General features: G+C 41.8%; 2 protein-coding genes across 2 annotated transcripts; both read left to right on the forward strand.

The window, feature by feature from the left end:
- The first annotated feature begins 21,269 nt into the window (after positions 1-21,269).
- LOC146498600 (uncharacterized) lies at positions 21,270-63,214 on the forward strand. Its single transcript, XM_085141360.1, has 8 exons — positions 21,270-21,322; positions 35,779-35,879; positions 36,006-36,041; positions 37,883-37,914; positions 47,074-47,140; positions 47,284-47,379; positions 59,575-59,613; positions 61,665-63,214. The coding sequence occupies exons 2-8, from the start codon at positions 35,795-35,797 to the stop codon at positions 61,730-61,732; spliced, it is 423 nt and encodes a 140-aa protein (XP_084997486.1). The 5' UTR covers positions 21,270-21,322; positions 35,779-35,794; the 3' UTR covers positions 61,733-63,214.
- Positions 63,215-63,282: 68 nt separating this feature from the next.
- On the forward strand, positions 63,283-104,929 carry LOC146498601 (uncharacterized). The gene is made up of 8 exons (XM_085141359.1): positions 63,283-69,720; positions 71,836-71,874; positions 73,936-73,974; positions 77,561-77,592; positions 82,182-82,248; positions 82,392-82,487; positions 103,812-104,051; positions 104,385-104,929. The coding sequence occupies exons 4-8, from the start codon at positions 77,587-77,589 to the stop codon at positions 104,594-104,596; spliced, it is 621 nt and encodes a 206-aa protein (XP_084997485.1). The 5' UTR covers positions 63,283-69,720; positions 71,836-71,874; positions 73,936-73,974; positions 77,561-77,586; the 3' UTR covers positions 104,597-104,929.
- Positions 104,930-130,667: the final 25,738 nt, after the last annotated feature.

The raw sequence follows: 130,667 nt of genomic DNA on the forward strand, positions 1-130,667 counted from the left end.
ACAGCCCCATCTGTTCATCATCGCTGCTCTCAGGAAAGTCCATCTTGAACTGCTGTTTCCATAGCTTGTCCAGTGTGACAGCAGAAACTCTGTTGGCAGTAACTGTTGCCAAACATCCTGGCCTTCCACAGCATTCTCGATTAAGTGGCCCATTCACAGTCCAGCCAAGCACAGTCCTAATGGCAAAAGGTCCATCACCTACACTCCGGATGACCTCCAAAGGTTCTAGAGCTCTGGGCATATTCATGCCAATCAAAAGCTCCACATTGGCCTTAATTTCTGGCAAATGAACATGCTTCAAATGTGGCCAGTCATCCAGGTCCTGTTGATTTGGGATGTTACCAATATCTACTGGCATTTTATGCTGAGTGAAGAGGTTAGGCATATCACAGTACATGTCACTGTCCAATCCAGCAACTTCAAGTTCAGGTACAATGAAACTGTCCACCACTTTCTCCTGTCCCATGGTGCGCAGGAGAATCTTTGTCCTCCTCCCAGCAATATTCAGCTTGTCCATAAGACCCACTGTACAAAAGGATGCTGAACTCCCTTGGTCCAAAAAGGCATACGTTTCCACTATTCTTTGACCTCTCTTTGATTTTACTTTAAATGACACAATGGCAAGCTTACAGTCCTGTTCACCGGCCCCAGTAAGACCACTAGTCTGGATCGTAACAGGAATGTTATCTGCCTCATTATTAGGTTTGACTTCATTCTTCTCTTTGTGGTGGATATGAAGTATACTTGCATGTCGGAGGCCACAGATTTTACATGAAAGGCGTTTTCTGCATTCTTTGCTTATGTGCCCAGTACACAAACAGCCAAAACAGATGCTATTCTTTTTAAGAAAAGAAATCTTCTCATTATGAGGTTTCTTATCAAGCAGAGCACATGACTCCAGTGTGTGTCCGCCTTTGCAGAAAAAACAAGCCTTCACAGTGCTGTGACGATCTTGAGCCCCTGTCTGATTCTGTCTCTCAACATCAGAGACTGTTGTGGCGAAGCTATTTCCTTTAGCTCTTAGATGTGGAGAACGTTTCCCTCCATTGCTGCCCTTGGCTGCTGGATGGGTTGCTGGAATGTCACATAGATTTCCAAAGACGGGATCTATTGCAATTTTAACTTGACGCTCAAGGAAGGAAACAATGTCAATGAATGCGGCTCTGCGATGTTGCCTCTCCTGAATGTCACATGCTACTGTTCGCCATTTGTCTTTTAACTTATATGGCAGTCTTCTAATCACAGCAAGCATATTGGCAGGTGTATTTAATTCAGAGAGATCATTAATCTCTTCCATTGCATTGCAGCATCCACGTAAGAACAAACAATATGCCTGAAGAGCTTTTCCATCTTCTGATCTAATCAGTGGCCATGAGTGAACTTTTTCAAATAAGCAGATGCAATCACATGTCCATTCCCAAAGTGCTCATACAGCAGAGTCTTCACCTTTACATATCCAGCACTTCCAGACATATGTTGACAGCTTTTAACAAGTTCATTGGGCTGCCCCTTGGTGTACTGTGCAAGATAATGCAGGCAGTCGCCTGTTCAAACAAGCGCATAAAGGCCTTAAAATGTAAAGGGCCACCATCAAAGGTTTGAATCGCCCTTTTGGGCAGTGAAGAAAGACTTTGCTGATGGACCAACATACAAGTTAATTAATTTTGTTTTTCCATAATGGACCACAGATTTTCATTGGCTACTGGATGAGCAGCTTGTGGCTTAGGCAAGGGTGGAATTGATCCAAAAGTGTCAGAAGGCCCCATAAGAGAAGGTGCAGGCCTTTCCCTTTTCATATTGTGTTGCACTGTTTTTACTTGAAGCTCTGCATTCCCAGTGATTGCATTTCCTTTTGTAAGTGTCTGTGGAACAAAAGTCTCTGCATCCGCATTAAGATTTTCATGGCTGTTTCCCTTTGTTTTAAAATATGATTCCATTCCCTTAGATTTCCGTGAAGCGACACTCCGCATAGTGGATCCAGTTCTCAGCACATTCACCTTCGCAACAGTTGCAGCTATATCTGCTTCAAGCTGAAGTTGTTCTTTCTTTCTTCTCAGTTGTTCCTCTTGTTCTTCAAGTGAGTGTTTTTCTTTCAGCATACGTTGACGTGCGAGCAAGGCGGCCATTTCAGCTTCTGCTACAACACGTCATCATTAACATCATTCTGGGGATTAAGAGATGATTGAGGTTCTTTTCCAGTGTGCTCTCGCACCTCCATTTCTCCTCCCAGGGAAGTTTCCTGTGACTGTGCTTTGTCAGATGATGGCCTCCCCGAACGTTTATCAGTTTCAGAAAGCCATATCTTAACATCCTCCATAAACCCTTTATTGTATTTAGCGATGCTTGAGAACCATGTATTTTGTTTATCTTTCTCATCAAAGGAGATTAGAGAAAGTAAAGATTTATGCAATGCACTGGCATCCTTAAACAGGTGTGTTAACTCATCAAACAGTTTTTTGACTTGTGAATGATTTTTATCATCTTTCATTAGCTCTTTAAGAGACATAATAACACTTTTCATTTTGTTTACATGCCTTTTCCGATCTGTTTGGATGGTGTTAATTTTGTTTGCAAGAGCTTTCTCAGTGAGGGAAATTAATCTTTTATCCTTTTCAGTTTTTCCAACAACAGATGCAGCCTGCGATCCACTCATTTTAAGCATTCAACATAAGCAGCATGCCAAAATCCAAAACAAAGGCAACAGCAATTCCTTCAAACTCAGTTGAACACCTGCAGAGCCACAGCACACACACACACCAATCCAACAGCAAACGTAGCGGTGGGCGTGTCCACCATACGAAGATGGATTCTGACCATCTTCGTATGGTCAGAATCCAAACTGCGTTCAAACAAACAACACGCAGCACAAAAACACAGTTTACATACCACCGTCGTCTTCTCGTTATCTGTCAGACTAGCCGATTTTATGGGTGCAGTGGCGGCGGCGTATGGGCTCGCGTCGGCGTTTATTCAGCGCTGATTGCGGGAGGCTCCATTGCCATCGCACCTTTTTGCTGACAAATATTGGCGACTGTCAAACCTTTGAGTCGCCGAGCAGCTGAATAGGGGAATAATGTTGACGCGCCCGCTGTTTAAAACGTAAGTCGAAGTTCCAGATTAAAACTCCTTTATTTGTTATCAAATCCTTAAAATCCGTAGAAAAACAGTGATCAAAACAAACATTATAAGCTTGAGCGGTCAGCAAAAGTCGACTTCCCCCATCACCCACTCATTCACAAAAATTCCCTCGGGACGTGAACAGGTGATATAGCAATCACTATTACTATTACCAACACCACGTGACCCAAAGCTACGCCTGTCCACAACACTCTGGGTGAAATTCCCAGAGTGGCGTTGTCTTTTAAAACTGTGAAGAGTATTTACTTTATTCTCACTTCGTGCTGCCACACATATTTACTAATATGAGTAGGCTTGACTTAAGTGTGTCTATCCTATACGACTATGTGCGCTGTCAGACTGATGTAAATGTGCTGCTGTTGAGCGCATGATTGTGCGTGATCGTGCGGTGCGTATGTGCCGAAATAAAGGATGTTGTTTGTGGATGAGTGTGGAAGCAGGTGATCGAAGCAGTGAAAGAAATAAAGAAAGAAACCAAGGACAAGGGTGAGCAGCATAAAAACAAGAGGGGGAAAAGAGAGAAAAAAACACAAGAAGGAACAAAAATTAAAAATAAAAAAATAAAAAAATAAAACGGAAACATTCCAATTAAATCACTGACGGAGAGTGACGGTGTTAATTCTACTATCATATCACACTTAAGATGCGATTTGATACCGGTAAGTTAAACAGATGTTAATGAAAGTTAGTGTGAGTGGATAGGGAAAGGGTGTAGCTGATTCTTATCTGGTGTGAAGTTAATACAGCCACGGAGTGGTGTCGGGGTCGCGGTAAAGCTGTCCGTCCACGTACAGCCGGTCCACAGCGATGACAGCGCGGGAGCCCTTCTGGATGAAGCCGCGTCGGATTGGGAAGAGGACCCTGCGTCGTTCCAGGATCTCTTTGGGGAACTGGTCGTTCATGCTGAACTCAGTTCCTTTTAATTCCCTGCCGCGGCTTTTCACCTGTTCCTTTTGCTTGAGGTGGCCGAATTTGGCCAAAATAGGACGTGGTCTCCTGGTCGGAGCCCGCATGGGGCCGAGGCGATGTACCCTATCGAAGATGATGTTCTTCACCGTGTCCTCCGGCAGCTTCAGGTGGGTTTTGATGGCTTTTTACTGTAGTCTCCGCGTCCTCTCCAGCGGCTTCTGGAATACCAGAAAATACCAGATTATCATGCATGCTACGAGCTTGTAGATCAATAACTGTTTCTTTTATTTTTTTATTTTCTCTATTTAGCTGAGTAACATTGTCTGTGAGACATTTCACCGACTCCCTTAGCGTGGCATTTTCAGCAGCGAGCGTTTCCACCTGCTGCTGGCTGAACTCCAGGGATTCTCGCAAGGATTTAAATTCCCGGTGTAGAATCTCCACCAAGGACAGCCTTGCATCAAAACTGGACAATCGTTGGTCGATTAACTCCAGTATGTTGACAATATCTTTGCCGGCTGGCGATGTTGTGCCGGGGGAGTCTGCCAGGCAAAGTCTTTTCGACGACGGCGTCTCAGATTTGGCCAGGGAATCTGCACTCTGGGCTTTCTTCATTACGAGATCCTGGAAGCACTGATCGATGTAATCTTGGCCTCTAAACTCTCCCTGTTGTTCTCCAGGGTGTTGGAGATGATTTAGACAAATGTTGTTAGTTATAAGACAATTGATAAGTGTATTTGGTAATACTGAAGCTTAAAGGAATTTGTTCAAATCTAAACTACCATTCGCTTTAATATTTCCGCCAAAATCTCCGGCTTCTGACGTCAGTTACAACATGAGTCGCTTATCTTGTCCGTCACTTCTGTCACTTACCTCCTCACTTCCGTCACTTACCTCCTCTTTATTTTCTATGTTTAACTGGGTCACGTTATCGGTGAGAGATTTGACCGACTCCCGTAGTGTGGCATTTTCAGCGGCAAGTGTTTCCACCTGCTGCCGGCTGAATTCCAGGGATTATCTCAGAGATTTAAATTACCGGTGTAAAATCTCCACCAAGGACAGGCTCGCATCAAAACTGGACAATCGCTTGTCGATTGACTCCAGGATGTCTGCAATGTCTTTGCCGGTAGGCGATGTTGTGCCGGGGGAGTCTGCCGGGCGACATCTCTTCGATGACGGTGTCTCAATTTTGGCCAGGGAAGATGCACGCTGAGCCTTCTTCATTACTAAATCTTGGAAGCACCAGTCGATGTAATCTTGGAGAGCGTCTAAACTCTCCCCGTTGTCCTCCAGGGTGTTAGAGATGATAGGACAGATGTTGTTAGTTATATGACAATTGGTTAGTTTATTTGGCAATACTAAAGCTTAAAGAAACTTTGTTAAATTCTACGCTACCATTTGCTTTTTTTCCGCCAAATTCCGGCATCTGATGTCACCTACAACATGGGTCGCTTCCCTTTTCCCGTTTTAAAGAATTTTAAGTAAATTAGTTTTTCCGCTGCATGAATGGTCTCTCTGTGTGAAATAATATGGAGGGAGTGGCTGTTTTGGAATGGGCGGGGTCTTTCAGTAATAATACACACCATGTTATTTGGTGTAATAACCAAAAAGTTATTTGATGTTTCCTTTATAGTTGGTGAAGGTTCTCAGTCATTTGGGTCATTGTAATCCTAGTAGGTCTGAGTGAAGGAAACTAGGCTTCTTTAGTTCTTTGAAGACGTTTCGCTGAATCGAATCCCGTTTCCTTCACTCAAACCTACTAGGAAATGAGAATACTGCAGTTGTGACATTTTTACGTGTTGTGGAAGTTTTCCATTTAAATAAAGCCTGCAGACAAGCGGTGAGCGGTAGCTAACATTCTTTAATCCAAACACACAAAGAACATACAAACAAGTTTGTGGAGAGCCTACATGACCACGGGGCAGGGTCAGCAGAGTCTCACTGAGCCTAGCATGGCTCTCAGTTAAATACCTTCTCCAGGAACAAAAGGCAGTACACAGCTGTTTCACACCTTAAGGTTCACACTCCCTTGCTACTTCCCAGAGTCCTCGAAGAGACAAAAGACTCTTTCCTGTGGAGTTCCTGTTTCCCCCAAGATCCTTACTACACCCCCTACCATTTGTCTTAAGTATGAGTGTCAGACATGTTAAAATCCAGTGGCACCAAGGCATTACAAAATAATGTGATTAATACATAAGTGAAAGAAATTCCTATACAATTGTCATTATGATGTGTCTGACCCACTGATCTTATTGTATTTGGAGGCTGGGTGGAGAATCTCAGCAAAAAAATAAATAAAAATCTATTACTCATGCTTACATGCAACCCTTAAGTGTCATGAAAACAGCAACAAATAAAATAAACTTCTGTATTTTTCGGACCATAAGGCCCACCAGATTATAGGGCACACTGTCGATGAATGGGTCTGTTTTCATACATAAGGTGCACAGTATTATAAGGCACATTAAGCAAAACAAAACAGTCAAATTGTCATGGTCCTGAGTCTGACGACTCAGTGTTTTGTGTTTTCTTATAATATGCTATGGTGTTGTTTATTCTGGTTATGTCTTTCATTAAGATTTGCCATTTGTTAGGTTTCTGTTCTGTGCCTGCCCTGGTCCCACTTCTCTGTGTTCCCTCTGTCTGTTCATGATGTCATAGTTTATGCTAATGATCCTGTTTGTTAAGTTCAGTCTTTAGTCTGGATATCTGTGTCTGTTGTGTATTTCCTGTTTTACTTTGAAGATCCATGTCTTATGTGAATGTGTCTAGTTTTGCTTCCCCTTGGTCTTGTCATGTCTGATTACTCCCAGCTGTGCTCTCCTTCTGTGTTTCTGCTTTATCCGAAGCTGGGTCGCGGGGGCAGCAGCCTAAGCAGAGAAGCCAAGACCTCCCTCTCCCCAGCCACCTCCTCCATCTTATCCGGGGAAACACCAAGGCGTTCCCAGGCCAGCCGAGAGATATAATCTCTCCAGCGTGTCCTGGGTCTTCCCCGGGGCCTTCTCCCGGTGGGAACAGAACACCTTACCCAGGAGGCATCCTTGCCAGATGCCCGAACCACCTCAGCTTGCTCCTTTCGATGTGGAGGAGCAGCGGCTCTACTCTGAGTCTCATTCCTTCGTTACCCCTTCTGTGTATTTAAGCCTTGTGTTTGCCTCTGTTAGTTGCTGGTTCATCTGTGATATCTCCCTGTGTTCCCTCCGTGGCTCTTCCTGTGTTCCTCTACGTGTTATCCTGTGAGTTTTGGCTTCATTTTCATGTGTTTAGGTTTTCCCAGTTTAGTTATTTCTTAGTTCCTGTCCTTGCCATCTCCACTTAAATAAACTCACTCCTCATACAAACCTCTGCCTACACTTGGGCCCTCACTTCACCTTCACATGTCTGCCATCGCAGCCGTGACACAAATGAGTCAAACTTTACTCAACTCATTCTTCTTGCTTGCTCCACTTCCGTACCATTGATTCATTAATGCTGAATTCTCTCGAAGCTGCTCTATTCCCTTTTTGTTACAGTATATTAATGACTAACCTCGTATTGTGGATGGATTATCACAGTTGTTCTCCTGACTGAAGTTTGGTCCATTTACAGCATCCTGCCATGCGATTGCATTTGTTCCTAATGTCGGCGTGCTGACAACTCTCCCGATCCTTTGAATCTGACCTGGTGAAAAACCACAACGAACGACTCAAGACAGACTTCTTCAATTCAACTTCTTTATTTCAATCCCTGCGCAGGAGGGACTCAGCTCAGCATAAATCGTTTTGCAGATTCGAAGGGCCGTCCTTCGAACTGTTACATTTATATCATTCCAAAGTTCCTTTTTTACCTCCCACCTTTCCTGTTATTCTGTTATCACATTCGCCTATATGTCATACACAGTTTTGATCAAAACAACTTCTTCCTCATCTATCGTCTTCTACCTTTCCTTTTAAGGTCTTGCCCTATCTTTAACCTCTTTCTTAATTGCATATCTTAATTGTGCATGTGTGTGTGTGATGTATATGTCTCTCTCTGCAATGTGTGTGTGTTCCTGTCTGCACTGTAGGAGTGTGTGTGTGTAGGTCATGTCAAGTGTCATGAGTGTGCGCTTTGTAGGTGTCAAGTGTGTTTTGCAGCGGGGGGGTTTACGTTCTCCTCCTTAGTTCTGCTTTTCTAGTCTATACTTATCCAATGTGTTAGACTGTTCTTCACACTGCCCTTTTGCCCCCCTCTCATCTACCGCAACTTCTGTACTATTTTAAGTATCTCGTCTATGCATCTTCTTCCTGTAATGTTGCTTCAACTATTCTTGCTCCTAAGGTCACACAGAGGCCTGCTTAAAAGTATAATGTTTAAACAGTATAATGCTGAAAAGTATAATGCTAAAAAGTTATATAATGCTATATAATTCCACACTAACCTTCGGGAATCCTCAAGTTAACTTTTATCGAGTGGAAAAAAGTTAGTGTTCATCCTCCAGCTTCACTGTGTTTATGTTATTAGTTGTGTCGCTAGCAATCACATAGCACATCATTATATACCAGCTAGTCCAACTTCAGTAACCCTACAAACGTCACTGCTGTTTAGTTTTCTGTCTTTAATTACGTTGGATGTGATAGCAGAGCTGTACATTTGAATTTGTTCAGAAATCTCTCAGTCAGAACATGGTATAACATTTTTAGCTGGAAATCAGCGAGCTAACTTCCTGCTAAATACTAACTCTGTTTTCAAGGATGCCTGGATGTTAAACTTAATTGTTACACCTGGTAAAGCAGCAACACTGATCATTTTATTAAAGATGAAAGAATTTAGACAGTTTTTTACTCTCAGTGATGCTGCAATGTTCGTATGACTTTGGGACCTGAAGCGGACCCAGATTAGCTCCGACAATCCGTGAAGCAGTGCAGCTTTGTGGCTTACCAAAGTCCTACTAAAACATTTTTTGACAGATTTTAGAGCGCCATGTACCACATAAAATAGGTCAGTAAGCACAAACAGAATTCATACACAAAATTAAAGGATTTTAAGTGTACCTTACAGTGCGGAAAATACGGTAAAACAGCACTACTACACTTCCTGCAATCAAATTCTTATTTATTGCATAGGAACTTATGATCCCATTATCCACAATATAAAAGTTTTATAATCCCTGAAAATGACTTAATGCACCAAGCTTGAAGTCTTTGATTAGGGCATTTGCATCTTCTCCTAGATATCAATAAGACATCTGAAGATCATCTCTCTTGTTTTCTCAATGGGAATGTCCCTCTGTAAAACACAAAGTCTTAGCTCTTAGTAAAATATGCAACACTATACATTTACACATCTTTTTTTTAATAATAGAAAAACAAAGCACTTGGTAGAATAAAACACTTGTATTTGTGAAGGACAAATTGAGTTGGGGTTAAGACAGGGTTAGAAAGATTTTATAGATGGGATATGTGACTTTTATTACCTGAAGTAGAAAATGTATCTGTGCCCGATGTCATTGTCCTGCAGCACACATCTTGGCTTGTAACAGGGATAGCAGCTTAGGGGAGTAGAAGTCCAACATTGACATGAATTTTGGCTCAAGTTTTGGTGTTGTGATTCTATGAAACTCTGCACTAATCTGGAAAAGATGGCAAAAAGGAAAAGACAAAACCCTTAAAGTCTGAATAAAATTCTTTTCAATATAGCAAAAGCTACGGTCCATACACTAGGTATTAAGTAACTTCACAATGAAAAGAAAATTGCTGTCTAAGACACTGCCATCCCATTAGCTGTTATCTATAAAGTAAATTAAAAAAATGTGTCCCACAATGTGGAGCTGACAAAATGGTGTATTAACTCTATTTACACATCTCTACATTAATCTTGAAAATGGTCACTATTTTTAATTGATATTTTTTTCAAGTTCTAAAAAAGCAGCAGAAAACCAACATCAAATGTTTGCTCAATATCATTATTATTAGGAGCTGGTGGGTGAGGTTGTTGGGTTTAGTTTTCCCTTTCCGGCACAGATAGGCGGGGCAGTGCTTTGCGAGATCCCAGCACACTTGCGGCAAATCCAACGTCATCAGAGAGGGAGCGTTTAACCTCTTAAGTCCCAACCCCCCCCCCCCGATACAGGGGCAAAAGGCAGGACATCAGTTAGGCTTGGGGCTTAAGAGGTTAAACAGCTGTGTGACGGATGTCTGGTGTCGGAGTACTGTTGCTTCCACAAGTAGTAACGTGCCTTGCTGTACTTGTAGCTCCCGTCAGCCACCACGCGGACAAGTTCTTGTTTACAGATGATTTATTCAATGTTCGGCGACAAGATCACTCAGCGTCGTCATCATCATCATCGTGAGAACTACCCAAACAAAACAATTACAATAAGAAACATGTTTACAATAACTCTTATCACAGTAAATCCAAACAACAAAGGTACAGACCAGGGGTCTGCAACCTTTAACACCCAAAGAGCCACTTGGACCCAGTTTCCACGCAAAAGAAAACTCTGGGAGCCGCAAATACTTTTTGAAATCTAAAATGAAGATAACACTGCATATATTGTTTTTTTTACCTTTATGCTTTGTGTGAACAACTAAAGTAAGTAAAGTTTATTTATTAAGCGCTTTTCACAGACAGGCAGTCAGAAAACGCTGCACACAAATATTAAAATAAACAATACAATCAACAGACATTATACACAATGTAAAAGATCAAATGTAAATAATGTAAAGAATATAAAATACGTAGATCAACAAAAGGCTTGTTTGAACAGAAAAGTTTTTAACTGCTTTTTAAAAGAATCCACAGAGCAACTAAGCTGTGTTGCTTATGACATCCATGAAGTGCTACAGAGAAAATTACATTTAATTTATGTAATTAACACATTTTGAACTCTTAAAGAAATATAACAAAAGGAAAGACGCTGAACTAAAATGATCCAGCAAACAAAAACTGTTGTGAGCCACCACCCTCATATCGCCTTTGTGCTTTTGGAGCCTTGACCTGACTTTTAAAAAGTAATTGGAAAAAAGCACTATGCTGCTAAAAAAGGAAAAATAGATATTTGCAAAATTCCGCCTAAATATGTATTTTACCTGGTTAATGTGTGTGGCGGGGCGTGGTCTGCGGCGCCGCTGCAGGGGAGGCGGACGCACCTGAGTGGCACCCACAATCACTTAAAGTCTGTGCTGTCTCTGCTGTTGTGTTGTCGGACTGTGAGCTGAAAAGCTACAGCCGGCTGTATGCGTACAGCAACCGTGTGTGAAAAATGGTCAGTAAAGAGATGCTGAAAAGCATGTTCATGCAAACATTGTCGGGTCTGCCGTGATATGTTTACAATAAGACTTATGGTCCCAAACCTCTGCGCACAGCATCTGCAAAATCGGCTTTCATCTTTACGCAGGACTTCAAGCTGTCATCTGTGAGGCGTGAGCGGTGTTTGTTTTAACATAGTTCACGGTGGAGCTGCTGACATAATGTCGATCCGAAGATCCATAACTGGCCTACCTGGGGTCGAAAGTCTCGATAAATGCACGGCGTTTCGGCGGGTACACCGGCTTCCGTGAGTGTGACGCTTATTTTGAGCGGTGAAAAAATAATATAATATAATTTTATTTTTATATTTCAAAATCACAATAATCTTCCAATTTAGAACTACAAGTTAAAAAAAGAACTAAACACAAATAAAATACACTTCAGCTAAATACTTCTAATTTATTTTCCCAAACCACGCAGAGCCGCAGTATAAGGACAAAAGAGCCGCATGCGGCTCCAGAGCCGCATGTTGCCGACCCCTGGTATAGACACATAAATGCCTTTTTATGGCACTTTTATTGAAACTCAAATTTACAGAGGCACCCTGAACACACCTCATTGCCTGCTGTAGCCAAACGGGAGAAAGTCCGTTCTTCGTGCGAGCCGCTACTCCTCTCAACAGTAAGTCCACAATTGGGTTTAATTTAACTTAACTTATGTGTTCTTTAAAACTTAAGTCCAGTTTAAAGCAGTAGGACGATGCAGCAGAACTCACAGAGCGCCATGCTTCTCTGCTCTTGTGTCACCACAAACTCAGTCCGTGCTGCGTTACTTCCGCTACCACCAATTACAAAACAAAGTTCCACAATTAAAGGAAACTTACAAATATAAACACAAGAAAAACATTGGAACACTTCACTGTTAGTTACACTCCCACCAAATCACCTGTGATTTTCCCATAAAACTTAACATGTATGGATATAACAAGAAATCACATTTAACATTAATTGAACTGCTGGATTGGCAAAGTGACTCTTCAGTTAGCCTCCAGTAGAGTTACAGTCTTTTGAATAGGTCTCTCCAGATAGGTTGGTTTTGTGGTGCGCCTTCCTCTAGCATCTAAAGTTGAGTCACTGATCAACAACCTTACACTTCTCACCTTTCCATCCTGTCCCAGATAGACATCTATGATCCTTCCCATCTTCCATTGACTACGTGGAGCAGAATCATCCTTGAGAAGCACAATATCATTGACTTTCGCATTTCGTCTTGCTCTGTTCCATTTTTGTCTGCTCTGAAGATTCAACAGATATTCCTTTTTCCACCGTTCCCAAAAGCTGTTGGCTAAGAACTGTACTCTGCGCCATTGTTTTTGCAGGTACACATCTTCCTTGAAGGTTTTGTAGTCCTGGTAATATCTGCTGTTTTTCCTTAATTTCCTTTCTAGGTGCTTAAGGCAATGGATAGCACACACCATATTGTCTGGCATGCTCGGCCTTTCTCGTTTAAATGGAAGAGGCATCTCAATATGACCATCTTCTTTGTGTTTGATTCCTTGTTTCAATTTTGACAAAAACTGGAGGTCATCTTGAGAGAAATGATTGTCCTCAGCAACTCTGTCATTAAAGTCACATTCAAGCGCTTTAATTATGTCAGATGAGATGACTTCCTTGATCTGTGTTCTGCATACATAGTGAACTTCCTGTTTGGGTCTTGATGGAAGCTGAAGTTCCGGTGTCACTTGCCTTGTGATGACTTGATGACTCACTCCAATAGTGTCTCCACAGTCTACGTATGGGCTGCCATGTCCAATAATGCTCCATCCCAAGTCTGTTCTCTGTGCAAATGGTCGATTTTCTTCACCGCACACCACCTCTCTAGGAAGAAGTGCCTGAGAACAGTTGTAGCCAATTCGTAGATCAACATCACACCCTTGACGAGGAGCAATGTTATCTGCAATCTGCTCAAGATGGGGCCATGCCATTGCTGTCTCTGGTGTGGGTATGTGGTCTCTATTCGCCGGAACGAACTTTCTTGTGTAGGTTGTAGGAAGAGTTATTTTATTCTCTGAGTTGAATCCTCTAACTTGCAACCCAGAGATCCTTTGGCAAGCTACAACTTTGTAGAGGCCATAGTAGATAACCTTAGCTTGACTTGTTCCCCCTTTGCATTTAGAGAATCTGCTGCCTCCTCAAGAATGAAGGTTGTGTCACTTTGCGTATCAAGGAGAGCATACACAAGTGTTTCTCTGTCAGGCTCTTTCATCATTGAAACCCACACAGGAATGATTGTAGATGTCTGAATGTTGGTGTTGTCATGCTGAACTCTGTTGGATGTTGCTTCACTTATTACTATAGCTTCCCTTTCTTCTAGATGTTCATTGCTTTGTTCTCTGTGTCTAGCTTCCTGCCTTATTCCTTCAGTCTTTCATGTCTTCTGTTCTTCTCTTCGATCATCATGTAAGCAAGTTGGATGCCTTTTCTGGCATGTACTGCAAGTGCTTCTGTACTTACAGTCTCTCGAGTGATGTCCAGGCTTTAAGCAACCAAAGCATAGCTTATTATCTTGAACAAACCTGTGTCGTTCCAATATTGGTCGTTCCAGAAATTTTCTACATTTGTACAGACTGTGGCCTGGTCTTTCACAAAACAGACAACTGCTGGCAGCAATCTTCTCATCAGTGTTTGTTGTTAGAACTTTAGCTGCAGGAGTCTGGTTTCGTTGTGGCTTGGCCTTTTCTCCATCGCACTGTTTCAAGGCATGGAGTGAAGTCACAGGATTGCATGCGATCCTGGCTTCCCTTATGAGAAACTGCACAAACTGGCTAAAGCTTGGAAATCTGCCAGTCTCCTCCTCTATCATCAACACTTTCTTATTCCACCTTGATGTCAACCAATCGGGGAGCTTGGAGAGGATTTTTTGATTCTCATTGCAATCATTAAGAACCTCTAGACCTTTAATCTGGCTTTCCGCAGCTTCACAGCTCCGTAGAAAGTCCACAAATTCCTGAAGTTCCAGACTGTCCTTGGAGCCAATTCTGGGCCATGCACTGAGTTTGTCTCTGAAGGCTTTGGCAATAAGGAAGGAGTTTCCAAATCTCTCGTCTAATACTTCCCATGCTGCCTTATAAGCAGCCTCAGTGCCTAACAGGAAATAGTTTTCAACAGCCTTCTTAGCTGGTACACTAACGTACTTGCACAAATAGTAGATTTTCTCAGAGGCTGGTATGTTTTTTCTTTCGATTAAAGTTTGAAAGGCAGCCTTCCAGTTCTTATATTTTAGCGGGTCACCACTGAATGTTGTCGGCTCTGGCATAGGAAGACGACTGGCACTAATAGAATCTGCTAATACCATGGCAAGTGCTGCGATGCCACCATCATGCTGTGGATGTATAACAGCTTGTTGTGGTAAGTGTAACTCTGGTGAGTTACGTATGTGACTTGTGTGCTGAAATCGGTCCCCTTCCCTTTGGCTTTCAGTTTTACATTCATGCAGTAACTGCTTAATTTCTTCTTCTCAAATTAACAGAGGCACCCTGAACACACCTCATTGCCTGCTGTAGCAGCCTGTTCTCACTCCCGAGACGTAACATGGCGACGTTTTGTCACGTCCCGCGGCGTTCCTGATGAATGCAAAAGGAGACCTTCGGCGGGTTATGGCTGAAATCCAGTGCAATGACGCTCCCGTGGTAATAGACGTTCCAGCCCTGTATTGCAGCCCTAAACTTAACCTTATCCCTAGCCCTAACCATAACCTTTTTCCTGATCTTAACCAGGACTTTAATGATGTTAAATAGCGTGTTTCTAAGCGATTTGAAGAAAAAGAGCGAACATGTGTAGATTGAGTCCATACGGTTCTCATATTTCCTAATTTTTCGTCATTTAGGAACGTGGTGGGTATCCGAAAACGTAATATGTGGACGATTTGTCACCTAGCGTAAAATGTTACGCTGTGGGAGTGAGAACGTGTTGGCTGTAGCCAAACGGGAGAATGTCCATTCTTCGCGCGAGCCGCTACTTCTCTCAACGGTAAGTCCACAATTGGGTTTAATTTAACTTAACTTATGTGTTCTTTAAAACTTAAGTCCAGTTTAAAGCAGTAGGACGATGCAGCAGAACTCACAGAGCGCCATGCTTCTCTGCTCTTGTGTCACCACAAACTCAGTCCGTGCTGCGTTACTTCCACTACCACCAATTACAAAACAAAGTTCCACAATTAAAGGAAACTTACAAATATAAACACAAGAAAAACGTTGGAACACTTCACTGTTAGTTACAGTACTATCCGCGAGTTTAACGCTACTTGAACCTTATGTTCAGGATTCATCTCCCTGACTGTTTTTGCCCTCGCACTAGCCAGTTCCACCACCTGCTCGCCTGCCTGTTCTGTGGAGTTTGTCTTCCCGGATGACGGAGATTTACCTTGCCTATGGTTACAGAAGGTCACCGGCCATGTCTGTATTTTCTGTGTATCAAGTAAGCTCTCCAACTCTCCCCGTTTGCATATGTTTAACTTTCGGCATCATCCCCTTAACTCTGTTTTTTCCCTCATCCTCAGATCGCTCCAGTATGCCACCAATTCTCCCACACTCCTCGGCTCTGTTTATTTCCCTTTCTGTCTTCACACGTTTACCTTGTCACTGTAAGTAGCCCTGTCCCCTGTAAATACCCCTCATTAATGTAAATAAATTGCATTCACTGCAAAAAATGAGCCTGTGTGTACTTCTACAACCAAGTCCACCCATTAGAGTAACAACTATTTTCTTCCCAGCTTGCATAAAACTTATTACCTTTTTAACTTGAAATCAGAATTAACACATACATCCTCCATAAGTACTTAGAGAAATTGCTCTTACCTTCTCTGCTTGATAGTAAGGACCAGATTTTCTTCTCTTTAAAAAACAGATTTATAAACTGGATTTACTTCCGGCTATGAGCAGGCAGCGGCTGATAGCGCTCCGGCAAAATTCAGTGTTTATATTGTTATTGTTTTTTATTTTGTTTTGCGGCTGAGGTATGTTGCATAGCTAGCTATCCAGCTAACCGGGCTACCATGCTATCGAGCATGCTATCGAGCCGACAGAGAAGCCTCCTTGTCTGGTAAGAGCCGGGGCGGTGGTTTGTGCATCTACATCAACAAATTGTAGTGCATGAACTCTGCTGAAGTGAGTCGCCACTGCTCACCCCAGGTGGAGTTTTAAATTGTTAAGTGTCACCCGTTCTACCTACCGAGAGAGTTTATCTTGCTACTTGTTATATTAGTGTATGTCCCACCTAATGCTAGCACAAGACCAGCCAGAAAAACCATCAGAATCTGGCCAGGTGGGGCTGTCTCAGCACTTCAGGACTGTTTCGAGTGCACAGACTGGAACATGTTTAAAGATGTAGCCACCTGAAATGACTTCTTGGACTTGGACAAGTTCACTGAATCTGTGATCTGTTACATCATTAAGTGCACAGAGGATGTAACGGTTTCCAAAAACATCACCACAAGAGCCAATGAGAAGCCCTGGTTCACTGCAGCAATACATGCATGTCTGAGAGAGCAAGATGCTGCTTGTTAAAACAGCTCACAGAACAGCCAGAGCCAACCTCTCTCACGTCATCCGACAAGCAAAGCGTGCACATACACAAAAGATCCAGAGCAACTTCCACAACACAAAGGACTCTTGCAGTTTATGGCAGGGCATTCAGGCCATCACACAGTACAAGCCTCCACCAAGCAGCTGTGATGGAGATGCCACACTTCCTGAGGAGCTGAAAAAGTTCTGCGCACAGTTTGATGCCCTGAACAACACACAAGCAAAGAAAGCCATGCCAGCATCATTCTGGGGCCAAAGAAATCCTCTGTATCCTGCCTGAATGACTACTGTCCCATCACCCTGACCCCCATCATCATAAGGTGCTTCAAGAGACTTGTCATGGCACACATGAAGAGCATCCTCCCCTGCTCACTGGACCTGCTGCAGTTTGCATACCAGCTGAACAGGTCGACCGAGGATGCTATTTCTGTCATGGTCCTGGGTCGTGACCCAGCGCTTTAAGTTGATTATTATCATTTTTCTAGTTTATTCTGATTTTGTATTTGTTCTTAGGGTTTGAGTTGTGTTTCTATCATCCCTACCTGTGTCTCTCCTCTGCGTTCTGATCGTGTCCCCAGTTGGTTGTGTAAAACAGTCTGTGTGTTTCCTGTTTTACTTTGTAGGTTTGTGTCTCGTTATGTCCATTAGTTCCAGCTGTGGCCTGTCTGCCATTTCCTAATTACCTGGTGTGTGTATTTATACAGCGTGTCTGCCTTTGCTCCTCGTCACGTCGTCTGTGTTCATTCCCTATGTTTCTCTACGTCTCCCTGTTCTGCCGTCCCCATCTGCTATCTCTGAGTTTCTCCCGCTGACCTTATGTTCCAGGTTTATTTGTTAGTTTCACCCAGTTTAGGTTTATTTTCAATCCTGCCCTCACTTCTGTTATTTTCACTGTAAATAAACCTCCACTCGCATCTCCATCACCATCTGCATCTTGGGTCCTCATTTATTCATCACACGACTGCTGCCCCAGTCGTGACAATTTCCAATGCACTTCACCTCTTCAGAATGCTGTTCATAGACTTTAGCTCAGCATTCATTCTAACCCCGAAAACTGTTCGACAAAAATCAGCAAGTTGGGACTGAGCACCTCTCTCAACTGGATACTAGATTTTCTGTCAGAGAGGCCTCAGTTCATCCGAATCGGCGACAACATCTCCTGCACCATCAGGCTGAGCACAGGAGTTCCTCAGGGCTGTGTTCTCAGCCCTCTGTTATTCACCCTCCTGACACACACCTGCAACCCCCTACACAGCTCTAACCACATCATCAAGTTCACTGACGACACACCCGTGTTTGGACTCATCAGCAACAACAACGAGTCAGCATACAGCGATGAGGTTCAGCAGTTGGCGTCCTGGTGCAGTGTAAACAACCTGTCACTGAATCTGGACAAAACCAAGGAGATGATCGTCTTCAGGAAGACTCGCTCCACTCACACACCAGTCAGCATCCACAGTTCCCCAGTAGAGACTGTTAACAGCACCAATTTCCTGGGACTTCACATCTCAGACAACCTCACCTGGACCACCAACACCACAGCCATCACCAACAAGGCCCAGCAGCACCTCCACTTCCTGAGACAGCTGTGAAGTGGGCCAACCTCCCTCCTGCCCGTTCTGACCAGCAGCATCCCCATGTGGTTTGGAAACTGCAAAGTTGGTGACCTCAGCCAGCTACATTGGATCGTCAAAGCAGCTACCAAGATAATTGGAACATCTCTCCCTCTGGTGGTGGTCAGAGGGCCCGGTGGCGCCAGTGTTCGGCAGCCTCGCCTCTGTCAGTGCCCCCCAGGGTGGCTGTGGCTACAATGTAGCTGCCATCACCAGTGTGTGAATGTGTGTGTGGATGAGTGGATGACTGGATATGTAAAGCGCTTTGGGGTCCTTAGGGACTAGTAAAGCGCTATATAAATACAGGCCATTTACCATTTTACATCTTTCACAAACTCTGCATCAGTAAGGCCTCCCGCATCGTGCTTGACCCCTCACACAGACTCAGAGTCTTTTCCCTCCTCTCATCCGGCAGACGCTATCGCAGCATTGGGGCCTGATCCCCCAGACTGCTGAACTCACTACCAGACCCCCCCCCCCCCCCCCCCCCCGCCAAACAAACACACCCACACAAACCACTAACTGACTCTACCGAACTCCACATACCACTGCCTTTGTAAATACAGATGCTGCTCTATGGACAATCCTACTTTCTGGAATCCCACTCATGCTGGTCACTTTATTTCACACTGTAAACTGTAAAATTTACAATATACAATTGAGATTTAAAGCGATTTCAAAGTGGTTTAAAAATGACCAACATAGCAGCTTTAGACTGTTATTAACACTAAATGTTATTACTGTTATTACTGTAAAGTACTCAATGTATTTTTACTCCCCTTACCTCAGTCTCAAAGTGTGTATATATATTTATTGTTATTCTTCTTCTTCATCCTGGCATTGTTCCCGCTGGTGCAGGGTCCGCTCTTTGGCAAAGGTTTCACCACAGAGTGGCTAAGACAGCATTCACGTTATATTAACAGTTTGCTCTTAGTCAACTTACCAGAAAATTTTCCAGGTGGCTTGAGTTTGTGTCCGTTAACAGTCGTTGTGATGAAATGAAAAATTTCCTGTGAGGCTATTTGTTCTTGCAACGCACTAATAATCAATTACTCTACATTAACATGTTTTAGTTAAACTTTGTAGTTATATTTGCTGAAGATAAATAATATTGATTTTGAGTAATTAACGATTTTACTCCAAGATACTGATAAGTATAAATAACTATTTCTCAAATATTTTGATTCAATTACAAACAAAATACTAAGTACATGCAAAAATAGGTATTCTGTGAACCAAATACTGGATTTTTTGTCTTAAATAATTGTAAATAAATACCTTATTTTAACACAAAAACATAAATTTAAATTTTAGACATTTATTTCAATACATCCAACTCAAATAGTTACTTAAATGATATTCAAAGATTTTAGCAAGGTCGTCTAACTTGTATTTATAGGCATATTTACTAAGCCTCTGAATTACTTTTTAGAGTGCAGAGCTTCAGTCGAAGCTGGGGCGATGAGTGATACTGTCAGTGAAACTGTCTTTGTTCATCAGTGAGAAGTGAACTAATCATTGTGTCATGTTTTTCCAGGAAGCCTGCAGGTAGCGTCTGGAGGGAGCTGAGCACTTCTGTAAATATTGCTGAAGGAGTTGTTCTTTACACCATGAGAAAAGAATTCGGAGAGCTGGGAGATTTCCAAGGAAGACCACGTTACTGGGGCTTTCTTTGCACACATTTGCTTGGTTTTCAATGTAAATAAATGTACTGTTGTCTATCAGGAAGTCCAGCATTTGTATCCTCTTTATCCCACAAACCTGACAGTGAATCATTTTCTGCTGCAGAAGTAGGCAGGACATTTAACAGTGTTGTCATTATTATTATTGTTGATGCTGTTGTTGTTCAGTCTGTAAATATCTCTGATGTAAGAACGTTTGAGCTATATGAATATCATCATGTTCTCTGATTGGTCATCAGTCGATAAACCTGTTTATTTTTCAGGTTAAGTATTGTTTTTTCAATCACAGAGATGAAACGGTCTGAGATCATCACTCACTCGTTCTTCATCCGTGGTAATCAAGATGACAGTGGGAACAGATGATGTTCAATTTCTGAGCACGCTCAGGTTAGAGGCATTTTGATGTGTCTGTTAGGGTACCTGGGTCAAGGGACCCAGTTGTTTTGGTTAGGTACCCTAACAGGGTCGCATGAGTGATATAGCTCGACCTCCTTCAGTCAGACGATGACCTAAGATTAAGGCCGAGTGGAATCTAAATTGGTGGATATAGTGATCTAACACACTTTTTTTCTTTTTTCAGATGTTTTGCCAACTAACTGATTAATAGGGAACATCATCAATAACTGCAGTTTGACAATAAAATCCATTTTTTTTCTAATAAAAAATTTATATGGTCATATATATATATATATATATATATATATATATATATATATATATATATGACCATATAAATGACCATATATTTTCATATATTTTAGCCTCCTGGTACTGGAAGCCATCCCAGCTACCATAGGGCAAGAGGTGTGTACAATCTGTCACAGGGTCAACACAGAGAGAAGGACAACCATTTGCACTCACATTCACATCTATGGCTTATTTAGAATCACCCCACCAACTACACATGTTTGGACTGTGGGAAAAGCACGGGGGGAGAACCTCCACACTCCACACACATACACACACACACACGTACACTCACAAACACTCTTACTCACACACACACTGAAAGTGAAAGTAAACAGTGCTGCTGAGAAGTACAGGGTTTCCTGTAAATCATGTGGTAGACGTGCGTGGGGGTGGAGTCGTATTTCTTTATTTAAGGAGACACTTTGAATGACTTTGAACAGAAGAAGATCAGCGGTCAGGAAACTGCAAAAGTAGAAGAGCATAGCTTCTGAAGGCTGCAGGTAAATCTTTCTATCCTCACCATAAACTGCTGTACTGGCTGTATAGGGACATGCATGCTTTCAGATCATTTCTATCTGCAGAGATCTGTTGATTTAAAGCTATTGTGTTACTGATTAGCTCTTTAGAGGGCCGTAAAACAGTTATCAGTCCTCACCAAAAGGTGTCGTATCATGTTTTTTTTATAGAGAGAAGACAAAAAAACTGACAGTATCTTTTTTCTTCAATTTATTAAACAGTTAAAGAGAACGAGAGTGCTCTCTCACGCTTTGTTTGTGTCTAGGTTTTTTGTTACCGGTCAACTTTCAACACTCTATTCTATAAATATATATTTGTGCAGTTAAAGGCATAAATGTCTGATGTTATAAGGTTATTGGGAAACATAAAATTATATATATATCAAAGATAAAAAACTAAATTCTAACAGGGCCCACAACACCCATCAGTATGACTGTTTTGTAGATTTAATACTTCCTAAATGTCGACATTTTTCATCTTATACCACCAATAAGCTAGAGGGGGAATTTGACTGCACCTGCACAAACGTGTTTATTCTGTTTTACCGGTTTAACACCTGCTTCTGATTTAGGAAATGCAGACACACACATTACTTGGTGACAGTCGGAGTTCAAGAGATGTCAGAAGGATATATCATATCATTCATATATATATATATATATATATTAGGGGTGCAACGATACACAAAATTCCCGGTTCGGTTCGGTTTGATACTTTGGTGTCACGGTTCGATATTTTTTCGATACAAAAAAAAATGTTTATGCCTTTTTAATTTGTCATTTATTAAAATTATAAATATATTTTAACTCAAAAGTACAGTTTTTAAATTTAATGTTGCTAAAACAACAAAGTAATAAAAAAATAAATCTATCTGATGGAGAAATCACTCATCTTTGGAAAAGAGAGTTTATTACAGAGAAATGTCTCTTTCCAAAATAAAAGCTATACTATACGCTTCTTCTGGGCTATATTCTCAGCAGCATATTAAACATATCAGGTCCCCATAAGGAGAATCATGTGCTAACGGCTGTCTAAATGACTCGGCTAAAGTTTGTAGCATGCATGCTTGTTGTTTTTGTCTGCTTCCACTTGTCTTTGCACTAGGATGATGTCAGAGTAAATGTGCAGTCATATTCGTTGTGTTCCCACTAGTGCTGTCAGCGTTAATCTGAAATGACGTTAACGCCACAACACGGCAAATCTCCGTTAACAAGCTACCGCGGATTGTCCCGCGCGTGGGGCTGGACGGCCAACACATTAACGAGCTAACTGCGCTAACACACTAGTTCCCACCAATGTAATTGAGCATTGCTGGCACATCCGACATACTGTTTTACTTTTGTCCATGACGTGCTTACCTTCAGGGTCATACGTCACATGAAAACCAAAATAGTTCCAAACGCCAGATCTGAATGAGGGTGGGGGAGGTTCAATTTGCCATGTTGCAAGGAGAGCTTTACTTCTGTCTCGCTAGCTTGCGCTGCGCTCAGTGAATCTGTGTTCGACTACTCTGCCTAGGCTGCACTGTCGAGCGCAGATCCACTGAGCACTCAACACAGACAGCACCGTCAGAAGGAAAGTTGATAAAAATAAATTAAAAATTTTGTATTGTTCGATACATATGCGTACCGAACCGAAAGCACTGTATCGAACGGTTCAATATCGATACGAGTATTGTTGCACCCCTAATATATATATATATATATATATATATATATATATATATATATATATGATCATGGAAAATATGGATTTTCTAATAACATTTTTCTCATTCTAAGCAAAAAAAGTTTACATTTATATGGCCAAAAATACCATCTGTTTATGGGCCCGTGCTTGTGTTTGTATGTGTGTGCGCGCTCCCATCCGCACACCTGTGTGTGTGTGTGTGAAAATGTGTTACACCATAGCAAATTGCTTAGTTAAACTCATGCTTTTGTAACAGTGAGGATCGCGAGAGTTACAGGATGGAAAACGTTATTACATTCTATTTGCATTTGTTTAATCCGAACTAGGAAATTCAGAAAATAAAATGGCAATCTGTCTTGCTCCCCGTCTCAGCTCCCAAATGCTTCCTAGGTAGTTCGAAACTTTGGGCCCACACCAGCTCCACCTTCGAGGCATGCCTACCTTCACCCGCTACCAATGAGATATCAGCGGGCGGGCCCCACACAGCCAATCCGCAACAGGTCCCATTTTACCATCTCCGCGATAGGTTCGAAGTTGGGGTCAGAGTCAGGATAAATAATCTAAAATTTTACACTTGTATTTAACTGAGAAAGTAGTTGAAAAACCCTAGCCTTTTTTCCAACAACAACAAAAAACCTTTCTGTCCTTCTTTAACAATATGGATCTCAGAGCTGTCAACTTAACGTTGCTCGCCCAGACCCCTGTAACCAGCTACAGGGCTTCCGCGACGCCATCACAATTCACAAGACAGCATCTTTGTATGGTTCAACCAACACCCGCTAATCCACTCAAAGAGAGATTCCGTCTGAGCTCAGCAGAGATGGGCAGTAACGCGTTACTTGTAACGCGTTACTGCCCATCTCTGCTGAGTAACGCGTTACAAGTAACGCGTTACTTGTAACGCGTTACTGTAATCCGATTACTTTTTTCAAGTAACGAGTAAAGTAAGGGATTACTATTGCAAAAACGGTAATTAGATTACCGTTACTTTCCCGTAGGAACGCTGCGTTACTGCGTTACTAAAACCGTGATTTTCTTGCGAGAATGTCTCATGACAGTGATGTAACCGAGTGTGATGTTCGTGACAACAGCTGTGTGCAGATCAACAATGGATCATATATGGAGTGCAGAGAGAGTATGAGCGTGCAGCGTTTAAAGCGTGGAAGTACTGACCTTATTTTGAGTTTGATTCCGTAAAAAGTGACAAAAACATTAGTGTCCGCTGTGCGTGGGAAGAAAACTTCTTTTTACAGCGAAAAAAAAAAAACCCTAAACTTCCAAGCAAGCACCGAGTAGCTACGTCGTAATGAGAAACTCACAGAGAAACTGCGGTATCCTTCCACTGACCGCTGCGGCACACCTGCACCAGGATAAACCTCCGCCTACTCTACTCCTGCTTTACAGGTGAAAATAGAGCAAAAGGACCGCTAGTCTTTGACTTTATTTATTTTCTGCTGTGTTTTACTTGCATCTGAAAGAGTGAGTGTAAACACAAATATATATATATATATATATATATATATATATATACACATATATATATATATACATTTATATATATATATATTATGTGCTTGAATGTGCAGAAAATAGGTTTAAATGTTAAAATAACTTCTTCCAGTCAGAGAATGGTGCATATAATTAAAATTTTGCTTCATGCATAAAGTAAAAAGAGACTTTTCCATTTGATTACATTTTGTATGATGGATTATGTAGAAAAAGTAGAATTGGGCTGAAAGATCTATCGCTTTATCACCTATTCAGTTTGTAAATCATGTTTTTAAAAAGTAACTAAGTAACTAAGTAACTAAGTAATTAATTACTTTTGAAAATAAGTAATCAGTAAAGTAACGGGATTACTTTTTTGGGGAAGTAATCAGTAATTAATTACTGATTACTTTTTTCAAGTAACTTGACCAACACTGGAGCTCAGGTGGTTTTTGGTGATATGCCTTCAACTTCAGACAGAATGAGCTCTATTTCCACCAGCTCAAAGCCGGTGAAACTTTCGACCTGCTAACACACGAGGATTGCCTTTACATTGTTTGACAGGGCTGTTTTGAGCTGCATTGCAACACCCAAAGTGCAGAGGAGCTTGCGGGAAACGAGCTTGCAACAAGCCGGAACAAGGGATCAACACACCCAGACGTATCCATCCTTTGAACAACAAGAGCAACAGCGGCATTTAAATCTGGTTAAAAAAATCATTACAGCCCGATAGCGGCGATAAGACAATTGTCTTGCTTTTCTTCTTTTTTTTCTGAATAATATCTTCGTCTGATGATGCCTGGTATTTTCCGGTTTCTCGTGAATGTTTAAGCTCTGCTATTTCCCTTTGAACTGATGCATTACCGATTGTGGAAAGGGGAATTTTTAAGTCCGCCAAAGTCCATTTAAGCAAACTCCAGCCTGCTAGTTTAACGCTTGTTTTGATCTTGCGAGAGCTCGCTAAAAACTTCATCAAGTCGAACACATGACTTCCTGGTATAAGGTTGTCTCTATAGATGAATTCACCGTCCTCATTCCATCCGCTGTAACCTTTTGATGCTAATATTCTACGCATTACATATTCAGCGTTTCTCTTTGAGCAAGGGTTTATGTTGCATAAAACATCATGGAAAACTCTATCAACCCCCTCCTGCCCCTCTAGGCTCTCTTCCTCCTTGTACTGGTGCCTATCCTCTGACCTGTGACTCAGTCTTCTCTCACGCTCAGCTGGGACCTGGGAGCTAATGTCTAGCTAATGTCTAGCTAATGTATCAACTTGTAATAAGGTCACCATATAAGTACCAATCCGTCAGACGGATTGGTGCAGTGGCCGCCGCGATGCGGATGCTGTACCGGTCTGTTGTGGTGATGAGAGAGCTGAGTGTAAAAGCGAAGCTCTCAATTTACCGGTCGATCTACATCCCGACCCTCAGCTATGGTCACAAGCTGTGTGTAGTGACTCAAAGAACAAGATCGCCAACACAAGTCGGGGAAAAGGGCTTCCTCCGAAGGGTGGCTGGCCTCACATTTTCAAAACTATTTATTTGTTTAAAGCTGACCGGTGTTTGATCATTTAGACCTGCTTTTTGCTGAATTTCTCTAACTAAGGTTTCTGCTTGGAGATTGTTAAAATCAGGATGCAGAAGGAGGGCCAGACTTGTTGCAAAACATAAATTATTTGTAGGGTTAATGGTTTTTTTCTTAATGGTTTTGCTGTTAAGTATCTGTCTAAGCAGTCTCTTTCCACCACCAGACAGGGGTCTAACAATCTGAGCTGTGAGCTCAAGCGATCCATCACACATTTGACCGTCAAGAATACATTTTCAAACTCGTGACTATTGCGTAAAATGATCGAAACATTATTTTTTAACTATCAGCTCTAACTGTACAACATCGCCTGGTTGCACATTTGAGAAAATCCTAATTGTTATTTCATGGGCACTGCCCATTATGCCTTGATAATATTGTGCATAATTTGGTATATCATCTCAATACGGGAAATTCAAAATGTGTCTAATTTCAACGTTATTCAATTTATTTCTAACAACTATAGATGACTGTGTTAAATTGCTGGCTCAACTCTGTTCGGGGTTGCTGCCTTGTTGAAACAAATGATGATTTCCAGGGTCTGTCTTGGACTGATTCATTATCTGGTATTTGCAAATTGTTTTGGGAAAAGCCGCACGATTGCCGGTAATGAGAGTCATTGAAATGGTTTTCATTTAACCTATTTATCTGGCTTAACAGCTTGGGGGGTATTTGAACCTCACCCTCTCTTTCTGCCAGCACGGCTAAAGCCTGCTTAAGGTCGTAGAACGGGTCAGAAGAAGAAATGTTTTGTGTTAGGCTGAGAATGAGCAGCGTTTGACACTGTTTGGATTTGCCCTGGCTCCACATCCGAACTGTGAAAGTTATTTTGCAAAATTGTTTCACTACGTGCTAATCAGGCGAGAGCTAAATTTAGCATTTCTAAAAGGTCATTATGATTGTTTGCAGAAGGGTGCACACTGCTTTGTGAAAGTGTGTTTTGAGATGCATCAGTGATATTTGGGTTTAACATAGCTAAAGCCAGGTTTAGTGCTAAAAATGGGTCACTTATATCCTTATTTTATTAGTCCTTCATTTATCCAGGTAAAAAATCTAATTGAGATTAAAAATCTGGCATCATGGCAACAAACGTCCAAATACACATTCCACATAAGTATATAACATGTAAAACAAATACAATATCCCATGCAAACATGTGAAAAATATACAATAACAGATCAAATTAAGAGTACATTAAAAACAATCACACTGAGTAAAAGAGTTATTCTCTCGTTCCTTTAAGACAGACTTAAACTCTCCCGAGGTAACCAATTCTGATAATTTCAGTTCCTTCTGCAGATTATCCCAGGAAGCAGGGGCAGCATATTTAAAAGCCTTTTTCCCCAATTCTGGTTTGATTCTTGGGACAATCAATTGTATGATATTGTGAGAACGAAGGCTGTATTGGTTGTGGTTTTTACACATATAAACACATAAATAAGAAGGAACCAGCCCAAGGAGAGATTTATAGATACAGATCAACCAATGGGAGAGTCTGTGAATATGCAAAGATGGACATTTAGCAGCAGCATACAAAGAACAATGATGTACACGATTTCCATAGCCAGTAATAAAACGTAAAGCACAATGGTAAACAGTATCCAACCTCTTTAGGTAGTGGGCAGGTGCATTCATAAAAAGCAGGTCACCATAATCCAATAACGGTAAAAAAGTTGCATGAATCAATTGTTTTCTCACTTGGAGGGAGAAACAGGACTGATTTCTAAAAAAGTAACTTAGTTTTAGTTTTAACTTCGACACAAGCCTTTGAATGTGAGTCTTAAACTACAAATTCTGATCTATAATGATCCCTAGATACTTGTAAGATGTGACCATTTCAATTTCAGTTCCTTGAATTTTTTTAATCTTAGGAGAAGTAGCTAACAACTCTTTGCTATTTGAGAATAACATGAACTTGGATTTCTCTGCATTTAACCCTTTAAGACCTACCATAGAACCAAGTCCGCCAGAGCTTATATTATATTTTTACATGCTTCAGCGCCATTTTTGGGAGCATTTCAAGTTGCTATACATCAATACAACCATTACAGGCCAGATTTTAATAATATGTATGCATTAAGTGCATAGTAATTACATAAATTGCAAAAAAGTGCAATAAACTACAAAAAAATTGAAAATCGTTTTTGCATTTTTTACATATATTTCTAGTTAGATAAATTTAAGAGGCTTATCCCTCGAAACTGTAAATACAAAAAAGTTGCACAAAATAGTTTCCTACCACAGGAAATTTATTTTGAGTGTCTTCATAGTTTTATTTTTGAAATACACCAATTTTTATACACTGCAGGAAAAACGAAAATAAATATTATACTGCAAATTTGCAAAAAAAGCAGCATATGCATCAAAATAAACTATTTCCAGCAGTGCAATATGAGTCCTAAGCATCCCAGAAATGACACAGAAACTCATAAAGTCAAACATAACTTTTAAAAACACCAGTATAGGCTCATGAGGCTATATGGTAAAAAAAAACCTACATTTCCGCAAAAACGACGTCTCTTCCGGTTTCGGGCAGGTCATGGCGGACATGCAAAAGTTCGCGCTGACGTCTATTCCAACGTAGGAAGTGTTATGAACAGCTGATCGGATCGGCAAAGCGTGTTTCTGGAATATTATGTTTTTGTTGCTGCAAGCGCTTTTTATGCAGTTTTTGCAAAGCTATATGTGGAAGGAAACTGTGACCGAGGACAAGCTAATGGTATACAATGTAAGTACAACTCCTCAGGTTTCATATGCAAAAAAAATTATTGCGCTAGCTTACGTGGTTGCAGTGCTACCGGGATTTAAAAATAGTTATGCAAAACAGAGCGTGACCGCTCTGACCGGTTTTAAAGGGTTAACACCAACTTAAGTTGAGTTCAAGGACTGAACGACATCAAAGGCAGACTGCAGAAACAGCAGAGTTTGTGCTACTGAAGGAGATGAACAATAGATAATTGTATCATCTGCATAAAGATGGAATGCAGCATTTGACAAATTATCACAAAGGTTGTTTATGTAAAGAGAAAATAGCAATGGCCCTAATATGGAGCCCTGCGGAACTCCTTTAGATACTGGGAGAAAGGAGGAAGAAGACCCAGCTGCATGGACACACTGGTTTTTTTGCTGACAAGTAATTTGAAAACGAACTTACAGCATTTACAGATACACCAATATTGTTTAGTCTATTTAATAAAATAGCATGGGCAACTGTATCAAAAGCCTTTGACAAGTCAAGAAAAAGAGCAGCACAGTATTTTTTGCAGTCCATTGAATCAATGATGTCATTAACCACTTTAATAACAGCAGTTATTGTGCTGTGTTGTTTTCTGAATCCTGACTGATGTTGGGAAAGAACTGAATTTTTGTTCGAAAAGTCTTTCAGTTGTTCACTAATGAACTTTTCTAGAACTTTTGCTAGAACACACAATTTAGATATGGGCCTGTAGTTATTAACATCTGAAGGATCACCTCCTTTCAAGCAAAGGGAGAACATAGGCCGATTTCCATATTACAACTGTTCGAGAGGCTAAGATTAAAAATGTAAGTTCTGCTATAAAATCTGCAGCCAACTTAAGAAAATAGGGATCAAGTTGATCTGGTCCTGCAGATTTATTTAGATCCAACAGATTTAAAGCCCTGTGGACCTAAAAAACATTTAGCGGAGAAAAACTGAAGGGTTGAACCACAGATTCAGTTTGAGTGGTTGAAGAGAGAGCCTCCTGTTGATTAAGCTGTTTGAAATCTGGATATAAAGATTCAAATCGTCATGGTCCTGGGCCATGTTGGCCCAGCATTCATAGTTTTCTTGTATTTTTGTATTTTGTTCCTTATGCCATGGTTCCTAGGTTCTGTTAAAGATGTTCCTTATTTGATTACCCCCTGTGTGCCCCTCTGTGTATCTGTGAGCCCTCGTTTCCCCTCCTTGTGTTTCATTTAATGTTTTCCCCAGCCCGTTATGTCTGTGCTCTCTCTCCTCCTGTCTGAACCTACTTCCTGTTTTACTTTGACAGTCTCTCGTCAGTATGCGTCATGTTGTGTTTACTCCTTTACTGCTTCAGACCTACTGAGTCAGGTTGGGTTTTGTGTTCCGCAGTCATTCAGATGTAAACGAGCTCACCATGCCTGTGTGCCAGTCCCTGTTAACACTGAGTTTACACATCAAAAGACTGGTTGACATTGTTACACCTCTGGACTGTGTAGCCCACCAGCCAGTTCAGTCTGAGTTGGTCTGTGAAAATACACCTGCTTCTGTAATCACCCATTCTGAGCTGAGAGTTACTGATCCAGGGTTTGCTAAGCCTGAATCTGTCCCCATAATTACTGTTTTAAAGGCTGCTAATTATGCCATGGACGACTTATGTACAGCAGAGTTGCTAGAACCAGCCCACCATAAGTTGTGGTTTACTGAAACTGTGTTTGGCACCATTAACCTTGTTTACCCACTTACTGTTATTGCTCCTGTGCTCCGCTCGCCACCTCCAGTTCCTGTACCCAGGGCAGCGCGGGCCCAGCTTTCCCTTGCACCCGTATCTATTCCTCGGGTGAGGGTGGCTGAGGTCCAGCTGGTTTAGGTCCTCTCCTGCCTGCACACAGCCTGATCATGACACAAATAGAGATCCTGAAGAAACAAAATGCTCATTAAAGCAGTTTAGAATGTCACATTTCTCTGTTAAAGTGCAGGAGTCTTTTACAACAAAAGTTGGCATCTCATTTGTAGTTATGTCCCCATAAGAAGATTTTATTACTTTCCAGAATTTTTTTTAGGATCGTTTAAATGTTTAGTAGTTTTTAAAAGACAGAATTCTGATTTGGCCTTTTTAATTAAGGAAGTTGAACGGTTTCTGAGCTGTCTAAAAATCAGCCAATCCGCTTCAGATTTAGTTTTTCTGGCGTTAGCCCAGGCAGCATCCCTTTTTTTGAGTAGACTGGAGAGCTGAGGAGAAAACCAAGGGTTGTTTCTGCATTTTACTCTAAATATGCGCTTTTCATTAAAGAAAGCTTGCTCACAGAAATGCTTAAAATCTCGTTTAAAAACTATTTGTGGCCTTGATTTGGGGAGCTTCAATTGTCTGATTACAGCTACCACACAGTGGTCACTGAAATCATTTGCGAAAACCCCAGTGTGAGAATATTTATACGGCATGTTAGTTAAAAATAAATCAATAAGTGATGACTTTTCTGGACATTTAAGATTTGGACGAGATGTGCTGTAAATTAGTTCTGTGAGATTTTATGAATCACACATGGATTTAAAACTGCTGAGGCAGAGGACAACCAGTCCCTGTTGAAATCTCCAGTCAGCACAATTTCATTAAAATCTAAAGTAGATAGTTTTTCACTAAGTGAAACTAAAGCCTCACTACTAGCCAAGGGGGGTCTATAACAGTCCACAATGGTAATAAAATAGCCCTTGAAAAGTTGGAGCTTGAGGGCAAGAAAGTTCAAACTGTTTACAAACAGATAACGATGAATGGACAGTAGCATGGAATTTGCTTTTTACATAAATTGCAACCCCGCCACCCTTTCTGGGGCAGTCGCAACGGAAAAGATTATAGCCAGTTATTGCAATGTCTTTGTCAGTAATAGATTTTGTAAGCCATGTTTCTGATAATATAAGAATATCAGTATCTAACTCTTTCATCCAAATTGTCACAAAATCAAGTTTGGGAAGAAGACTTCTGACATTTAAATGAGTGATACCAAGACCTGTTCGAGTTTTAAAATCAAATCGGGATTAGGTTGCACGTTTCCAGATAAAAGAAGCAGAAGAAAAATAAAAAAAATTTATTTTCACACATTTTTTTTGTAGGATTACAGACTGATTTCTCTTAGTGCCCAATCTCTTTTTGGGGGGGGGGGGGGGGGGGGGGGGGGGGAGAGAATTAGGAAATAAACCAGTGATAAGGAATAAGGTAGAGTAGAGCCAGGTAGAGCCTGGCTGTGGCCTGCTGGCTGATGGTGGAGCCTAGCATCTCGTATCTGCACACCGTAGACAATTGCCTTTAGATGACCCCAAAGATAAAAGTCTAAGGGGGTCAAATTGGGAGACCTTGGGGGCCATTCAACTGGCCCACGACAACCAATCCACTTTCCAGGAAACCGTTCATCTAGGAATGCTCGGACCTGGCACCCATAATGTGGTGGTGCACCATCTTGCTGGAAAAATTCAGGGAATGTGCCAGATTCAGTCCATAAAGAGGGAAACACATCATCATGTAGCAATTTCAAATATCCAGTGGCCTAGAGGTTTCCATTGATGAAGAATGGACCCACTATCGTTGTACCCCATATACCACACCAAACCATCACTTTTAACATCTGCAGGAAGCTCCTCAGGATGTTTTACCAGTCGGTGGTTGCTGGAGTACTTTTCTATGCTGTGGTGTGCTGGGGGAGCAGCACAGCAAAGAAGGACTCATCCAGGCTGGAGAAACTGATCAGGAAGGCTGGCTCTGTGGTCGGCATGAAGCTGGACACTCTGGCGACAGTGGCAGAGAAAAGGACACTAAAGAAGCTGCTGGACATTATGGACAATACTGGGCATCCTCTGCACACGGCCATAAACAACCAGAAGAGTCTGTTCAGTGACAGGTTGCTTCTCCCAAAGACAAGAACCAACAGACTTAAAAACTCCTTTGTCCCACACGCCATCACACTGTTTAACTCCTCTCTGGAGGGGAGAGGGAGGGGGAACAGGAGGACAAAGGAGGGGGGAACAACTAAGCTGTAGTGCCTCTTCACTTCACTGTGCAATACTTTTTGTTAATAGTCAACGGTGCAATAGACCTCAATACTTGAAATATGCAATTCACTTGTATTTTTATTTTTATTTCTATTTATTCTATGTATCCCCTTCGTATATTTTATTTATATATGTCTCTGTATTTATATGTGTGTGTGTATATATATAATATTCTGCTCATGCTCTGTAACTTCTGTCGGTGCTGTACTTTTGGAAACCGAATTTCCCAGAGGAACCCACCCGAGGGATTAATAAAGTTTTATCTTATCTTATCTTTTGTTGTTCCAACAGTCTTGGAAGGATCCATCCAATGTGGGTTAATATTGGACCAATAGCGGTGGTTTTGTTTGTTAACTTCACCATTCACATAAAAGTTTGCCTCATCACTGAACAAAATCTTCTGCGTGAACTGAGGGTCCTGTTCCAATTTTTGTTTTGCCCATTCTGCAAATTCTGTGCGCCGATCTGGGTCATCCTCGTTGAGATGCTGCAGTAGCTGGAGTTTGTAAGGGTGCCATTTGTGAGTAGCTAATATCCGCCGAAGGGATGTTTGACTAATGTCACTCTCCAGTGACATGCGGCGAGTGCTACGCTGTGGGCTCTTGCTGAATGAAGCTAGGACAGCCACTGATGTTTCTTCATTAGTGACAGTTTTCTTGCGTCCACATTTTGGCAAATCCAACACTGAACCAGTTTCACAAAACTTAGCAAGCAGTTTGCTAACTGTAGCATGGGAGATGGGTGGTCTCGTAGGGTGTCTTGCATTGAAATTTGCTGCAATGACCTGGTTACTGCGTTCACCAGATATCAACACGATTTTAATCTGCTCCTCAAGTGTTAACCTCGTGTCAATGGCTGTGAACAAAGAGAAACTTGTAAATAACTCATGAAAGAATAAAGTTATGTTGAAACCAAGCACACCATTGTTTTTTTTGTGACATTACCAATAAGTTTGATGTGTCACATGGCCCTCTACCTATTGAAAAAACAAAAGTTATATACAAGATGGCGACTTCTAAATGGCCACCATGGTCACCACCCATCTTAAGGAGTTTGCCCCCTCACATATACTAATGTGTAACAAAAAGAACACAAACTACAGGACCACCCTGTAGTTCTATTTTAGAGCATGAAAATCTTATATTTGATGGTAAGAAATTAGCTTCTCACTAACCCAACAAATAAAATGCTGAAAAAACTTCCTTCTTTAATGGGAAGTTGGGTAAATTCCTGAGAAACTCCAGCAGTAATTTAACAAAATGCGCTCAGTTCTCTTTTCACCATGATGGAGTAGTACAGCATCCACAACACTGGACCAATCTGTCTGTTGATCTACCTAGGTCCCCTCTTCCCTCATTTGTGAACAAGAGGCAGAGACACTTAAACTCCTGCAATCCACTCTTCCTGCTGATCCCTGACTTCAAGTGAGCACTCCAACATTCTTTGGCTGAGGGCGATCCCTCAGACTTGGAGGTGCTGATTCTTGCATCACCAATGGCTGCAAACTTCTTTAGTGTGATGCTACCACCTGATGAAGCCAACAATACCACATCATCAGAGAAAAGCTGAGACAAGAGAATCACTTCAGCCCAATTAGAAGTGTTCCGCCATTTGGCTACGCCTCGAAATTCTGTCCATAAATATTATGAATAGAATCATGACAAAGGACAGCCATGGCAGAATCCAACACCCACTAGGCACAAGTCCGACATGTTGCTCATGCAACAGTTGGATAAGGACCGAATAGCTCCAATACTCCCATACTCCCGAAGCAGTGCTCACAGGATACTTTAAGGGACACAGTCCAATGCCTTCTTGAAGTGCACAAAACACATGCTGCATGTACCCTCAAATATCCTCAGGAGGGTAAACAGCATTGTTCCTTCTGTATCTGTCAACCAACATCCAGAGCCTTCAGCAGCTCAGGGTGAACCTCATCCACCCCAGGGGTTCTGACACCAAACTGCCTCAGTGACCTCGCTCCCAATGATGGATAAGTTGCCTCCCTCGTCCCCAGATGTGTCAGTGGGATTAAGGAGGTTTCAAAGTATTTCTTCCACCTCCCGACAATACCCTCTGTTGAATTCCGCAGTGCTCCACCAACACAATATACTGTGTTGGAATAGCACCGCTTTCCTTTCCTTGAAGGTCTCCTTGAAGGTTTGCTAGAATATCTTCAAAGCAGTGTGAAAGTCTTTTTCCATGGCCTCTCCAAACTCCTCCCACACCCAGGGTTTTCCTTCAGCCACTGCCCGAGGTGCATTCCGCTTGCCTGTCAGTACTTGTCAACTGCCTCAAAGTCCAACGGGTAGTCTGATAGGACTTTTTCTTCAGCCTGATGGCTCTCTGGACCGCAGGTTCCACTGTCTGGTTTTGGGGGTTACCACCAAGACCAACCACCTTGTGGCCACAGCTCAGTGGAGCAGCTTTAGCAATGGAGATGCTGACCATGGTTTATTCGGATTCAAGACCTCCCTCAGAATGCTGCCAAGGCTGCCGGAGGTGAGAGTTGAAGATTTCGCAGACCGAGGCCTCTGCCAGACATTCCCAGTGCACACTGATTACATGCCCCCTCGTTTAGGCGCCCCAGGCTCCCAGGGCTAGGCCCCAGTAACCCTATGCCACATGGTGTTCCCGAGATCTTCGACTCATAGTGGTTTTTGAATCACTCCTTGTCTAGTCCCTCACCCAGGACCATGGGAAACCCTAACAGGGGAAAAAGCATTTTCCTTACAGATGTGGCACCATTTAATGGAAATAAACAGTTTCCAATTGTATAAGATTTATTGCCAGGGTGAATAGGTAGGACCATAATCCACCAAAGAGACATTTCTAGACATTTTCTTCTACAAGTACAATGTGTTTCACTGTCATATCTCTATAGAACCTAATAATGTGTTTTCTATACTTCCATATGAACCCTTTGTAAAGACAAGGAGCAGATGAGATGGACCCCAAAAACATCACAATAGCAGAAGGTGGAGGACAGCCTGAAATCAAACCTCAGATCCCACCTTTGGAATCTCACAAAGGTAATTTAAAGTAACATGTCATTGATCCACGAATGATGTTGCTATTAACCAAACACTGATTATTAACCAAACATTGATTATTAAAAAGACATTGATCCTGTGTTTTCTTTTTCTTTCTTCAAAAAGTTGCAGTAAATAGGAACAAGGAAAACTCCAACAAAAGTAAGACAGTCTTGCCTGATTAGCTCTAAAATATATTTACATGATTATGTGGAAGCAATCTGATTTATAGTTGTACATATTGTGTCTTTGTGCTGGAAAATCTGAATTGTTGTTATTGTTTTTGTTTTTTTTAATTTGAGTGCTGATGCAAAGGTTTGGACACATTGGTCGATCAAGTTTATTATGTTTTTACTGACATCTAAAAAAAACACAAGATTCCAAGTATGTTGTTTGACACTATGAATCATATAAGAATTGTGCAAATATATAATTGTTTAAAGTTATTAATCTCAAATCACAACATCAGTCGCCTCAAGGCATTTTATATTGTAAGGTAAATATATGGAGATAATATAATATGGAGAAAAAACCAAACAATCATAAAACCTTGTGTGTTACTGCACTTGGTCACAGTGGAAAGGAACCTCCTGCAGAAATAGGCTCAGCGTGGGGCAGTCATCTGAAAGACTGGTTGAGGTTGACATGAACGCTCTGTTTATATACAAACCTGGTCATTGATTTTGTGCCCTGCTGGTTTTCCTCCAGTTTAATCGAAGAACTTGTTATTTGTTTTTATGTGTCCTTGATGGTTAAACGAGAACCTCAGGATGTTCGTTTCTTATTGTGCTGCTGAATTACAAATGTTAGTACTACTGAGATTGATTGATTGATATACCTTTATTAGTCCCACAAGGGGAAATTTCATGTTAAGGCTGCCAACCTATTACACGCAATGGCTGCGCCATCTTACCCTCCGACCATACATACATAACACAAAACATCACATGGGGAAGACAGGTCAGAGAGGTATAACAATGGAAAATGCACCACATGAGGAAAGATAAGGAGAAAAAAATTACTCCCCCCAGACTGAGCTCCAACAGGGAGATCAGTTTGAGAACAGAAAAAAACACCTCTGCAAATGAAAAAACTCTTAATACACCAAAGAAACACATGACAAGCAACAGGGGTGGGTAAAGGGTGAGAGACCAGAGAGAGCCAATGTAGACAATACATCAGGGCCTGCAGCCTATGCGCTGGTCTCCTTGATCCACCATCAGCATCGGAAGGGAATAAGCGTTGAAGGCATTTGGAGGGGGGATGAGTGTATATCTGCATGTGTATATGTCTGTGTGCGTGTGTGTGTGTCCAGAGTACAGCTGAGACAGTGTCCTTCGCCCTTCCAGGCTAAGTAAACAGTCTTTCAGCCAACCCAGGTGGTGAAGAACAGTCTAAACACAGTCATTATCAGGGTGTTGTTGTTCAGCTCCAGCCTTGAGACCGCAGCTGGCGCCAAAGGGGTATCCGCATGAAGTGATGGTGGTTTTTACTTTAGTGCAAACAACTCATATGAAGTTCAAAGCAGTTCTAACACACTGGTCTCTCAATCTCCCATTGGAGAGCCGCGAACTTCTCCATGATGTTATCAAATGTTGTCATTCTTGTGCTCAAAGAGCCGATTTCTGAGAACTCACGACCACAGTGAGCTTCTCCCAAGATGTAATCCAATTTGCACTCAGTGATCTTATTCTGAGTATTCACGGCAGCCGTAAGCTTCTCCAAGATCTTATCCATGCTGACTCAATGAGCCCATTTTGAGAAACTCACGCCTCGTCCCATTGTCTCAATCCCAGCGGGCAGCCTTGTGGGGGTTTGAACAGCCAGTTCCGCTTCCTTAATTCTTCGATAAGCCAGGGCCAAGCGCAAGAGATGGAATTGAGGGTCTCTGTGGCACATTTTTGTTTTATCAGAATGTTAAGGTGAATTTGCTAGCTAAACACAAAAGACTAGTAGTATCCTGAGCAGTCACATTATCTGTCATTCTGCTTTTTATCTTGCAGGTCCCTCAGATGATGACGAGAGTGGAATGAGGGTAGGAAAGTCCACATCTCACAAGATCTTAAAGACTATTTCTATTTTATCGCTTTTTAAAATGTTGTATTCTGTAATCTATATTCTTGCTTGCAAAGAAACATATCAATCTAAATTTGTAAGTTCAGGGTGCATTCACTGCCTGTATTCACGGCCTCTTGTCGTCTTCCAGGCTGGGAAGGGTTGGTTTGGAGATAAGACCTGTTTCACTTAGTGCAGACATCACGTTCTTCTGCTGTTCAGGGCTGTTAAACAGTGCTGCAGTATAATATATCCACTGAATCAAGTTCTTCTAGTATTCCTGACAATGTCGCAGATTTTGTAGGAGAACCTAATTAAAGTCCTTACCTAAACTAGAAAAAGTGTGACTCACTAGGAACTGTTTAACTTGCCAAGTCCTGCTTTGTTGATGGACAATAATTAAATGCTGGCCTATATTACTGATGCTTTGGTGATCCAGCTGTAATGTTTTCACCTTTTTCACACTTAGAATTAAAAAGGAAACAAAACTCTGCTCTTACTGGTTTATTTTCCAAACAGCAGTAATGTCAACCACTTTCGGGGGATACACTCAAAAATTACCCATATGTTTCCAAAGTTAGTCACCTACAGGTTTAAGGACACAACTGTAATGCAGTGGTCCCTCGTTTATCGTGGCGGTTACATTCCAAAAATAACCCGCCATAGCTGAAATCCGTGAAGTAGTACACTTTATATTTTACAATTATTATAGATGCTTAAGGCTGTAAAACCCCTCACTACACGCTTTATACACTTTTCTCTGACAGGCATGAACATTTTCACAATTTTCTCTCTTGTTTAAACACTCTCAAAGTTCAAGCCTTCGTAGAAAAAACAAAGTCCAGTATTACAGAATGAAACCAAAGACACCTACGGTTGCCTTTGATGGTGCAAAACGTTTTGACGACATTTTTTTATTCGTTGTGTAGAAAACAAACATACATGTGGCACGGCTGCAGTAGGAAATTTTGCACCGGAGCTGCATTGGCTCATCACGTCGCTGCATAAGTTGTACTGGGTCCTGAGTGGGAGTGTTGTTGTTGTGGTTGATGTGTGCGGCTGGCAGCGGGAGTGCTGCAGCCGAGTGTGTACACCAACCGTGGTGAAACAGGTTGGTGCTGATGCTGAAAAGCATTAAAATATCGTGTTACAATACAGTACAGCACTTCAGAGTCACACTGCTATTGATCAAAGATTTATGTAAATTTGACAAGCTTAACGCATTCTGTACTGTACAGGAGACACGGCATGAGATTTATTGACAATGGTCTATAACCAATCAGGACGCAGAAACAAATGGAAATAACATAAAACATATATTATATAACTGATATATCATACATATTAAAAACATTCAATTTTATCTTTGATTTACATTTTTTCTTTTCCAATTCTCATCATGCTAAGTCTCATTGTCTTGATTTGTCACTGTAGAATAAGTCAATAAATAGAATAGAAAGATGGCGCCGGTGAGGTCGGCTGCCGTCACGACTGCTCCGACCACCTTTTCTTTGTTTTTGTTTTTTAAGTTAGTTTTCAGCGTTTCTAAATCGGCAAAATCATCACCATTGGGTACATTAGGTATGATAGTGACACTCTTGTTTCTATTGGTATACAATGTACTCACAATTCGAAGTTTTTAACTCCGGATCCGAGCTGGCCGAGTGAGATCTTGAGGGGGAACAAAGGACGCGACGCGAAGCGGCGGCCTCGAGGGAAACGAGCCGGTGTCAGGAACAGGCTGAGAGCTCGTGCACACCGCACACCTCTGCCTAGCATCCTGCTCGCCAACGTCCAGTCACCGGAGAACAAGCTTGATGACCTCAGGGCCAGGATAAAGTTCCAGAGAGACATTTGGGACTGCAATCTCCTCTGCTTCACCGAGACATGGCTGAACCCAGCGGTGCCGGACCACGCCATCCAGCCGGCCGAGTTCTTCTCGGTTCACCGCATGGATAGGACACGGGACTCGGGGAAGTCAAGGGGAGGCGGCGTGTGTTTAATGGTGAACAACAATTGGTGCAACAGTGCGAACGTTGTTCCTCTCACACGCTCATGCACACCAAATCTGGAACTACTGTCCATCATGTGTCGTCCTTTTTATCTACCTCGAGAGTTTACATCGGTCATTATAAGTGCCGTTTATATTCCACCACAAGCGGACACGGTCACTGCCTTATGCGAGCTGCATGAGGCACTCACACAGCACCAGACACAACACCGGGACGCCGCGCTTATTGTAATGGGGGACTTTAATAGTGCCAACCTCAAACGCGCAGCGCCGAACTTTTATCAACATATCACCTGCCCCACCAGAGGTGAAAGGACACTGGACCACTGATACACTACGGTCAAGGACGGCTACAAGGCACAATCTCGCCCTCCGTTTGGCAAATCCGATCATGCCGCCATCTTCCTCATGCCAAAACACAAACAAAGGCTGAAACAGGAAGTTCCGGTTCAGAGGAAGGTTGCGCGCTGGACGGATCAATCGGTGGCCGCGTTACAGGACGCACTCGACGACGCAGACTGGGGCATGTTCAGAAACAGCTCCGATGATGATGTCAACGTGTTTACGGAAGCGGTTGTGGGATTCATCGGGAAACTAGCGGATGATACCGTGGAGACAAAGACTATCACAACGTTTCCCAACCAGAAGCCGTGGGTGGATAAAACCATCTGCAACGCTCTGAGATCCCGCACCGCTGCCTACAACACGGGACTCACGACGGGGGACATGGACCCGTACAAAGCCGCGTCATATAACGTGCGGAAGGTGGTGAAAGAGGCGAAGCAGCGCTACGGGAGGAAACTAGAGTCACAACTCCAACGGAGTGACTCTAGGAGCCTGTGGCAGGGACTAAGGACAATAATGGATTATAAAGCACCAACAACCGGTATGACGAATGTGGCCGTGACTCTGGCAGACGAGCTGAACACTTTCTATGCTCGCTTCGAGGCTGCATCTAAGGACTCCAACGATGCTAGTGCTAGCAGCGCTAACGGCTGCAGACAGGAAGATACTGCCAACACCGGAAACGTGCTCGTCATCTCCGAGCATGAAGTAAGGAGAGCCTTCAAGAGAGTGAACACCAGGAAAGCAGCAGGACCAGACGGCATCCCAGGTCGTATCCTCAGAGACTGCGCATACCAGCTAGCTCCTGTGTTCACTGAGATATTCAACATCTCTTTATCTCAGTCGGTGATCCCCACATGCTTCAAAGAGTCCATCATTGTTCCTGTCCCAAAGAAACCCCACCCTGCTTCTCTCAATGACTACCGCCCTGTAGCCCTCACCTCAGTAGTGATGAAGTGCTTTGAACGCCTGGTCAGAGACTTCATCATTTCTTCACTACCAGACACACTGGACCCACTACAGTTCGCTTACCGTCCAAATCGTTCCACAGACGATCTCTCATCTCCTCCACACATCACTTACTCACTTGGACACTAGAAGGGGGAATTATGTTAAAATGCTCTTCATAGACTACAGCTCTGCATTTAATACCATAATTCCCTCCACACTCACCAGCAAGCTGGAGCACCTGGGACTCAGCTCATCTATGTGTCAGTGGATCTCCAACTTCCTAACTGGCAGACCACAGGCAGTAAGGATGGACATGTCTCAGCCTCCATCACTCTCAGCACTGGAGCCCCCCAGGGGTGTGTTCTGAGCCCCTTGCTGTACTCTTTGTACACACATATGACTGTGTGGCCACTACCAGCTCCACCACCATCATCAAGTTTGCTGATGACACCGTCGTGGTGGGCCTGATCTCTGACAACAACGAGACAGCCTACCTGAAGGAGATTAGGAATCTGGAGAACTGGTGCCAGAGGAACAACCTCCTTCTAAACGTCAGTAAGACAAAGGAGTTGATAGTGGACTTCAGCACTAAGCAGGAGAGGAACTACCAGACCCCCGTCATCAACGAGTGCCTAGTGGAGAGAGTGGACAGCTTCAAATACCTCGGAGTTCACATCACGCAGGACCTGTTATGGTCCTGTCACATCAACACCGTGGTGAAAAAGGACCGTCAGCGTCTCTACCACCTCAGACGCTTGAGAGACTTCCAACTGCCCTCCAAGGTGCTCAGGAACTTTTACTCCTGCACCATAGAGCGCATCCTGACGGGAAACATCTCAACCTGGTTCGGGAACAGCACCATGCAGGACAGACGAGCTCTACAGAGGGTTGTGCGATCAGCTGAGCGCACCATCCGCTCCGAGCTCCCTGACCTGCACTCAATCTACAGCAGGCGGTGCTGGACCAAGGCCAGGAAGATTGTGAAGGACCTCAGCCATCCCAACAACAGACTGTTCTCTCTGTTGAGGTCAGGAAAGCGATTCCGCTCCCTGAAGACCAACACAGAGAGACTGAGGAGGAGCTTCTTTCTGCAGGCGATATGGTCTCTCAGTCACACCACCACACAGTACTGACCCACACATATAGTTCTTACACACACACTGGACATTCTGGACATTGTTTTCATTTCATCACTTAAATCACTATAAGCATATTTGCACTGCACAAGACACTAAATAATGTGGATTGTACAACACTGGACATTATATTCCTCATTTCCAGTTAATACTTGTACAGCTGCTGTTATTGTATATATATATATATATATATATATATATACAGTGGGGCAAAAAAGTATTTAGTCAGCCACCAATTGTGCAAGTTCCCCCACTTAAAATGATGACAGAGGTCAGTAATTTGCACCAGAGGTACACTTCAACTGTGAGAGACAGAATGTGAAAAAAAAATCCATGAATTCACATGGTAGGATTTGTAAAGAATTTATTCGTAAATCAGGGTGGAAAATAAGTATTTGGTCAATAACAAAAATACAACTCAATACTTTGTAACATAACCTTTGTTGGCAATAACAGAGGTCAAACGTTTACTATAGGTCTTTACCAGGTTTGCACACACAGTAGCTGGTATTTTGGCCCATTCCTCCATGCAGATCTTCTCAAGAGCAGTGATGTTTTGGGGCTGTCGCCAAGCAACACGGACTTTCAACTCCCGCCACAGATTTTCTATGGGGTTGAGGTCTGGAGACTGGCTAGGCCACTCCAGGACTTTCAAATGCTTCTTACGGAGCCACTCCTTTGTTGCCCGGGCGGTGTGTTTTGGATCATTGTCATGTTGGAAGACCCAGCCTCGTTTCATCTTCAAAGTTCTCACTGATGGAAGGAGGTTTTGGCTCAAAATCTCACGATACTTGGCCCCATTCATTCTGTCCTTAACACGGATCAGTCGTCCTGTCCCCTTGGCAGAAAAACAGCCCCATAGCATGATGTTTCCACCCCCATGCTTCACAGTAGGTATGGTGTTCTTGGGATGCAACTCAGTATTCTTCTTCCTCCAAACACGACGAGTTGAGTTTATACCAAAAAGTTCTACTTTGGTTTCATCTGACCACATGACATTCTCCCAATCCTCTGCTGTATCATCCATGTGCTCTCTGGCAAACTTCAGACGGGCCTGGACATGCACTGGCTTCAGCAGCGGAACACGTCTGGCACTGCGGGATTTGATTCCCTGCCGTTGTAGTGTGTTACTGATGGTGACCTTTGTTACTTTGGTCCCAGCTCTCTGCAGGTCATTCACCAGGTCCCCCCGTGTGGTTCTGGGATCTTTGCTCACAGTTCTCATGATCATTTTGACCCCACGGGATGAGATCTTGCGTGGAGCCCCAGATCAAGGGAGATTATCAGTGGTCTTGTATGTCTTCCATTTTCTGATGATTGCTCCCACAGTTGATTTTTTCACACCAAGCTGCTTGCCTATTGTAGATTCACTCTTCCCAGTCTGGTGCAGGTCTACAATTCTTTTCCTGGTGTCCTTCGAAAGCTCTTTGGTCTTGGCCATGGCGGAGTTTGGAGTCTGACTGGTTGAGGCTGTGGACAGGTGTCTTTTATACAGATGATGAGGTCAAACAGGTGCCATTCATACAGGTAACGAGTGGGGGACAGAAAAGCTTCTTACAGAAGACGTTACAGGTCTGTGAGAGCCAGGGATTTTCCTTGTTTGAGGTGACCAAATACTTATTTTCCACCCTGATTTACGAATAAATTCTTTACAAATCTTACCATGTGAATTCATGGATTTTTTTTTCACATTCTGTCTCTCACAGTTGAAGTGTACCTCTGGTGCAAATTACTGACCTCTGTCATCATTTTAAGTGCGGGAACTTGCACAATTGGTGGCTGACTAAATACTTTTTTGCCCCACTGTATATATATATATATATATATATATATATATTTCTTCATACATTCTTATATATTTCTATACTGTGTATTGTGTATTTTGTTGTACATTTTATTTTCAACTTTAATTCATTTTTATCTTATTCTTTCCCAGTTAAAATTACCCTTCATTCTAATTTGTGTTGTACAGTTATCTCATTTTTAACTTAATTTTTATATTTTATTTTATTCCTTCCAAGTTAAATTTACCCTTTTTAATTTTCATATTTATTTCCTATCTTATTCATAGCCTTTTCTTTTTTCTTTAGGTCACGAGCAGTTGTCTAAGCATTTCACTGCATATCTTACTGTGTATGTGACAAATAAAATTTGAATTTGAATTTGATTTGAATTTTTGCAACTGACTTAAAGTTGAGTTTTAACTAAGGCTTTCATCATTAACGCGTCATAACGATTAATGCAATTAAAATTATTAACGAATTTAACCAACCTGGAGTGCATAATGGACCAATTTGGTAAAAGTGCTCAAAATGCATTGACAAAGACATTTCAGGGATTTTGAGTCATTCTGTGCTCCAAATGGGTTAATTGATCGATCACAGATTAATCCACATTATTGCGTTAACGTTGACAGTAGGGGAGGAGCTGAACCCAAATACGGTATTCGGAAAGGCACAAATAACATGCTTTTAATGAATATTAATTTTGAACAAATACTGCATCACTATTTTTGCTGAATAGATTTTCTTTCTACCATAACTGGTTCGGGAGGCAGTTTATAACTTTTGTGAAGATCGGGAGATTATTCCATGACGCTGCATTATTGACGTCTGCTGGGGGGTTCATAATGTTCACAATGGCATTTTGTTAACAATGGATGAGGCAATGGCTGTTATGTTATTTTCTTTTCAATGATGTTACATGTTCATTGCTGGATTTATGGAAAAACATCAACTAATACTGCATATCCATAATTATTAAAATGGATGTAATTAAAGAATACTTACACTATAACGTTAATTAGAAGTTTAATGCAAAAAAAAAAAAGGATTTTTAAGCATATTTTGAATTTTACTCGAATACAAATACAAATACTTTTCCCCCCTCAACAAATACAGATACAAATATTGGCTGCTTTGCACATCTGTAGTTGACATGTTTTTTATTGTCTTCAGTGTATTTATTGAGCTTTTAACTTTACACTGACACCATCATTAAACAAAACAAAACCAACAGAACAGAACAAAACAAAAGAGATAAAACAAAACAACAACAAACAACCCGGCTGAAGAATACAAATAAGTAAATAGAAAATCCACAAACTTCGGTTATGAGATAATAGGAAATCTAGGGACACATATTCCAGTACCGTCCAGTGCCACTGAGTCCTAGATGGGGCCGTGAATGTGATCCAGTTCAAAAGGACATATTTCCTTGCACAGAACATTAATAGTGCGTAGAGCTGCTTTCCAAACGTCCCCCTAATCTTGTCATTTGCCAATCCAAATGCATATTGGATTGCATTCAGTGTCAGTGGTAAAGATCTTATCCAGTTCACACTTCATGACAAACCAAAATTCTTATATTTTCCAGCAGGACCACAGAGAGTGCGTGAGGTTGCTCACCTCTATTTTGCATTTAGGGCACCGTGGAGAAAGGTCTGAATTGTATTTATGGCGTTGAGAAGGTGATATGTCAGCTCTGTGTAGAATTTTAATTTGGACTGCCTTTACTTTATTACAGACGCTCAGAGATTTAGCATTCTCCCAGACTTCGTCCCAGGCCTCGTCACCAGTCTCTATATATAATTCCTTTCCCCAGCCCTCTTCAAATTAGTTGTGTCTGTCACCCCAAATTCTGTTAACAGGTCATGACAAATTTTTATAGAAGTTCTGAGATTTGGCTGAAATATCTGCTTTTCAGTTAGAGACAGTTTGATTATTATGTATTGTTATAGCCCTTTGGATATGGTCCCACACTTGTAAATATCTAAAGAAGTCACATCTAAAAGCAACCTTTCAAAAACTTCATTGACTGGAACACAAGTGAAGAGAAATGTAACATCGTACGAGACCATGGTTTTATCTGGTTCCATAATGAACCACATATGTCACCAGCAGGAAAACTATTTGATGATGCTTTAATGTCTTTTTAGTTTGGCTTATACAATCCCTTCTGATGTTAGGTTAGTTTTAATTATGTAACACATAAAGTAACCTAGACCAGTGCAGGCCAGCTTGAGTTACCTATCAGAGCTCAGCAGGTTATGTGCAACAATGTCGTTAAAACCTGCAGTCAGCTGAGACTTTAGAAGTCACTTGAATGAGTGATAAAACGTTTCTCCCACTGAAAATGCTATGTCCAGATGAGCAGAATCAACCTTTTGGGATTTTCTTACCTGGATGACTGAGCATGCATCAAGTCATTGTTAAAAACCATTACCATATTTTCATTAGCAAAGTCAGAAACATTTTAAACGACATTCAATAAAGTGCACACAGCAGGTCCTTCAGAGATAAAAAAAATTTAAAAAAAACTTTTACATTTGAACTATTGAAAATAGAAGGGATTTCAGTACATTTACTGGTACTGTTTTCATAACGGTCAGTTTCCTTATATCTTCGAACAAATTAGTTCATGTCCAACTGCCCTAAATAATATTTAAATCCTTTATCACAAACTTTGATCTTAATGTAACTGCTTTCACATCCAAAGTTTTGTTATCAGAAATCTGAAAACTGACCTACAGTTTGGACTCCTGAGTAAAAAGGAGCAGCAAGGGTTAAGCATCACGACTCTCAAACACAATCAAACTTTACCCATAAAATAAAAACACTATACTATCAGCACTGTTGCAAGTTGCTTAGGTTTGTTATTAAATTCATGTTTACATTTTCATGTTTTTTAATTGCAGATGAGAGAAGATGTGATTAAAGTCCTTGGAAAATTAATGCCTATGGTAACACAAGATTGTTTTCTGTGTATGTACGGCTACACTCATTTGATGAGTTCAAAAACAAATCTTTTTTTCCCCAATTTAAATTTAAATTTAAAATAAATAGTATTATCATGTGTATTTTATTTATCATGTGAAATGTTGTGATTGAGTGTCTTTTCTTTGTAGATGCTGAAAATTTATTGAAGAAGAAGTCAGTTAACCTGAATGAACTAGTGACGCTCTGCAGTTATTTTGTGGAACAACTACATCAAGCACACAAAAGTGAGTTTGAAGCAAACATAAAATCTGGCCAGGGCCTTTCTGTGTGGAGTTTGTATGGTACCCCACCAATTTGCATTGCAATAACAAATTCCAAACATATTTGAAAGTGGTTGTGACATGCTCAAAGGCATTAAAGTAAGAATCAACCTCATTTAAATTGCCTTAGGTGGCACTAAGGCAATTTATTTTCAATTCAATTCATTTCCGTTTTATTTAAATAGCGCCAAATCACAACAACAGTCACCTCAAGACGCTTTATATTGCACAGTAGATCGTACAATAATAAATACTGAGAAAAACCCAACAATCATATGATGCCCTATGAGCAAGCTATTTGGCAACAGATGAAAGGAAAAAACCCCTGTTAACAGGAAGAAACCTCTGGCCAAACCAGGTGTTGGGTTTGTTAAAGCATAAAAACCCCACTGGAACACAAGACCAACAGCTGCATGGCAAAACAAGACACAAGACAGAGCTCTTTTGTATTTAGACTTGCGAGGGAGGCTGGCCAAGGTTGAGAACTGTTCCCTTCATTTTAACCCAGCCAGTCTCGGAATGGACTTCCGGTACTGCTTCTTTTATTGAGCACAGGCAGTTCATACATGAATATGCAATTACAAATACACGTGACAGTCTTAAGCAGGCGTGTGTGTTTAAAGTATACGCCTGTGTGTGTGTGTGTGTGTCACTTCCTGTCACCATTTATGGTGTGACCCTTTAACGATTGTGATCGTCTTGTTGAACTATAAAAACAGGAATTTGTAGCTCGCTATACTTGCAGTGGAAATTAGCAAAGCTGAAAATAAATCTTCTAATCGGCTAGAAGATTTATGGTGCACAATGACCACCATATTAGGACACATAAAAGCAATCTTCATGTGACTTCCTATATTCTGTCCTTCCAGAACATGTCTTTCTTGCGAGATGACAGGAACTGGAAGGCGCAGTCGTAGTTTCAGTTCCTCTATATTGTAGGACTCTGTGAGATTTTAAAAGGTTACAACATGAAACAGTTTGGCAGGTTTGATAGGTCATGTTATAACAGTTTATATTTATAGGCATTTGTTTTTGATCATGTATTCTTTACACATAAATCATTCTCATTAATGGCCAACCTGAAATACTGATCCATATGCGTAGGTTTGCGGTACACATCAGCTTTTAGATGTCCCCCATTACTGATGGAAATCTCAGAGTCTGAGAAGGCTAACCTGCCACTTTTCATATCCTCCCTGGTGAATTTCATGTGTCGATCCTCCGAGTTAATGTGATCCATGAAATGTGGTACATCCCGAGATTTGATTTTCACCCAGGTGTCATCCACGTACCTGAAAAAATGACTTGGTGGTGTCCCGGTGTAGGATAGCAAAGCCATCTCTTTCCGCTTCTTCCATGTACAAATTGGCCGTGATGGGTGAAACTGCGGAACCCAAGGCACACCCATGTTCCTGCCTGGAGAACTAACCCTTGTATGTGAAATTGGTGGAATGAAGACAGAGTTACAAAAGCTGACACATTTGATGCTGAGAGTGGTCCTGTTGCTGAGGTTGGGGTCATCCTGTAATTTCTTACAAACTACCTCCAACGCTTCAGTTGGAGGTAGAGATGTAACATCGTACGAGACCATGGTTTCTTCTGCCTCCATAATGACATCTCACACCTTCTCAACAAAATCCAAGGTGTTCTGGATGTGGTGTTCAGAGCTGCCTACCAGCGGGTTGAGGATCGAAGCCAGGAACTTAGAGATGTTAGAGGTGACCAAGTTGATCATACAGACAATTGGTCTTGGGATGGGAAATGGGATGACACAAATTTAGAAGATCATCATTTTGGCGAATGGAGAAATAGTTTGTTGCTTTATAAGAAAGCTCTCCGCAAAGCCAGAACATCTTACTACTCATCACTGATTGAAGAAAACAAGAACAACCCCAGGTTTCTCTTCAGCACTGTAGCCAGGCTGACAAAAAGTCAGAGCACTGTTGACCCAACTATTCCTTTAGCGCTAACATGTAATGAATTCTTGAATTTCTTTACAAATAAAATTTTAACCATTAGAGAAAAATAATAATCACAATCATCTCACAGTTGTAACATTATCTCCAGCAACTTTGTGTACCATTGATATCCATGTAGAATCTTTTTCTCCAATTGATCTTTCTGAATTAACTTCAATAACTACTTCCTCCAAACCATCAAAGTGTCTTTTAGACCCCATTCCTACAAAACTGCTCAAAGAAGTCCTGCCATTAATTATTCCTTAAAATCTTAAATATGATCAACCTTCCTCTAATAATCGTCTATGTGCCACAGGCCTTAAAGCTGGCTGTATTTAAACCTTTACTCAGAAAGCCTTGTCTAGACCCAGCTGTCTTAGCTAAATACAGGCCAATCTCCAACCTTCCTTTCATATCACAAATTCTTGAAAGAGTAGTTGTCAAACAGCTAACTGATCATCTGCAGAGGAAGTTTCAGTTTCAGAGTCCATCACAGCACAGAAACAGCCTTGAAGGTAACAAATGATCTTTGTATGGCCTCTGACAGTGGACTCATCTCTGTGCTTGTCCTGCTAGACCTCAGTGCAGCGTTCCATACTGTTGACCATAATATTCAATTATAGTGATTAAAGTATGCTGTAGGTATTACAGGTACTACACTGCAGTCATTTGTGTCATATCTGTCTGATAGACTCCAATTTGTGCATGTAAATGGAGAGTCCTCTTCACACACTGAGGTTTCCTATGGCGTTCCAGGGGGTTTAGTGCTAGGACCAATTATCTTTACATAATACATGCTTCACTTAGGCAGTATCATTAGAAGACATAGCATACATTTTCAGTGCTATGCAGCTGGCACCCAGCTCTATCTGTCCATGAAGCCAGATAACACACACCAATGAGTTAAACTGCAGGAATGTCTTAAAGACAAAAAGACTTGGATTTCTGCTTCTTAATTTGGATAAAACTGAGAATATTGTATTCAGCCATTGAAAATCTTAGAAATATGTCATCTAACCAAATGCTTACTCTGGATGGCATTATCGTGGCCTCCAGTAACACTGTGAGGAACCTTGGAGTCATTTTTGACCAGAATATGTCCTTCAGTGCACATATTTTTTTATAAGATTTATTTTCATTTTTAAATTGAAAAACAAAGAAGAAGTGAAGTGAACAAACAAACAAAAAGCTCACAGCTATGGCACACAGCAAACATTTAGACCAGGAGTGACATGTTTAGCCGCATGTTCTCCTTAAATTGCTGGCTGTCTGAGTGGTGTCCCAGAAACGATGTGGGCTTCATAGATAATTGGCAAACCTTCTGGAGGAAACCTGGTCTTGTTAGGAGAGATGGCATCCATCCCACTTTGGATGGAGCAGCTCTCATTTCTAGAAATATCGACAAATTTATTAAACCCCTCAAAATATGACTATCCAGAGTTGGGACCAGGAAGCAGAGTTGCAGTCTTACACGCCTCTCTGCAGCTTCTCTCCTCCTGCTACCCCCCCAAAAACCGATCTCCATAGAGACTGTGTCTGCTTCCAAAAAGACAAAAAACAAACTAAAAACCAGCAACAAACAACTTAAACATTTACAAAGAAAGAACAATACAGTATCCACACCTGAACCAAAGAGTAAAACAGTGAAATGTGGATTATTAAATATTAGGTCTCTGTTAGTACATGACTTAATAATTGATCAACAAATTGATTTACTCTGCCTTACAGAAACCTGGTTGCAGCAGGATGATTATGTTAGTTTAAATGAATCAACACCCCCGAGTCATTCTAACTACCAGAAATCTCGAAGCACAAGTCGAGGGGGCGGTGTGGCAACAATTTTTCACACCAGTCTATTAATTAATGAAAGACCAAGACAGACTTTTAATTCATTTGAAAGCCTGATGCTTAACATTGTCCACCCCAGCTGTGAAACTCAGAAACCAGTCTTACTTGTTATCATCTATCGCCCACCTGGACCTTACACAGAGTTTCCGTCTGATTTCTCAGACTTTATATCTAATTTAGTTCTGAGCTCAGATAAAATAATTATTGTGGGTGATTTTAACATCCATGTAGATGCTAAAAATGACAGCCTCAACATGGCATTTAATCTGTTGTTAGACTCAATTGGTTTCTCTCAAAATGTAAAAACCAGATTCTTACTCTGGATGGCATTACCTTGGCCTCCAGTAACACTGTGAGGAACCTTGGAGTCATTTTTGATCAGGATATGTCCTTCAACGCACATATTAAACAAATATGTAAGACTGCGTTCTTCCATTTGTGCAACATCTCTAAAATTAGAAATATCCTGTCTCAGAATGACGCTGAAAAACTAGTTCATGCATTTATTACTTCCAGGCTGGACTACTGCAATTCATTATTATCAGGATGTCCAAAAAACTCACTGAAAAGCCTTCAGTTAATCCAAAATGCTGCAGCAAGAGTACTGACAGGGACTAGAAAGAGAGAGCATATTTCTCCTGTTTTGGCTTCCCTTCATTGGCTTCCTGTTAAATCCAGAATTGAATTCAAAATCCTGCTCCTCACATACAAGGTCTTAAATAATCAGGCTCCATCTTATCTTAATGACCTTGTAGTACCATATCACCCTATTAGAGCACTTCGCTTTCGCTCTGCAGGCCTACTTGTTGTTCCTAGAGTATTTAAAAGTAGAATGGGAGGCAGAGCCTTCAGTTTTCAGGCCCCTCTTCTGTGGAACCAGCTTCCAGTTTGGATTCAGGAGACAGACACTATCTCTACTTTTAAGATTAGGCTTCAAACTTTCCTTTTTGCTAAAGCATATAGTTAGGGCTGGACCAGGTGACCCTGAATCCTCCCTTAGTTATGCTGCAATAGATGTAGGCTGCCGGGGATTCCCGTGATGCATTGAGTTTTTCCTTTCCAGTCACCTTTCTCACTCACTATGTGTTAATAGACCTCTCTGTATTGAATTATATCTGTTATTAACCTCTGTCTCTCTTCCACAGCATGTCTTTTATCCTGTCTTCCTTCTCTCACCCCAACCGGTCGCAGCAGATGGCCGCCCCTCCCTGAGCCTGGTTCTGCCGGAGGTTTCTTCCTGTTAAAAGGGAGTTTTTCCTTCCCACTGTCGCCAAAGTACTTGCTCATAGGGGGTCATATGATTGTTGGGTTTTTCTCTGTATCTATGAAGCGCCTTGAGGCGACTTTTGTTGTGATTTGGCGCTATATAAATAAAATTGAATTGAATTGAATTGAACATCTACAACTAATCACATCATGGCAGGCCATCGTGACCACGGGAGCACTCCTAATGTAATGTAATTTGTATGTGTTAGTCCCCATAGGGAAATTGCTCCTCTGCATTTAACCCATTCACCCAGTGAAGCAGTGGGCAGCCACCAATGCAGCGCCCGGGGAGCAGTGTGTAGGGACGGTATCTTACTCAGGGGTACCTCAGTCGAACCCCCGACCTTCCGATCATGGGGCCACCACTCTACCTACTGAGCTATCCCTGCCCTAGGTGCACAGTCTTATATCCATTCCATTCAAGGATAACCTCAGACATCTGAAAACCAAACACAAAAAGTAATAACATAATGACAATAATAATAATAATAATATAATGACATTGGTAATTACAGAAAGAATTAGAACAAAAAAGGGCAAAAACAAAAACAAGAACTCAAAAAAGTCAACAAAAAACAAGAAGCACAAAACACATCATACGAACCCCTCCCACCCTCCCCCCATCCCTCTACCCCTGTATGGCTCTCAACCTCACATTTGTATATCCAGACAGCCCATATTTACACCTATCTATAGAAACTCCCATGCACAGGAATCGGCACCCTCCACGATAAAACCACACCATTCAGGAAGCCGAGTCAGGAAAGCCCAACCAGGGATCAACTCAAAGCAGACCCAGGGGGGTTTGCGTCACCTCTATGATCTGTTAGGTTCAGCGATGGTAGTACTGCCAATGTCATGGTCCTGGGTCAGTGAACCAGTGTTTTTGGTTATGTACTTTTGATGGTTTTGTATTTTCTAGGGTTTAGTGGTGTTCCCTCTGGTTGGTGTCTTCCCTGCTTGTGCATTCCCTTAGTGTAGTAGGTCTCTGTGTTTAATCCGCGTCTCTGAGTCTGTCATTACGTGTATGTGTTTCCTGTTTTACTTTGAAGGGCTGTGTCTTATGCCAGCGTGTTCTGTTTACGTTTCCCCTGCCTCGTCAGTTGTCATGTATTCCAGGTGTGTTCCCCTTCTGTTTCCCATCCCCTGATTCCTGCTGTGTGTATTTATAGGGTGTGTTACCTCGTCCTCGTTCGTCTGTGTTGTTTCCCCTCGGTCTCCCCGTATGTATTTCCCCGGACCTCCCTGCCTCTTCGTTTCTGGTTTGTTTTGTTAGTTTTACCCAGTTTAGGTTTTCCTGGTTCACCTTCACCCACGCCATTGCGGTTTGTATTTTCTTTTGTTAAATAAACACTCATCTGCACCAGAGCTGCCGCTTTTGGGTCCTATCTCCAATTCCACACGTCTGCCACACCAGACGTGACAGCCAAGAAGGGGCCCCAGATTTTTTCAAAGATTTCATACCTCCCTTTTACAGTATACAATATTTTCTCAGGTGTGCAGTAGGACCAGGGTTTTAATAGTTTTGCAATTTTCATTAGTTTTTATTTTTATTTAGTTTTGACTTCAGATTTTCAATTTTATATCAGTTTTAATTAGTTTTTACCAATTGTTTGCTAGTTTAGTTTAGTTTTTATTTTTTTGAAAATCCTTAGTTTCAGTTTAGTTTTGATTAGTTTCAGTTATAGTTTTAGTTGTGTTTGCAATAATTAAGTGTAACAAAATCCCAGTTTCATCATATCAGTCATTCTGCTTATCCTTGGGTATGTTGCTATTCCAGCTACCATACTGAACCCTGGACAGGTCGCCTGTCTGTCGCAGGGCTAACATGCAGAGACAGACAACTCACATTCCCACCTATGGGTTCTTTAAATAAATCAATAAAGGCAGATGAACAACCATTGATACCAGGCAACTATAAAACGTATATCTTGGCCCCAATGAGACTATTAACTCTCGCAGCACCGGGTGTTCGTAATTTTGGTTCAAGTTAATTGATAAACTTTTTGAAGGTAATTGACTCACACAGTTGTGTAGATATCCCCGTCCTGTTGTCTCGGGATGCATCACGCTGCCTTGCCTGAGGTTAGCTTCTGTTTTCTGGGGATGAGGGTTGAGTGTGCTCCCTTACCTTCTCAAGGTAAGCTAGGTTAGCCTTCTTGTGTGAGCTTTTCAAGTGCACTTTAAGGTTTGTGGGATTTTTTTCCCTTTAGAAATGTCCCTCATAATTTGTCTGTTTCCACTACAAGACACTTGCTTTATCCAAAACACAGTCATATTCAAAGTAATCCCAAATTGGACTCTGGTGCTTTCTTCCAACTTTTCCTGACATGATTCTGCGCGTGGATGGAGCAGCGACACAGACGACTCGACTAACGTGCTGCCACCTGCTGGCATAATGAGACACAGCAAGAAAAAAATCTGGAAACTAAACTTCATTTTCACCCTTGACTCTTGTATGACACGCACACATCAATGAAAACTAAACACATTTTTGCTATAAATTCAGTTAATTTTAGTTAGTTTTGTGAACACTCATTCCAGTTTTAGTTAGTTTTCCTTTTTTTGTTTTTATTTTTATTTCCGTTAACGAAAATGTTTTTTCACTTCTAGTTTTCGTTATTTCGTTAGTTTTCGTTAACGATAATAACCTTGAGTAGGACACTAGCTCATTAATCCAGTGTGTCAGTGTTGGAGAATTTTCAGATTTCCAATGTAGCAGAATACATTTTTTCACTGCTGTACTCGCAAGTAAAATAAAATATTTCTTATGGTAATTGATAGAACCTGTGTCACCTAGAATCCATAGTTTTGGGTCCAGTTCAATTTGGATCCCCATTACCCTTGAGATTATTTCAATGGCCTCCAAAATTCTTCTATCACTGGGCAATTCCATAGCATGTGTAGGAGATCGTCATCTGTCAGCTTACATCTCAAGCATCTGGGGGAATAATTACTATCAATTTTATGTAGCCTGTAAGGGGTGTAATATATCCTGTGAAGTATGTTAAATTGTATTTGCCTGTGTTTTGTAGAAATTAACATGGTCTGTGCCTGTTCCAATAAGTGGTGTCATTCTACCTCTTCATAGACATAGCCCAGGTCTGTCTCCCATTTTCTTTTCATGGATACTTTGTTATGATCAGGTAACTTTTCATTGATAATAGCATATATAGAAGATGCTATTCCTTTTATTGACTTCCATGGTTTGGTGCGAAGATGGGTTTCAAGAGGAGTTTATTTTGGTATCTCGGGGAATGCCCCTTTGGATTTCTCTTTGACCTACTCTCCTTTTTGTAGAAATTTGGAGAAACTTTGTCTTGGAAATTTTAATTTTTCCTTTAGTTGTTGAAAGTCAATAAATGTATCGTTATTGTATAAGTCATGTCACGGTCCTGGGTCGGTTTGACCCAGCATTTTGAGTTTCTTATGTTTTGGTTTATTTTTGCATTATGGATTATTTCTTATTCTCTGGTGCTTTGATTATGATTATAAATGTTTTATTCTTGGTGAGGGATTAGTTCTTATGTTCATGGTATTTCTCGGGATTATGAGTTATATGCTGTTTACTTTGTGATACTGGGTTTATTATTGTATTAGTAGGTTTTATTCAGTGTCAAGTCCGCCTTTCTGTCTAGCCCATGTCTTGGTATAGTGTGGTTTCCTGTTTTAGGCCTGTGTTTGCCCTTGCTCAGTGTCGTGTCGTACCTTCGGATTATGCCTGCGTGTTTTCGTGTTCAGTATTTTTGTGTTCAGTACCATTGCTCAGTTGATGTTTTGTTTTCTGCCAGCAAATAAAGCTGAGGTTTGTTGGAGTTACAATTCAGTGTTCAAGTCCTGCGTTTGGATCCTCCTCTCCGCCTGCAAGCACACAGAGCCCTGACAGAACGACATGACCAGTAATGGATCCAGCAGACTCACTGAGGAAGCGCAGCTCACCTTTTGACGGGACCCGGCTAGCGCTTCGAGGGCCTCCGTGCTGCCGTTCCTCGCTAGCAGCCTACCCTTTGGCCCATGCACCTGTTTCCTCCCCCTGGACGCCCCGGTCTCACAGAAAACGCTCCAGCCGGTCCCGGGAGGATTACTATGAGACTGCGAGCAACCAGAGGTCTACGCACCTGCTGGTTCTGTTTTGTCCCTGCCAGAGGCCCCTGCGCCTGCTGGTTCTGTTTTGTCCCTGCCAGAGGCCCGCGCGCCTGCTGGTTCTGCCCTGTGTGTTCCAGGGGCCCCTGTGCCCACTGGTCCTGTTACTGCTCCTGCTGGAGGGCCCGTGGAGCCCGTCCAGCCTCCTGCCTCGTTAGCGGGTGGGTCCGAGGAGCCCATCCAGCACTACGCCTTGTCAGCTGGGGGTCTTGGAGGACCCAGCCAGCACGTAAATTTAGAGCTTCGCTTTTACACTCAGCTCCCTCTTCACCACGACAGACCGGTGCAGCGTCCGCATCACTGCAGCCGCCGCACCAATCCATCTGTCAATCTCCGGCTCCCTTCTCCCATCACTCGCGTACAAGACCCCGAGATACTTGAACTCCTCCACTTGGGGCAGGAACTCATCCCCGACCCGGAGTGCTCACTCCACCCTTTTCCGGCTGAGAACCATGGCCTCAGATTTGGAGGTGCTGATCCTCATTCCCGCTGCTTCACACTCTGCTGCAAACCGTTCCAGTGCGAGCTGGAGGCCTTCACTCGATGAAGCCAACAGAACCACATCATCCGCGAAAATCAGAGATGAGATTCTGAGGCCACCGAAGTGAAAGCCCTCCGCCACTTGGCTGCGCCTAGAAATCCTGTCCATAAAAATTATGAACAGAATCGGTGGCAAAGGGCAGCCCTGGCGGAGCCCGTCCTTATTGCCGGCAATGCGAACCAAGCTCCTGCAACGGTTGTACAGGGATCGAATGGCCCGTAGCAATGGGCCAGACACCCCATACTCTCGCAGCACCTCCCACAGGACACCCCGAGGGACACGGTCGAATGCCTTCTCCAAGTCCACAAAACACATGTAGACCGGTTGGGCAAACTCCCATGCACCCTCAAGTATCCTTGAGAGGATAAAGAGCTGGTCCTGTGTTCCGCGACCAGGACGAAAACCGCATTGTTCCTCCTGTATCCAAGGTTTGACTAGCGGACAAACTCTCCTTTCCAGCACCCTGGCATAGACTTTCCCGGGGAGGCTGAGGAGTGTGATCCCCCTGTAGTTAAACTTGCTTTTGGTTGATTTCTGTTTGTTGTTGTTTTAGCTTTTCTGTGAAGCACCTTGTGATTTTTATCTTGAAAGGTGCTATACAAATACATTTTTACTTACTTTTACTTAAAAGAGTCAAAAAGCAGAGTGGCTTTGGGGACAAAGGTGGCTCTCCTCCTCTCAGTCCTGCAGGAAATGAAGCGGAGGTGCTGCCCAGAGGGGAGCCATTGAAATGTGGGGTGAAGAATGTGAGAGGGGTCATTAATAATTTTGGCTGCCTGCCTGAGGGCCTGTTGGCTGAAAACCTGTGCAAGTGTTCTGACAGGCAAGCCAATGATTTTAGAGCTCCCTAATGCAGTGTGCTGCAGTCTGTTCCTGTTCTTAAGGCTGAGGGAGTGGAACCAGCAGGTGATGGAGAAGGTCATGATGCTTTGCAGAAGGCATCGCAAAAGTCATCATGATGTGTGTGCTGACTCCAAAGGAGTTGAGTTTCCTAAGGAGGTATAGCCATTGGTGGCAAGTCCTGAGATTCTCCTCTGTGTTGGCGGAGAATTTCAGGAGGTTGTCAAAGAAGGTTCCCGGGTATTTGTACTCCTCAACTACCTCCACTGGCTTCCCATGGATAGTGGTGGTGACTGAAGCAGCCAGATCCCTCTGCCTACTGGAGAAGTCACCACCATCTCTTTTGTTTTGCTCACGTTCATTTCAAGTTTGGAGCTGTCACACCATTCTACAAACTCCTGAAGAACAGGTCCATGGTGTTGTGAGGGGCCTGACTGCAATGACAGGAGAACTGTGTCATCAGTGTATTTCACCAGGTGACAGTTGGGAGAAAAGTTTTAAGACAGGGTTTACAACCAAACAACCAAATGAGTAATGAACCAAAGAGTAAAACCGTGAAATATGGATTATTACACATTAGGTCTCTCTCTTCCAAGTCTCTGTTAGTACATGACTTAATTATTGATCAACACATCAATTTACTCTGTTTACTTACCAAAACCGGAAGTAATGTCATTTTCACGGAAAATGTAGTTTATTTGGGTTTTTTTTTTGTTGTTGTTTTCTTACCTTCAGGGCCTTATAAGCCTACACTGTTTTTTTTTATATCCATGTTTAAATGTAGGCTTTTCTGTATAGTTTCTGGGATGCTTAGAACTCAAGCTGCACTGCTGGAAATAGTTTATTTTGATGCACATGCTGTGTTTTTGCAAATTTGCATTGTAATATTTATTTTCGTTTTCCCTGCAGTACATAAAAAATTGTTGGATCTCAAAAATAAATATATGAAGACACGCAAAATAAATTCCCTGTTGTTGGAAACTATTTTGTGCAACATTTTTCTATTTACAGTTTTGAGGGATAAACCTCTTATATTTCTGTAATTAGAAATATATGTAAGGAAAACAAAAACGATTTTCAATTTCTTTGTAGTTTATTGCACTTTTTTTGCAAATTATGAAGTTAATATGGTCTCAATAATAATGTGTATGTGTTAGTCTTCGTAGGGAAAATAATCCTCTGCATTTAACCCATTCACCTAGTGAAGCAGTGGGCAGCCACCAATGCAGCACCCAGGGAGCAGTTTGTACCTTGCCCAGGAGTTACATCAGGGTAGCCGTCGAACCCCCAACTTTCTGATCATGGGCAACCACTCTACCTACTGAGCTAACCCTGCCCTTAATGGATACATATTATTCAAATTTTGGATAACAGTTGCATTGATGTATAGCAACTAGAAATGCTCCCAAAAGTGTCACTACAAGATGTAAAAAACATAAATAAAAGCTCTTGCGGACTTGGTTCAATGGCAGGGCTTAAAGGGTTAAACAAACATTGATTATTAACCAAACATTGATTATTAACCAAACATTGATCCTGTGTTTTCTTTTTTCTTTCTCCAAGAAGTTGCAGTTAATGAGAACGAGGAAAAATCCAACCAAGGTAAGACAATCTTGCCTGATTTGCTGTAAAGTATATTTCCATGATTATGTGGAAACAATCTAATTCATAGTTGTACTGTTAGGTCTGCCCTCGCAGGCCTCGCTAACTCAGAGGCTTCTCACCATGAGCAAAGCAAGACAATAGGAGCTCAATCGGTTTTTACTCGTGCAAGGGAAGCCTGGTCGGGGTCTCAGAGTTACAAGCTCTTCACCCGAGCTCAGCCGACTTCAAAGCTCCAGCCTCCCCTTACAGCCTTTTATTGAACCAAAACAGTTACACAACCCACCATTGTAAAACCCATATGGTGTGTTGTAAAGCTAAGTCACTGTGTGTGTGTATGTACGTGCAAGCATGTGAGTGTGTGTGTGTGTGTGTGTGTATGTGTAAGTGTATAGATGACGTCCTGGTTACAACCATTTTAACAACATCTCCAGTCATGAAAGGGTCATCTCCCCTCACCCCATATATGGCTTAACCTCTTTAATGGTCCACCATTTACAAAGCACAGGTGAGCCCATAAAGGGCAGGAAGTAAACATTCCTTAGCAAATAAGGAAACCAGAAACTTAAATGCAATTTAAGACGAGGTTTACAAGTTTTAAGCAGAATGACCAGTTTTAACAAACTCACTCCAACATTTCCCTCCTCTTTTTCATTCTTGTTGGTCAATCCTGTGTAATATATTTTCAGCCATGCACCACTTGTGCTTGATATTTTCAGTGCAGGCATCACTTACACACAGGCATCTGCCGTGTCATTCACCTCATATTGCTGCAGAAGTACATAGTTAATAAATGTGTTAGCAGTTATCTTACCTATCATTGATCTCTCACACACGGCAAAATGCATCCTTCAAATAAGCAAACCAATGTTAACAGCCCAAAAACAGGAGTTAACAAATTCATATGCCACCATGGTCCAGACTCAACCAAGCGATCCAGCCTTGTAGTGCACATTTCCTCGTGGTGTGTGGATCACGTATTTGTGCAGAGTGTTTAAGTTCTGCAGTGCTTCATAAATGTCTCCTTCAGTCGTATATTAGTGATGGGATTTCCAGCTCTTTTTAGAGAACCGGCTCTTTCGGTTCGGCTCACTAAAAAGAGCCGGCTCTTTCGGCTCCGAACCGGCTCTTCAGGTTGTTTTGTTGCTTTAATTAATTTATTATTAACAATAATATAAAATTATGCACAAAAGGAATTACTAATGTAAAAAAAAGCTTATGCTTACATGTTTATATATAAATATATGCGGTGGCCCCTAGAGGCAAAACACGTACAAACTCCAAAACACATTTCTAGCGTTAACTGAACTTCCAAACAGAGCTACTAGATCACTTAAATTACACAATTGAAAGCATATGTGTATTGTTTGTGTATTTATACACAAGCACTCATATATATTCAAATAATTTAAAAAAATGTTCATTTACCTGTTACTGCCACACACCAAATCCGGTCGTTGGTACTTGCTGGCTTGTGTAGCCACTAGGTAACAAAAGCTCAACACTGCCCCCTAGCATCCTGAAGCACTTCTGTTGTCTTTTGTACGTGTTTTGAGTTTTTATGTGTTTCTGAGCTTTTACGTGCTTCGGAGTTTGTACGTGTTTTTACGTGTTTTGGAGTTTTTACGTGTTTTGGAGTTTTTATGTGTTTTCACCCTATGTATTTGTGCATAACTACTGTAACCAGTGACTTTCCTTAAGTAATGTCACTCACTTATTTGAACCCTATGAGCTCAATAGTGGTATGATAATGAGCCCAACACTATAATCTGTTCTGTAATCACTGCACATCCTGCTTTATCGTCACTTATGTCTGTCTATGTCTGTGCCAAATCCTCCACAAGGGCTCTTAGAGAGAAACAAAAGATTAGCAGTGGAGCATCCTGGAGGTTAGGCCGGGGTTAACCGATTCAAGAGGTGCTGCTGTAAATCATGTAGTCAACAAGCTGCCGTAAAAGGAGTGATACTGATTTTAACGCAGTATGTGTCTCACATTGTATACACATTATTAACCAGACATTGATCCTGTGTTTTCTTTTTCTTTCTCCAAGAAGTTGCAGTTCATGAGAACGAGGAAAAATCCAACCAAGGTAAGACAATCTTGCCTGATTTGCTGTAAAGTATATTTCCATGATTATGTGGAAACAATCTAATTCATAGTTGTGTTTTTACGTGTTTTGGAGTTTTTATGTGTTTTCACGTGTTTTGGAGTAAGAGCCATTTCGTTCGCGACCGACCCATCACTATCGTATATCCATAATTGTCCGTATGGCCAGAGTCCAAATGTGTGTAGACAGGGGCATGTGAACCCAGTTGGACAGTTCTATAAATTTCATGTGTATAACCTGAAAGCGGTGACTGCAAAAATTTGTGATAAGGGATTGAATCCTATTGTATGAAAATGTCATTCTAGTGCTGTTATCATCTCGCCTGTTGAGACATGATATCGCCCACGGCTCAAAATTGTAGCAGTCTTGTCTAAGTTCTTATCGTGCAAGCTTGCTCCTTTTGTGAGCCACATCTGTTTTTCTGCTGTCGGTTGAAGGGCAGAACACGTCGTACACCCCTGTAGTCTTCCTCAACGTCACTTTCCACCGTTGTTTTTGGATTTTGCTGTTGTTCAAAATCTCCTCATGACAATCTCTATGAAGCCAAGTGGTACAGCCCTCTGCCTTAACTCCTCTCTGGGTTGTCAGCTGTGCTGGAAATGGTCCCTGCTTCTCACTGGTTCTCTTGAAGCCTTCTCTCCTGGGCATCTGCACCTCAGTCTCTCCTTCCATACCACGCACGTCATGGTACCTACAATTTAAAAATGAAAACTACCCCGGAAAACCCTCTTTTGCCACATGGTCCTTGCCATGCGTCTACTCAACCCAATTAGAGATGCACAATAAAGTTGCACATTCTCTCTTAAAGATTCCAGGGCTTCTCCCCCGGATTAGTTCCACCCCAGGCCTATAAACCTGTGTCATGGTAAAAACATTAGCCAGTGGCATTCATGTTAAGTCTGTTTAACTCCTAGCTCCGCCTGGAGCCTGCATCCACACCACTATTGCTTGGAAAACAAAATCTGTAAGTTAATAAAAACTTCACATTTGCAAGCAACTGTAGGCCCCAAGAGCAATAAGGCATCCAACACCACAGAGACAAGTGTACCATGTGCAGTTCATTTCCCCAAATCGTTAGAAACACTACTGTTGCCATAATTTGCCCATATCATGGATCATCCTATGTATTTGTGCATGACTACTGTAACCAGTGACTTTCCTTAAGTAATGTCACTCACTTATTTGAACCCTATGAGCTCAATAGTGGTATGATAATGAGCCCAACACTATAATCTGTTCTGTAATCACTGCACATCCTGCTTTATCGTCACTTATGTCTGTCTGTGTTTGTGCCAAATCCTCCACAAGGGCTCTTAGAGAGAAACAAAAGATTAGCAGTGGAGCATCCTGGAGGTTAGGCCGGGGTTAACCGATTCCAGAGGTGCTGCTGTAAATCATGTAGTCAACAAGCTGCCGTAAAAGGAGTGATACTGATTTTAACGCAGTATGTGTCTCACATTGTATACACATTATTAACCAGACATTGATCCTGTGTTTTCTTTTTCTTTCTCCAAGAAGTTGCAGTTCATGAGAACGAGGAAAAATCCAACCGAGGTAAGACAATCTTGCCTGATTTGCTGTAAAGTATATTTCCATGATTATGTGGAAACAATCTAATTCATAGTTGTGTTTTTACGTGTTTTGGAGTTTTTATGTGTTTTCACGTGTTTTGGAGTTTGTACGTGCTTTGTCTGTAGGGGCCACCATAAATATACTTTTATTTATTCACTCACCATAAAATGTAATAAAATAATCATATAATACAAAAGTCAACTAGTCACATTTCAACTTTTAACTATTTAAATTTTCAGCTTTTTCCTTTTACAAATTTAAAGTGAAACAAGACAAAACACTGCAAACCACAACACAATTAAATATAAATTATAATATGAAAACAAAAAGAAGATGCACATTCTCTGTCATATGGACCTGCATGAATAAACTTTCTGAATCCTTTATCATCTGCAACTGAAAATAGTTGTGGATGATTACTATACCTTTCTAATGTGACGTTGTTGTCCTTGGCTCTTTCTCTCTCTCTCTCTCCCTCCCGCTCTGTTCCTGTGCTACTGAGTGTAACTACCGCCCCTCCCCCCTCTGCCCAGCACAAAGCACAAGGCTCGCATGCTGAGTGAAGCGGAAAAAAAGTGCGAGAGAGAGGGTGAGAGAAAGGGGGAAAAAAAACCCCACGGTTCGCGATAAGGAGCCGGCTCGCATCGTTCACGTCAGAGAACCGGCTCTAAGAGCCATTTCGTTCGCGACCGACCCATCACTATCGTATATCCATAATTGTCCGTATGGCCAGAGTCCAAATGTGTGTAGACAGGGGCATGTGAACCCAGTTGGACAGTTCTATAAATTCCATGTGTATAACCTGAAAGCGGTGACTGCAAAAATTTGTGATAAGGGATTGAATCCTATTGTATGAAAATGTCATTCTAGTGCTGTTATCATCTCGCCTGTTGAGACATGATATCGCCCACGGCTCAAAATTGTAGCAGTCTTGTCTAAGTTCTTATCGTGCAAGCTTGCTCCTTTTGTGAGCCACATCTGTTTTTCTGCTGTCGGTTGAAGGGCAGAACACGTCATACACCCCTGTAGTCTTCCTCAACGTCACTTTCCACCGTTGTTTTTGGATTTTGCTGTTGTTCAAAATCTCCTCATGACAATCTCTATGAAGCCAAGTGGTACAGCCCTCTGCCTTAACTCCTCTCTGGGTTGTCAGCTGTGCTGGAAATGGTCCCTGCTTCTCACTGGTTCTCTTGAAGCCTTCTCTCCTGGGCATCTGCACCTCAGTCTCTCCTTCCATACCACGCACGTCATGGTACCTACAATTTAAAAATGAAAACTACCCCGGAAAACCCTCTTTTGCCACATGGTCCTTGCCATGCGTCTACTCAACCCAATTAGAGATGCACAATAAAGTTGCACATTCTCTCTTAAAGATTCCAGGGCTTCTCCCCCGGATTAGTTCCACCCCAGGCCTATAAACCTGTGTCATGGTAAAAACATTAGCCAGTGGCATTCATGTTAAGTCTGTTTAACTCCTAGCTCCGCCTGGAGCCTGCATCCACACCACTATTGCTTGGAAAACAAAATCTGTAAGTTAATAAAAACTTCACATTTGCAAGCAACTGTAGGCCACAAGAGCAATAAGGCATCCAACACCACAGAGACAAGTGTACCATGTGCAGTTCATTTCCCCAAATTGTTAGAAACACTACTGTTGCCATAATTTGCCCATATCATGGATAATCCTATGTATTTGTGCATGACTACTGTAACCAGTGACTTTCCTTAAGTAATGTCACTCACTTATTTGAACCCTATGAGCTCAATAGTGGTATGATAATGAGCCCAACACTATAATCTGTTCTGTAATCACTGCACATCCTGCTTTATCGTCACTTATGTCTGTCTGTGTCTGTGCCAAATCCTCCACAAGGGCTCTTAGAGAGAAACAAAAGATTAGCAGTGGAGCATCCTGGAGGTTAGGCCGGGGTTAACCGATTCCAGAGGTGCTGCTGTAAATCATGTAGTCAAAAAGCTGCCGTAAAAGGAGTGATACTGATTTTAACGCAGTATGTGTCTCACATTGTATACACATTATTAACCAGACATTGATCCTGTGTTTTCTTTTTCTTTCTCCAAGAAGTTGCAGTTCATGAGAACGAGGAAAAATCCAACCAAGGTAAGACAATCTTGCCTGATTTGCTGTAAAGTATATTTCCATGATTATGTGGAAACAATCTAATTCATAGTTGTGTTTTTACGTGTTTTGGAGTTTTTACATGTTTTGGAGTTTTTATGTGTTTTCACGTGTTTTGGAGTTTGTACGTGCTTTGTCTGTAGGGGCCACCATAAATATACTTTTATTTATTCACTCACCATAAAATGTAATAAAATAATCATATAATACAAAAGTCAACTAGTCACATTTCAACTTTTAACTATTTAAATTTTCAGCTTTTTCCTTTTACAAATTTAAAGTGAAACAAGACAAAACACTGCAAACCACAACACAATTAAATATAAATTATAATATGAAAACAAAAAGAAGATGCACATTCTCTGTCATATGGACCTGCATGAATAAACTTTCTGAATCCTTTATCATCTGCAACTGAAAATAGTTGTGGATGATTACTATGCCTTTCTAATGTGACGTTGTTGTCCCTGGCTCTTTCTCTCTCTCTCTCTCCCTCCCGCTCTGTTCCTGTGCTACTGAGTGTAACTACCGCCCCTCCCCCCTCTGCCCAGCACAAAGCACAAGGCTCGCATGCTGAGTGAAGCGGAAAAAAAGTGCGAGAGAGAGGGTGAGAGAAAGGGGGAAAAAAAACCCACGGCTCGCGATAAGGAGCCGGCTCGCATCGTTCACGTCAGAGAACCGGCTCTAAGAGCCATTTCGTTCGCGACCGACCCATCACTATCGTATATCCATAATTGTCCGTATGGCCAGAGTCCAAATGTGTGTAGACAGGGGCATGTGAACCCAGTTGGACAGTTCTATAAATTTCATGTGTATAACCTGAAAGCGGTGACTGCAAAAATTTGTGATAAGGGATTGAATCCTATTGTATGAAAATGTCATTCTAGTGCTGTTATCATCTCGCCTGTTGAGACATGATATCGCCCACGGCTCAAAATTGTAGCAGTCTTGTCTAAGTTCTTATCGTGCAAGCTTGCTCCTTTTGTGAGCCACATCTGTTTTCCTGCTGTCGGTTGAAGGGCAGAACACGTCGTACACCCCTGTAGTCTTCCTCAACGTCACTTTCCACCGTTGTTTTTGGATTTTGCTGTTGTTCAAAATCTCCTCATGACAATCTCTATGAAGCCAAGTGGTACAGCCCTCTGCCTTAACTCCTCTCTGGGTTGTCAGCTGTGCTGGAAATGGTCCCTGCTTCTCACTGGTTCTCTTGAAGCCTTCTCTCCTGGGCATTCGCACCTCAGTCTCTCCTTCCATACCACGCACGTCATGGTACCTACAATTTAAAAATGAAAACTACCCCGGAAAACCCTCTTTTGCCACATGGTCCTTGCCATGCGTCTACTCAACCCAATTAGAGATGCACAATAAAGTTGCACATTCTCTCTTAAAGATTCCAGGGCTTCTCCCCCGGATTAGTTCCACCCCAGGCCTATAAACCTGTGTCATGGTAAAAACATTAGCCAGTGGCATTCATGTTAAGTCTGTTTAACTCCTAGCTCCGCCTGGAGCCTGCATCCACACCACTATTGCTTGGAAAACAAAATCTGTAAGTTAATAAAAACTTCACATTTGCAAGCAACTGTAGGCCACAAGAGCAATAAGGCATCCAACACCACAGAGACAAGTGTACCATGTGCAGTTCATTTCCCCAAATCGTTAGAAACACTACTGTTGCCATAATTTGCCCATATCATGGATCATCCTATGTATTTGTGCATGACTACTGTAACCAGTGACTTTCCTTAAGTAATGTCACTCACTTATTTGAACCCTATGAGCTCAATAGTGGTATGATAATGAGCCCAACACTATAATCTGTTCTGTAATCACTGCACATCCTGCTTTATCGTCACTTATGTCTGTCTGTGTCTGTGCCAAATCCTCCACAAGGGCTCTTAGAGAGAAACAAAAGATTAGCAGTGGAGCATCCTGGAGGTTAGGCCGGGGTTAACCGATTCCAGAGGTGCTGCTGTAAATCATGTAGTCAAAAAGCTGCCGTAAAAGGAGTGATACTGATTTTAACGCAGTATGTGTCTCACATTGTATACACATTATTAACCAGACATTGATCCTGTGTTTTCTTTTTCTTTCTCCAAGAAGTTGCAGTTCATGAGAACGAGGAAAAATCCAACCAAGGTAAGACAATCTTGCCTGATTTGCTGTAAAGTATATTTCCATGATTATGTGGAAACAATCTAATTCATAGTTGTGTTTTTACGTGTTTTGGAGTTTTTACATGTTTTGGAGTTTTTATGTGTTTTCACGTGTTTTGGAGTTTGTACGTGCTTTGTCTGTAGGGGCCACCATAAATATACTTTTATTTATTCACTCACCATAAAATGTAATAAAATAATCATATAATACAAAAGTCAACTAGTCACATTTCAACTTTTAACTATTTAAATTTTCAGCTTTTTCCTTTTACAAATTTAAAGTGAAACAAGACAAAACACTGCAAACCACAACACAATTAAATATAAATTATAATATGAAAACAAAAAGAAGATGCACATTCTCTGTCATATGGACCTGCATGAATAAACTTTCTGAATCCTTTATCATCTGCAACTGAAAATAGTTGTGGATGATTACTATGCCTTTCTAATGTGACGTTGTTGTCCCTGGCTCTTTCTCTCTCTCTCTCTCCCTCCCGCTCTGTTCCTGTGCTACTGAGTGTAACTACCGCCCCTCCCCCCTCTGCCCAGCACAAAGCACAAGGCTCGCATGCTGAGTGAAGCGGAAAAAAAGTGCGAGAGAGAGGGTGAGAGAAAGGGGGAAAAAAAACCCACGGCTCGCGATAAGGAGCCGGCTCGCATCGTTCACGTCAGAGAACCGGCTCTAAGAGCCATTTCGTTCGCGACCGACCCATCACTATCGTATATCCATAATTGTCCGTATGGCCAGAGTCCAAATGTGTGTAGACAGGGGCATGTGAACCCAGTTGGACAGTTCTATAAATTTCATGTGTATAACCTGAAAGCGGTGACTGCAAAAATTTGTGATAAGGGATTGAATCCTATTGTATGAAAATGTCATTCTAGTGCTGTTATCATCTCGCCTGTTGAGACATGATATCGCCCACGGCTCAAAATTGTAGCAGTCTTGTCTAAGTTCTTATCGTGCAAGCTTGCTCCTTTTGTGAGCCACATCTGTTTTCCTGCTGTCGGTTGAAGGGCAGAACACGTCGTACACCCCTGTAGTCTTCCTCAACGTCACTTTCCACCGTTGTTTTTGGATTTTGCTGTTGTTCAAAATCTCCTCATGACAATCTCTATGAAGCCAAGTGGTACAGCCCTCTGCCTTAACTCCTCTCTGGGTTGTCAGCTGTGCTGGAAATGGTCCCTGCTTCTCACTGGTTCTCTTGAAGCCTTCTCTCCTGGGCATTCGCACCTCAGTCTCTCCTTCCATACCACGCACGTCATGGTACCTACAATTTAAAAATGAAAACTACCCCGGAAAACCCTCTTTTGCCACATGGTCCTTGCCATGCGTCTACTCAACCCAATTAGAGATGCACAATAAAGTTGCACATTCTCTCTTAAAGATTCCAGGGCTTCTCCCCCGGATTAGTTCCACCCCAGGCCTATAAACCTGTGTCATGGTAAAAACATTAGCCAGTGGCATTCATGTTAAGTCTGTTTAACTCCTAGCTCCGCCTGGAGCCTGCATCCACACCACTATTGCTTGGAAAACAAAATCTGTAAGTTAATAAAAACTTCACATTTGCAAGCAACTGTAGGCCACAAGAGCAATAAGGCATCCAACACCACAGAGACAAGTGTACCATGTGCAGTTCATTTCCCCAAATCGTTAGAAACACTACTGTTGCCATAATTTGCCCATATCATGGATCATCCTATGTATTTGTGCATGACTACTGTAACCAGTGACTTTCCTTAAGTAATGTCACTCACTTATTTGAACCCTATGAGCTCAATAGTGGTATGATAATGAGCCCAACACTATAATCTGTTCTGTAATCACTGCACATCCTGCTTTATCGTCACTTATGTCTGTCTGTGTCTGTGCCAAATCCTCCACAAGGGCTCTTAGAGAGAAACAAAAGATTAGCAGTGGAGCATCCTGGAGGTTAGGCCGGGGTTAACCGATTCCAGAGGTGCTGCTGTAAATCATGTAGTCAAAAAGCTGCCGTAAAAGGAGTGATACTGATTTTAACGCAGTATGTGTCTCACATTGTATACACATTATTAACCAGACATTGATCCTGTGTTTTCTTTTTCTTTCTCCAAGAAGTTGCAGTTCATGAGAACGAGGAAAAATCCAACCAAGGTAAGACAATCTTGCCTGATTTGCTGTAAAGTATATTTCCATGATTATGTGGAAACAATCTAATTCATAGTTGTGTTTTTACGTGTTTTGGAGTTTTTACATGTTTTGGAGTTTTTATGTGTTTTCACGTGTTTTGGAGTTTGTACGTGCTTTGTCTGTAGGGGCCACCATAAATATACTTTTATTTATTCACTCACCATAAAATGTAATAAAATAATCATATAATACAAAAGTCAACTAGTCACATTTCAACTTTTAACTATTTAAATTTTCAGCTTTTTCCTTTTACAAATTTAAAGTGAAACAAGACAAAACACTGCAAACCACAACACAATTAAATATAAATTATAATATGAAAACAAAAAGAAGATGCACATTCTCTGTCATATGGACCTGCATGAATAAACTTTCTGAATCCTTTATCATCTGCAACTGAAAATAGTTGTGGATGATTACTATGCCTTTCTAATGTGACGTTGTTGTCCCTGGCTCTTTCTCTCTCTCTCTCTCCCTCCCGCTCTGTTCCTGTGCTACTGAGTGTAACTACCGCCCCTCCCCCCTCTGCCCAGCACAAAGCACAAGGCTCGCATGCTGAGTGAAGCGGAAAAAAAGTGCGAGAGAGAGGGTGAGAGAAAGGGGGAAAAAAAACCCACGGCTCGCGATAAGGAGCCGGCTCGCATCGTTCACGTCAGAGAACCGGCTCTAAGAGCCATTTCGTTCGCGACCGACCCATCACTATCGTATATCCATAATTGTCCGTATGGCCAGAGTCCAAATGTGTGTAGACAGGGGCATGTGAACCCAGTTGGACAGTTCTATAAATTTCATGTGTATAACCTGAAAGCGGTGACTGCAAAAATTTGTGATAAGGGATTGAATCCTATTGTATGAAAATGTCATTCTAGTGCTGTTATCATCTCGCCTGTTGAGACATGATATCGCCCACGGCTCAAAATTGTAGCAGTCTTGTCTAAGTTCTTATCGTGCAAGCTTGCTCCTTTTGTGAGCCACATCTGTTTTCCTGCTGTCGGTTGAAGGGCAGAACACGTCGTACACCCCTGTAGTCTTCCTCAACGTCACTTTCCACCGTTGTTTTTGGATTTTGCTGTTGTTCAAAATCTCCTCATGACAATCTCTATGAAGCCAAGTGGTACAGCCCTCTGCCTTAACTCCTCTCTGGGTTGTCAGCTGTGCTGGAAATGGTCCCTGCTTCTCACTGGTTCTCTTGAAGCCTTCTCTCCTGGGCATTCGCACCTCAGTCTCTCCTTCCATACCACGCACGTCATGGTACCTACAATTTAAAAATGAAAACTACCCCGGAAAACCCTCTTTTGCCACATGGTCCTTGCCATGCGTCTACTCAACCCAATTAGAGATGCACAATAAAGTTGCACATTCTCTCTTAAAGATTCCAGGGCTTCTCCCCCGGATTAGTTCCACCCCAGGCCTATAAACCTGTGTCATGGTAAAAACATTAGCCAGTGGCATTCATGTTAAGTCTGTTTAACTCCTAGCTCCGCCTGGAGCCTGCATCCACACCACTATTGCTTGGAAAACAAAATCTGTAAGTTAATAAAAACTTCACATTTGCAAGCAACTGTAGGCCACAAGAGCAATAAGGCATCCAACACCACAGAGACAAGTGTACCATGTGCAGTTCATTTCCCCAAATCGTTAGAAACACTACTGTTGCCATAATTTGCCCATATCATGGATCATCCTATGTATTTGTGCATGACTACTGTAACCAGTGACTTTCCTTAAGTAATGTCACTCACTTATTTGAACCCTATGAGCTCAATAGTGGTATGATAATGAGCCCAACACTATAATCTGTTCTGTAATCACTGCACATCCTGCTTTATCGTCACTTATGTCTGTCTGTGTCTGTGCCAAATCCTCCACAAGGGCTCTTAGAGAGAAACAAAAGATTAGCAGTGGAGCATCCTGGAGGTTAGGCCGGGGTTAACCGATTCCAGAGGTGCTGCTGTAAATCATGTAGTCAAAAAGCTGCCGTAAAAGGAGTGATACTGATTTTAACGCAGTATGTGTCTCACATTGTATACACATTATTAACCAGACATTGATCCTGTGTTTTCTTTTTCTTTCTCCAAGAAGTTGCAGTTCATGAGAACGAGGAAAAATCCAACCAAGGTAAGACAATCTTGCCTGATTTGCTGTAAAGTATATTTCCATGATTATGTGGAAACAATCTAATTCATAGTTGTGTTTTTACGTGTTTTGGAGTTTTTACATGTTTTGGAGTTTTTATGTGTTTTCACGTGTTTTGGAGTTTGTACGTGCTTTGTCTGTAGGGGCCACCATAAATATACTTTTATTTATTCACTCACCATAAAATGTAATAAAATAATCATATAATACAAAAGTCAACTAGTCACATTTCAACTTTTAACTATTTAAATTTTCAGCTTTTTCCTTTTACAAATTTAAAGTGAAACAAGACAAAACACTGCAAACCACAACACAATTAAATATAAATTATAATATGAAAACAAAAAGAAGATGCACATTCTCTGTCATATGGACCTGCATGAATAAACTTTCTGAATCCTTTATCATCTGCAACTGAAAATAGTTGTGGATGATTACTATGCCTTTCTAATGTGACGTTGTTGTCCCTGGCTCTTTCTCTCTCTCTCTCTCCCTCCCGCTCTGTTCCTGTGCTACTGAGTGTAACTACCGCCCCTCCCCCCTCTGCCCAGCACAAAGCACAAGGCTCGCATGCTGAGTGAAGCGGAAAAAAAGTGCGAGAGAGAGGGTGAGAGAAAGGGGGAAAAAAAACCCACGGCTCGCGATAAGGAGCCGGCTCGCATCGTTCACGTCAGAGAACCGGCTCTAAGAGCCATTTCGTTCGCGACCGACCCATCACTATCGTATATCCATAATTGTCCGTATGGCCAGAGTCCAAATGTGTGTAGACAGGGGCATGTGAACCCAGTTGGACAGTTCTATAAATTTCATGTGTATAACCTGAAAGCGGTGACTGCAAAAATTTGTGATAAGGGATTGAATCCTATTGTATGAAAATGTCATTCTAGTGCTGTTATCATCTCGCCTGTTGAGACATGATATCGCCCACGGCTCAAAATTGTAGCAGTCTTGTCTAAGTTCTTATCGTGCAAGCTTGCTCCTTTTGTGAGCCACATCTGTTTTCCTGCTGTCGGTTGAAGGGCAGAACACGTCGTACACCCCTGTAGTCTTCCTCAACGTCACTTTCCACCGTTGTTTTTGGATTTTGCTGTTGTTCAAAATCTCCTCATGACAATCTCTATGAAGCCAAGTGGTACAGCCCTCTGCCTTAACTCCTCTCTGGGTTGTCAGCTGTGCTGGAAATGGTCCCTGCTTCTCACTGGTTCTCTTGAAGCCTTCTCTCCTGGGCATTCGCACCTCAGTCTCTCCTTCCATACCACGCACGTCATGGTACCTACAATTTAAAAATGAAAACTACCCCGGAAAACCCTCTTTTGCCACATGGTCCTTGCCATGCGTCTACTCAACCCAATTAGAGATGCACAATAAAGTTGCACATTCTCTCTTAAAGATTCCAGGGCTTCTCCCCCGGATTAGTTCCACCCCAGGCCTATAAACCTGTGTCATGGTAAAAACATTAGCCAGTGGCATTCATGTTAAGTCTGTTTAACTCCTAGCTCCGCCTGGAGCCTGCATCCACACCACTATTGCTTGGAAAACAAAATCTGTAAGTTAATAAAAACTTCACATTTGCAAGCAACTGTAGGCCACAAGAGCAATAAGGCATCCAACACCACAGAGACAAGTGTACCATGTGCAGTTCATTTCCCCAAATCGTTAGAAACACTACTGTTGCCATAATTTGCCCATATCATGGATCATCCTATGTATTTGTGCATGACTACTGTAACCAGTGACTTTCCTTAAGTAATGTCACTCACTTATTTGAACCCTATGAGCTCAATAGTGGTATGATAATGAGCCCAACACTATAATCTGTTCTGTAATCACTGCACATCCTGCTTTATCGTCACTTATGTCTGTCTATGTCTGTGCCAAATCCTCCACAAGGGCTCTTAGAGAGAAACAAAAGATTAGCAGTGGAGCATCCTGGAGGTTAGGCCGTAAAAGGAGTGATACTGATTTTAACGCAGTATGTGTCTCACATTGTATACACATTATTAACCAGACATTGATCCTGTGTTTTCTTTTTCTTTCTCCAAGAAGTTGCAGTTCATGAGAACGAGGAAAAATCCAACCAAGGTAAGACAATCTTGCCTGATTTGCTGTAAAGTATATTTCCATGATTATGTGGAAACAATCTAATTCATAGTTATACTGTTAGGTCTGCACTCGCAGGCCTCGCTAACTCAGAGGCTTCTCACCATGAGCAAAGCAAGACAATCAGAGCTCAATCGGTTTTTACTCGTGCAAGGGAAGCCTGGTCGGGGTCTCAGAGTTACAAGCTCTTCACCCGAGCTCAGCCGACTTCAAAACTCCAGCCTCCCCTCACAGCCTTTTATTGAACGAAAACAGTTACACAACCCACCATTGTAAAACCCATATGGTGTGTTGTAAAGCTAAGGCACTGTGTGTGTGTATGTACGTGCAAGCATGTGAGTGTGTGTGTGTGTGTGTATGTGTAAGTGTATAGATGACGTCCTGGTTACAACCATTTTAACAACATCTCCAGTCATAAAAGGGTCATCTCCCCTCACCCCATATATGGCTTAACCTCTTTAATGGTCCACCATTTACAAAGCACAGGTGAGCCCATAAAGGGCAGGAAGTAAACATTCCTTAGCAAATAAGGAAACCAGAAACTTAAATGCAATTTAATCAGAATCAGAGAGACTTTATTTATCCCCAAGTGGCTGTCCAGACTGGCTATAGTCGGAGATTTTAATATACACATTGATGATGTCTCTGACCCCTTTGCCAGAGGTATTCTTAGCCTCATGGACTCTTTCCATTTTACACAGCATGTCTGGTCCCACACAGACTTTGATTTTACTCATTCTGAGGACATTTTTTGGGTTTTTTTTGGACCATCGCTGTATTTTTTTTAATTTGTCTTTCCATCCGTTCCTCTCTCCCGCTCGTCATGTGGTTAGCTCTCGCATCAAAAATTCCTCTACTGCTGTTAAATTTTGGGATGCTTTTATGTTAGTTTTACCTCCTTATAACCATGTGGATTTACTAACAAATCTTTTTAATAACTCGTGTCTCTCTTTTTTAGACAATGTTTGTCCTGTGAAAACCAGATTAACTCCTGTTTCAAAGTCGTCCCCCTGGATAAATGACGGCATTCGCTGTTTAAAGCGTTCCTGTCGCAAAGTTGAGCGACTATGGAGGAAAAACCGTTTACATGTTCATCTTCTTCACTTAAAGGACTTTTTAGTTGTATTTAACACTTAAGTTCGTGATGCGAGGGCTGCCTATTTCTCAGACCTAGTATCAAAGAGCAGAGGTAACCCCAAGGTACTTTTTGACAGCATTAGTGATATTGTTGCTCCTGCTCCACCTGCTGTTTCAATTACCTAGAATGAAGATTTTCTTTGTTAAACAGTTAACCCTAACCCTAACCCACATTTTCTCTGTTTCTTTGTTGAAAAAGTTTGTAATGTCAGGAATAATATCTTTTCATCTGTGTCTGTCTTGTCTGCTGCAACTCCACCTAGATCTGTTATCTTAGAACGATTTTTCCCTGTGTCCTGGTCAAAGGTTAGTTTATTCAATGAAAGCGTCCTCCTGCTCTCTTGATTTTATACATGGATCTTTGTTTAAAAATGTCTTTCAGTCTTTCGTTCCCTGTGTGCTTGCAATTATCAATAATTCATTGGTTTCTGGTCAGGTCCCTGGTTATTGCAAGAATGCTGTTATTCACCCACTGTTAAAAAACCTAAGCTTGACACTTCTCTTCTTAGCAGCTACAGATGAATTTCAAAATTAGCATTCATGCTAAGATTTTAGAAAAGGTTGTTGCTAAGCAGCTTATAGCTGTTCTAGATGAATACAACATTCTGGATAAATTCCAGTCTGGTTTTTGTAGAGCTCACTCTACGGAAACTACACTTCGTCTCCAGTGACATCCTGATGAATTATAATGCAGGACAATGCTCTGTCTTGCTGATGTTGGACCTGACCTCTAAATCCAGGTCCTCTTCTACTTCTCTTGAATATGGTGTGCCACAGGGCTCTGTTCTGGGGCCTTTATTGTTTTTGCTATATATATTCCCTCTCCAGCACTTGTGTGTGTTGTAAATGCTAAGGCTCTGTATGTGTGTGTATGCACGTGCGAGCATGTGAGTGAAAGTGTGTGTGTGTGTGTATGTGTGTATGCATGTGTGAGTGTATGTGTGAGTGCATAGATTACTTCCTGATTACAACCGTTTTAACAACTCCAGTCATAAAAGGGTCATCTCCGCTCACCCCGTATGTGGCTCAAAAACTTTAATGGACCACCACATACAAAGCACAGGTGAGCCCATAGAGGGCAGGAAGTAAACATTCCTTAGCAAATAAGGAAACTAGAATGTTACATGCTATTTAAGACAAGGTTTACACATTTTAAGCACAACAATGACAACTTTTAACAAAATCACTCTAACATGTGCATATTGTTTCTGCAGGAAAATCTGGAATGTTTTTTTTTTTTTTTAAATTTGAGTAATGACGCAAAGGTTTGGACACATTGATTGATCAACTTTATTAGTTTTTTTACTGACTTCTAAAAAAACCATATGATTCCAAGTATGTTGTTTGACATTTTAAATCATATAAGAAGCAAAATGCAAATATATGATTGTTTACAGTAATGAAATTCTGTGAAATTTTATTTATATAGTTTCAAATCACAACAACAGTCACCTCAAGGCATTTTATATTGTAAGGTAAATATATGGAGATAATATAATATGGAAAAAAAACCAAACAATCATAAAACCTTGTGTGTTACTGCACTTGGTCACAGTGGAAAGGAACCTCCTGCAGAAATAGGCTCAGCGTGGGGCAGTCATCTGAAAGACTGGTTGAGGTTGACATGAACGCTCTGTTTATATACAAACCTGGTCATTGATTTTGTGCCCTGCTGGTTTTCCTCCAGTTTAATCGAAGAACTTGTTATTTGTTTTTATGTGTCCTTGATGGTTAAACGAGAACCTCAGGATGTTCGTTTCTTATTGTGCTGCTGAATTACAAATGTTGGTACTACTGAGATTGATTGATTGATATACCTTTATTAGTCCCACAAGGGGAAATTTCATGTTAAGGCTGCTCCAGCCTTGAGACCGCAGCTGGCGCCAAAGGGGTATCCGCATGAAGTGATGGTGGTTTTTACTTTAGTGCAAACAACTCATATGAAGTTCAAAGCAGTTCTAACACACTGGTCTCTCAATCTCCCGTTGGAGAGCCGCGAGCTTCTCCATGATGTTATCAAATGTTGTCATTCTTGTGCTCAAAGAGCCGATTTCTGAGAACTCACGACCACAGTGAGCTTCTCCCAAGATGTAATCCAATTTGCACTCAGTGATCTTATTCTGAGTATTCACGGCAGCCGTAAGCTTCTCCAAGATCTTATCCATGCTGACTCAATGAGCCCATTTTGAGAAACTCACGCCTCGTCCCATTGTCTCAATCCCAGCGGGCAGCCTTGTGGGGGTTTGAACAGCCAGTTCCGCTTCCTTAATTCTTTGATAAGCCAGGGCCAAGCGCAAGAGATGGAATTGAGGGTCTCTGTGGCACATTTTTGTTTTATCAGAATGTTAAGGTGAATCTGCTAGCTAAACACAAAAGACTAGTAGTATCCTGAGCAGTCACATTATCTGTCATTCTGCTTTTTATCTTGCAGGTCCCTCAGATGATGACGAGAGTGGAATGAGGGTAGGAAAGTCCACATCTCACAAGATCTTAAAGACTATTTCTATTTTATCGCTTTTTAAAATGTTGTATTCTGTAATCTATATTCTTGCTTGCAAAGAAACATAAACATCTAAATTTGTAAGTTCAGGGTGCATTCACTGCCTGCATTCACGGCCTCTTGTCGTTTTCCAGGCTGGGAAGGGTTGGTTTGGAGATAAGACCTGTTTCACTTAGTGCAGACATCACGTTCTTCTGCTGTTCAGGGCTGTTAAACAGTGCTGCAGTATAATATATCCACTGAATCAAGTTCTTCTAGTATTCCTGACAATGTCGCAGATTTTGTAGGAGAACCTAATTAAAGTCCTTACCTAAACTAGAAAAAGTGTGACTCACTAGGAACTGTTTAACTTGCCGAGTCCTGCTTTGTTGATGGACAATAATTAAATGCTGGCCTATATTACTGATGCTTTGGTGATCCAGCTGTAATGTTTTCACCTTTTTCACACTTAGAATTAAAAAGGAAACAAAACTCTGCTCTTACTGGTTTATTTTCCAAACAGCAGTAATGTCAACCACTTTCGGGGGATACACTCAAAAATTACCCATATGTTTCCAAAGTTAGTCACCTACAGGTTTAAGGACACAACTGTAATGCAGTGGTCCCTCGTTTATCGTGGCGGTTACATTCCAAAAATAACCCGCCATAGCTGAAATCCGTGAAGTAGTACACTTTATATTTTACAATTATTATAGATACTTAAGGCTGTAAAACCCCTCACTACACGCTTTATACACTTTTCTCTGACAGGCATGAACATTTTCACAATTTTCTCTCTTGTTTAAACACTCTCAAAGTTCAAGCCTTCGTAGAAAAAACAAAGTCCAGTATTACAGAATGAAACCAAAGACACCTACGGTTGCCTTTGACGGTGCAAATCGTTTTAACGACATTTTTTTATTCGTTGTGTAGAAAACAAACATACATGTGGCACGGCTGCAGTAGGAAATTTTGCACCGGAGCTGCATTGGCTCATCACGTCGCTGCATAAGTTGTACTGGGTCCTGAGTGGGAGTGTTGTTGTTGTGGTTGATGTGTGCGGCTGGCAGCGGGAGTGCTGCAGCCGAGTGTGTACACCAACCGTGGTGAAACAGGTTGGTGCTGATGCTGAAAAGCATTAAAATATCGTGTTACAATACAGTACAGCACTTCAGAGTCACACTGCTATTGATCAAAGATTTATGTAAATTTGACAAGCTTAACGCATTCTGTACTGTACAGGAGACACGGCATGAGATTTATTGACAATGGTCTATAACCAATCAGGACGCAGAAACAAATGGAAATAACATAAAACATATATTATATAACTGATATATCATACATATTAAAAACATTCAATTTTATCTATGATTTACATTTTTTCTTTTCCAATTCTCATCATGCTAAGTCTCATTGTCTTGATTTGTCACTGTAGAATAAGTCAATAAATAGAATTGCAACTGACTTGAAGTTGAGTTTTAACTAAGGCTTTCATCATTAACGCGTCATAACGATTAACACAATTAAAATTATTAACGAATTTAACCAACCTGGAGTGCATAATGGACCAACTTTGGTAAAAGTGCTCAAAATGCATTGACAGAGACATTTCAGGGATTTTGAGTCATTCTGTGCTCCAAATGGGTTAATTGATCGATCACAGATTAATCCACATTATTGCGTTAACGTTGACAGTAGGGGTGGAGTTGAACCCAAATACGGTATTCGGAAAGGCACAAATAACATGCTTTTAATGAATATTAATTTTGAACAAATACTGCATCACTATTTTTGCTGAATAGATTTTCTTTCTACCATAACTGGTTCTTTTGTGAAGATCAGGAGATTATTCCATTACGCTGCATTATTGACGTCTGCTGTCGGGTGCTCTTATGTTCGCCATGTTTACGTAGCTCTGTTAGCTTGGTAATTTAGACAATAGGCTGTTGACAGAGTAATGCTAACATTCGGTTAAAAAGGTTAAAAGAATGCTTGTGTAGTTGTGTGCACTTGTGGGAGTTATATGGTATGTTGAAGTTACTCTGTATTTTGCAGACAGCAAGATGTAGACTATAGGCCAGTTAACATTAGCAAAGCTTTCCATCACTCATTAACTTAGCTGAAGGTCCCCACATGGATTTGGGAAGCCAAATAGAAAAGAGTGCTGCTGCTGCTGCTGAGCCATCTCTTGGTCCGCCACCAGCCAAAAAACTCAATTTCTGTATGGAAGCATTTTACAGTCAGTGCTGCAGATGAAACAAAAGTGATATGTAATGTGTGCAAAAGTCAAATCATAAGAGGCAGATATATCAAACATCTGTCAACATCTGCTATGCATAATAACATGGAACTTAAAGTATCCTCTCCTGGTACTGTCTGCCAACTCCCCCCACCAGCACCAATTCATCATCACAACCATGTTCTGCCCCTGCAGGTCAGTTTCATTGTCTGTTCAGTGCCCTCCAAGAAGGTAGGGTTGTGGGAGGGGGGGGGGGGGTTCATAATGTTCACAATGGCATTTTGTTAACAATGGATGAGGCAATGGCTGTTATGTTATTTTCTTTTCAATGATGTTACATGTTCATTGCTGGATTTATGGAAAAACATCAACTAATACTGCATATCCATAATTATTAAAATGGATGTAATTAAAGAATACTTACACTATAACGTTAATTAGAAGTTTAATGCAAAAAAAAAGGATTTTTAAGCATATTTTGAATTTTACTCGAATACAAATACAAATACTTTTCCCCCCTCAACAAATACAGCTACAAATATTGGCTGCTTTGCACATCTGTAGTTGACATTTTTTTTATTGTCTTCAGTGTATTTATTGAGCTTTTAACTTTACACTGACACCATCATTAAACAAAACAAAACCAACAGAACAGAACAAAACAAAAGAGATAAAAAAACAACAACAACAAAGAACCCGGCTGAAGAATACAAATAAGTAAATAGAAAATCCACAAACTTCGGTTATGAGATAATAGGAAATCTAGGGACACATATTCCAGTACCGTCCAGTGCCACTGAGTCCTAGATGGGGCCGTGAATGTGATCCAGTTCAAAAGGACATATTTCCTTGCACAGAACATTAATAGTGCGTAGAGCTGCTTTCCAAACGTCCCCCTAATCTTGTCATTTGCCAATCCAAATGCATATTGGATTGCATTCAGTGTCAGTGGTAAAGATCTTATCCAGTTCACACTTCATGACAAACCAAAATTCTTATATTTTCCAGCAGGACCACAGAGAGTGCGTGAGGTTGCTCACCTCTATTTTGCATTTAGGGCACCGTGGAGAAAGGTCTGAATTGTATTTATGGCGTTGAGAAGGTGATATGTCAGCTCTGTGTAGAATTTTAATTTGGACTGCCTTTACTTTATTACAGACGCTCAGAGATTTAGCATTCTCCCAGACTTCGTCCCAGGCCTCGTCACCAGTCTCTATATATAATTCCTTTCCCCAGCCCTCTTCAAATTAGTTGTGTCCGTCACCCCAAATTCTGTTAACAGGTCATGACAAATTTTTATAGAAGTTCTGAGATTTGGCTGAAATATCTGCTTTTCACAGTTAGAGACAGTTTGATTATTATGTATTGTTATAGCCCTTTGGATATGGTCCCACACTTGTAAATATCTAAAGAAGTCACATCTAAAAGCAACCTTTCAAAAACTTCATTGACTGGAACACAAGTGAAGAGAAATGTAACATCGTACGAGACCATGGTTTTATCTGGTTCCATAATGAACCACATATGTCACCAGCAGGAAAACTATTTGATGATGCTTTAATGTCTTTTTAGTTTGGCTTATACAATCCCTTCTGATGTTAGGTTAGTTTTAATTATGTAACACATACAGTAACCTAGACCAGTGCAGGCCAGCTTGAGTTACCTATCAGAGCTCAGCAGGTTATGTGCAACAATGTCGTTAAAACCTGCAGTCAGCTGAGACTTTAGAAGTCACTTGAATGAGTGATAAAACGTTTCTCCCACTGAAAATGCTATGTCCAGATGAGCAGAATCAACCTTTTGGGATTTTCTTACCTGGATGACTGAGCATGCATCAAGTCATTGTTAAAAACCATTACCATATTTTCATTAGCAAAGTCAGAAACATTTTAAACGACATTCAATAAAGTGCACACAGCAGGTCCTTCAGAGATAAAAAAAATTTAAAAAAAACTTTTACATTTGAACTATTGAAAATAGAAGGGATTTCAGTACATTTACTGGTACTGTTTTCATAACGGTCAGTTTCCTTATATCTTCGAACAAATTAGTTCATGTCCAACTGCCCTAAATAATATTTAAATCCTTTATCACAAACTTTGATCTTAATGTAACTGCTTTCACATCCAAAGTTTTGTTATCAGAAATCTGAAAACTGACCTACAGTTTGGACTCCTGAGTAAAAAGGAGCAGCAAGGGTTAAGCATCACGACTCTCAAACACAATCAAACTTTACCCATAAAATAAAAACACTATACTATCAGCACTGTTGCAAGTTGCTTAGGTTTGTTATTAAATTCATGTTTACATTTTCATGTTTTTTAATTGCAGATGAGAGAAGATGTGATTAAAGTCCTTGGAAAATTAATGCCTATGGTAACACAAGATTGTTTTCTGTGTATGTACGGCTACACTCATTTGATGAGTTCAAAAACAAATCTTTTTTTCCCCAATTTAAATTTAAATTTAAAATAAATAGTATTATCATGTGTATTTTATTTATCATGTGAAATGTTGTGATTGAGTGTCTTTTCTTTGTAGATGCTGAAAATTTATTGAAGAAGAAGTCAGTTAACCTGAATGAACTAGTGACGCTCTGCAGTTATTTTGTGGAACAACTACATCAAGCACACAAAAGTGAGTTTGAAGCAAACATAAAATCTGGCCAGGGCCTTTCTGTGTGGAGTTTGTATGGTACCCCACCAATTTGCATTGCAATAACAAATTCCAAACATATTTGAAAGTGGTTGTGACATGCTCAAAGGCATTAAAGTAAGAATCAACCTCATTTAAATTGCCTTAGGTGGCACTAAGGCAATTTATTTTCAATTCAATTCATTTCCGTTTTATTTAAATAGCGCCAAATCACAACAACAGTCACCTCAAGACGCTTTATATTGCACAGTAGATCGTACAATAATAAATACTGAGAAAAACCCAACAATCATATGATGCCCTATGAGCAAGCTATTTGGCAACAGATGAAAGGAAAAAACCCCTGTTAACAGGAAGAAACCTCTGGCCAAACCAGGTGTTGGGTTTGTTAAAGCATAAAAACCCCACTGGAACACAAGACCAACAGCTGCATGGCAAAACAAGACACAAGACAGAGCTCTTTTGTATTTAGACTTGCGAGGGAGGCTGGCCAAGGTTGAGAACTGTTCCCTTCATTTTAACCCAGCCAATCTCGGAATGGACTTCCGGTACTGCTTCTTTTATTGAGCACAGGCAGTTCATACATGAATATGCAATTACAAATACACGTGACAGTCTTAAGCAGGCGTGTGTGTTTAAAGTATACGCCTGTGTGTGTGTGTGTGTGTGTGTGTGTGTGTGTCACTTCCTGTCACCATTTATGGTGTGACCCTTTAACGATTGTGATCGTCTTGTTGAACTATAAAAACAGGAATTTGTAGCTCGCTATACTTGCAGTGGAAATTAGCAAAGCTGAAAATAAATCTTCTAATCGGCTAGAAGATTTATGGTGCACAATGACCACCATATTAGGACACATAAAAGCAATCTTCATGTGACTTCCTATATTCTGTCCTTCCAGAACATGTCTTTCTTGCGAGATGACAGGAACTGGAAGGCGCAGTCGTAGTTTCAGTTCCTCTATATTGTAGGACTCTGTGAGATTTTAAAAGGTTACAACATGAAACAGTTTGGCAGGTTTGATAGGTCATGTTATAACAGTTTATATTTATAGGCATTTGTTTTTGATCATGTATTCTTTACACATAAATCATTCTCATTAATGGCCAACCTGAAATACTGATCCATATGCGTAGGTTTGCGGTACACATCAGCTTTTAGATGTCCCCCATTACTGATGGAAATCTCAGAGTCTGAGAAGGCTAACCTGCCACTTTTCATATCCTCCCTGGTGAATTTCATGTGTCGATCCTCCGAGTTAATGTGATCCATGAAATGTGGTACATCCCGAGATTTGATTTTCACCCAGGTGTCATCCACGTACCTGAAAAAATGACTTGGTGGTGTCCCGGTGTAGGATAGCAAAGCCATCTCTTTCCGCTTCTTCCATGTACAAATTGGCCGTGATGGGTGAAACTGCGGAACCCAAGGCACACCCATGTTCCTGCCTGGAGAACTAACCCTTGTATGTGAAATTGGTGGAATGAAGACAGAGTTACAAAAGCTGACACATTTGATGCTGAGAGTGGTCCTGTTGCTGAGGTTGGGGTCATCCTGTAATTTCTTACAAACTACCTCCAACGCTTCAGTTGGAGGTAGAGATGTAACATCGTACGAGACCATGGTTTCTTCTGCCTCCATAATGACATCTCACACCTTCTCAACAAAATCCAAGGTGTTCTGGATGTGGTGTTCAGAGCTGCCTACCAGCGGGTTGAGGATCGAAGCCAGGAACTTAGAGATGTTAGAGGTGACCAAGTTGATCATACAGACAATTGGTCTTGGGATGGGAAATGGGATGACACAAATTTAGAAGATCATCATTTTGGCGAATGGAGAAATAGTTTGTTGCTTTATAAGAAAGCTCTCCGCAAAGCCAGAACATCTTACTACTCATCACTGATTGAAGAAAACAAGAACAACCCCAGGTTTCTCTTCAGCACTGTAGCCAGGCTGACAAAAAGTCAGAGCACTGTTGACCCAACTATTCCTTTAGCGCTAACATGTAATGAATTCTTGAATTTCTTTACAAATAAAATTTTAACCATTAGAGAAAAATAATAATCACAATCATCTCACAGTTGTAACATTATCTCCAGCAACTTTGTGTACCATTGATATCCATGTAGAATCTTTTTCTCCAATTGATCTTTCTGAATTAACTTCAATAACTACTTCCTCCAAACCATCAAAGTGTCTTTTAGACCCCATTCCTACAAAACTGCTCAAAGAAGTCCTGCCATTAATTATTCCTTAAAATCTTAAATATGATCAACCTTCCTCTAATAATCGTCTATGTGCCACAGGCCTTAAAGCTGGCTGTATTTAAACCTTTACTCAGAAAGCCTTGTCTAGACCCAGCTGTCTTAGCTAAATACAGGCCAATCTCCAACCTTCCTTTCATATCACAAATTCTTGAAAGAGTAGTTGTCAAACAGCTAACTGATCATCTGCAGAGGAAGTTTCAGTTTCAGAGTCCATCACAGCACAGAAACAGCCTTGAAGGTAACAAATGATCTTTGTATGGCCTCTGACAGTGGACTCATCTCTGTGCTTGTCCTGCTAGACCTCAGTGCAGCGTTCCATACTGTTGACCATAATATTCAATTATAGTGATTAAAGTATGCTGTAGGTATTACAGGTACTACACTGCAGTCATTTGTGTCATATCTGTCTGATAGACTCCAATTTGTTCATGTAAATGGAGAGTCCTCTTCACACACTGAGGTTTCCTATGGCGTTCCAGGGGGTTTAGTGCTAGGACCAATTATCTTTACATAATACATGCTTCACTTAGGCAGTATCATTAGAAGACATAGCATACATTTTCAGTGCTATGCAGCTGGCACCCAGCTCTATCTGTCCATGAAGCCAGATAACACACACCAATGAGTTAAACTGCAGGAATGTCTTAAAGACAAAAAGACTTGGATTTCTGCTTCTTAATTTGGATAAAACTGAGAATATTGTATTCAGCCATTGAAAATCTTAGAAATATGTCATCTAACCAAATGCTTACTCTGGATGGCATTATCGTGGCCTCCAGTAACACTGTGAGGAACCTTGGAGTCATTTTTGACCAGGATATGTCCTTCAGTGCACATATTTTTTTATAAGATTTATTTTCATTTTTAAATTGAAAAACAAAGAAGAAGTGAAGTGAACAAACAAACAAAAAGCTCACAGCTATGGCACACAGCAAACATCTACAACTAATCACATCATGGCAGGCCATCGTGACCACGGGAGCACTCCTAATGTAATGTAATTTGTATGTGTTTGTCCCCATAGGGAAATTGCTCCTCTGCATTTAACCCATTCACCCAGTGAAGCAGTGGGCAGCCACCAATGCAGCGCCCGGGGAGCAGTGTGTAGGGACGGTATCTTACTCAGGGGTACCTCAGTCGAACCCCTGACCTTCCGATCATGGGGCCACCACTCTACCTACTGAGCTATCCCTGCCCTAGGTGCACAGTCTTATATCCATTCCATTCAAGGATAACCTCAGACATTTGAAAACCAAACACAAAAAGTAATAACATAATGACAATAATAATAATAATAATATAATGACATTGGTAATTACAGAAAGAATTAGAACAAAAAAGGGCAAAAACAAAAACAAGAACTCAAAAAAGTCAACAAAAAACAAGAAGCACAAAACACATCATACGAACCCCTCCCACCCTCCCCCCATCCCTCTACCCCTGTATGGCTCTCAACCTCACATTTGTATATCCAGACAGCCCATATTTACACCTATCTATAGAAACTCCCATGCACAGGAATCGGCACCCTCCACGATAAAACCACACCATTCAGGAAGCCGAGTCAGGAAAGCCCAACCAGGGATCAACTCAAAGCAGACCCAGGGGGGTTTGCGTCACCTCTATGATCTGTTAGGTCCAGAGATGGTAGTACTGCCAAGAAGGGGCCCCAGATTTTTTCAAAGGTTTCATACCTCCCTTTTACACTATACAATATCTTCTCAGGTGTGCAGTAGGACACTAGCTCATTAATCCAGTGTGTCAGTGTTGGAGAATTTTCAGATTTCCAATGTAGCAGAATACATTTTTTCACTGCTGTACTCGCAAGTAAAATAAAATATTTCTTATGGTAATTGATAGAACCTGTGTCACCTAGAATCCATAGTTTTGGGTCCAGTTCAATTTGGATCCCCATTACCCTTGAGATTATTTCAATGGCCTCCAAAATTCTTCTATCACTGGGCAATTCCATAGCATGTGTAGGAGATCACCATCTGTCAGCTTACATCTCAAGCATCTGGGGGAATAATTACTATCAATTTTATTTAGCCTTTGGATTTCTCTTTGACCTACTCTCCTTTTTGTAGAAATTTGGAGAAACTTTGTCTTGGAAGTTTTAATTTTTCCTTTAGTTGTTGAAAGTCAATAAATGTATCATTATTGTATAAGTCATGTCACGGTCCTGGGTCGGTTGGACCCAGCATTTTGAGTTTCTTATGTTTTGGTTTATTTTTGCATTATGGATTATTTCTTATTCTCTGGAGCTTTGATTATGATTATAAATATGTCTTATTCTTGGTGAGGGATTAGTTCTTATGTTCATGGTATTTCTCGGGATTATGAGTTATATGCTGTTTACTTTGTGATACTGGGTTTATTATTGTATTAGTAGGTTTTATTCAGTGTCAAGTCCGCCTTTCTGTCTAGCCCATGTCTTGGTAAAGTGTGGTTTCCTGTTTTATTGTGAAGGTCTGTGTCTTATGTTAGTATGTCCAGCTTCGCTCTCCCTGTCTCGTTAGCCTTGATTTCTCCCAGCTGTGTCTCCCTCCTGTCTTCCATTCCCTGATTACGTCCCTGTGTATATTAGGCCTGTGTTTGCCCTTGCTCAGTGTCGTGTCGTACCTTCGGATTATGCCTGTGTGTTTTCGTGTTCAGTATTTTTGTGTTCAGTACCATTGCTCAGTTGATGTTTTATTTTCTGCCAGCAAATAAAGCTGAGGTTTTTTGGAGTTACAATTCAGTGTTCGAGTCCTGCGTTTGGATCCTCCTCTCCGCCTGCAAGCACACAGAGCCCTGACAGAACAACACGACCAGTATGGCTCCAGCAGACTCACTGAGGAAGCGCAGCTCACCTTTTGACGGGACCCGGCTAGCGCTTGGAGGGCCTCCGTGCTGCCGTTCCTCGCTAGCAGCCTACCCTTCAGCCCACGCACCTGTTTCCTCCCCCTGGACGCCCCGGTCTCACAGAAAACGCTCCAGCCGGTCCCGGGAGGATTTCTATGAGACTGCGAGCAACCAGCTTACACCTGCACAAGCATTCTACAAGATTTTAGGGATTATTATCGTGCCACCCGACTCACCCAGCATTTCCACATCACAGTAGGAGCAGCCACAGCTGAGTCTTCCCTCGTCGCATTCAGCCAGCGCTGCTCCCTCTTCAACAGGGAAGCAGCGAACGCGCCGCCAGCACTCACAGCTCCAGCAGGAGCCTGGGATGCTTTGCAAACAACCGCCTAGGGTGAGTGACAGAGTCTCCCTTCATTCACCTTTTATGTCAAGGGACAAACAGACTGTTTCCCCCAAGGCTACGAATGCCAGCTTCATGACCACTAGAGCTCGTGTTTCTCCTGTTCGGGAAAATAAAAGTATTCGTTTTGAGAACGATTTTTTTCCCCTTGGTTCAAAAGACTTAAGACTGTTTCATCTGGAACTGTTTATTCTTGGGCTATGTTTTTTCAGTCAGCTGCCCGGCCACCTTCAGCTCAGTTACCTGCTCAACAGCCACCTGTAGCTCAGTGTCCAGTGTCCCCTGCTCAGCAGCCACCTGTAGCTCAATATCCAGTGTCCCCTCCTAAGCAGCCACCCTCAGCTCAGTGTCCAGTGTACCCTGCTCAGCAGCCACCTTCAGCTCAGTTTTCAGTGTCCCCTGCTCAGCAGCCACCTTCAGCTCAGTTTTCAGTGTCCCCTGCTCAGCAGCCACCAGCCGTTGAGCAGCTTCACCGCCTGCAGCATCACCGCCTGCAGCATCACCACCTGCAGCATCACCGCCTGCAGCGTCCTCATCATCAGCTTCCCCTGCAGCGTCTGCATCAACTTCAGCTTTTCCTGGTCCAGCTTCTGCATCAACTTCAGCTTTGTCTGGTCTAGCTTCTGCATCAGCTTCGCCTTGTCCAGCTTCTACCTCGTCAGGCCCCGCGGTTGCTACACTGCCGTCAGATCCAGCTCGGCCTGTTCCACCTTGTTCTCGTCGGCCGCTTTCCAGGCCTCTAGTTGGGCGTCATGGGGGTCGAGGTCGGCCTCCTGAACGAGGTCTTCGCCGCCGCTGGCTTCGCGGTCAGCTTCCGGACCTGCTCTGTCGCCGCCGTTGACTTCATGTGGCCGGCCTCCGGACCTGCTCTGTCTCCGCCACTGCCTTCCGCGTGGCCTGTCTCCGGATCTCCTAGTTTTGAACCATTCTAGTTTTGTTTTGTTTCGTTGATGTATTCCTGGATTCTTGCTCTTTGTTTTGTGTTTGGATCCTCCTCTCCGCCTGCCCGCACACAGAGCCCTGACAAGTCAGCAACAGTTCGAATATTTCTGTCCTTCCATCCCCTCAATATTGGGTCGGCAATGTGATGAGAGAGGTCAGGGTTGCCCCATAGCGGTGTCCTTCTTAGTAAAGAGATATTTATTTTCAGAAGCAAGTGAGATTCTTGCCAGGTGCTGAAGGTGTTTACAATTATCAAATTGTTTGTAAGCTTGGATAGACATTTTTTGTACCTAAAAATGGAACATCTTTTAATGGTATGGGGTTTACCTCATGTTGTTCTATTGGAACCCATCTAACCTCACTCATCTCTGCATGTAGCCAGATCCAAATTGATCGGTACTGGGAGGCAAGATAATAGTTCCTAAAGTTTGGTAAATTAAGTCCTCCCCTTGAATATGGGGCCTGCAGAGAGGTGAGTTTGACTCTTGGATTTTTCTTTTGCCATATAAGAGAAGTTATAATTTTATTAAGCTCTTTGAAGAAACTTTTGGGAACATTTGTAGGGAGACATTGAAATAAGTAAATGAACTTAGGGGACGTTTTCATTTTAATAGCATTAATTCGGCCTATGAGGGATAATGGGAAATCTATCCATCTCTGAATATTAAGTTTGGTTTGCTCCAAAAGTTTGATATAACTTAGTTTGAATATTTGATCCTCGGATTTACCAATTTGTGTACCCAAATACGTGAAACCATTATTACGCCACTGTAATGGGTCAGTAAGAGCTTTAAAACGGCTATCTTGTATATTTAATGGCATAATCTCACTTTTCGTATAGTTTAACTTGTATCCTGAGGCTGCACTGTATTCTTTGAGACATTTCATTAAGGAGGGAATTGATTTAAGTGGGTCCGTTATGTATAGGTCATCTGTAGGAGGTCATCTGTGTATAGAGAAAGTTTATGTTCACTTGTACTAAATTTGATTCCGGATATGGAGACACTAGTACAAATGGCATCGGCTAGTGGTTCAATCGCAATAGCGAAGAGCAAGGGAAAGCTTGGACAACCTTGTCTGCAGCCTCTGGTTAAAGAGAATGTGCCTGAGAGTACATCATTTGTTATGATATTGGCTCTAGGGGCATTAAAAAGTGTCCTAACATGGCGGGTGAACCTCTCTCCAAAGCCCATAGCTTCCAATGCCCAAAATAGAAAGTTTGGCTCAATCCTGTCAAATGCTTTATTAGCATCCATAGAGATTATTAGCAGGTCTTGATTTTTTTGAGCAGTATTTAATATATGGAGCAAACGTCGCACATTATCTGCTCCATGCCGGTTTTTAATGAAGCCTGTTTGGTCAGTGTGTATTATCTTAGGCATAATGTCTTCCAATCTGAGTGCAATTATTTGGATAATATTTTATAATCTGCATTCAAGAGGCTGAGGGGTCTGTAAGAGTCACATCTCTGTTTGTCCTTGCCCGGTTTTGGGAGTAATGTGATTGTTGCGATTTCCAATGATTCTGGTAATTTATTATTTTCTAAAGCTTCTTTAATCATATTCGTGAGTGGTGTCAGTGATTTATTTGAGAAAGCCTTATAATAATCGACTGAGAATCCGTCTGGTCCAGGGGTCTTATTATTTTGTAAACAATTGACGGCTCGGAGTACCTCCATCTCAGATATATCTGCATCAAGCAGTTCTTTGTCCTCACTATGTAATTTTGGAAGGGTTATTCCATCTATAAATCTTTTTGCAGCAGTACTGTCAACCCCTTGCTCAGTTTTATACAAATCTTCATAGAATTGTTTAAAGTTGGCATTTATGGGTGCTGATTTGTCAAGAAGTTTACCTTCTTCCGTTAATATTGTCTGTATAAATGTGTCAGATGTTTCTTTCTTAACCCTTTAAGACCTACCATAGAACCAAGTCCGCCAGAGCTTATATTATATTTTTACATGTTGTAGAGCCATTTTTGGGAGCATTTCAGGTTGCTATACATCAATGCAACCATTATAGCCCAAATTTTAATAATATGTCTGCATTAAGTGCATAGTAATTACATAAATTGCAAAAAAGTGCAATAAACTCCAAAAAATTGAAAATCATTTTTGTTTTTTAACATATATTTCTAGTTAGAGAAATTTAAGAGGCTTATCCCTCAAAACTGTAAATACAAAAAAGTTGCACAAAATAGTTTCCTACCACAGGAAATTTATTTTGAGTGTCTTCATAGTTTTATTTTTGAAATACACCAATTTCTATACACTGCAGGAAAAACGAAAATAAATATTATAATGCAAATTTGCAAAAAAGCAGCATATGCATCAAAATAAACTATTTCCAGCAGTGCAATATGAGTCCTAAGCATCCCAGAAACGACACAGAAAGTCATAAAGTCAAACATAACTTTTAAAAACACCAGTATAGGCTCATGAGGCCTTGATGGTAAAAAAAAACTACATTTCCGCGAAAATGACGTCACTTCCGGTTTCGGGCAGGTCATGGCGGACATGCGATAGTTCGTGCTGATGGACGTAGGAAGTGTTACAAACAGCTGATCGGATCGGCAAAGCGTGTTTCTGGAATATTATGTTTTTGTTGCTGCAAGTGCTTTTTATGCAGTTTTTGCAAAGCTATATGTGGAAGGAAACTGTGACCTAGGACAAGCTGATGGCATAAGATGTAAGTACAACTCCTCTGGTTTCATATGCAAAAGAAATTATTGCGCTAGCTCATGTGGTTGCAGTGCTACCGGGATTTAAAAATAGTTACGCAAAACAGAGCGTTCCCGCTCCAACAGGCTTTAAAGGGTTAATTTGCCAGGCCTGTAGTTTCCTTGTTTTGTTTCCAAATTTGTAGTAGTGATATCTAGTTCTGGCCATGGCTGCTTCCGCTCTGCTGGTGCATAAATTATCATATTGCATCCTTGTCTTTGTTAATGTATTGATATATTCTTCCTTTTTGGTGGCAATATATTCCTGCTCCTGGTTTTTAATGTCAGCCTCCAATTTGGTTATCTTTTCTCTAATTTTTTTAACCTTGTTGGCACCATATGACATAACCATACGTCTCATATAGCTTCAGAGATATTGGCATGAGAAGAGGAATTTGAATTAGAATCTAGGAATATTTCAATATTAGTGTTCATATGTGAAATGAAGTCAGGGTCTCCTAGCATGTAATTTTTAAATCTACACCTGCAGTTTGTAGGTTGTGACATGTTAATAGCCCAGGAGAGTTTGATGGAATTATGGTCTGAAAAAGTAGCTGCTAAGTAGGAGCAATCTATCACCGTCGCCATCATATTTTGTGGTACAAGAAAGATATCAATTCTAGAGTGTGTGTTATGTACTGGTGAAATATAAGCTCTGGCGGACTTGGTTCTATGGTAGGTCTTAAAGGGTTAAGAAAGAAACATCTGACACATTTATACAGACAATATTAACGGAAGAAGGTAAACTTCTTGACAAATCAGCACCCATAAATGCCAACTTTAAACAATTCTATGAAGATTTGTATAAAACTGAGCAAGGGGTTGACAGTACTGCTGCAAAAAGATTTATAGATGGAATAACCCTTCCAAAATTACATAGTGAGGACAAAGAACTGCTTGATACAGATATATCTGAGATGGAGGTACTCCGAGCCGTCAATTGTTTACAAAATAATAAGACCCCTGGACCAGACGGATTCTCAGTCGATTATTATAAGGCTTTCTCAAATAAATCACTGACACCACTCACGAATATGATTAAAGAAGCTTTAGAAAATAATAAATTACCAGAATCATTGGAAATCGCAACAATCACATTACATCCCTCTGGCCTGGATGAAGGTTTCGTCACACATCAATTATGCCTATATCCTTCATACCTTGGTTCAGTGCTGTTGCTGCCTTGGATAATAAAGATATTTTGGGTGAAGACCGATTTAGGAACAAAATAAAGTCTCCACCCACAATATACTGACCATCAATTTTAGCCAGTTTCATAATTAAGTTGTTAAAGAATAAGGGGTCGTCGTAGTTGGGCCCATATATATTTACCAGAGTTATCTTATTTCTGTTTATTTCACAATCTACAAGTAAGAATCTGCCATTTTTGTCCTTTTCAACTGAGTTTAGTTGAAAGTTCAGGTGTTTATTAATAAGCAGGGTGACGCCTCTTGCTTTGGAAGTATATGACGAGTAAAAAACATTGCCCACCCAGTCTCTACGTAATTTTAAATGTTCAGTATCTGTGAGGTGACTCTCCAGGATAAAAACAAGATCTACACCCTGCCTCTTTAAGTATGTCAGCATTTATTTCCTCTTAACTGGTGAATTGATCCCTCTAATATTCCAAGATATACAAGTTAGATGATCCCTAATTTAAGTTTTTGATATGAATATCTTGGATGGGTAAGTGTCATGGTATTCAATTCTGGGGATTTCTGAACACATTCCTGCTTTCCTTAGTTTCAATGTGGTGGAGCTCTGCACATGGGTATACAGTGGCTTGCAAAAGTATTCAGCCCCCTTGAACTTTTCCACATTTTGTCACATTACAGCCACAAACATGATTCAATTTGATTGGAATTCCATGTGAAAGACCAATACAAAGTGGTGTACATGTGAGAAGTGGAACGAAAATCATACATGATTCCAAACATTTTTTTTACAAACAAATAACTGAAAAGTAGGGTGTGCATAATTATTCAGCCCCCCTAATCAATACTTTGTAGAACCACCTTTTGCTGCAATTACAGCCGCCAGTCTTTTAGGGTCTGTCTCTACCAGCTTTGCACATCTACAGACTGAAATCTTTGCCCATTCTTCAATTCAATTCAATTCAATTCAATTCAATTCAATTCAATTTTATTTATATAGCGCCAAATCACAACAAAAGTCGCCTCAAGGCGCTTCATAGATACAGAGAAAAACCCAACAATCATATGACCCCCTATGAGCAAGCACTTTGGCGACAGTGGGAAGGAAAAACTCCCTTTTAACAGGAACAAACCTCCAGCAGAACCAGGCTCAGGGAGCGGCGGGGCCATCTGCTGTGATTGGTTGGAGTGAGAGTGTCAGGGTTCCTGGGTCATCGACCCAGTGCTTTTGGTTTTGTTCATGTTCAGTTTATTTTGTCACTTCCTGTTTGTTCCTGTGTCAGCTCGTCTCGTGCCATTAGCCAGATTATGTTCAGCTGTGTACTCACCGGTCTCTCATTATCATCCTCATCAGTCTGTGTATTTAAGTCTTCTGTTTCTACTCGTTCTTTGTCGTGTCATTGATGTTCGTGTGATGTTATCCTCCCCGTGTTCTCTCAGTTCAGTCAGCCAGTCAGTGTCCGTTCACCCTCTGTTCCTCCACTCCTTATAATAAACCTTCACCAGTCTTCACCTACCGGTGAGTCCTGCGTTTGGGTTCCTTCTTCCTCGCCTCCACACAACGCCTGACAGAGAGAAGGAAGACAGGATAAAGACATGCTGTGGAAGAGAGACAGAGGTTAATAACAGATATGATTCAATGCAGAGAGGTCTGTTAACACAAAGTGAGTGAGAAAGGTGACTGGAAAGGAAAAACTCAATGCATCATGGGAATCCCCGGCAGCCTACGTCTATTGCAGCATAACTAAGGGAGGATTCAGGGTCACCTGGTCCAGCCCTAACTATATGCTTTAGCAAAAAGGAAAGTTTGAAGCCTAATCTTGAAAGTAGAGATAGTGTCTGTCTCCTGAATCCAAACTGGAAGCTGGTTCCACAGAAGAGGGGCCTGAAAACTGAAGGCTCTGCCTCCCATTCTACTTTTAAATACTCTAGGAACAACAAGTAGGCCTGCAGAGCGAGAGTGAAGTGCTCTAATAGGGTGATATGGTACTACAAGGTCATTAAGATAAGATGGGGCCTGATTATTTAAGACCTTGTATGTGAGGAGCAGGATTTTGAATTCTGGATTTAACAGGAAGCCAAAACAGGAGAAATCTGCTCTCTCTTTCTAGTCCCTGTCAGGACTCTTGCTGCAGCATTTTGGATTAGCTGAAGGCTTTTCAGGGAGTTTTTTGGACTTCCTGATAATAATGAATTACAGTCGTCCAGCCTGGAAGTAATAAATGCATGAACTAGTTTTTCAGCGTCACTCTGAGACAGGATATTTCTAACTTTAGAGATGTTGCACAAATGGAAGAATGCAGTCTTACATATTTGTTTAATATGTGCGTTGAAGGACATGTCCTGGTCAAAAATGACTCCAAGGTTCCTCACAGCGTTACTGGAGGCCAAGGTAATGCCATCCAGAGTAAGAATCTGGTTAGATACCATATTTCTAAGCTTTTCAGCGCCGAGTACAATAACCTCAGTTTTATCTGAATTAAGAAGCAGAAAGTTAGCGGCCATCCAGGTCTTTATGTCTTTAAGACATTCCTGCAGTTTAACTCATTGGTGTGTGTTACCTGGCTTCATGGACAGATAGAGCTGGGTGTCATATGCATAGCAGTGAAAATGTATGCTATGTCTTCTAATGATGCTGCCTAGGGGAAGCATGTATAATGTAAACAGAATTGGTCCTAGCACCGAACCCTGTGGAACTCAATAATTAACCTCAGTGTGTGAAGAGGACTCTCCATTTACATGCACAAACTGGAGTCTATTAGATAGATATGATACAAACCACTGCAGCACAGTACCTGTAATACCTACAGCATGTTCTAATCGCTCTAATAGGATATTATGGTCGACAGTATCGAACGCTGCACTAAGGTCAAGAAGGACAAGCACAGAGATGAGTCCACTGTCAGAGAACATAAGAAGATCATTTGTAACCTTCACTAAAGCTGTTTCTGTGCTGTGATGAGCTCTGAAACCTGACTGAAACTCTTCAAATAAACCATTCCTCTGCAGATGATCTGTTAGCTGTTTGACATCTACTCTTTCAAGGATCTTTGATATGAAAGGAAGGTTGGAGATTGGCCTATAATTAGTTAAGACTGCTGGGTTCTTCTTCAGATTAGATGGACAGCGTTTGTGAACAGCAGTTTTCAGATCTTGCCACAGATTCTGGATTGGATTCAGATCTGGACTTTGACTGGGCCATTCTAACACATGGATATGTTTTGTTTTAAACCATCCCATTGTTGCCCTGGCTTTAGGTTTAGGGTCGTTGTCCTGCTGGAAGCTGAACCTCCGCCCCAGTCTCAAGTCTTTTGCAGACTCCAAGAGGTTTTCTTCCAAGATTGTCCTGTATTTGGCTCCATCCATCTTCCCATCAACTCTGACCAGCTTCCCTGTCCCTGCTGAAGAGAAGCACCCCCAGAGCATGATGCTGCCACCACCATATTTGACAGTGGGGATGGTGTGTTCAGAGTCATGTGCAGTGTTAGTTTTCCACACATAGCGTTTTGCATGTTGGTGTCATCTGACCAGAGCAGCTTCTTCCACATGTTTGCTGTGTCCCCCACATGGCTTGTGGCAAACTGCAAACGGGACTTCTTATGGTTTTCTGTTAACAATGGCTTTCTTCTCTCAACTCTTCCATAAAGGCCAACTTTGTGCAGTGCACGACTAATAGTTGTCCTATGGACAGATTCCCCCACCTGAGCTGTAGATCTCTGCAGCTCATCCAGAGTCACCATGGGCCTCTTGGCTGCATTTCTGATCAGCGCTCTCCTTGTTCGGCCTGTGAGTTTAGGTGGACGGCCTTGTCTTGGTAGGTTTACAGTTGTGCCATACTCCTTCCATTTCTGAATGATGGCTTGAACAGTGCTCCGTGGGATGTTCAAGGCTTGAGAAATCTTTTTGTAGCCTAAGCCTGCTTTAAATTTCTCAATAACTTTATCCCTGACCTGTCTGCTGTGTTCTTTGGACTTCATGGTGTTGTTGCTCCCAATATTCTCTTAGGCAACCTCTGAGGCGTCACAGAGCAGCTGTATTTGCACTGACATTAGATTACACACAGGTGCACTCTATTTAGTCATTAGCACTCATCAGGCAATGTCTATAGGCAACTGACTGCACTCAGACCAAAGGGGCTGAATAATTACGCACACTCCACTTTTCAGTTATTTATTTTTAAAAAATGTTTGGAATCATGTATGATTTTTGTTCCACTTCTCACGTGTACACCACTTGGTATTGGTCTTTCACTTGGAATTAAAATTAAATTGATTAATGTTAGTGGCTGTAATGTGAAAAAAATGTGGAAAGGTTCAAGGGGGGCGAATACTTTTGCAAGCCACTGTAATAGTAAGATACAGCCAAGACCAGGGAGCTGTCTGAACAGTTGTGTAAGTGCGAATAAGATTTTTGGTAAGAGACTATACATAACCCCACAACGTTAAAGTAAAAACCTGCCTCATAAAACCCCTGCAACAAAACCACAGTAGGTAGGTAACTCTCTTGAACAGTAGTGGAGGCCCAGGCAGCTGCTAAGATTAAAACTTTAGCCGCTCTCGGTAAAATATATACAGCAAAGTATTGAATTTTACAATGTCAGTTATGGAACATAACTATAGAAGAGATAGCTAAACTGGTTGATCAAGATGTGATCACACTCACCCAGTGGGGGGGGGGGGGGGAGTCATGGTCATAAATGCACACAAGATACTATACTATATATATATAATGCGCTACCTCTACCCCCCCCCCCCCTTTTTTTTTTGCACATGTTGAGGAGCGTGTCAGTTTACATTTCACTGTGTGTTATACTGGTATAACTATGCATGTGACAAATAACCTTGAACCTTTTATGAATTCGTACACTTCATCTTGACTGACTAATGAACGATTGTTTCTATTAGTAACCAAATACAATATTTTCATAAATTGTATCTCCACTAAGTCTGTATACTTGATGGTGGTGAGTTTCTATGTCACTGCTTGATATTATAGTCTTTTCTTCCTTCATGTCACTCCCACCCCCAAAGTTAACAATGAAGGTCTTCTCATCTGAGAGTATAAAGGTGAATTGCTTGTTTGTTGAAATCACATCAGAATAGAATAGAATAGAATAGAATAATGCTTTAATTGTCCCACAAGGGGAAATTTGGTTGTAACAGCAGCCAGAAAGACACATATACAACAAACAGTACACAGGACACAGAGCAGAAACATACACAATTTTTCTTACATATTTACATTAAGGACAATGGTTACTATAAACAGAGTACTGTACAGTTATTAAAATAAATAAAAATAACTACAGATAAGAGGCAAACCAGGTTGTAGTGTGAATCGGTTGATTAAATTATTGCAGTTACAGCGCAGATGTAAACATCTATGTTTCTTGGGAACAGTTTTGATTATGCAGTCTGACAGCTGCAGGGAGGAAGGACCTGCGGAAATGCTCCTTCATGCATCTAGGATGCAGCAGTCTCTCACTGAAGGAGCTCTGCAGTTCAGCAACATTTACATGCATGGGGTGGGAGACTCTGTCCATCAGAGATGTTATTTTGGCCAGAGTCCTGTCTCCCACCACCTGCACTGGGTCCAGGGTGCATCCCAGAACAGAGCTGGCCTTCCTGATGAGTTTATCCAACCTCTTCCTCTCAGCTGCCGATAAACTGCTGCTCCAACATACTACACTGTAAATATGACAGATGCCACCACAGAGTCATAGAAGGTCTTTAAAAGCGCTCCCTGGACTCCAAATGACCTCAGCCGCCTCAGCAGGTAGAGTCTGCTCTGACCCTTCCTGTACAGAGCATCAGTGTTGTGGCTCCAGTTTATTATTCAGGTGAACACCCAGCTACCTGGAAGAGTCCACTATCTCAGTGTCCACTCCCTGGATGTTCACCGGTGTCAGTGTGGTGGGTCTGCGTCTCCGGAAGTCCACCACCAACTCCTTGGTTTTCCCAGCATTGATCAGCAGGTGGTTCTGCTGACACCAGTCAACAAAGTCCAGAGTCCACCGTCTGTACTCTGAGTCGTCCTCACCTGTGATGAGGCCGACTATGGCAGAGTCGTCAGAGAACTTCTGTAGGTGGCAGCGTGGGGAGTTGATGGAGAAGTCTGCAGTGTAGAGGGTGAAGAGTAACGGTGCCAGCACAGTTCCCTGTGGGGCCCCCGTACTGCAGACCAGCGTGTCAGAGACACAGCCCTGTGACCTCACATACTGTGGACGGCCTGTGAGGTAGTCCAGTATCCACTGGGACATGTGGTGGTCCACTCCTGATAGCTCCAGCTTGTCTCTCAGAAGTCGTGGCTGGATGGTGTTGAGAGCACTGGAGAAATCAAAGAACATGATCCTCACAGTGCTTCCAGGCTTCTGCACGTGAGTCAGAGCTCGGTGCAGGAGGTAGATGATGGCGTCCTCCACCCCGATGCCAGGCTGGTAAGCAAACTGCAGCGGATCCAATGAAGACCTCACCAGGGGGCGCAGATGGTTTAGAACCAACCTCTCGAGGGTCTTCATCAGATGCGATGTCAGGGCTACCGGCCTTAAGGTGCTGAGGTCCTTGGGATGGGAGGTCTTTGGTACCGGTACCACATAGGAGGTCTTCCACAGCTGTGGTACTTTCCCCAGTGACAGGCTCAGGTTGAACAGATAACCTAGGATGCCACACAGTTCATCTGTGCAGCATCTCAGGAGCCTGGAGCTGATGCCATCTGGACCTGCAGCCTTCCGCACCTTGATCTTGTGAAGCTCGTTCCTCACTTGAAGTGCTGAGATAGAAAGAGTGGATTTTGGGGGAGGGGTGTGTATGTTGGAGTCCACAGAAGCCAGGGGTGGGTGTAATGACTGGGAGCTGGGAGGTGTGAAGCTGAGAGATGTGAAGTCCTGAGATGGAGGACAGGCGGTCCCTGAAGATGAAGGAGATTGCAGCAGGGGGGACGATGCTGGGGGAGGGGTGGGTGGTTGATCAAACCTATTAAAATATTTATTTAGGTCATTCACCCACCCCAAGTCTCCTGCAGCCTGGGGGGTTGGTTTTTGTCCTGAGATTGTCTTCAGGCTGTTCCAAACCCCTCTGATGTTGTCCTGTTGCAGCTGCTCTTCCATCTTCCTCCTGTAGTTTTCCTTTCCTTGCCTTTTCTTCCATTTCTTCTTCTGAACAACTCTCAGCTCCTGTTTGTCTCCGGATCTAAAGACTCTCTTCTTCTCCTTGAGGAGAGCCTTCATTTCAGGATTTATCCATGGCTTGTTGTTAGAAAAACACAGTACTTTTATGATGGGTACGGTGTTGTCCACACAGAAGTTCATGTAATCCGTAATGCAATCTGTGACGCTGTTGAGGTTGTTGAGGTCATCCTCCACAGGGCTGCAGAGGTTGTCCCACACAGTAGAACGGAAACAGTCCCTCAAGGCCTCTTCAGTCTCTGCCGACCATTTCCTTACTGTGCGTTTCACAACTGGTTCTCTGTGTACTAGAGGTTTATACACAGGCTGGAGAGGAACCAGATTGTGATCTGAACCCCCCAGGGGAGGGAGAGGAGGGTGATGAGCTGTATGCCTCCTTGGTGTTGGCATACAATAAGTCCAATGTTTTATTGTCTCTGGTGTAGCAGGTGACATACTGGGTGAAGGTGGGGAGAGTGGAGGACAGGGAGATGTGATTAAAGTCCCCAGAGATCAGGAAAAGGGCCTGAGGGTGCTGCGTTTGGAGTCTGCTGGTTACAGAGTGCAGGACCTCACAGGCTGCTGCAGCATTAGCAGAGGGCGGGACATACACAGTTATCATAATCACGTGTGTAAACTGTCGCGGTAGGTAGTACGGTCTCATGCTAACTGCTAGCAGCTCAATGTCCTTACAGCATAGCGTCTCTTTGATAGATAAATGCCCAGAGTTACACCATCTATCGTTCACAAACACAGCTAGACCCCCTCCTCTCTTCTTACCACTCTCCGTTGTTCTGTCGGCCCGGATCAGATGGAAACCATCCATGTTTACGTGTGAGTCCGGAGTTAGCGCAGTTAACCACGACTCTGTGAAGCACATCAGGCTGCACTCCCTGTAGTTTCTCTGATGATGGGTAAGAGCCGCCAGTTCGTCTACTTTATTGGGGAGAGATCTCACATTCCCCATAATAATAGATGGAATCACTGGCCGGTACCTCCTAACTTTACTGCGACGCCCGATCCCGGCCTGAGTACCGCGTCTCTTCCTCCTCACCTCGCGGGGGATATTAGCTTGCTTGGCGGTAGGCAGGGCAGCGGAGGCTCCGAGGGCTAACATCTGATCCCTGCTGTAAACAATGGGAGGTCGGACCTCCACGCACTCTCCGGACAAAGACGCCGTAAAAAATGTAATAAAGAACACCATTCCATAGAATTCTGAGCTCCACCGAATTCTGAGATAGACTACTTTAGTATACTCACTTGTCAGATCTTTCAGATAACATTGTGCAGGAGTGGAGAAAACTTTGATGGATCCCTGGTGCCTGATGCGAAGCTGAGCTGGGTACATCAGTGCATATTCAATCTCCTTCCCTCGCAGCCTCTGTTTCACGTTATGGATCTCGTCTCTTTTGCGTTGCAGGTCTGCGCTGTAATACGGAAAGAAAGATATCTTCTTATTCTCGTATGTCATCTCTCCCCTACTTCTGGCCAGTCGACTTTCTGTTTGTCTCTGAAGTTCAGGAACTTAGCGATGAGGGGCAGAGGTCTGTCCGACTTCTTCCCGACGCGCTGCGCTCTTTCAAGGGTGATGTGTGATGTGAAGTTATCATTCCCCAGGATTTGTGGTATAAATTTCTCCAAAAATCCAACAGCGTCACGGCCTTCTGCTTGCTCAGGGATGTTCAGTATCCTAAGGTTGGACCCCCTGCTGCGGTTCTCCAAGTCGTCAATTTTGTCTTTCAGTTGCATTGTCAATTTCTCCATTTTGTCGACACGGTTGCGTGCATCTTTAATGTCGTCTTCTTTTGTGCTCACTCGCACCTTCATCTCCTTAACCTGCTTCGAAAGCGCATTGAGAGAGGATTCAATTTTCATTAGGGTTGTTTGTATGTCGGCCGTTTTCTTGTCATTGTGGTTTGTGAGGTCCTCTTTAGTTTCCTTGATAGCATTGAGAAGTTTGCTAACCGGCAATTCCTCCTCCCATATTTCTTGTTGTTACTGCGTGCAGGTGCCCTGAAGTTTTTGCCGTTTTCTTTCGTTTTGAGTGTCGAAAATGATAACTTGCCATACACAAGTTTCCTTAGTAACTTTGCCTCTTGCATATGGTCCAGAATTATGTGAGGGCCAGTCAGGATAAAGATAGATTCCTGGGCCTACCACCGAGAGCTCAAGAATACACGTCTACTCTCCTCTGCTGCATCCGGGTCCCCCCCTCGATGCACATATCAAACAATTATGTAGCACTGCTTTCTTCCATTTGTGCAATATCTCTAAAATGAGAAATATCCTGTCTCAGAGTGAGACAGGATATTCCATTTGTAACTGTCTGCTTCCTGCTTGTAACTGACTGGCTGGGTTGTTGTTTGGGACCTGAATGACAAGCTTTCAGTGGTGTTTTCCATCCCCTGAAAGCTTGTGGGATTGTTGTGGCAGCTTCTGCTCCTACATCCATCACCAAGCCTCCAGAAACATTAACCATTTGCAGTTACCCCCCTTTCCACCAGTTGGTCTGCCAGACATTTCTTAATCTATGCCTTCCATGCATTCAAAAGTCATTGTGGCTAGTGGACCTTCTACAAGAAAAGTGCCGACTAGGCTATAGACAACCTACCAAATACAATGAGCAAAAAGAATGACAAAAAAAAAAAAAAGAGTGGCCAAGCCTCCACTTTTTGTTACGTCCTGATCTTGGGGTTCAGGAGTTGAACAAAAGGGTTAAAAGGAAAGTGATCCCACCCCAGTCCATAAAGCCATATCCAGGAGCCTATTTACAAATCAAGGTGATTTTGTTATGACTAATCTGAAAGCTTTACTTCGGTTTGAACAAATCCCAAAATAACAAGCAAAACAAGCTTATTCCAAAAAGGGAGGTGCTATCCAAACCCTGGGTGAAAGAAAACAAACAAACAAAAGACACACGCTACCCCTAACTCCCTAACTGAATAAATAAGAGAAGCACAGAAAATAAAAAGGGAGTTCCCTCCTTCTGTTTCAGTGCCTATTTACACATGAAAAGTATCTACAATCTATTTACACAACTTAGTGATCCTCAGGGAGCACACACACACAAAACTTGTAGAATGTTTGGAGGCAAAGGACGAGTCTGCTGCTGTCTTTTGCTGCCTCAGGACAACTGCTGGAGAGGGTTTTTCAAATCAGCCCCATGATCAGGAAACCAATCAGCAGCTGCCAGCTCTCCAAGAAAGGACCTGCAGGCTCTTAAAGATACAGAACACACAGAACAAAATCCAGCCACCGAGATCCAAATTTTGGCCAGGGCCGTAACACATGATAAAACTTGGCTAAACAGAAGGAATGATGATGCATCCATCGACCCTTTCGCTTATCCTTTTCAGCGTCGCGGGGGGTGCTGGAGCCTATCCCAGCTTTCATAGGGCGAGAGGCGGGGTACACCCTGGACAGGTCGCCAGTCTATCGCAGGGCTAACACACAGGGACAGACAACCATTTGTGCTAACATTCCCACCTATGGGCAATTTAGATTTTTCAAATAACCTGTACACACAAAGTGCATGTCTTTGGACTGTGGGAGGAAGCCGGAGTACCCGGAGAGAACCCACACAAACACGGGGAGAACATGCAAACTCCAAAGAGAAAGAACCCAACCTGATGGTGGAATTGAACTCAGGACCGTTTTGCTGTGCATAAAACAATAACTAAGCCAAAAAAATGCAAACACGGGAATAACATTAATATAGGAAAATTGGATAGAGAAGGAGGAAACGGGGTCAGAGGTCAGGTTAAACAGTGATGAATTATCACAAAACACCATCTTTCATTCATTAATTTTTTTTAGGAAAAAAACAGAATCCATCCCTATTATGGTTACGAATGCAAGTGAAGGTCTACACTGTTGTTACTGGTCGGACCTTTGGCGTTGAGAAATCCATACTGAAGCAAGTGAAGAAACAGAATTTCCCAAAAAAGTCAGTGGACGAGACCACCAGCTTTGAGGACTGTGACGTCATCATGGTCTTCTGTCCAATCACATCCCGTATTGTATCAGATGTGGCAGCAGCACTGAGAACAGAGGAAGGTAATAATGAGATTTTAGTTTCTTGCAGGAACCATGTTCATAGTGGACAGTGAAAGATTTACTTCTGTCTGCAAAATTGACTTCTACTGCTACAGATGTTCTTCTTTTTGTTCCTTAGTCTGTTTCAGGGTGGATGTCATCATCAGTCTCGAAGCCCGCCTCCTTTTTTGGATATTGTTATTGCTGCTTAATGAAGTTCTGATCATAAAATTAGGCTGTAAAATGAACTCAACATGTAATACATGTCTGTGTTAAGTGGAATTATGTTTTCAACTCCAAGTTCTAAGAAATAAAACCACAAACCTTACTTTTTAAATCTTTTTTGTCCTTTAGTGTCATCGAGTAATAAGCCCGTCATTCTGGTGGCGATGCATCACACCCGAGATGTCAAGTACTCAACTGGAAAAAGAAACAGGGCTGAACTGGGTCCAAATGTCAAACTGCAAGTTGATGTTCTCTTCCATGACACTCAGCTTGGATTACTGGACTGTGACAAAAACAAACAGTCTATTGAAAAAATAAAACAAGCTATACAAACACTGTAAATAGTTTCATGGTTTTGAATGATTTTGAAAATATCCAGGACTAACAAAAAAAGCATGAACATATAAAATCACATTATTGGCATTTATTAATCACAAAGAAAGACAAATTGATTGAAAACTAATTGCTTATTGTATGTTATAAATCATGCTGGTTAACGCTGTTCATAATCATAAAAGTTTATCATGGAGGTTCATCCTGTAAACATGTGATGGTATGTCTGCTTGTTTCACTGAGTAAAAATAATCCAGACTTATTAAAATCATCATCATCTTAACTGTGTGGATACTGAAGACTTATTAAAATAAAAAAAATGTTTAAATAAAGTTAATATATATGTGATTAAAGAAAGGTGAAATATGACTGTTATTGATCATTTGTTAGACTGTTAGCCTCATGGTGTTTTCATGTTTTTAAAAACAGAAGTTCAAAGTTCAGCTTGTAAAATTTGCTTCTTCTTCTTCTTGATGTTCACTGGCAGTTGTCAAATGGGAAAATGTTACATTACTGGCATCACTGTCAGTGGCAATAACATCCTTCCAGTGCCTGGAGAGAGCAGTGCTGCAATACATCAAGGCTGCTTTCCCCCCCAAACTGCACCCCACCAATATGCATAAAGAATAAAACAGCAGACGATCTTTCCAATCTTAAATGCTGTTCTGGTCCAAAATGGATCAACCTGGGACATATGCAAGGTTGTTCTTCATGGACTACTCTCTACCATCATACTTCTGAATAGACTGTTCCAGAAGATGGTCGACCAAGGTCTCCACCGCAACATCTCCCTTTGGGCACATTACAGTCCATTAAGATTGGCCTCCACATTCAGCTACAGAGTGTGTCTGTAGCTGTAAGGCAGAGTCCGGCATACCTGCTGTAGTCCTGATTTCCATAAAAATCAGATCACAGCACTGTCTGATCTCATGCTGAGATGTTATCCTGGTTCTCAGCTTGTTCATCTTGTTTTCAAGAGAGCGGGCATTTGCTAACAAAAGGCTAATCAGCAGTGGTCATGCACTTCTAGCCTTTACTTTAGCATGTAGCCGGTCTCTCTTGCCATGCTGGTCAACGGTCATTCTGACTACTTGAGTCCAGGGGTGTTCTGGCGTGCAAGCTGGAGTTGGTAGGATCCAAACACAAAAGAAAGCTGCAGTCTAAAAGGAATGGACTGAGCCCATGGTGAACTTTTCCGATACTCAAAAGTGGAAAGGTGGAAAGTAACAAATTACATTTACTTGCGTTACTGTAATTGAGTAGTTTTTGTTGTGTGTTTGTACTGTTTAAAGTAGTTTTTAAAGTCTGTAATTTTACAGGAGGAGTTGGCAGTCTGGTTGGGGTCTGGGACCCTGGGCCAACTTGCGGCTGCCGGATAGGGGGAAGTCTCCCTGCCTCCACCCCATGTTCTCTTTGGTCTGGGGTCTGATTGCCCCCTTGGGGTGGTGATACCTGGACCTGGGAGTCTAGAGTATGTTTGGGGAGTGTGAATGAGTGTATAGTGTTCATTAGGCGAAAGCTGAGTATTTGTGTGCATGAGTGTGGGAATGTATGCTTGCGTCTGTGTGCCAGTTTGCCTATGTCTCAGGTTGAGTCCCCACCTCCGCCTCTCTGGGAACATCTCAAGCCCCCCCAGGTGTGGAGGCCTATCTCCACCCACTACACTCCCTGCCAGTGATTGATGCCCTCAGGCGTTGGTGCGCTCAGGTATGTACCCGGCTCACTCCCGGTGGCTGCTTGTCGGGGCCTGGAACCTGTGGTTTGTTCGGGCCTCTCCAGGGGGTGGGGATCCGTCATACCTGGCCTCTGAGACTGGGGCTTGGTCCTCTCTGGTGCGACAGGGCCTGCGAGGTCAACACTGCAGCCCCCTGTGGCTTCTGCACCGTGGTTGTTAGGCGACCCCACATCTCGGAGCTCTTTCCGGGAGGGTGGCAGGGTTACCTCTCCGATGGTCCCCTTTGGGCTTTTGCACTCTGGAGGGACTCTAGATGTCCAGTCCTGGATCTCCTCTACGCCTGCTTCATGCTCTGGGGGTCAGGGCTACAGCTCCCCACACCCTCTAGCAGATTGTTACATGTATAAACCTTTTTACCTCAAGCATGCTCACACACACCGTGTACACATGGGTGCTCACATACACTAACTATATCTTCCTTGTAGAGATGTGCAAAGCAGCCAGTATTTCTATCTGTATTTGTATGGTTTGTATTTGTTTTAGGAGGGAAAAGTATGTGTGTTTATATTTGAGTAAAATTCAAAATAGGCTTAAAAATCAATTTTTTTGTTTTACACTTCTAATTAACGTTATAGTGTAAGTATTCTTTTATCATATCCATTAAAGTAATTATGGATATGCAGTATTAGTTGATGTTTTTCCATAAATCCAGCAATGAACATGTAAGAAGGAACGTCATTGAAAAGAAAATAACATAACAGTCATTTCCTCATCCATGGTTAAACCAACATTAATAAAACACCATTGTTTTTTACATTTAAGTTTTTATTTATTTTGCAACATATACTTAAATCTGTACAAGAGGGAAATAAAGTAAAAGAGAAAAACAATAACAACAAGAAAAAACAAACAAAAAAGTCCAAGAAAACTGCTGGTGTATACCCCCCCTCCCTCCCCTTAAAAGTCTAAAAGAAAGAAAAGAGAAACTAACTAACAGTGGGTTCCAAGAGAAGAAACACAGAAATGGGCAAATAAAAATGACGGTAAAGTAACATTTGGACCAGTGGTCACAGTTAATGTTCCTTCAGATTATGATAATATGGCCATGATTTCCTGTTCGCTTCAGATAGCTCCAAAAGTAGTCCCAATGTTCATCTTTGTCTTCTGTATCATTTTTAAGTTTATTCAGCATGGACTCATAGGAAGCAGACTCTGATCCAGTCTTTCAGGTCAGGATGTACTATAGTCTTCCAGTGCCTAAGGATAATCCTCGATGCAGGTACCAGTCCAACCATAACAACCGTAAAAATATTTTTATGAATACTTGGAATATGAGAAGGGTCTCCTACCAAACACAATTCAGGAGTTAAGGGCACTTCTAATCCTGAACAACCTTTTAAAAGTCTTACGACTTCCTTCCAAAAAGGAGCTATAAGGGAACATTCACAAAAACCATGTAGGAAAGTCCCCGCCTCAATTTTGCATTTCCAATAAAGATTGTCAGTGTGGGAAATATATCATTTTTATTAAGCTTGAGTAGTGACTTTTATGAAGTGAAGTAGTCATAATCATTTTCTTATACATTGTTGGGTCTAAAGTCAGACCCTGCTGATTCCAGGACTTATTCCCGTGAAAGAAAAACAAGGCAACAGCGATCGATCCATTTACTTGCAAAGGAGGCCTCGTCGGTATCTCAGAAACGCACTTTGAATCTCCTAACAAATGACCCCGACGATGGCCTCCTCTCGCTGCCTTTAATTGAAAACGTTCACACAATAAACAATAGTTTACAACACGTACCTTCCCTCTTAACCCCCCTTGGTTACAAAGACAAGGCACTGTATGTATATGTGTGTGTGTGAGTGTGTGTTCCTGCTGACCAAAAGAGTCATATAGCAGGAACAACATCCAAGGTCATAAAGAGGGTAATCTCCCCACACCCAATCTATGGCTAACCCTAGATAACACAGTGAAGCCATACAGAGGGCAGGAAGTTTACCAACATCAAACATACCTTCACAAGGATGTTTCCTGTGATAAAAACACTACAGCCCCCCACCCAGAACCTCGAGAATCTGGGAAGGGGAACAGTGAAATTCCTTTCATCACAGAGTTAAACCAATATAGAGATGCTAAACATAAAAATGACAACATTTAAAAATTCACTCTAACATACATGATGCAAATGTGCGCATGAAGAGCTAGCATTCAGTCTTTTGAGGGTCATAAGCTTCATCTGACGAGTCTGTCCACATGATCTATTGTGAAAGGTGACATTTCCTGCTTCCTCATCTGAACAAACCTCACACTCTGCATACGTTACTTTATCTGATTCCATATGAACAATGCATTTCTAGGCATCGCTGAGCCGACAGCAGTCAGAGCTTCATTGACTCTGACTGCTGTAATAAGTGGGGCAGCCGACAGACAGTGAGTACAGATGAGCTTACAGCCTGACCGTCTCCTGGGTCGCTGGTTACGCACTCTTTCTGCTGCTCTCTTTCTTTCCTTCAGAATCCTTGTAAGAACAAAAACGGACAACAAGGAAAAACAGAGAGAAACCGAGAAAACTCAAGCTGCCTCACCAGAAAAACAATTGTGTTCACTGTTGGTACAAGAACAGGAGTTGCTAGAGAACAGGAGGCTAGCAACTGCCGCAACTAGCTAACGTAAGCTAAAGCGGCAGTTTCTGTTTTTGTTTTTGACGCCGGTACGAGATTTCGGAATGACACCACTTACCTCAACATCCAGTTGTGAAAGCTGCATCAACCTGAGCCAAAAAGTGATCAAGCTGGAACAAAGGATATCCACGCTATACCAAATCCAGGGGGCTGAACGCGAACTTGACACGATCCTCCTTGGCAAAGCTCAAACCACCGCTACTAGCGCTGAGCTAGCCGACACAGTGAACCACCCAGCTGCTGTGTCCCAAGATCCCGCCAACAGTCAACCCAGGCTCTCAACTTGCGTTGCTGGTGTTTCTGCCACGGACAAGAACTCCTGGTTTTAGCTAGGGGCCAGACCCAAGGCTCTGGTCAGCTCCACTCCACTCCAACCAGCGCCATGGACCATGGTTGAGATGCGCGGTGGCTGCAGAGGGGCCAGGAGGATCCGTCTCTCACACCCTCACCCCTCCGACGTGGTAGTACTGGAGAATAAATTCAATGTCCTGGATCCTGCGGACTTTCCTCCTCTGGCCGCTAGCCCTTGCCATCCCGCTGTGTCGCTGAGGTCTGCGCCATCTCCACCACTACGCCCCCAGACCCACGGCGCGGCTACCTGGGAGTCACTCACGCAGTCCGGCTGGCGTATCTCCATCTGAACACCCCCGGCGGGTGTCTCAGATGGCCAGCAGCCCCCGGTGGCACCTCCTCTCTCCACGCTGGTCCTCGGGGATTCCATCGTCAGGAATGTGCGGATGAGGGCGGCACTCACGCTGCCGTTCCCGGGAGCCACCGTTGCCGACATAGTAGACAGAATTCCCAACATTCTGGCATCCCACCCACAGGCCAACCGGCTCATCATCCATATCGGCACCAATGACATCCCCAAACAGCAATCTGAGCTGCTGAAGCTGGACTTCCTTCAACTCTTCAGCCTCCTTGGTCAGTTGCAGGTGAGTGCTTTTATCTCCGGGCCCACCCCCACCTGTGGCAGAGGGATAGGCCGTTTCAGCCGGCTGCTCAGCCTTAACACCTGGCTTTCCTCCGCCTGTGTCTCCCACGGCGTGGGTTTTATTAACAATTTTGATGCCTTCTGGGAGAGGAGGCATCTATTGGGGGCAGACGGGCTCCACCTCAACGCCTGGGGACGCCGTTTGCTGTCCACCAATTTGGCATTTGGCGTACAGCACTCCCGCACACCGCCCTGTCATTACCCCAAACCGACATTACCTGCCGATCTATCAGCCACTGACTGACGTCCTCCTGGTCCCAGCTCCTATATTTGTTCCACTTTTAACAGTAATACACAAAACTCTGGACTCTGACCTTCCTCTCACCACAGTCAACACAATACCCGTCATAATCACAAACAGAGAGCCACAGAATTATAATAAATCCAGTAACTCCAAAAACATTAATAACCTCCGGCCTCTTCAAAAATGTCAACATCCATTCAACTCTACCGTTAAATATCCACCAGTCTCAATCAGTATGGCACTTTTAAATGTCCGCTCTCTGTTGAACAAGTCTTTTATTATTAATGATTTAATTTTAGATAATAAACTTGACTGTTTATTTTTAACTGAAACATGGCTGGGTTCAGATGCACCAGTTGTTCTCACTGAGGCCTCCCCACCAAATTTTAATTTCTCTTTTTCTATTAGAAGTGGTCAGAGGGGTGGTGGGACTGCATCTTTAGCCAACAACACACTCACCTCCAAACACATTTGATTTGATCATTTTACCACTTTCGAATTCCATGCTATTGTTTTCAGCAGCCCTCCAGTTTTATCTGTCACAATTTACAGACCACCTAAAGACAGTGCTGCTTTTAAACTGAAGAAAAGCCATGACTCTGTTGCTCCACTCACCACCAAAAGGATTAACGTAAAACATGCATCACCCTGGAGAAACGAAGACGTCAAAAAACTCAAAAGGAATTGCAGGGCAGCAGAAAGGAGATGGAGGAAAAATAAAAATACAATCAACCATCAAATATTTTGCGAGCAACTTAAAATGTACAATAATACATTAAGGAATTCAAGAAATTCATACTTTGCCAAAATAATCAGCAATAACAAAAAGAATCCCAAGGTCCTCTTTTCCACCATAGATCTTTTATTTAACCCTGATTTTAACAGCTCCCAAAGAACCCCAACAGACTCGCTCTGTGAGCAGTTTGCACCACTTCAGGGGAAAAGTCAGCGCCATCAGATCTGATATTTTGTCTTCTCGCGATATGATTTTAAACACATCTGAGGGCTCGATTGTACCTGAGGAAACACTGGACAGCTTTGTCCTGGTTAATGCTGAGAACCTTAAGAAAGTTTTCTCCACAGTGAGACCCACCACATGTCTTTTAGATCCAATACCCTCTTCACTTTTTAAAACACTTTATGGATTTTTTGAAGCTGAGCTTTCATACATGATGAATTGCTCTCTTCAGTTGGGTGTCTTCCCTGCTGCCTTTAAAACGGCGGTGGTGAGGCCCCTTCTGAAGAAGAGCAATTTGGATTGTAATGATTTTAATAACTACACATCTGTATCCAACTTACCATTTTTAAGTTTGAGAAAAACTTGTTTTTACTCAGATTAATGACTTTTTGAATGATAGACAGATGCTGGAGATATTCCAGTCTGGATTTAAGGTGAACCACAGCACAGAGACTGCTCTCCTAAAGGTTTTAAATGATCTTAGATGTAACTGGGACTCCCAAAAGGTCTCAGTCCTGGTGCTGCTGGATCTAAGCGCAGCCTTTGATACAGTAGACCACGCTATTCTTTTAAACAGACTGAAACACATGGTGGGCCTCTCTGGGTCACTTCCTGTCTCTCAGACAGAACTTTTATGATGAGTATGGATACCTGCTCCTTTAAGATCCATAGAATGACATGTGGTGTGCCTCAAGGGTCAGTTTTAGGCCCTGTACTTTTTAATTTGTATATGCTCCCTCTTGGCGGTGTCATCAGGAGGCATGGAGTGAACTTCCACAGTTACGCTGACGACACTCAGCTGTACATCTCCATGTCTCCTGATGACACCAGACCAATGGATGCCCTTTTTAACTGTATTTTAGATATAAGATCTTGGATGGCAGAAAACGTTTTACAGCTTAACCAGGACAAAACTGAAGTTTTAATCATCGGTCCTGAGGCTCAGAGAGAGAAACTCTTGTCTAAATTACAGGCATTTTCACTATGTCCTTCACTACAAGTGAAAAAGCTGGGTGTTATTTTTGACTCTGAACTTGGTTTTATCCCACATATTAAACACGTAACCAAAATTGGATTTTATCATCTAAAGAATATAGCCAGAGTCCGCCCTATTCTCTCTCAGGCCAACACGGAGATGTTGATGCATGCTTTTATTACCAGTCGCATTGATTACTGTAATGCTCTGCTCTCTGGTCTTCCTAAAAAGAATATTTCAACTTTACAACTTTTACAAAACTCTGCAGTTCGTGTGCTGACGAAGACCAGAGGGCGGGCCCACATTACACCGGTTTTAGAATCGCTGCACTGGCTCCCCGTGTGTTTCAGGATTGATTTTAAAGTTCTTTTATTGGTTTTTAAATGTCTTAATGGTCTTGGGCCTTCTTATCTCTCAGATCTGCTTTTACCATATGAACCCTCGCGGACTCTGAGGTCCTCTGGTACTGGCCTTTTGATTGTCCCTAAAGTCAGGACACATGCTCACGGAGAGGCAGCTTTTCAGTGGTATGGTCCTCGTCTGTGGAACAGCCTGCCGGAGGAGCTCAGGGCCGCAGAGAACATTCATGTTTTTAAGAACAGGCTCAAGACCACCTTTTTAATTTAGCTTTTACTTAACGTTTATTTATTTTATGCTTATTTATTCTATCCTGTTATTCTATTATTAATTTAGGTTTTACCTAATATTTATTGATTTTATTCTTATTTATTTTTTAATCTTCTTACTCTATTTATATTTATATTTATATTGTATCCCGTTCTTATTTATCTTATCTTTTTACCCTGTATATATCCTATTGTGTCATATCTCCAGTGTTTCCTCGGAGGGCGCTCTCTGCACCGGAGCTGTGATCGACCGTGGCTGCTGGGGCTCTGGGGGTCCTCTCAGCCTTGCTGGGGGGCTTCTTTGCCTCCCTCCTGCTGTGTGCCCAGCCTGGAGGCTGCGGTCTGTGACCGGCTTCCGGTGCAGACGGCTCCCTGTTATAGTGTTTCCTCACTTGGCTCATGCGTACCCAGCCCAATTTTACTTTTTAAGTGTTTGTGTGTGTGTGTGTGTGTGTGGGGGGGGGGGGGGGGGGGGAATATATCTGTATTCACATCGCTTATGTTAATGAAAGTGTGGGGAGTGAGTTGGAGGGCGGGGTGGGGTGGGCTGCTTTTAACCATGTAAAGCACTTTGTGCTAAATTTTTTATATGAAAAGTGCTTCATAAATAAAGATTGATTTTTTTTTGATAGTGCAGCAAGGGTTAGGAAGTGTGGACTGAGCCTGTCTCCAGCCGGAAACAGGAAAGGCACTGTCCATCCCCCCAACGGGTCGCCCCATCCAACCCTGGAAAAAGTTATGGGAAGTGCTCTTCCCCCTGCGGACCGTGGTCCACTGTGAGGCACTCACTCATGTGTGTTACTATTTATTTGTGTAGAATTTGTGTCCCCGTGGGCTTTGTTATTATATGTAAATAAAATGATTTTTTTTATCAGGTATGTTATTAATAAGTGTATTTTTTTATGTGTGTATTGTTAGGTTCAATATTGAGGAGGGATAGAGGAGGTAATCAACTTCCATAATAACAACACTGGTCCGGCCGGGTGGAGTCAAACGATGATTTTAATGACACGCGTGGGAAGACCGCCCGCTGTACGCAGACAGCGCCGATCCCCAACTTACAGAGCATAAGCAGGTGTTTTATACCTTCTGGGCTTACATTTACTACACCCCTAAACGTCACTCAGATACAGGTCATACATAGGATTCAAAACCACAATGACTTAAGACAGTTTAAAATAACATCTGACTTTCACTTCTCGTCTGGAAAACCAAACTGTTCCTCTGTTTGCAGAGACAGCAAGAAACTATTCCTCTTTTACAGAGACAATTTTAGAGTTACAAGCAAACATGATTAACCTCTCACCTATAAATGAGATAAAGTCTACTGTGTGAGTGTATGTCATCATGAACTGCACTCAGTTTCAACTTGTAACCTTTTCCACCAGACAGAAGGCCAGCATGTACACATTTAAGATTATAACAAGCATTCAAAAGCATTTAGATTATAGCTTCAACTCAACAGTTTAGAGTGGTTATAACTGCACCTGTAATAAAGTCTAATTGGGTACCAATATGTTTAAACATCTGAATGCAATATCAATACTGCAGATTGTATTATTAATGCAATAGTAATGATGATGATTATTAACAATAGCAGTAAAATAATTTCTAATTGCTCACATTCCCTCTCTTGGTGACCCTTTTTCCTTAAAAAATAGGGTCACCACACTTATTTGTGTCATTGCTCTGACCCTCTCTAGCAGTCTTGTGGCTCAGCAAATCAGACAACAGCCTCATGTCATCTAGTGGTCCAGTAATAAACGTCAGCTCCCCCTTTAGAACAGATTAGGTTTTTTCTGGGTCCCTCGCTTGTGGTAAGTCAGGCCTCGGGCCTCCAGGATCCTCACCCCCTGTGGTAGCCGAGATCTCCTGCAAAGGAACCAAACACCTTTTCCTACGCCTCCCTAACTTATCATGTTTATCAATTGTTCTCTTTATTCAAACTTGGTTCAACCTATTATGTCTGGGACTCTTTAATCACAAGCATGAACCTAATTATCTTTTGACTTATTAACTATTATTTATACATATTCTTCAACGTTACTCATCTCCGTACTCATCATTTTAACACTCTTAAAGCGCTGCTTTCACGTCCCTGCATATGTTTACTGTTGCTCGCTCTATTCTCCCCTATCTGATCATCAACATCCTATACGCAGAACTGTCGCTGCTGCAAGCGCCTCCACTCTGACCTAAAAGTCACCTTTCCCAATAGATCACAAGAAAATCATTATAAGCGCCTATTCTACTGAAAGATCAAAAAGAAAACAACCATTTTAATCAATTAAATTTAAGCATATAAGCAATTACTCATGCGTAAATTTCATCAGAGCTAAACGCTGCCTAAAAACAACTCCTGTGTGTTAACACTAACTTCATTTTAAAACTCACATTTCCCGTGTTATGACCTGTTGTTGATATAGCATCTTTATCTCATTTTGCCCCTCTATAAACTAGAGTTAACTTATACAGTGGCCCCCTTTTGTTAATGGCCCGAATTATATCAACAAGTTTCTCCTCTTTCAGCCAGATTCAGTTATAAGCTAAATGAATTTCAGGTTTATGGATTCTATGTGTTTGTAAGCATGTGCGCCCCTTTAAGCTCCAAGTCTCCCCCAATATATCAACCAAGACGTCGCGCTCGGTGAAGCTTATAACCTTCAATAGACTGAGCCACAACTCTTTAATAAGCACAATATGCAATGTGTAAAAATCATTTCTACGTATAAGCTCTCTCCTCTATCCTAAAAATAAATCTATGTAATATCTGTATGTGTAAGCCTACATTATAACCACTTCTTCTAGAAATCAAAAAAGAAATCAAACATTTTCTACTCCTGCAATCTTCACTAGTTTCCCCATATCTTTTATTCCCACAGTTTCCCGTTAAGTTTTGTACACTGCTTCTTAAAAACACCGGCATTTTATCTTCTAAACAGGATTCAGTTCACTTTAATCCTTTAACCTTAACATAAAAATAACAATTTCTGCCTCAGTTTTACCATATCTAGATTATCAAAAAACCCCAAAAGTTATAAAATGATCCTAAAACCTATTTCAAATTAAACCTTAAATCCCCCCTTTTTTTGACACATCACATATGTCAAACAAAAATGCTTCACCCAAGCTTAGGAAATTAAAAAAAGAAAAAAAGTTAGTCATCCCAACTTTGGTCCAGTCACACAAATTCACTCACACACATTCACACCAGGTTTTTGCTGATAGTGGAGACTCCCACGCAAGTAATCAGATTCTCCAATCTCAGCAACATGAGATCATTCATTTGTCTTATTTTGTTTTTAAGAAAATAGTTCCTTATGCTTTTGGACTGGATTGAATCGCTACAATCCTTTTAAACAGGGACTTACGACCTGATCAGGTCCCCACAGGTAGCCTTCTCCTCAGCCAGTTGTAATCTGGAAAGGTCACCTTATACTTGTTCTCCCGAGAATTTGTCAGCTCTGTTATTCACCGTTGCAGGCCTGCTTAAAACAAAAATGATAAAAAGAGAGCTGATTATTAGCTCATCAAAACACAAAACAAAAAACAAAACACCTGACAGGTTTTCTCTAAGTGCACTGTTACAAAAATAATGGGCCCCTCTTAGACATGTCCATGTTTACTAAAACTCCCTCTATTAAAAATAAAAAACAAAAACAACCCAAACCTAACTGACAGAATCAACCCATCACCCCAACAACATCCTCAAAAATCTTAAACACACAAAGTTTTGCCACCACAGTCCTGACACTCCCAGGTCAACTGACATAATTTCACCTCCTCAATACACCGAAAATCTTGTTAAAACCACACAATTTGCACACAATAATCGCCCCCTTTATGCACTTTAACATACATACATTCAGCATAAGATATAAACCCAATACAACAAAACCCATTACTTTACCATTATATTTTACCAAGTAATCCTCTTCAGACAGACAGACACACAGGAAGCTTCTCCGTCACCACTCACTCCAGCTAATTTGCATACTGAGTCATATCTCAAGAAGTTGCCGTAACAATAGAAATACATGTTTAAACATTACCACCTTTTTGAATTACTTTCATTTTTTCTATACTAATCACTTGCTTTGATCAATCAATACAAGAGTACTCCCAAGTCACTCTTATAAAAACTACTTTAATCCCTTTTCTTTTTCCATAACTCACTCCCTTTGTCATATAGCTTCTTTGAGTTATTCCTCATCCTCAAGCTCTAAGTGTATTTTATTAAACATTCACACCATTTTAACACTCATACAAGTAGCAAGCTGATTTTCATTGTGTATATTTATGTTCTTAGCCTGGTTTAATCAATGTCTATGCATTAATCTCCATGAGCTTGTCCTCATTTTCTACTTGTGTATGTGATTTTGCATATGTTGCTTTTTGCAGTGTTTCAGACTCCTTCACAATTCTCCACTTAAGCAGTCAGTTTTCTCTTTCCCCAAATTTGCTAACCCAAATTTTGATTTCCCACCTGAAATAACAGCATTCCTGGTCCTCAGCCCTAGGTCAGAGCTTGCTTGTGAGGTTCATGGACTCAGGCGCTGTGAACAATTCAACCAGAAACTTGCCTTAACATGTCCGGTGATGTTAACCTATAACTTTCTTCCGACCGCTGCATGTGGAAAATTGATCCAGGTCTGCTTTGCCCCTGAAAATAACACAACTGAGACATTTCCATTATTATCATGAGTGCTTAAACTACCCGTTTCTCTCTCTCTGGTCAGAAATACCAACTTATGTCATGTATGTAAGCATGTTCTTCATTGCATTTGTATTCATGTTAATGTTCAGTGAGTGTAAGCTGTTTCTTCATTGCATTTCATGTTATATGATCATGTTAATGAAGTGTAAGCTGCTTCTTCATTGCATATGTATGTTATAATCAGGTTTAATTCATGCATCTTTTCACTGATTTCTGCATTCAAACTATCTCACTTCTAATTTTTTCCAAAATAATTTCACATGTAACAATTTGTGTATGTGTGTTTTCTATTTTCTGTTTACCTCTTTGTTGTGATCTGGTGGACATCTCTAAACCATCATGAGTTCAGGCTTCAATTTCAACCCAATTATACCCTGTATTCTCGCAGTCGAACTCGTCTGGGCTTCACCTCTCACCGGTCTCCGTCCTCTTTTCACAGTGTCCTGTGTTGTCTTGAAATCTCCAGCAAACACAATCTCAAGTCAACGGTTTGCTGCTTCTCTGTTTCTTCTCCGTTGATCTTTTCGGTATTTTCCTTTTAGATCAAGTCCCAGCCTGGCAAAATATCACATTCAATGCCTTCAGACAGTGATATCACATTGCTCTTACCAGCCTGCAGGTCACCGTGCATGTCTTCATCATGTGGTTTCTGCTTCTCTGTTGATCCTTTCAGTCATCTCTTTCAAGATTGCTCCAAGCATGGCAAATCTGAAAATCAGTGTCCAGTGGTTTCCCACAGCTCTTTAGCCCACTGTTCAACTGCCCAGCCTGTAATTCACAGTACATGTTGCATCACGTGCTTTCTTACATGCTGCTGCTGTCGTCAGTCGTCGTCAGTATTAATGGTTCAGTTGCACTGTCTTTTGCCTGCTGTTAATTCTTCAAGTCCACGATGTTCTGTTGGTCTTCATCAGGAGATTAACGATCCTTTGAGCTTCTTCTCAGGATGGGGACAAAGTGAGAGGTCAAGCTGTAAAATTTAAAGCCAAAACCTGGCCTGTTTTCCTCCCAATTCTGTTAATCTATGGTTTTGCCGCTGTACTCAAGATTCCAGGTTGAGAGAAGTCCACCTCTTTGACGCGCTAAAGCATACAATTAATATCCTTTTCATTTCTTTTCTTAAAACCTCCATTTGCTTCATCTGCCTAGAGTTTAACTCGTCTGTTTCTCTCTCTGGGTGCTCACTTGTCACAGTCAGTTCCTTTTATGGGCATGCAGTTCCTGTCACACACACCACTTCCTGTCACACACACAGCCATATTTTCTGTTCCTCTTTCCTATTTTACAGCCTAATCAAACTCTTTGGTTCAACTAATTCTTGATCTAAAAACAATGCACCCTTATTTCACGCACACTGCTCTTAACTATACTAAATTCTTTGCATTTGTCAGCATTCACATCAGTCTTCAGCGTGCTCAACAGAGCTCTTTCAGACATCAGGAATCGTCTCACACACACCGTCTTTTCTCTCAAACTTCCACTTTTCACTCACTCTACTATCAACTTTCGTAGTGCTTTTCTTACTTATTATTTTTGTACAAATCACACCCAATCACTCAAAACCTGCTTCTCACAGCATTCACACTCTTAAACTGTGACAGAAGTTGAGGAATATAACTCAAAATACGCTTTCCTAAGAGTATTTTAGACATGCCTTTTGTAATCAGAAAGAGCAAGTCAACAAAAACAATTGAAACCTCTATTAATTCTCACAGCACACACATGAAATTAAAAAAAATAAATAAATAAAACACACCAGCATTTATTGCTCGAGAAAGGTTACTACTGAAAGTAATATGTTAGTCTTAAGCATGTACAGTGGGGCAAAAAAGTATTTAGTCAGCCACCGATTGTGCAAGTTCCCCCACTTAAAATGATGACAGAGGTCAGTAATTTGCACCAGAGGTACACTTCAACTGTGAGAGACAGAATGTGAAAAAAAAATCCATGAATTCACATGGTAGGATTTGTAAAGAATTTATTCGTAAATCAGGGTGGAAAATAAGTATTTGGTCAATAACAAAAATACAACTCAATACTTTGTAACATAACCTTTGTTGGCAATAACAGAGGTCAAACGTTTACTATAGGTCTTTACCAGGTTTGCACACACAGTAGCTGGTATTTTGGCCCATTCCTCCATGCAGATCTTCTCAAGAGCAGTGATGTTTTGGGGCTGTCGCCGAGCAACACGGACTTTCAACTCCCGCCACAGATTTTCTATGGGGTTGAGGTCTGGAGACTGGCTAGGCCACTCCAGGACTTTCAAATGCTTCTTACGGAGCCACTCCTTTGTTGCCCGGGCGGTGTGTTTTGGATCATTGTCATGTTGGAAGACCCAGCCTCGTTTCATCTTCAAAGTTCTCACTGATGGAAGGAGGTTTTGGCTCAAAATCTCACGATACTTGGCCCCATTCATTCTGTCCTTAACACGGATCAGTCGTCCTGTCCCCTTGGCAGAAAAACAGCCCCATAGCATGATGTTTCCACCCCCATGCTTCACAGTAGGTATGGTGTTCTTGGGATGCAACTCAGTATTCTTCTTCCTCCAAACACGACGAGTTGAGTTTATACCAAAAAGTTCTACTTTGGTTTCATCTGACCACATGACATTCTCCCAATCCTCTGCTGTATCATCCATGTGCTCTCTGGCAAACTTCAGATGGGCCTGGACACGTACTGGCTTCAGCAGCGGAACACGTCTGGCACTGCGGGATTTGATTCCCTGCCGTTGTAGTGTGTTACTGATGGTGACCTTTGTTACTTTGGTCCCAGCTCTCTGCAGGTCATTCACCAGGTCCCCCCGTGTGGTTCTGGGATCTTTGCTCACCGTTCTCATGATCATTTTGACCCCACGGGATGAGATCTTGCGTGGAGCCCCAGATCGAGGGAGATTATCAGTGGTCTTGTATGTCTTCCATTTTCTGATGATTGCTCCCACAGTTGATTTTTTCACACCAAGCTGCTTGCCTATTGTAGATTCACTCTTCCCAGTCTGGTGCAGGTCTACAATTCTTTTCCTGGTGTCCTTCGAAAGCTCTTTGGTCTTGGCCATGGCGGAGTTTGGAGTCTGACTGGTTGAGGCTGTGGACAGGTGTCTTTTATACAGATGATGAGGTCAAACAGGTGCCATTCATACAGGTAACGAGTGGGGGACAGAAAAGCTTCTTACAGAAGACGTTACAGGTCTGTGAGAGCCAGGGATTTTCCTTGTTTGAGGTGACCAAATACTTATTTTCCACCCTGATTTACGAATAAATTCTTTACAAATCCTACCATGTGAATTCATGGATTTTTTTTCACATTCTGTCTCTCACAGTTGAAGTGTACCTCTGGTGCAAATTACTGACCTCTGTCATCATTTTAAGTGGGGGAACTTGCACAATTGGTGACTGACTAAATACTTTTTTGCCCCACTGTATAAAGCCCATTGCTGCTTGAAGGGTGGAAATGCGCGGGCCTGTTTATAGACCGGATGCGTCTGCGTCTGTTGATCCCTGATTCGCGGTTGTTGCGAACTCGTTTCCCGCAGGCTCTTCTGCGCTTTGGGCGTCGCGATGAGGGTCAAAACAGCCCAGTCAGATATGGTAAAGGCGATCCGAGGTGTTAGCGGGCCAAAACCTTCACCTGCTCCTATTGATAGAAATAGATTTCGCTGTTTTTGAGGCTGAAGGCATAGCCCCAAAACCCGCCGGAGCTGAGATGGAATCTCTCTTCCATAGGGTTAGCGGGTGCTGGCTGAACCCTACAAAGATGCGGTCGTTAGAGTTGCGCTGGCGTCGAGGAAACTCTGTAGCTGGTTACAGGGGTGTGAGCGAGCAGGGTCAGGTTGGCAGTGTTGGATTATAATATTATTTTATGCCATGTTAGACCCCTAATTAAAGATTGTGAATTATTATGTAGTTTTGGTTTGCATTATTCTCCTGAATTAGAAGAAGGTGATAACCATTACATTTGGTAAACTGATCTGCATTACATTAGACTGCTGATTTATTGTGAATGAATGATATTGTTTTATGATGCATTATTGTCACGGTTCTGGGTCAGTTTCGACCCAGTATTTTGAGTTTTGGATTGTTAGTTTATTTTTGGATAATTGTCGTGGTTTTGGGCACTATGAGGTTTATTATTATTAGAATTCTATGTTTCTGTTCATTCATGTTAAGGATTTGTTCCCGGTTGTATCTCACATTTAGTTTAGTTCAGGTTCCATGTGTCATTCTGTCTGTCTGTCTCTCAGGTCTGCGTCTTGGTGTAGTGTTCTCGTTTCCTGTTTTATTGTGAAGGTTTGCGTCTCATGTGAGTGTGTTCAGTTTTCCCTCTGTCTCGTCTTGTTGATTATGCCCAGCTGTGTCCACCACCTGTGTGTAATTCCCATGTTTCTCTGTGTGTATTTAAGTCGTGTCCTCTGTCATCGTAGTTGCTGGTCCGTCTGTGTTCCCACCATGTTTCATCCGTGTGTGTCATCCTGCCGTCACCATCATGTACCATCGTCTTCCTTCCTTCCTTTATGTTCGTGTTCTTGTTCATGCTCTGTAGTTTAGTTGTCCCAGTATAGTTTAGTTTTCCGTTTCGCCGTTTGCCTCTCTATATTTCGTGTTCAATAAATCACCTTCACACCTTCACGACTGCCTGCGTTTGGATCCTCTTTTTCCTTTTCCACACGGCTCTTCTCACTCGCCGTGACAATTATACTGCTGAGTTATAAGAAATACTGTTTGCAGAAAGTCATTGCCTTATTTGTCTGGTTAGAAGAGAACAGAGCATACTGCCCCATCTCAGCAGGAGTAGATAAACAGGGAGCCAAGGTCGTAGCTTAGGCGCTGTGTGAGAGAAAGAATGTGAATGTTTAGGCTTTTATGATTAGGTGGGGGCCACTAGAGGCTATAAGAGTTTGATCAAGGCTCCACCATTTTGAGATCTGATGCTGTCTGCTGTATGGTGTCCATCTCCCATGCGTGTATTCATTAAATCATCGTTTGACTTGACCCGGCCGGACCAGTGTGGTTATTTTTGGTTTTCCTCTTGTATCCATCCCCAATATTTGAATCCGTAACAGTTTTGGGGGCTCGTCCTGTGGTATTGAGGTGGAAGTTTTGGAGGCTTGGACGGTCCGAGGTGGTCAGACGGGCAGACATTATCCGGCAATCGAACTGAGTGGACAGGCGCCTTTATAAAAGAGGTAGGCACAGGCCTGTTGAGTTTATCCGAAGTGTGCTGAATTGGACAATAAAATTAAATGTCTATTCAGTAAAAGTTGCCGGTGAGTGTCTGTTTTGATTTTGATGAAAAAATCTCATGAGAATTGAAGCTGAAGTAATGATAATAAATAGCAGTTGGACTGCTGAGTGAAAATAAATAGCAGTTGGACTGCTGAGAGAATTTAGCTTGATAGGGAATTGGTCATTTAGTGGGTTAAAGTCCCCATTGGTCAGACAGGTTGGACCTGCGTCAGTCATACTCTTGTCTTAGTGTGTTGACTGTTGTTTCAAAGTATTATAAATTTTTTAAGAACGACAGTTGGACTGTTAAGAGGCGCATAGCCCGGAGGTTACGCTCCCTCCTGGTCGCGGACGCGCGACCTTGACCTGTCGGCGAACAGGGTTAGTTCAGTTTGGCTTGACTGTGGGGTATGGGCATCCTGGAATAAGGTAGGAGTTAGAGTCTCCTTACCGTGTTGAACGGTATCTGCGCTTTTTTAGACACTTTAAATTGAGTTAGGGATTTTAGAGATGAGGCCTGATACAGTTAGAGTCTGATACTGGTTAATTGATTACAAAAAAGTTGGACTTTCTTCGATTGGACCCGTTATTTTACATTTGTCAAAATTGGTAGGCATTAAAACTTTCAGGCCTGAGAGTGATTGTAAATATAAGACGTCTTTGTAAATATAAGATAGAGAGTTGAGTGTGAAACGAGGTTGTGTGTGACGACAGCGCGCTGCAGCTCTGCGAGCTATTTTTAGACAGTGTGTGAACATGCAAATGAGGTGGCTGCTGTGAAGCGCACAGAGGACTTCCTGTTTAGCGTGTTATTGAGTTTTATAAGCATGATTTGCAAACAATGATACATGCCTGTAATTAAAACGCTGATTTTGCTGATTATAATATTACAAATAAAGTTTTGAATGACTACGGTGAATGTTTAATGTTTGCCTGGGTTTTGATATAGGAGAGACGGCTTTGCAGCTGCTGGGGGTGAGTAGCTTTGTGTCTGTGACTGGAAATTTGCATGCCCATAAAAGGCAACTGCCTGACTGTGTGAACTATGCACCAAGAGAGAGAGTAAAATCTAGGCAGATGAACCAAATGGATGTTTTAAGAAAAATAGTAAATGAATGTTTTAGTCTCTTAATACAAGTGGATTTCTCTCAACCTGGAAACCTGAGTACAGCGGTAAAAGGATAGGTTAACAAAATTGGGACGACAGACAGGCCAAGCTCTGGCTCAAACTTTTACAGCTTGACCTCTCACTTTGTCCCCACCCGAAAAAGAAGCTTAAAGGACATCTTCTCCTCCAGTTATCGGTTACCATCACTGGCAATTTTCAGGCAAGTTTTTGCTGAATTGTTGTTGGCACCATGTGTCCCTGAATCTCACAAGCAAGCTCTAACTCCTGGCTGAAGACATGGAATGCTGTTATTTAAGGTGGGAAATCAAAATTTGGGAAACAAAATTAAAAACACACACAATTAGAAAAATGCCTTGTTTGAGAAAAAAGTTAAAATAACCCACCCACAAACGCACACACACGCAATGAAGAAACAGCTTACATTCATGAACACGTGAAAATTTTCCAGCAAGGTTAAAGCAGCAAAACTTAACATACACCTGATGTTATGATAAAGTTTATCCACTACTAACAAATAAACTCTCTGGGTTGCAGGACAACGACTTGACTTCAAAAAGAAAGACACTGGTATGACCAACCAGTGATGAAACAACAAATTTAGTGGTTAAAAGAGTCAAATTGTGACATGTTTTCTTCTGATTGATTAATACAAGTGATTACTGAATGAAGGAAAGTTCCTTTTTTGAATTATTAAACATGATCTTAAGAATTTTAACGTGTACCTGTGTTGTCCTGTCAACTTGGTGGGTTAGGAGTTGATTATATAGTGAGAAAAAACAAAAAAAAAGGGGGGAGAAGGCTGACACAGGGCCTGGCCCCTCTCTGAATAACACAGCCAAAACAACATCATTTTCCTGTTCGTCTGTTTTTGTTTTGTTTTTGTTTTTTCTCTTTATGCTTAATTACAGGCTGCTTTGTCAGCCCGGAAAGCCGAGGCTGACCTGGACTCCTGCTCTCCCCTCTAACATCTTTGCTCTCCCCTCTACCATCTTTGATGTGACCCTGACCAAATGCTACAGCAGCTGGACCCACAACAACAGCCTGAGAATGTCAACAGTGCTGCAGGAAAGCGATCTCATGCAGCGGAGACGGAGAACGTTAAATCCAAGGCTCGTTTCACTACACGGGGGAGATTTCCAGACGGCTTCAGCTGACAGAGCTGTGATGAGACGCCTATTAAGCCCGGATGAAAAGTGAGGCCGAGCAAAAGAATGCTGACCTTAACAACTCTGCATTAAAACTGTGCAGGACAGTGACGGACCAACACGCATGATCGGGCAGCAAAAAGGGCATGCCAGAGACACGAGGAGTAACTGAGGTCAGAAGGCACCTCAGATTGGACAAAAGCACCAGAAGAACATAAGCTGAAGGCACAGGTGTCGGGGCTCAGTCAGGAGCTGACCTCTGAGAAGAGCCGAACAGCAGAGCTGCAGAAGGCCGTGGAGCAAAGCAAGGAAAACATCAATAAACTTCAATCTGACGTGTACGGAAAAGACTCTGAGGTTTCTGCCCTCAGTAAGAGCTCAAGGCATCAGAGCAGAAACTGAGCATGGCTCAGGAGGAGCTGGCTGCTAATCGAACCCATCAGTCAGGCTTAGAGTCCCAGATACAGGACTTTAAATCAGGCCGGAGCTTGCTGGAGCAGGAGGTTGCCAAACGGGACGAGAAGCTCCAACAGCAGGAGCAAACCCTGAAGGAGCTACAGAAGCAAAAAGGGTCAAGTTAAGGAGGAGCTGGACAAGGAGAAGATGCAGGAAACTGGAGAAAAGGACTGCCTCAATTGGGGCCAGAACCAGTATGGACAGAACTTTGGGCAGCAGCACCAATGGACACAAACGGATTGAAAAGGGGGAGGCAGGACCCCAGGGCACGCTTCAGGCCATGGTTTACCCAGAACACCAGAACAGGAAAGTGATGAACACAAACACACACACACAAACACACACATCTACACACACTGACTCAGAATCAAGAGAAACACACATATGAACACATATGCACTCGTTGGTTGAGTGAGAAATGACACACGCACACAAATCGAAATGCTGATTCAATTCACTGAGAAGTGATCCACACACACACACACACACATACACACGCTTGTGCAATGAAGAGTGATACACACACACGCTGATGCAATGAAGAATGCTTTACTAACAAATGCTATGCTGAAACGCAAAATGCTGCACACAAACGTTCAAATACAGAATTTGTTACAACAACAAGAAGCCATTGATTTTTAATTGGTTAAATGCATTTCATGTCACCCAGAGGGCATTTGTGTAGATTTAGGGGACAGGGTCTAGAGCAGTTTGGTTATGAAAACAATGTCTGTGAGTGATGTCTGTTTATGGCTTAAGGCCTCGACTGAATTGTTCACTGTGCTTCACACAGCCTGATAAGGAGCAGTGGTACAGAGTGAAAATGATGAATTAACGGTGTGAGCCTTATTTCGGAGCGCCACATTTTTGTGATTGAGATTTAATTGAAGGAGGAACACACTGAAAAAAAAAGAAAAAAAAAGAAAAGGGGGCCAGCCCTTGGATTTACGTAAGTATCCCACGTGTATTTAACACAACTGCCTCAGGCTTTAAAGATCTGTACAAAATTCAACAACTCAATTTGTTCTCATTGAGATGACACGATACAATCTAGTAAGAGTGGTTAGTTGCTGAACTCACAGAATTCACAAGACCGCATAAGATTTCAAACTGCAGGAAAATCACTGGAGTTATAAGAGGCAGACAACAACACACACACCACATGCATGCTATTGCTATTTATTGTAGATTAACCTGTCAAGGGCAAGCATAAAAGAAGTCTGCCTCAAATACAGGAAATCATAGCTTCCCTGTATTTCCTACATTGTTGGCATGCTGGTGAGTGTTGTTGCTCCACAGTAAGAAGGTCCTGGGTGCAAGTCCACAGTCTGGCTAGTTTGCAGTGGTTTCTCTCTGGGTATTCTGGTTTCCTGCCACAGTGAAAAGTCATGAAGCTATTAGAGCTAGGTTAATTGATGATTCTAAATTATCCGTGAATGTAAGTGTAAATGGTTGTTTATTTCTAGGTGATAGACTGGTGACCTGTTCGGGGTGCACCCTGCCTCATAACCTATCACTTCAGGGTTATTTCCCAGCCCTCCTGCAATCAGGATAAAGATAGGAGGATGGTAGTTGTTGTAGACCCATTCAATTTTTATGGTAACCAGGATCTAGACTTTGTTGAACTGTATGCAATATGAAGACAACATGCAGTATTTAAGGGACCAAGTAGAATTTGGATAAAAGTTATTGAATAGTGTTGAAATAAAATGGCAGAATTGTGAAGGATTAAAATATTCCAGGAGCTCAACTTAATCCATCTGAACATGTTTTAATCGTGTTTTATAAACACAAAATGCACAGGTTTACTGAATATGAAAAGGTTGTGTTGATTTAACTCAGTTGTTTAAGTTTCTACCAAAGCAAAACATTTGTGTGCAACTAGTGTCCACTATTGAATCAAATAAGTCCAACACGTTTTTGTCAGTGCAAAAAAAAAAAGTTACGGTACCTGTATGCTTACACAATATTGTCCCGGGACGGAGAAAAAACTTTCTGGTGAAGTTTTGGTTGATTTTGGGTTTTGCTTAACACTAGGTTGATTTTATCAGTGAGGTTTGGATTGTTTTCTTTCTCTAAGAGAGAGAAAGATGGTTTTATGTTTGGACATGTTTGTAACGGGCCCCAGTATTTCTTATTATATGAGTAATTTATTGGTTACGTTTGTTTTTGCTTTTGTTACAGTGCACTGAAATAAGAACATCTTAGAGGAGTGATCCACCGGTGGTGATATTTTGGTATTTTGTGAGTTCCTGATTTAACAAATCAGCTCTTTAATCCAGGCCTGAGAGATTGAACTTTAAAGCGCTATAAAATATTCTTACTGAAAACAGTCGCAAAGTATTTTTCTCCATGATTATAATGGGCTCTGGAGAATTTCACTTATATGGGACATTGATCACATGAGAAGTCCTGAGGCTAAAAGGATTGCAGCGAGTCAATCCAGTCCAAAAAACAAGGAACTGTTTTCCTTTAAAATGATGACGTCATCTTGCTGGTGATGGAGGCTCGAATAGGTTGCGTGTGAGACTCCATTATCAGCAATATTTGGTATGAATGTGTGTGAATGTATGCATGTGACTGGACTGTGATGGACTGACGACTAAAAGTTTTGACTGACTTGATACTGAGACAAAAACGGTACCGACTTTAGGATTAGTAAATCTCCACAAACAATTCACCCAGCCTGTAAAAGAAGGGTGGATGTTTTGTCTCGCTTTGTTTTGTTTTTGCAGGAGCAGAAGGATAAGAGAGAGCAGAGGGGGAGGCTGTAGCTTCACATGAGTGTGAACTGCAGACTTAACCCTTTGGTTGCTAATTTTGAGTTACTGATGTTTGCATCAAGAAAATTGTGTTTTATTAGCTGTGTTTCGATTAATGTATCACATTATATTGTTGGGAATGTTAAATGCTAAAGTGAAGGGAAGCTTTGATTTCACTCATGACTGAACATGTTATTATTAACCACAGCAGGCCAATGTAAAGAGTCAATTAACTTTTATAGAGAAAAAAAAAAGCCAAAAAACTCTATTGATGTCTATGAATAACAGGGGAATGATAGACTTGTCACAGTCAAAATAGAGATATGTAATAACAAACATTGAATTCAATTCAATTCAATTTTATTTATATAGCGCCAAATCACAACAAAAGTCGCCTCAAGGCGCTTCATAGATACAGAGAAAAACCCAACAATCATATGACCCCCTATGAGCAAGCACTTTGGTGACAGTGGGAAGGAAAAACTCCCTTTTAACAGGAAGAAACCTCCGGCAGAACCAGGCTCAGGGAGGGGCGGCCATCTGCTGCGACCGGTTGGGTGAGAGAAGGAAGACAGGATAAAAGACATGCTGTGGAAGAGAGACAGAGGTTAATAACAGATATGATTCAATGCAGAGAGGTCTGTTAATACATAGTGAGCGAGAAAGGTGACTGGAAAGGAAAAAATCAATGCATCATGGGAATCCCCCGGCAGCCTACGTCTATTGCAGCATAACTAAGGGAGGATTCAGGGTCACCTGGTCCAGCCCTAACTATATGCTTTAGCAAAAAGGAAAGTTTGAAGCCTAATCTTGAAAGTAGAGATAGTGTCTGTCTCCCGAATCCAAACTGGAAGCTGGTTCCACAGAAGAGGGGCCTGAAAACTGAAGGCTATGCCTCCCATTCTACTTTTAAATACTCTAGGAACAACAAGTAGGCCTACAGAGCGAGAGCGAAGTGCTCTAATAGGTCTTCTCTGTCCAAAATGTGAACATTGGCATCCTCGAAAGAGTGACCTTTGTCCTTTAGATGCAGATGGACCGCCGAGTCTTGTCCCGTGGAGTCTTGTCATCTCTCATCACCTCGGATGAGAGGTGAAATGTCTTCAAGCAACTTAACGAACTTCAGATGCTTTTCTTTCCAAGCTCCTTAGACTAAGAGGAAGACATTGGACTATTCTAAAGTGACCTTCTATGAGCCCTGATCTCAATCCTATTGAGCATCTTTGGAATAAGCTGAAACATGCCATCTGGAAAAGGCACCCTTTAAACCGGAAACAACTGGAGCAGTTTGCTCATGAGGAGAGGGCCAAAATAACTGATGAGGTGAAGAAGTCTCAGTGACTGTAACAGGAATAGTTTGATTGCAGTGGTTGCCTCTAAAGGTTGTACACCAAAATATTAAGATGTGGGTACCATCATTGTTGTCCAGGCCTGTTTCATGCATTTATTGTTTAAATAATTCAGTTGAAGCACGGTTGAAAAGCAATTTCTGGTTTTCATTGGTTAAGATTTATAGAAGTTTTATTTATTATTACTTTTATCAGATTAAAGTTATTTCTGTGACCATTATGAGTTTTTCTTTTATTGACCGAAGGGTACCTACAATTTTGTCCACGTCTGTATGTATTTATGACTTTAACCATTTTTTCAAATTCAAATAATCCTGTTTGGAATATTTCTTCCACTTATAGACTTCAAGTTCTGCTAGTTTTTTTCTTTGTCAAAAAAAAATGTATAATAATATTTAAAATTACATACATTCTGACGTTTACAGTTCACATTTTGTGTAATTTACCACTGAACAGGAGTACCTCTTCTTTTACTTCTCCCGCTCAGTCCCGTATCTCCACCCACTACCGGTGAGTGCTGTTCCTCTGCTTTTCTTCTCTTAAATGAAATGTCTATAAGCTGTTTGAGTGATTTACCAAGTTGTTAGTGACTTATAAAGCCAGTCGAAGTATAAGTCAAATTTAAAAAAAAAAGGTGTAATTTTAGTATTTAAAAAGAGTGTTTGATGAGCTAATGCTAACAACCCAATGTTAATGCCTAGCTACAATAGGCCCAGTGTGAAATGAATATGGTTCATTTGACTGTATACTTTAGTTTATGGTGTTTTATTATTAGCTATAGATAAAGGGGTATTGCTTCTGTCACTCAAGAATGCAAGTTTAATTGATCACATTTGACCTGACCTTATACACTGCATACGGCTTTATAGAGAGACAGAATGAGAAGTTCATTTTCAACCGCCTGTTTTGTTTTCGTACAGAGAAAGGAAAGTACTGATGTCCGTGCAAAGAATTTAGTTTTGCCACCGACTCAAGTCAATATAACCCTGAGTAAAAAAGCACTGCACACATATTCAGATAAATTTAATTAAACAATTTCACCCCAGATGAGGTATTTTGGTTTGGTGCAGTCCCCTCTTTGAGGTTAAGTGAGAGAAAGTTTTTTTTTTCATTTTTAGAGGTACTTTTACAACACAGAAGTGGGT

This window comes from Neolamprologus multifasciatus, chromosome 18 (assembly GCF_963576455.1).
Source record: "Neolamprologus multifasciatus chromosome 18, fNeoMul1.2, whole genome shotgun sequence".
Classification (NCBI taxonomy): domain Eukaryota; kingdom Metazoa; phylum Chordata; class Actinopteri; order Cichliformes; family Cichlidae; genus Neolamprologus; species Neolamprologus multifasciatus.

Coding starts and splice junctions, on each gene's coding strand:
- LOC146498600 (XM_085141360.1), top strand. CDS start 35,795: ATGGACCCCAAAAACATCACAATAGCAGAAGGTGGAGGACAGCCTGAA. Junction 37,915..47,073: donor ATGACGAGAGTGGAATGAGG/GTAGGAAAGTCC, acceptor TTTTAATTGCAG/ATGAGAGAAGATGTGATTAA. Junction 59,614..61,664: donor CGAGGAAAAATCCAACCAAG/GTAAGACAATCT, acceptor TCTTTCTCCAAG/AAGTTGCAGTTCATGAGAAC.
- LOC146498601 (XM_085141359.1), top strand. Junction 82,249..82,391: donor AACACAAGATTGTTTTCTGT/GTATGTACGGCT, acceptor TTTTCTTTGTAG/ATGCTGAAAATTTATTGAAG. Junction 104,052..104,384: donor AGCACTGAGAACAGAGGAAG/GTAATAATGAGA, acceptor TTTGTCCTTTAG/TGTCATCGAGTAATAAGCCC.